The following is a 144,179-nucleotide window of genomic DNA, read 5'->3' as shown; positions in this document are numbered from 1 at the left end:
CTCAACCAAACACAAAGTCGGGAGTACGGGTGTGACATGCATCCCAAAGCAACATACAAGTGAAATAGTGGTCTGCCCAATATCCAAACGGATCATCTAGGTCCACGACCCAAATTGTGCCAAGAAAACCTGAGAAAATAGGGTGGCACGCAAAATGAGTTAAAAATTCCAAAATTTTGGAAAAACTTTGAAATTAAAACCCATTTGACCTTTGGGTAAAAAAACCTCAAAAATCTAAAAATAAACAAGTTCGAACATCATATGCAAAAATGGCCAACATAACAGCATAAAACCCCAAACCCTCATCCCAAAAAATAGGAAAATGTTCATACCCGCCCAACCGGGTAGAACTAGCATACAAAAATGGAGGAGAACACTAGTTCTCAGCCTCCAAACAAACGGCTACCAAAAAAAAAAGCAGAAACAATAAACAGGAAAGCCCTACCTCACAACCAAAAGGGAAAAATAGGAATCTAAACCATAAAATAAATATCCTGCAGAAGTGGCTGAAAATTACGGCAATCCAAGGTTTTCCCGAACTGGATCCAACAAGCTCCACCCCGCGATGATCCCACATCCGTAGCTCTCACAACGAACAAAACAGTAAATCTTCATGAAGAGGATTTTGGGTTGTACTCTCAAACTTTCTAATTCAAAAGTTAGAAGTGAGGAATTAAATTCTTTTTTGGATATTTATTCACTTTTCAAGTGAATAATCAATTAGGGGAAATAACTAGCCAACCTAGTTAAACCCCGAATCGACCCAAATGAAAATAGGCTACTCCTATAAATAAGAATTCATCTATGGAAAAGCTGCCAGAAATTAAAATAAATCAATTAAAAATCTCGAAAACTCAAAGACACAGAAATTTCTTAACAACTTTCGCAACAATGTGAACCTCTAAATGCACAGACATGCTTACTAGTCTAATCACATAATGCAAATGAGTTTGGATTTAATAATCACCAAAAGGTTTAAAATAAGGATACATCGACCATATAAGGACGACATTGGTAAAATATGAAAGGTTGAATTACTGACTCCATGTGTCACTGCCAGGGATATAAATCCTGCACACTAAACAACACGATCAAGTGCAATTGCATATAATAACATAGCCAAAGAAATAAATGCATTAAATCACCTAATTTAGCCATTTATTTAATTATATTAAAATAATCTATTTACATCACTCACGTTCGCATAAAGCATAACAATGCAATAATGAAGTAAATAACCATAGCATTAAATCCATCACCTAACACAATCAGAGGTATGTCCAAATACCAGATAACCAGATATCATCATAAAACACACTGTCATCTCAAAATGGCATCATCATGCGATATGATTAACTGAATAGCATAGTAGTCTAAAATCTATGATACTGAAATCAAAGTATAACATCTGACCCTTGGGTCGTATCAAATGTAAACATAACATGAGTAACAAATATCTCTCTAATCATAAATATAACAAGGTAAATGTTCGCAGCACATAACCAAATAATCCAACATGAAGAATCCATTTCTAATTAATTAAGCATTTAATAATGATTGTTAACACAACAAGAAAAGGCACTAAAAAGATATTAGTGAACACAATCATAAACATGACAAACCACTGCTATAGGAACCTAGTCCAGTGTAGCATGGTAATAGTACATAGTGCAATCTCTGCACACATCTCAAGGTAATCAAGAAAAAATATCATGATACCACATCGATCCTGGTAACCACTGGCACAAACCTCAGTGAACCATAAATCACATCATAATCTCATAAATTAGACAAAAGCATAATCAAAGAAGCTGATACAGAAACATAAATCCAAACACCTCGACAGTGTAGACCACTCAGGGTCACAATCATGATCCCATCACAAAAAAAGATCAGCAAGGTTGCATCCAACAGGATGACTTGTGGAAGTCAAATGGGAGAGGCACTACATCTACTTAACCTAGAAGCTTGCCTATTTCAGCTATTTGCTAGTTGCTTCTTTGTGCAAAAATCAGTTTGACACATCAGTAGTTGAATTTTCAGATTTGGATGACTTCTTTGGAATCTTAATTACTATGGCTTCTTTGGAATCATCTTTACTTATGGAGAGATAACTGTGGTGATATCAACACATGTACTCCACTTTTTGGGTGAAGTCAATGCTTGATGTTCTTTAAAACAAATGAATTTATTCCCTCATCTATGGTGCACATTTCTTTGCAGTAGTGTTTGTTATTTGAGGCAAATATATTATTTGTGGATTCATTTTAATTCAGTCAATGAATGGTCTTTGTAGTGGATTGATTTTGTTTCCAGCTTAGACGACACTTGGTTGGAGATATAATTAAGGTTTTTAAAAATGCCAAGGCCATATAGAAGAAGTTCTATTTTTTGGAAGGATCGTCTCGACATCTAATTTTCTTTGAGTGGTGTTTATTGCTTGGACTCAACACTAAAATACTTTACTTCTTATAGCAAGGATGTATATAAGTCATGTTTGATCATGATAGTGCAGTTCTCTATTCTAAAGAGAATATATTTATTTTAGTCATTTCTTAATGATGTTGTCATAAGTTGATTAAAGAAATCAAGTCAAGTTGGTTTGTAATGACTTATTATTTTCTAAGAAAATACTACTAGGTATTTTGTGTTTGCAGCATAACCTTGAGTTAAAAAAGTTTTATGGATGACTGGTGTCTACATAAAGAGCACTTATTATTACTAGACAATGTGTGCAGCATTTCATATACAGCACTGGTAGTTCCTGAAATTGACTGGGTGGTGGTTTCTATTTGGAAGCAAGCACTGCTAGAACGAGCATATCCCAAGTATTTTTTGCAGATATCAGATAACCAGTGATTGGAAATAAGCATTGCTAGAATGAGTTCGTACTAGCAGTCCATATGAAGATTTCTAGCTCTGCATATTGACCAAAAAATTATCTGCTACAAAAGCTTACTTTGATAGAGTTTTTCTGCTCAAGCCATGAGTAGTTCTGCATGTTATGTAATGAAGGTCTCTACTATATTTTATTATTTTTCAACTGAAGGATATATGTTTCGAGTGCAAGATAATTTTGAGGGGCATCCCATTTATTTTGGACCTGTGTGTGTGTTGAGTGGTGAATGTATTGAAATTTGAATCCCAGCTAGGGCATCACCACAAAAGATGGAGACTGGAGCATCAGCACTAGTAGAGGCTGGCGCTGGAGAGTGAATATCCCCACCAAGAACAATAGAAGCCCTAGTCCAAAAAGTAGAATTTGTAGGAGAAGTTGGAGCGGCCGCCATAAAGCTGGACTCAAGAGCAAAAGTTGAATGCAGAAGCTGAACACTGAAGCTAGACGCAGAAGATGGACGCAAAACCAAACAAAAAATTTGGACACAGAAGCCTAAACAAGTTCTTATTATAGTCCCACCTATTTAGAGGGGGGAACTATCGTTTTCAACTAAAATATTTTGCATTAGTTTGTCTAGAAAACGGTGCAATATGAAATAATTTGTATGATTTCTAATGTTTAACGATGTTTTTATTTTTTATTGAAATTATTTGAAGACTATTTCTATTTTTTGATTGGTTAATCATATTTTCGCTGGGGTTTTATTTAATTTTCCCATTTAAAAATTGAGAATTTTTTGAATTGCATATTTCTTTGTCCGTCATAAATAATGTGGATCGGAGAAAGAAAAAATAACTTGAGAATTTTTTGAATTGCATATTTCTTTGTCCGTCATAAATAATGTGGATCCGAGAAAGAAAAAATAACTTTAGAAATGGGAAACGAAGAGTACTGATTATTTTGGAAGGCTTCTACCTTTCTCGATAAAAAAGAGAAGCTTCATTCTGGAAGCTTCCTCTCATCTCCCAACTCGTCTCCCAAAATACAATTAGCAAAGATTCGGGCAGAGATGAAGAAACAATACTGTTGTTGTCTTCCACAACTCCATTCTCACCCATCTTGATTTACCACCTTCCAAATTTATCACCATCGTCAATTTCTATATTGTACCACTCTATTCCCTACTATTCAACAATAAGATTGATACCACGACTTCAATATAATTCAGGCAAAAAATGGATCCCTTGTACAGCACTGTACATGCTCCAAAATGCATCAACTGGAAAAACACTTCAAGATTTTAATTAAATAACAAATGTGCTTCTCCAAGAGTGCATGAGGAATTGTGACTATGGATCTCCAAGTTAATTGTGACATTAGGCAATGACAACCATCATTGGAGTCTAGAAAATGGGGGCATTCATGAGTGTCACTTGTGAAACTAACCTTGAAAACAAGACCAACAATTGTTGTTCCTGTTTTGCAAAACTTTGGCACTTCAACACCTTTCTTAATAAGCATTTCATTTCTTTTACACAAATCAAAAGAGAATCCACCTTTAACAGGGATGTCAATTTGACTGCTTGCCATAACTTGACATGTTCAAAGAAACCCCTGCCAAACGCTACCAGAAAAATCAAAGTGGTGATCTCTTCAAAGTTCCTAATATAAAATTTATTTCTTAAGTTTCCACATATTTGAAAAAATTGAAGAATATTTCAAGTGTCATCCTGTATTGTTAAGAAGCAACTACATAAGGGGAATTAGAGTGGCTTTAGCATCATTCCCTTGAATCTATTCAGAAGTTAATAATTTATTATTTGATCGACAGTCAAAGAGTACAGAATGTTAAGATTAAAGTGGGAAGAATAATAGTCATTGTTTGTTCATTCAATTTTTCTAAAAAGACTATATATAATATTGTATGATATTTTGAAGAGATTAATGGTTACTAAATAGTTGTTAGAAATTAAATTTAGAGAATTTTAATAGGAGATATCGTATGATATTTTGAAGAGATGAATGGTTACTAAATAGTTGTTAGAAATTAAATTTAGAGATTTTTAATAGGAGACTTTTTTTGAATATTTTTTTAATTATTTCTATATAAAATAAATAATAAATAAAGATTTTGAAAATACTATATAATATTAAATTTCTATTTAGCATAAATATTATAAATATACAATTCTATACATCTTACCTTATCATATTTAATTATTTTATCATTAATATTTCAAAATTGAAGGTTTTTTTTTCATTTTGAGCATAATAAAATAATAATAAGTTATACTCATAAAGGTTTTTAAAAATATCTAAATAAATTAAAGAAAAGTACACACACACATATATACATATCATATCATGCATAGTACTATTAGATTTTAAAATTTCACAAATTTTCAAAATATTTTGTTTCGGTATTAAATTACTATTCGTATAGATGTTGTATAAGATATGTTTAGTTTCTCTTCATTCTTAATTTAGCTTTAAAATTACTACAAAGTTTTGGCTATATAATACTTAAAATTATTCTACCATTTTTAGAAGGCAGGACTAAAGCTCTCCAGAGCTCTTGTTAGTAGTAGTTATCAATTTATAATTACTAGTATTTATAATTATAATTTTATCTATTTTATAATTTTTTATAGTTATCTAATTACTAGTAAATATACTAGTATGGTAACTGGATAACTATACAAATTTGAAAATAAAATTTATATATAAAGTTCAGTTTATAATATATTTAATATTTAATATTTATAAATTTTTATACTTTACATTTCAAGAATACATAAATATCAAATATCTATTATGAATAATCTATTATCAATAAATATAGATTTATTAGATTCAATTCGTTAATTCAATTCATTTTCTGTGTGTGTATGAGTTTAAGAATATATAATGAAATTGTATATTTTAAAATGTTCGATAAAAATGTCAATTTATTGCCGAATTTTCAGCCAAGTTTTTGCCGATTTTGATAAATTGGTCAGCCGAGATATTGCCTTAACCAATTTTTTAAACTATGGTTAAGAGTATGTTGAATCCTAAAATTTGACTAACCCTAGAATTTTTTGAAAATCCCCAAAATCTAGAAGCCATATTTGAACTCCTATGAAGCTGAAACCTATCTCAAACATCTTGACAGTATTTTTATAAATATAACTTAAAGTATAACTTATACTTACATTATATTTGTATAAATCCTCTTCCTAGCTCTAGTAAAAACTAGGGGAGAGGTAGAAGTAGAGGGTCTAGTCCTAGAAGTTTCTAATGGGCATGATTGTGTGTACTCCCTCAAGATGTCTAACTCAGTCTGTGGCTTGTCCTCCATCCTGGATGTACCCCTACCTCTAGCTTCTCCTAGCACTAGCAATGACTACTTATTCAACTCAATCTTATCCAATGTGAAAATAAATCCACTACCCTCCTGCATAGCCAACCTCTCCAAATCATTAACGTCATCTTCTTCAAAAACCACCTCAAATCGACAAAAATCAATTTTCAAGTGTTTGGAGTACAAGGGTTTTGAAGACTATTTTCCCCCTCTCAATAGAATACAAAGTGAAGAAATGAAAAAACAAATTAATTTGCCCTGATTTTTGAATTTAAGTGTTGTTATAAAACAACTCAATTTGTCGCAAAAACTCAACGAGTACTCGGCCAGTTTTACCAAAAAATTGGAGAGTTTTTGTTGCCAATTTAAGTCTTACAAACTTGCCATGCCAAAAAACTTGCCAATTTTTGCAACTCGGCCAGTAGTACATCCTAAGTCACAAGGTTCAAATTAAAATTCAAGTTCATTGATCATAAAATTCAAAAAATATCAGAATGGGTAAAAATTTTGTAAAAAAATTGACATTAAACTTCACTTATATAAATTTATTTATTTTTAAATATAAGTAATATATCCACAAAATTGTCAAAATAATTTTAAATTAATAAATAACTAATCTAAATAACTCAATATTATTTTTAAAATAAATAATATTATTATACAATATTATATTAATTATCATAAAATTTTGAGTGAAATTTGGAAAGGGTAAAAACTCGGTGTATCCTGTGACCTAGAGTACATCTATGCTACCGACGATTCATAAAGGGTTTTCCTAAATTAGTCACTCCACCCATATAATAGAAAATGGGGACCCAAATGTGGAATGACATAACTCAACATGCATTCAAGAATCTAAGGTGGTAAATGAGCATGTGCTGCATCCTAGCCATTCCCAATTTTAGGTTACCGTTGGAATTAAAATGTGATGCTTCTAGGGAAGGCATTGGAGTAGTCCTTATGCAAAACAAATATCCAATTGCATTTGAAAGCTGAAAACTCACTAAAATTAGGAGGCACTACTCCATCTATAATAAGAAGTTGTTAGCCATCATGCACGCCTTAACAAAGTTCAGAAAGTATTTAGTTTGTTGGAGGAAATCATAACAACTTAAGGTTATTTATAAGTCAAAAGGACCTAAATGATAGACAACAAAAATGAATTAGAAATGTTCAAGTTTAAGAATTTGATATTGAGCACATGAAATGGGCAAGACAACCACACTTAAACTCTCTACAAGCATTGCATCAAACTAGAAGATAGATATAATTACCAAAAAATAAATATGTCAAAGACCCACAAACCAATGGTATCCTCAAACAAAATATGCCAAATGAGGAACACAAAGTAGTAGAAGAACTCTATCTATATAAGAATGGGATAAATTCCTTGTGCCCAAGTTAATAATGAAAGACAAGATCATCACTAAATACCATAATAACCTTTAGTTGGCAACCAAGGATATTGCAGAATCTACAAGCTAATAAGGAAACAATACTCTTGGAAGGGCCTTAAGAAGGATATTCTTAGGCATGTACAATAATGTATTACTAGTCCAAGAAGCAAGTTGAACAGAACCACCCAAGAACTCTTCTCTAACCTTTACCAAATCCAAATTAAAAATGGGAAAGCATCTCAATAGCCTTCATAATGGAATAGCCCACGGTTCAAGGAAAGCATTGTCTATATGTAATAGTAGATTGTCTCGCCAAATACACACACTTCATAGCAATATCTACCGAGTATCGAGCTCCAAAAATAGCCAAGGTTTTCTTCCAAGAAATTTTTAGACTACATAGCCTTCCAAAAACAAATAGAGATTCATTAACCAGAGGGTGGAAGGATACTTAAGAGATTATGTCACAGGCCAACAAAATGTATATAGATAGAATGGCTGCACCTTGGTGAATATTTCTACAATAACATGTCAATCAAGGTGCCCCATTCATGGTATTATAAGGTTATGAAGTAACCTCTTTTGGAAATTCAATTCTATAAGAAATTTGAGCAAAATCCATAATGTATCCAATCTCAAAAAGGAATTAGAGCAACATGTTACACCCCCTGTGGAATTACCTCCACTAGAAAACTTATTTTTGAGCCAAAAAACCATTCTTAATGTACAAGTGAAGAAATTGAGGAATAAGACTATTTCAAAATTCTTGCTGAAGTGCAAGGGTCCACCCTTAAAAGATGCAACTTACGAAAGGAGAAGTCTTCAATCATCCAAATCTGAAATTGCTTGAGTAAAAGAAAACTTGAGAAGGCTGGTTGTCATAATCTCATTATTAACATATTAACCACTAAGCTTGGTCTACAAGGCCTTTTACAATTAGTAATAATCACTCATTAATAGTAATTGAATAGTAATAAAACAACAATAGAAGTAATCTTTGTCAGATGCTCTTGTAAGGACATACACTCATCCATAATGACAAAAAATAGTTGGTTCTTCAGGAAGAATGCATAACTCTTATCTAATGTCTCATGGAGATCCTTTAAAATAATTTAGATCTTTGTATCTATCATGTCAGGTGGTACTTATGGTATTTGATCATCAGTAACTAAAAGCTTGGTAATCATATCTCTCGGTTACGATTGTCCAACTTCTCCTAGTCTTTTCTACCCAAAAAAAAAAAAACTCAACACAATGACACTCAAAGATAGTCATCATCTTTCGCTTCCATGTGTTGTAACCTTTGCCATTATGTCATTGATTTTCATCCAACATTATGTTGGTCAATGACGCCATTTGCACACTTTTTGAGGCACATAAAATGGGAACTATTGAAGAGGTAACAAATCAATATAGAAATCTCAAGGCACAAAACCCAATGCAAAAACAAAAGGCAGATCCATGTACAAACTTCAAAAAATATGAAATACAACTGGCACAAATTCTAAGTTGCAAACCTAGGAAATTCTAACAAAGGCCCCAAAATCTTTGCAAAAATACCCACAAAATATGTAGGTTAAAATTGAATCTGACAAAAAATATGGGATTTTGCATAAAATTGTAACCGGTTGAAAATAAAAACTTAGGTCTGCAAAAAATGATGGAAATCAAAAGTCAGCCAGAGAACAAAAGATTGTGAATTTTGAAGAAAGCCCTAGTCATAAAAATCAACATGGTTCGGACAAAAAACTATGAAAATAGAAACAACAACAAAGAGGCCCAAAAATCTTCAATTCAAGAGTGAATTGCAAGAAAATCTCATTCAAAAAAACCTAGGTGACAAAGAGATGTCATCGCAGAAAAATCTTCATGTTGTAGAGGATTTTTCGTGCTTGGAAAAGAAACACAAAGGCATACAAATACCATCAAAGATTCAAAATAATGACTCCATGAAAATAAATGTAATCATTTTTTCAAGAGCTTGGGAGTTTGCTAGGAGGCATATATGGGTTCTTTGGAACACTTTATTGTTACAAACAAGTAAAGAAAAAAATGTTGGTTCCACATAGGGATCTAACCCATGACAATTGGTACAATTATTCACATACATGGTATTCCTCTTGTGAGTCAAAACCAACTCAACTATCCACAAGAGAAACACCAACAACTAGAAACAAGTCTTAACAATTCATAATAACTCATTTATTTTGTAGACCAAGAATAACACAATTACTCACAATTATAAACATGCAAACTATGCATAGAGATGATAATAAGCCTACTACCTCTAATGCCTCCAACATCAAATTAACCTACCTATCTTGAGATAATAATAAACCTCCTACCTATGATACCTCCAACCTCAAACATAAAGCTCTAGTAAGTCTTTAAGCTAATAAATCTTACACTTATTGCCTTCTCTATTATGTTCAACATCAGGTTTTAAATAATTTATAAAATGTTTCCTTCCATGTCATATGACACATCAAGCATAACTTCAAAGTTCAAACAACTAATTCTTGGTTTGGATGAGGAAGCATCAAATTTTCCTGATTTTCACACCCAGCATCTGTGGTTTTGATGCATATTCCATATGGATTCGCCTAGGTATGGCCCAAACAAATCCAATAAGAACCCAAGCTTCCAGGGCAAGGTAAACCACATGTTGTCCTGGATCGAAACCAAAAACCCATAACAAGGATAATATGATTGCAAGATAGGAGAAAAAACACAAGAAAAAATAACTTTTCTAGAGACTGCATGGCTATTCTCTAGCTGATAAATCAAAAACAAAGTTAGAAACCTCAAATCATGATAAACAAACTTTCAAGAATTGACATCTCACAGATTTTGTCTACGAATCACCCTATGAATAAAATAATTTTTTGATTTGAATTTCCTAGAGTCCATGTTACAAATGCTTTAAACCCAAACTATAAAAAGCCTAAATTTTCCACACACAAAAAATCATTGCTTTTGGAAGCATACACTACTTTTGTTGGAAAAATATTCAAACAAAGATGCAAAAGCCAAAGGCCAAGACCAACTATGATCTTATATCTAACTCCAATCTTTTGAGAATTATATAAGTTACAGATCAGTCCATATATGATACCTTTATAGTGAAATAAAACTAAAGTTTTCCAACAACAAGGAGATTATTTACCTGGAGCAGACATTAGATAAGGAGTTGGTGGTTGTGAAGGTGGAATCCACTGGCCATTAAGAGTTCCTAAAGCAGGAGTAGGTCCTACAGTTGGAGGCACAACATAATTTGGCAAAGCTACTTTCATTGATCCCATACTTGGAAATTGTACAACAATTTCCACCACCAAACTATTTTAGCCCAGAGGCATGGTGAATCTCGATGTTTAAAACAAACATATCAAATAAACTTTTCTCAACTTTCAACAAGTGATTAAACAACCATGAAATCCAAACAAAGATTAATACATTATGCTCATTTTTTCAATACAAAAGGGCATAGAAGCGTAAGACTATTAACAAAGTCAATAACCTGGCAATGAAATAATTTTGATACTATACCAATTTTTTGTTAGACACCCACGTAAATTTCAAATGACCTCAATTCTAGTAATTGTATAAATACAAGAAGATGGTCCTTGTTACTCATTAGAAAGTTCACAAGATTATTAGCAATCATGCCTCTAAATGTTCAATGTTGAACAATGAAATTGGGAATATCATGCATATGCAAGAGCTCAAATGATTACATCCAACAATAGCAATGAGTTTTAGGGAGGGGAAAATAGTGTTGAGCTGAGATGGTCATTCATGCACACCTTGATAAATTAGTGTGATAAATCCTCAAACAACTAGAGATATATACATCAATGTCATACAGGCATGCATATCATTGGCAAGGACTCACCATTACATTGAAAATACCTATAAAATAATCATCCATGCTATTAAAGCAGAGATAAAAGTAGCATTATTTTAAATATTTAAGCACTATTCCTGTGGGAGTCAAATAGTGATCCCGCAATGCAGGAATGCGGTCAAATAGCATAAGATTGTGGTATAGAGACTGGTGAAAATAGATTAAAAAGTAGGCCACGGGAAAATAATCATAGCATAATCTCGTAAAAGAGCAATCCCCCAGGACTGTGGAAGGTGTTCCTATTGTCAGGTGTATCTGTGGGTTTGAGGACGAAAAGATAAAATTAGATTTATGGGCTTGGCTATTTTGGTCAAGCATTCTCATAGCCTTTTACAATGATCCCACTAGTAAAAAATTGCTTTTATGTAGGAGGATTGGTCAGTGGGAATGATGGGAGGATTTTTACTACCATGTGGTAGTAAGAGTTCATTTTGAACACATTCCCACCTTCACGGGTTCACAATCCCGCTAGTATAAGATTGTGAATTTGCAACCGCGAGTTCGTGAATAAAGGGTGTTTGCAAGGTATTTTAACAGGAATTTGATTGGATGGCTGGGAGCATGCTTTCTGGTTGGAGATTTTAGCACCTACAAACAATGTTAATAAATCTACTACATACACAAACAAGTGCAATATGTCAGTTTGGTTAGTTAACAAAATAAGTGCAAAAAGATGATTAGAATGACCCAAATGTAGACTCCCACTAGGCATGCCAAAATGTATCACCTATTTTAGTAGTGCAAATTGAATACTAAGATTAACAAAAGAATTCACAATACAAAACAAGTTAGTACTTATAATAGGACGAAGGAAAACATTATGGAGGAGAGCAGACCAAGAATGGTAAGCTCCTCAAATGTGTTGCCTATGATAACATCGGTATGTACCTGATGGATAGGGGATGTGTGCTCACGATGTGGTCAATGCTTCAAGGGATGGGATGTTTATCAAGCATGGGGGTGGGTGAAGGATTCAAAAATGGAGGTGAAGATGGATTTTGACATGGCAATGGTGTAAAATGGCTATAGTACAGTGGTTAGTGGGGCATTATAAGTTTGCATGGGTAGATGATATGATGTGAGAGGGAAGGGCTTTATTTATAGTCCAAGGGGTAGTGAGGTGGAGGGTCAATATGCAAGGATGGAAGAATGGCAAGGGAGGGCTAGGATGCTTTGAAAGGGGAGCATATGGATTGTGATTATTGAGAGCTCTAGCCTTGTGGCAAGTGTCACAAGGGGATTGGGTGGTCAAAATGGAGGGTCAAGGGGAGTAATGAGGGAGGATGATTGTGTAAGAGGGATGTAAGAGACATTAATGGCATGCAAGAGCCATTAATGCTCTTGGATAGGGATGGAAGAAGACAAGGGAGACTTATTGACTTTGGCTTGGGTTAGCAAGTCCTAACCCTTGCTTAAAATTGTGCACAAGTTTAGGAGGGGGATTAGGCTTGGCTTAGGAAGGAGTTAGGAGGTAAGTGGCTTAGCTTTGATGGGATGTGTTAGTTAGGAGGCTAAGTAAGATTAGTATGGGTGGATGGATTGGATTAGGGGTAAACATACGTTTTAGGGATAGTTTAGGGGTTAGGATGATTTATTTAATAAATAAAGGAATGTGGGATCAAATTAAATAGATTTGAGAATTTATTTAATTCAATATAGGAATAGGGTTCTAATTGATAAATTGATTTTGGATTATCATTCAATTTTATCAATTGGACTATAGTTACTTAAATTAATTAATTATCTAGGGAATGATAATTAATTAATTAATTAATTAATATTTAATCAATAATATCCTACAAGATGACTAAATAAGATTACGTAATTGTATAATCAAATTTAGGTATCTACAGAATGGACCTATTTGAGTCTTGGGTAATTAATTTTGATGTATTTAATAAGTATTGCAAGCCTTTAAAGGCATTTTGTATTTAATTTATGTTTGAGGCCAGCTTGTAGCTCTTCAAGTATTAAATGTAAGGGATTTTTAGTTTTTAGCATACTGGGCCAACTTGTGGCATAGGTTGGTATAAGTAGGGGTTGTGGTGAAGTTTTTAGTCACTAGACATCCATCTTGGAGAAGAGGATGTAGAGGAGGAGTGAACTTTGAAGAGCTCATAGTTACGGCTTGGAAAATGAGGAGATTGCTTAGTGGGATTGCGAGTACCAGTTGGATCTCCCTTGGATGTTTCCACTAGAATGTGGATCTGGACTAGCTAGGGTTTGGATTAGATCTTAAGGGATCTTGCAGAACTATTACTTTCTTTATATTTGGTCATAACCAGGAGGGCCTTACAGCCCAGCACATTACATGTAATTATTTATTTTATGAGTTGTGATTTAATATTAGATCTTGCATTGTTATTGTGTTTCTATTGTCTGGTTATTTGCTGGGGGCTAGGACATCTCCTTTGGGGATTCTCCTACCTTGCATTGCATCAATTGATCAGATACTTCTACACCACCTTTAGGACATTCACATGAGTGTTTCAATACATCTTATCCTTCCCAAGGGATCCAAAATAAGTTTCAAACTAAAACTACCCGTTAGGCCAAAAGTTGTCAACAACTTAAAACATTGCTTTACAAGTTTTCTTGCAAATTTGTATCTTTTTGACATCTTGTCTTTCCAACTATCATATTAACCTAAAATGATTACATTTGTGTCCTTATACTAAGTATGACTCAAAAAACATGAATTTGCGTTGGTCTAACATATTTGACCAATTTGACCCACATTGACAACTTTTGAACATTTGGGCAACTTTGTGCCATAACTAGCTATCTTGACCTTATAATCCCAACTATTACATCAATGAGCCTCAAATGGCTTAATTACATCCTAAAATAGTCATAATGATCTTGTTACACCTTATCATGATATAACATATCACATTTACCAATGAGGTCTCATTGGACCCTTGGGTGCTCTTACACCAAATAGCTAATCATAACTCTTTTTGGGTCACTATTTTATGTGCATTGATATTGTTTTTCCTACCCTTCTTACAATCATAGGGAAATACAACTCACTTAGCAATTATCTTGAAATTTTTATTTTTGCTTAGTTTATTTGCATTTGAATCCCTGCTAGCTATAATAAGTTAAATAGTTTTTATTATCTCTCAAATTTCATCTATAAAGCTCATCCAATTCAATGGTTAAATGCTTTGAAATGCGGTGGTATTCACAACAAATAAATGGAAAGGGATGCATAGTTGATTAAATAACTAGAATATATCAACCCAATGATATTCCATAAAAGTCACGAGGGCAAGAGAGTAATAGGTGGTGATCTATCGGATTGCTACAAAACAAGGTGAATACATACTTATGGCATGCCACATAATGATTGAGGGTAATCTTTACTAGTGTGTTTCACAAGCCAAATACACGCACATGAAAAATTACATTCTCACTGGCTAACTAAATTTAATTACTTCTTAGTAATCAAATATATACCTAAGCAAAAATCACGGAAAAGAATTGTAAACATATATTACAAATAGAATATGTAATCCCAACATACACTAATAAAGGATAGCTTTATATGCTTCAATTATATTTCTATGATTGGTCCCTCCCAAAATTACTCGAAAAAATATGACAAAAAATTGCAAATATGATGTGAGAGACATTGGTGTTATTTGGAACCTTGAGCTTGTTATCCCAACCATGTTCTCATTCCTTGTTGGTAGATTTTGAGTAGTAGTTATATGAGAAGGTATTGGTTTTAAATGAAATGCAACTTATATTAAAGGAGGTTAGACTTCAATACTTCATAAATGGTAGAATACTGAGGGATATTAATGTGCACCATATGTAAAAACAATACTCTATTTAACATAAGAGTCTAAGTGGATTTCTGGAGCATATTTATATTTGTAATGACCTTTCTACCACCTCCAACTCTTTTGAAATTTTTTCTTGATCCCTTTAGATCCTCTCCCACTCCTTATTTATATGCCCTTTCTTTCCTTTGTATTTTTCATCTCTCTTGATTAAATCTAGATTTCCCTATCTCACTCTTTCAATTTCCTTGTTGTGTGACATTCATTTTCTTTCTCTCATGATATATTGTCATTAGGTTAACTCAATGATGAGATGTGCCAACTCCATCTCATTCTTTGTGTTGATTGACAGTGAGCCTCCATCACAATTTAGTGGTAGAGGGGTCTTTGTTAAGGGAATACCTCGCGTCTATATATCTTTTAATCCTAGTGAAGGAAGGATTGGGAAGATTCCTTATGAATCATGTGAGGCAAAGATTGGTCCAATTTGCAAAAAAAATTTGATGCACGCCATAGGGATATAAAATGAAAGGAAATGTTATGTATATAATCCTAAGAGAGGTTGAAGTAGAATTATAAGGTTGAACCTTAGATTACATATAAGAAAATGTGGGGTTGACAACAAATAAAATAAATTAATTGCCTTTAAACAAAAAATATCTATGCAAATGGAATGAAAACATTTAGTTTACAAAAATTAGCCTATATTTAAACATAAGCTAGTAAATGAACATAAGAAAATGAGTCAATTAACAAGAGGATAAGATACTTAGGTTTGGACTAATGAACTTGAATATCACTAATTTGTCATGCAAAATTCATTTATCATAACTTGAATAAATTGATTTTCCCTAGTTTGATGTATCACATTCTACGTTTTATGGAATTCAATTTTACATTGCTTGGATTCAATCTTGATTTAGATATATTTGTTTTGATGCATGAAACTAAACTATATCATGTGTCCTAGTGGATCAATATAATACTTATTCAATAGAGTTATTTTGTCATTACCAATACTTGAATGTGACCAATGTAGTATTTATGAACATTGTTAGAAGATTGTTGACGTAATAAGGAATAAGTTATCCTTGGTGAACCCTTTGCTTGTTTAGGTTAATGATAATGAATGACTTTAAAGACAACATACAAAAGAATGCACACGAGCTATATGAAGATAAATTAAATTTGATTATTTGTTCCTTCAAAAAATTGAAGCATGCTCTAAATATTCTACTTTAGTGAATTACATATGAATTAAGTAGAGAGGGCAAAGAATTAGTTTTTAAATTTGAAATATTAAAAGATGGGTTAGTGGCATAGGAAGGAACTTTAGGATAAACTACCTTCCCAAATCATGTAGGAATCATGTAAGTATGAATTTAAATATATTATATTAAATTTAAGACCTATTATTTAAATAGGCAAAAAAATTTAAAATGATATAACTTACAAGTTTCACAATAACCAATAATACTTTTAATGCATAAATAAATCATTATAAATTTCTAAATATTTGATATGACTATTATTTTAATATAAATATTATTTCAATTTTTTAAAATTACATATATTATTAAATAGTAATAAATAAATTTCTACTACATTCTCTTATGTATTTATTTTTAAAATATTTTTTTAATATTTAAGCAATAATAATTTACCTTTAAATTAATAATAATAAAAGTTTATATTGCTTATTCATGGAATAAAAAATCTGAGAAACACATTTTTAATAAAAATCTTAGAAGAAACACAATTTTAATAAAAATCTTAGAAGATTTTCAAATTTCGAAGGTAATATCGGACCGTTACCAAGAAGCCGGCAAACTAGGAAAGGAGCGGAGCACTTTTTAAAAAATCTGAAAAAAACATAGATTTTCAAATTTTAAACGGTAATATCTGACCGTTGCCGAAAAGCCCGGAAAAGAGGAAAGGAGTTGAGCAGAAGATGATAAAATAGGAAACTTTGGGCAGTATAAGTAATTCTACATCCTACGAAAACAACGGAATACTTTTTTTGTTTGATTTTATTCTCTTGTTTGTTCTTTGTTTTTCTTTTGCATTTGTGTAGGGTTTGTACAGTGTGCACACTGGTCTGTTTGTTGGTCTGTCTGGTCTATCTGTTCGTCTGTTTGATTGTTCATGTTTTCTATTTTTGTATTTTGTATTTATTTGGGTTTTGGATTTGATTTGTATTTATGCAGGAAGAACAGAGGAGTGACGAGGAAGAACAGAGGAGTGGCGAGGAAGAACAGATGGTATGTATCAGACTCTTTTGAATGTGAATAGAAATAGGGGAAGACATGATATTGCAATTTTAGTTAAGGAATTCAAGTATTTAATATTGAAACAATGTCCAAGTCCAAATAAATAGCATTTTGCTCAGAATTCTAATTCCTTTGTCTAGTATCCGGTGTACCTTCGTTGTCCGAATATATCTGAAACTTTGCAAAACTTTTAATGTCTGTGAATTGTTTTAAGCCGATGTCAGTGTTATTTAGGCATACAGTTAAATAACATATACATTTAAAGATTACAAAAAAATCTCTTAAATGTGTGAAGCGGCCATAGGATTTCGTGAGGAAATGATATATTTAACAACCATTTCATCCAGAAAGACGAAATGGTTGTTTTCAGTTGCTTGTTTTAAGTTGTTTCCAGTTAAGAGCGGATCTGTCCAATTCTCTGTCCCTTCCTTTGACCTACCACTTTCTCGACATGCGTTGCTTAGAGAAATTTCATAATCGTGTTGAAATTAAGATCAGAGTTCTACGATAAATTTAACAAACAAATCCCATAGATTTCCCAGATGTTTAATTCCTGCAATATTTTTGAGAAGAATTTTCTGTTTCTACTGTCAACTTTGAACTATGTTGTGTTTCTGCCAGAGTTCTTGAAGGTTACTCTCGTTAAACTAACAGCTTCTTTTGTAACCTGTCCCTGTTCCTTTGTTACCTGCCCCTGTATTTGAATCAAAACCACTCAATTTTGTGTGCAAATCATTGTGTGGCAAATTCATTTAGGAAGCTGCCGGTGATCTTGACAAAATTCAGAGATTACACGGGGATGTCCTGCTTGAATGTACTTTCCAAAGAGATACAACTTTCTATTGTTAAATGGATTCTAGCTCGAAAAAAGGTTAACAAGATGCCACTGCATGAAGCTGCTAAAATCAGCAATCTAAATCTCGTCAAACTTCTACTAAAAGGGAGTTCTAACTGCTGTTTCAGTAAGTTAAAGTTTACGGATGATCTCGAGGACCTTATAGATGAGGCTATCTCAAACCAGATCCTCTGTTTGGCTTCTTTTTCTCTAGAAAAGATTTTATAGATCCTCAAAGGATTCTGAGATAGAACCAAATCCTCAAAGAAACCAGCTCCGGTCTCAAATTTTCGCTATATATTAGTAGTATTGGATGTTTTGATGTTTGGATGTATCCAAATGAACAGCCCGAGCCGATTAGTTGGATTAGTCAATTGAGGAAACTCTCAAGGAGGTGTTTCGATTAAATTGCATTGCTCTTTGAACTCACCGTCAATTATTAAAACAGTTTTTCTCTGATAGGGTTTTGATGTCGCTTTGGGTAACCTGCTCGACTGGGCAGCAACCCGACCATTATAGCTTCCTCAAGACTTTCGATTCCGATTTTGCAAACAGACCAGAAAACATTGGAGCGGCAGCTGATATTCGGTTGTACGATAGAAATGACATCAAAAGTCTTCAAAAGTGGCACCTACAGAGGGGGATGAAAGCCTCATTGATGCCTTTGGATAAGGTCATTGTCTTGGCTAGGATAGCCCAAACATGCTCTTTCTCTAGGTTAATGTTTCCTATGTGTGCGATATGCTTGGCAACACAACGAAATGCAATCAACTGTTTAACCAATGCTTGAGAAATTTTGGTCATTGCAATAGAGGAAGTGTGGGACTAGTTTGACACAATGTTATCGCCTGAGATATAATAATCATGGATATATGCATAACATGTTTTCTGAAGAGACATTAAACTTTCAAGACAATGCATCTGTGTAAGTCTCTCAGAAGAGCGCCTACTCAAGACGTTGCATTTATTATAAGTCGCTTGCAGAGATTATTCCACTTGAACTTAGAAAACTGTCTAGCACCTAGAGTTCTCCATCTTGAAACCCTATTTGGCTCAAGGTTCAATCTGTGTAAGTCTCTCAGAAGGGCGCCTCAGCTGTTGGCGAATGATTTTGAGAAACAGGTGATGCCTAGAGTGGAGTACTTGATAAAAAAAATTTGCATTATAAAACGTTCCGTTACATTTGAGCGAGTTTTGAATGAGGTTTTAAAACTTACTTCGGCTCATGTGGAAAAGAAAACTATACATATGGCTAGTCTTGGTCTGGCAGAGGAGGAAATCTCTCAAATTCTTTAGAGACATTAAACTTTCAAGAATAGTCATCCTCCAGTGCATGTGTCAATGTGGATATCTTCAAACAAAGTACATCCTCAATTTCGATTATTGTTATTGTACAGCCTCAAACTCATGTTTCTCAAACTGGGCATTATAGCTTCCTCCAAGGAATTCGCAACTCCCATTCTCAAGACTTTCAATTCCGATTTCTGATATTCTGCTGTACAATAGAAACGACATCACCATGTCTTCCCACTGGCCCTAAATTTTCCATTTATTGACCCCTAAATGTCTTCAAAAGTGGTAGCACTTCAGAGAACAGCAAGTTAGTCTTGCTGTAGATGTGGGAGAGTTTCTCAATGTCTCCACTTCCAATGTTGTTGGACAGATGACGCTCAGGATGAGATTGTTTGATGCTCTAGGGAAGGTGGTCGTTTCAGGATTGGGGAATCTGATTCCATTTCATTGCCCCTTCCTTTGACCTACCACTTTCTAGACTTGCGTTGCTTAGAGAAATGTAACTCTGAACTTTGTTGTTACTCTCGCTAATCATAATTCTTCAGTAAAGCCCTGGACCTAATTGGGACTTTTTTTGAAGTCACAAACCATGTGAGGAAACTACAGGAAACTGGCTAGTTTTTGCTGCGTTACTCTCGTTAATTATATGCCCCTATTCCTTTGTAGGCTGGGAAGCATAGCCTTGGGAGGGATGCAATTTGTGTTGATTATCTGTCCATGTTCCTGTCTTAATTAATTCTGTTAAACTAACCGCCCCCTTTCTTGGTGTCTTCTTTTGTCGTTACGAATGCTTGTCAAGTGAGGCTAGACATTGCTTTTATTGGCTCTGTACACTGCTATCAGATTCCTTGGAACCTTCCTTTGAACCTTCCTTGGATGCTTGGTATGGAAGTATCTTCCCCTCTGTTTGGCTTCTTTTTCTCAAACCAGATCCTCAAACGAACCTGAGATGCTCTTAAAGATTTTATACTAGTACAGAACCAGATCCTTAAAAGAACCTGAGATAGAACCAGTTCCGGTCTCAAATTTTCATTATATATATCCACCATTACAATTAATAGTATGATCCAAATGAACAGCCAGAATCGATTATGGATGTTTTGATATTTCTTCCATTTAGTCCCTCCCTGCTATCAGTTTCTGTAACCCTAGCCTTGGTAGCTAGTTTTTACTTACTAGTGAACGGAGAAAAGGCTAGTTGTGCCCTTGTTTGTCTGCCCATTTTGGTCCTTTGAAGCTATACCAACCCTGGTTGTTTACCTAATACAATCCCAGCTACCTTGGCACCTGCATTTGTACTACTTTCCCCCTTTCTTGCTCTATGTTTATTTGGCAATACAGGCATTTTAGATGTTGTAGCCTTCGATCCATTAACTATTGCTAGATTTGCAGGCATGTTCTTGGTTGCCTTCTCTTTCTTAAATTTGTCTTTGAATTTTGAATCTCGTTTGGAAGGTTCCTGCTGATCTCTACTTCCTAGAATTGGAACATCCTGAACCAGCACTGCAAACTTGGGGTTCTTAGGGCTTCACATGTTTAAATTCCTCCAATGGTCTCTTCTTCCTCATTATCCAAGACCAACTCTACGTTATATTTACCCTAATTCAAATTTGGATTATAATAGGTGGCATCGATGTTTTTTAATTGGGTTTCCATAATCACACTGTTCTTATTAACAATGGTCGATTGTAATGTGAAGTCTAATTATCTGATTCCAACATTGAATTGTTTTTTAATTGGGTTTCCATAATCACATTGTTCTTCTTAACTGGGTTCTTTCATTGGTTACATTGAGAATTGCATTTGAATTATCCTTATGGTATTAAATTAATAATGACCTCTGATGTATGTCTACTATATTGTCACAATTATTTCTCTTAAGTTTTGGTTACTTAATTGTTCATTCTATGTTGTCACTCACCCATGTTTTTTCTAATGAAAATCATATACTTCTAACAATTCATAGTAATCTTATCTCAGCTTTCATAATTTTTATCTTAATTGTAAGAATGTTTTGATTTTTTTTCCATGTCTAATATATTTATCTGTATTGATTTTTATGTTCTTGCAGGAAAAGCTCCCAGGAAGACATTCAAAGGTAATTTCTCATTTTTTAAGTTTTATATACATGTTAGGTTGTACATTTAATTTATACTACAAATCTTCAGATCATTATATTTTGTTGTATTTCTTGATTAAGTATTTGTCAAGTTATGAAATGCTCACTACAACAACTTAGAGAATTTGTAGCTATCAGAACTGTTGGTGGCTTGATATAATGAAAAGAAGCTGAAATCATTGAAGTTGATGTGCTTGGTGCTCTTGGTAAGAACAAAAAAGAGACACGACACTTGGTATGTACATGTTCTTTATATTTAAAGTATTATTGATGACATTTAATTCAACTACCTACCCTTCTTATTAATGAAATTACAATTCTTATTGAAAATAATACGCTGAATGGCTGGCTTGAAAATTTATTTGCTATAGTATTATATCATGTTTTCTTCTCTAAAAGATACAAGACAAATATAACAATAGAAAACTATAAGATCTTTAAATAAAATGGTTTTCTTACTGGCTAAGTCTAGTAGCATCATAAATTTAATTTCTATATAGATTTTAGATTTTCCTACATTTATATTTAATTGTATTGATATTTGTTGCATTACAATGATTGATTTATAACTAAATTGACAATGATTGGATGGTAGAATTACACAAGATTGTCAAGTATTTGATAGCAAGGATCCTCCAAGTCCCAAGCAATGTTTTCAGCTAGTTATTTTTTACCAGTATGAAAAGTTTGAGCATAAGGCTAAAGTTGCAGCAAAGTATGTGATTGGTTATTTCTGATTTCATTTATACTATTTTTATCAAACATTGATCTAATAGTTTTTGTAACATGTAAAAATATAATGTTTAATAAAAAAATGTTATTGGAAGGGGTTAAAAGCCCCTTCAAAGACTAAAAAGAATGCCCATTGGCCATGGTCATTCCTTAGAGTCTTTTTTTTTGACAGTTTAAAGAATGGTCAATAGGCCAATGTCATTCTCTAAGGCATGTCTTGTGTCTCTTGCATTTCTGTGGTTAGTTTTTAATTTCCTAATATTAATGTTAATATTAAAGTTGTCAATCACAATCTCATATAAAGAAATGCATCACTTATGCAACACATCACAAGACATAAGTATATTATGAAACCAACTTGACATAAGTATATCACCATAATAATCTGTTAGTTTTGACCCATGACATATGAACATTGTTCATAATGAACAATCATAAATTACCTTTCCAAAAAATATTGAAAGATAATTAAGAACTCACTTTATGAATGTATTTTACACAAAGCAATGTTTACATATTTGTTAAATGCATCTTTTTCATATTGCAAATGATAAAAAAAAAATTGCACATAATAAAACAAAATCAATAAAGCTGGGCTACTTGACAATTACATATTAACAATATGACAACACATAAACTTTAATAAATCTGCATATTCAATCAAGGCATTGTAAGAAATCATAAAATCATAAAATATAACCAATTGACAAGTATTATAAATAATATAAAATAAACACATTCATAAAGTGAGTTCGTTTAATATAAATAATAAAATATTAACACTTAAATATAAATAATATAATAAAATAATGGGTGTCTTGTCAAGTCAGGTGGCGTCATGTCGTGTCATGTCGAGGTTGTCTTAGGTCACTTAGGGGGAGGCCACATAAGCTTCCACCTTCACGTGGTTGGCCTTGTTAGTATAGAATAAATATTCTTGAAGCTAAGAGAAGCTTGTTTGTAATTATAAATCTTGCTTATATCATTTGACATTGTGAGATTGTAAAAATAATGTTCCTTAATGTTTGTGTTTTTAGATCTTAAAGAATGATCAATAAGTGATAAGTGAAGGCCATTATTTAAGGTATGCCCCTTACATTTTTATATATGAATTGCAAAATTTTGATGTTAATATTAAAGTTGAACTTGACATAATCATATCACCATAATAATCTGCATGTTTTGATCCATTAAACAATCATAAATTACCCTCCTAAAAGCAATATTAAAAGATAATTAGGAACTCACTTTATAAATGCAATCTTAGGATTAAACCACAGACAGAAATAACAATTACATGCAAATATAACCAATAATAGAAAATAATAGATCACACAGAAAAGAACACAAGACACCAAGGTTTAACGTGGTTCACCAAATCCTTGGGCTATGTCCATCAAATAGCAAGTTCGATATCATTACGATCTAGTGATTATAACCTAATTACAATCTGTAATCCCTTACAGCTCAATACCGCCGTAAGAACCAATTTCACATCACAACTTTTTAATGAAAAATACCTAACCCTAAGCCCTTTTATACAAGTAATTTTATGCCGCTTTAGGGTTACAACATGTCGGCCACAACGTTGGCCACATATGAAGTATGTACAGTACTTTCCTAATCAATCACCACAAACTAACAATCTTCCACTTGGGGACTGTTCACGCTCCACAATAAACAACAATCTCCTACTTGGAGACTGATCCTGTAGCTATGCTACTACTCCATGAGGCTCCCACTAGATCAAACCACCTTGGACTCTATTGTTCTTTTATTCTCCCTTGTTACTACCTTTGTCAACATATCTGCTAGATTGTCATTTGTATGTATCTTCTCCAGTTTTAACTATCCATTCTCCAAAATTGACCGAATGAAATGGTACCGCAACTGTATATGTTTGGTCTTTTAATGCAAAGCTGAATTTTTTGCAAGATGAATGGCACTCTGACTATCTGTAAACAAATAATAATTCTTTTGAGGATGTCCCAATTCTTCCAAGAAGAATTGAAGCCATATCATCTCCTTGGCTGCCTTGGTAGCAGCAACATACTCTACCTTTGGAGTGGATAGAGCATTAATCTTCTATAATGTCCCCATTTTAGCAGTTGACCAAGTGTGTGTGCGTTAGCCTTGTTCTACATGGTCCCGAGGGCTAACGAAGGGTTTAATGGGATCTTGGAGTGTTTTGGCCTAGTCATTTCCAGTTTGGGCCAAAACGAAGTTGATTTACTCAGTTTCAGGCATACTTACTATTTTTAGTAAGTCGGCAGGACACAGTGCAGGTCAATTTTGGTGATTGGATTCGATACTCCTCGGTGAGAGCTTTCCGATGAGCTATCACTCGCATTATTCGGAGTTCGATTGCTAATACATTTTAATGCCTGAAGTTTTATTAAAGTAATGTCTAATTTAATTGTAAAATATTAAAGTGTTACTTTAATATTTATTTTATGGTGATGTGTACCCAAGGGAGACATAAGGGGTATTTTACTATATGTTTTATATTACACATCTTTTATCCCACATTGCCCATATGAGTTGAGCGGACCCGTGGGAATAGAATAAAAGGAAGCATCTGTGGCTTCATTAGGCAGGTTGAATATGAGAAGAAATTGGTGTGTGAGTTGCAGCTTTGTTCTTGGCATTTGAGGACGTCTATCCTCTTTTGTAACATTCTAGACGTCATTCTCTTGGGGTTTGGCCTTTGGAATTCTTTCTTATTGGCTTCATTATCAGGCAGTTTAGTTGCATTTTCGGCTACAGGCAGATTTGATATTTTGCTCATATCTTCTTCACTACTTGTCCGACGCTTATGCTGCTTGGAGGGAATGGTATTATGAAGGTAGTGGACTGATTGGAGAACAAAGTATTGTAGCAACAAGTTCGTAAGCATGGGCTGGAGTATTATGACAATATTGCTGAAGTAATTAGTGAGTTGATAAATCTGCCATGTATTTGGTTTTATGAATTCTGAAAATAACATTTTATTAGCAGCAGTTCATTTCCACTTTGCATATTATTGTAGTTTCTTTCTTGTTTATGTTGTATGATACCAATTCCATGCATGAAACACAACAAACAAATAAACGTTTGATTTTCGGAGTTATAAGGGGTTTTAAGAAGTTGAATGCAAACTGTTTGACATAATTCCTTTCAGCAATTTGGTTTAGTTTTTTGGGACATCCAGGGGTGCCCATTACAGTGGTATCAGAGCTATAAGTCCTGCCATCCTGTGGAGGTCTTATAGGGAATTTGGAACAGCCGGATAGAGAGAAAAAGTAAGTAAAAAACACAGGCTAAGCATTTATGTTTGAGCATGCGACAGGGGTCTTATAATTTCCGCGATACCAGAGCAAGACAAAATAGGATTTCAGACTTGCAAAGCAAACAGTCTAGTACATCCGTGCAGGGGGACATTGAATTCAACCATACAGACACAGAGGAGATATTCTGTGATCAGGACAATAATATGGGTGATCGAGATGACAGGAATACAGGATTAGGCGGAGGCAAAAATGCTGGTCCAGATCAGGAGGAGGTACTATTCCGACAGTTACTGGATACATTAGAGCAGGGGCAGCATATGCAGCAGGAGCAGAATAGGCGAATGGACATGATGTTGCAGCTCATGGCTAGACAGATGGGTGTCAATATTAATCCAGGTGATGCCAACAACAGAAACAATAACAACGAGGGAAACAATAACAACGGGGGAAACAATAACCATGAAGGCCAAGGCAACAACAATGGTCCTGAGAATAACATTAATGGTAATAATGGACACGGCAACAATGGGAATGAGGCTGATAACTTTAGACACGTTGCACGCCCAGCACGGACTGCGAGCTCGAGACCTCTTCTACCCACTTTTCCACCCAGAGATCCAGTTCATCCAGTAAACGAACCGCAGATTACCGAGTTACAGGATCAGTTCAGGAGGGATTGGGAGGCTAATGGACCAGAGTTTCAGGCAGATATTTCTCTTAGAGATTATATGGACTTGAGGATGAGACACATGCCTAAAGCAGGAGGGAGGAATCAAACCTTTGAGCTAAGGAAGAAAGTTGGAAAACTTTCTTTACCTTATTATGATGCTTCAGGGAAGATGACTGCACGAGCTTGGGTGCAGAAGGTAGATACATACTTGCAGCTAAATCCTATGCCTGAGGAGGAGCCTATCAAGTATGCGGCTATGCACTTGGATGGCGTTGCACATGAATGGTGGCATCATGGCATGGTGACTTTGGGGCATAATCAGATTACATCCTATGAGGAATTCACTGAAACATTGATTGGGAGATTTGACACTAAGGATCCCGAGTTACATTTCAAGGAGCTAGCACAGTTAAAATAGTCAGGTTCTGTGGATGCTTACATTGCCGAGTTTCAGCACTTGTCTGTACTTGTTACTGATATCTCTCCTAGGAGATTGGTGGTGTTATTTTGTGATGGTCTTGCTGATCCATTACGAGGTTGGGTGAAGGGACATGATCCACTCACGTTAGCTGAAGCAACTAAAAAGGCACGAGATTTAGCCCCTTCGGTATACAAAGGAAAAAACCATTCAACAGATTCTTCCTACCGCAAGGACAAAGACAAAAAATCATTTCAGAAAGAGTATAGCAAACCCAAAGAAGGATCAAAAGGACTAGACAATGAAACCTTGAATGAACTTCGAAAGAAGAAGCTGTGCTTCCATTGTAGAGAGCCTTGGGACTTATCTCATAAATGTTCTCTCAAGGCTAAGGCAAATCAAATGGAGTATTTTTCAGCAGAAGAGTCAGAGTCAGAAGGGGAGGATCAGCACTCCGATTCAGATGAGGGCAACACTATAGAGGAGAGCAACATTCCTAAGGATGATAGATCGTTGGCACGCTTGACAGGGGCCCAAAAGGCAATCACATTTAAGGTTAGGGGTACTATCCAGGGGCAGAAAGTGATATCTCTTATTGACACTGGGGCTACACATAACTTCATAGATGCACAGTTGGTAGCCAGGAGAGGGTTACAGACAGAGGAGCATGATGGGTTTAGAGTCATGGTGGCTAACGGTGATAAGTTATTATGCACTCGGAAGATATCTAATCTTCGCATCAAGTTTGGAGATGGCTACGAGTTGGAGGATGAGTTCTATGTTGTGGACATGGGAGATTATGATGTCATCCTCGGCATGACATGGATGGCTTCACTAGTTGAGTTCACACTCAATCTAGCGAAATTGGAGATGAGATTCCAGCATGAGGGGAGAACTGTGGTACGTAGAGGGCTTTCAGATGGAGGTTGCAGAATAGTGTCCTTGAGGAGAATGCAGAGACTTTTTCGTCATGATGACATAGAGTGGGCGGCAGAGTGCCACATTATGCCAACTTCACCAAAGCCACAAGAAAAGAGTCATCCACTAGATGTCCAGAAGATACTCGATAGACACGCTAAAGTATTTAGCGATATTCCTCATGGGGTTCCTCCTGACAGAGGGATGGAACATGTTATTGAGCTCGAGGAGGGAGCCAAACCAGTTATGATTACTCCCTATCGTCATCCTAAGAAACACAAGGATGAGATAGAGAAGGCGATTAAGGATTTTTTGGAGATGGGGCATATCAGGCCCAGTAAGAGCCCTTTTGCTTCAGCAGTAGTATTGGTAAAGAAGAAGGATGGGACGATGCGCATGTGCATCGATTATAGGGCACTGAATAAGAAAATAATTAAAAACAGGTATCCCATTCCTAGGATTGATGAGTTGATTGATGAGTTGCATGGGGCATGCTTCTTCACCAAAATTGATTTGTGATCCGGATACCATCAGATCAGGATGAGAGCAAAGGACATTGAGAAAACAGCCTTCCGATGTCACTATGGCCACTTTGAGTTCATGGTTATGCCATTTGGTCTAACCAATGCACCTGCTACATTTCAAAGTTGTATGAACCAGGTATTCAGGAAGCAGCTGAGGAGATTTGCCTTGATCTTCTTTGATGACATCTTGGTCTTCAGTAAGACCTGGGAGGAGCACTTACATCATCTAGAGGAGGTGTTATCTATTCTGGAGAGAGAGTCATTGTATGCCAAGGAATCTAAATGTGAGTTTGGCATGACTGAGCTCCTTTACCTGGGGCATATCATTAGTGCAGATGGCGTTCGGGTTGATCTCGAAAAGATTAGAGCTATTGTAGAATGGCCTACTCCCACAAACCTTACACAGCTTAAGGGATTCTTTGGTTTATGTGGTTTTTATAGGAGGTTTGTTAAGGGATTCTCACAGATTGCTACACCCTTGACAGATCTTACCAGGAAAGGAGCCTTCGTGTGGACAGGGGCAGCACAGAGGTGTATTGAGCATTTCAAGCAGGTAATGTCTTCATGTCCAGTTCTAGCTCTACCGGATTTCATGAAGCCTTTTGAGCTTCATTGTGATGCATCAGGTGATGGGATTGGAGCAGTATTGATGCAGGAGAAGCATCCCATTACATTCGAGAGTAGGAAGGTCCGAGGAGTTGAGAAAAGTTATTCTGTCTATGACCGGGAGATGTTGGCCATAATGCATGCATTGGCCAAATTTTGATCATATTTGGTAGGTGGACGTTTTGTGATCAAGACTGATCACAACAGTATTAAATATTTCATGAGCCAGCGTGATCTTAATGACCGGCAACAAAAATGGGTGACTAAATTGCAGGCTTATGACTTTGACATAGAGTTTGTCAAAGGTAAGAAAAATGTGGTGGCTGATGCCTTATCTAGGAGACCTCACTTATGTGCTCTGGCAGAGATTTCAGGAGATTGGAGAGATCGGATTATAGCAAAGTATGTCGGAGATGCTTGGGCTTCTGGATTGATTTCAGGTACCATACAGGATGATCGCTATGAGGTGATAGATGGATTGATCAGAGTTCAGGACAGGGTTTATTTGATTCCGTCATCACATTTGAGAGAGGCGATACTAAAGGCATTTCATGATGCACCCACAGCTAGACATCCGGGGGTCTTCAAGACCTACAGGCAGATCCGAGAGCGGTTTTCATGGAAAGGGCTCAAGGATGATGTTCAGAGGTATGTCAGGGAGTGTGTGGTTTGTCAACAGAATAAGGGAGAACACACATTTCCTGCAAGTTTATTACAGCCCTTGCCCATTCCTCATAGGAAATGGGAAAGTATTTCGATGGACTTCATCACTGGTTTACCACGAGTACAGGGAAGGGATTGCATCTATGTGGTGGTGGACCGCTTGACGAAGTTTGCTCACTTCATTGCTATTCCGTCCACTTACACAGCAGCACAAGTGGCAGAGCTTTTCTTTAAAGAGATATTCAGGTTACATGGGTTGCCCAGATTCATTGTCAGCGACCGGGATAGTAAGTTTATGAGTGTTTTTTGGCAAGAGTTGTTTAGGTTGTGTGGTATAGATCTTACACCTAGCACTAGTTATCATCCACAAACAGATGGGCAAACAGAGATTGTGAATAAATGGGTGAAAGGATATTTGAGGAACTATGTAACTACACAACAAAAGGCTTGGATCAGATGGTTACATATGGGAGAGTATTGTTATAACACCACTTATCATATGTCCATCAAGATGACTCCTTTCATGGCACTCTATGGTTATGAAGCACCTAGCTTCATGGATTTAGTTTTGGGGGACAGTAGAGTGCCCAAAGCCAAAAACTTATTGCAGGATAGTCAGGACATCCTGAAAGTGCTCAAAGAGAATATACAATAGGCCCAGAATCAACAGAAATTGTATGTTGATCAGCACCGAATAGAGCGCAGCTTCGAGGTAGGGGATATGGTTTACTTGAGGCTATAACCATATAGACAGTCATCGCTCAAGAAGAGCGGAGCTGAAAAGTTGAAACCTAGATTTTATGGTCCATACAGGGTGATTCGCAAAGTGGGCAAAGTCGCCTATGAGCTTGAGCTTCCAGAGGGCAATCGAGTGCACAATGTGTTTCATGTGCCTAGGCTTAAGAAAGCCATTGGTCAGAGTGTAGTGCCTTCTGCAGATTTACCCCCTTTGGATGAGGAGGGGAAGCTTGTGTTAGTACCTGAGGCTATTCTAGATACCAGAGAGAGGAAGCTTAGAAGCAGGATAGTGAAGGAGTATTTGGTCAGATGGAAAGACCTGCCAGAGGAAGATTCTACATGGGAGAGTGAGCAAGTTATTCAGCAGGCTGGACTGAGATTGCTTAAGGACAAGCAATTTCAAGGGGGGCGGACTGTAATGTCCCCATTTTAGCAATTGACCAAGTGTGTGTGCGTTAGCCTTGTTCTACATGGTCTCGAGGGCTAACGAAGGGTTTAATGGGATCTTGGAGTGTTTTGGCCTAGTCATTTCCAGTTTGGGCCAAAACGAAGTTGATTTACTCAGTTTCAGGCATACTTACTATTTTTAGTAAGTCGGCAGGACACAGTGCAGGTCAATTTTGGTGATTGGATTCGATACTCCTCGGTGAGGGCTTTCCGATGAGCTATCACTCGCATTATTCGGAGTTCGATTGCTAATACATTTTAATGCCTGAAGTTTTATTAAAGTAACGCCTAATTTAATTGTAAAATATTAAAGTGTTACTTTAATATTTATTTTATGGTGATGTGTACCCAAGGGAGACATAAGAGGTATTTTACTATATGTTTTATATTACACATCTTTTATCCCACATTGCCCATATGAGTTGAGCGGACCCATGGGAATAGAATAAAAGGAAGCATCTGTGGCTTCATTAGGCAGGTTGAATATGAGAAGAAATTGGTGTGTGAGTTGCAGCTTTGTTCTTGGCATTTGAGGACGTCTATCCTCTTTTGTAACATTCTAGACGTCATTCCCTTGGGGTTTGGCCTTTGGAATTCTTTCTTATTGGCTTCATTATCAGGCAGTTTAGTTGCATATCCGGCTACAGGCAGATTTGATATTTTGCTCATATCTTCTTCACTACTTGTCCGACGCTTATGCCACTTGGAGGGAATGGTATTATGAAGGTAGTGGACTGATTGGAGAACAAAGTATTGTAGCAACAAGTTCATAAGCATGGGCTGGAGTATTATGACAATATTGCTGAAGTAATTAGTGAGTTGATAAATCTGCCATGTATTTGGTTTTATGAATTCTGAAAATAACATTTTATTAGCAGCAGTTCATTTCCACTTTGCATATTATTGTAGTTTCTTTCTTGTTTATGTTGTATGATACCAATTCCATGCATGAAACACAACAAACAAATAAACATTTGATTTTCGGAGTTATAAGGGGTTTTAAGAAGTTGAATGCAAATTGTTTGACATAATTCCTTTCAGCAATTTGGTTTAGTTTTTTGGGACATCCAGGGGTGCCCATTACATCTTCTGTAACCTAGAAACCCAGCTCATGGCTGCCCCGCCAACAGTAAAGACATAACTTGTAGTACTCCACCTGGTATCTATATTCCCTGCCAAATCTGAGTCAACATAGCCCTATAAATCAGTAGTAGAACCCCCAAAGTGTAAACACTTATTGGATGTTCCTCTCAAATATCTAAGAATCCATTTGACTGCATTCCAATGCTCAATTCCTGGATGACTCATATACTGGCTAACAACTCCCACCGCATGTGCAATATCTAGCCTAGTGCATACCATAGCATACATCAAGCTTCCTACAACTGAAGCATTAGGTACCTTGGACATCTTATCCTCCTCTTCTTGTGTCTTGGGACACATCTCCTTAGTCAACTTCAAATGACCAGGTAAAGGTGTACTGACAGCTTTAGCATTCTCCATAGAGAAACATTGCAACACCTTCTCAACATAATCAACTTGAGATAGTGTCAATATTCTGTTCTTCCTATCTGTGCAAATCTTCATACCAAGGATTTGTTTTGCTACCCCCTAATCCTTCATAGCAAATGCATGTGCTAATTGGTGTTTCAACCCCTTAATGTGATCCATGTTAGACCCAACTACTAGCTATGATCATCAACATATAAACATAAAATAATGTAGCTAGCATCATCCAACCTCTTAAAACAAACACAATGATCAGAATGACACTTGCTATAGCCATGCTTATACATAAAACTGTCAAATTTTAGATACCATTGCCAAGGTGCTTGCTTCAAGCCATATAAATTTTTCTTCAATTTGCATACTAAGTTCTCCTTACCTTTGACCTCAAATCCATGTGGCTGAGCCATATATATCTCTTCATCCAAATCACCATGAAGAAAAGTTGTTTTAAGATCAAGCTGCTCTAAATGCAAATCTTCAGTAGTTACAATACTTAAAATAGTACGAATAGAAGTCGTTGTAACAACAGAAGAAAATATCTCATCAAAATTGATTCCTTTTTTTTGTGCAAATCTTTTTACAACTAACCTGGCCTTAAATCTATTCTTATCTCCTTCCTCTTCTTTCAGCATGTAAACTTACTTAATCTATAAAGCCTTTTTACCTACAGGCAACTTGCATAAATCTTATGTCTTATTCTTCAGCAAAGAGTCCATTTCGTCTTTCATTGCAGACTCTCACTAAATCTTAGTATCATCATAACATTTAGGTTCACCAGCATCAGTTAATAAAATAGAATACAAAGAGGGAGAAAATCCTTCTGGAGGTCTAATGTGCCTTGTTGACCATCTAACATGCATTGGTGTATGTGGTATTTGTGGTTGCAGTTGTTGCACATCATGAGGAATGGCTAGAACATCATCTTGTGGAGTATCATCCAGCACTACATAATCATCTTCTTTCTTCTCATGTTGTTGCAACAGATCTTTGTACAACACATTCTCATTGAATATAATATCCTTGCTTTTTATAATTTTATGATTTTCAAAATCCCAAAGCCTATAACCAAATTCATTAATGTCATATCCAACAAATACACATTTCTTTGACTTAGCTTCTAGCCTGGTTCTATTTTTAGAATCTATGTGAGAAAATGCTTCACAACCAAAGGTTTTGAAAAAAGAATAACTCACCTTCTAACTAGTCCATGCTTCCTCTAGAATACCACAACCTAAAGGAGTAGAGGGACCTCTATTAATCAAATATATAGTAGTATTGACAGCCTCTGCCCAAATGTGTAAGGGCAACCTAGCATGCAACCTCATGCTCCTTGCACGTTCTATTATAGTCCTATTCATACATTCAGCCACTCCATTTTCCTGTGGAGTCCTTGGAACAGTTTTCTATCTATGAATATCATTAGTGGAGCAATAATCTTTAAATTCATGACTGCAATACTCACCACCATTATCAAATCTGAGACATTTTAATTTCTTACCAGTCTCATTTTCAACCAAGCATTTCCATTTCTTAAAAGTTTAGAATACATCAAATTTTTGTCTAAGGAAATAAACCCAGACTTTTCTAGTTGCATCATCAATAAATGTAATATAATAATGAGAGCCACCAAGGGAAGATACCTGACTTGGTCCCCATACATCTGTATGCACAAGCTCTAATTTCTCCTTTTTGTTTTCCTTCTCAGTCTTCACAAAACTCACTCTCTTTTGTTTTCTACATACACAACTTTCACAGAAATCCATATTAACACATTTCAGACCTAGTAAAACTTTCTTTGAATGAAGTACTTTCATACATTTCTCACTTATGTGCCCAAGTCTGTTGTGCCACTGTGTTGTATCAGAATTTTACAGTAGCTATTTGTTCTCCCTGCTCAACTGTGGCAATTGTTCCTAAACATTCATTTTTCTCTAAAACAATTAAAGTAGAAGGAACAATGTGACCTATACAAAAATATAAGATGCCTACTTTTACACCTTTTTCTACTACAAGGGAACCTTTTGAAACCTTCCAATTTTTATCATTAAAAGTAACTACACAACCCTCATCACCAAGTTGCCCTGCCAAAATTAAATTCTTACTCAGCCTTGAAACATGTCTTACCTCATATAGTAGCCAATGATTCTCATTCTGCAACTTGATCTAAATTTTTTCCTTTCCAACAATCTAACAAGGTTCATTATCCCCAAAATAAACAAGTCCAAAATCTCCTTGGATATAATCAATGAAATAACCTCTATGATGTGTAGCATGAAAAGAAGCACCAGAATCTAAAACCCATGAATCATCAACACTTTCTAAAGATAGAAGCAAAGCATACTCTTTGAATTTTTCACTTACCACATTTGCCTCCTTGTCTCCATTTCATTTATCTCCTTCATTTTTCTTTCGATTCCAACAACCTTTCTTTTTGTGCCCTAGTTTCCCACAGTACCAGCAGTCATTCGGTCCTCTCGATTGAGACCTCCTCCCCTTTGACTTTCCTCTTGATTCCACAATTTCTAGAGTTACTTCCTCTCTCAGTCGCTCTGCCCCTACTTTGTGCATTCAAAGCACTTCCTAATATAGATCCACCTAAGGTTTTCTTACGAGTTTCCTCACTCAAAACAGCACCGATCACATCCTCACATTTTAGGGTACTAGATCTAGAAACAAAATTACTCACAGCCATTACCAAGCCATTCCAGCTTTCAGGCAAAGAACACAAAGTCAAGAGAGCCTTAATTTCTTCATCAAAATTGATACCCAAAAAAGATAACTGACTAGTAATAGTATTAAACTCATTTAAATGATCTACAATAGATCCACCTTCTGCCATTTTTGTATTAAATGAACACTTCATGAGAAATACCTCATTTGAAGCAGAGGGCTTTTCATATAGTTTCGCTAGGGTTGCATCAATTCTTTTGTTGTCTTCACTTTTGTAATATTAAATGCCACCCATGGTGCCAAGCATAATTGAATGCTTCCAAGTGCCTTTCTGTCCAAAAGATCTCATTCATCATTTGATATAGATCCTTGATTCTTGGCTTTGCCTTCCAACAACTTCCATAAATCCTTCTGATAAAGATAGTCTTCCATTTGCATCTTCCATAATTGGAAGTTCTACCTGTTAAACCTGACAACCCTCAGCTTACCCTCATTTTCCATTGCTCCCACTCAACGCTGAGACTCCCACTCAACTGTGAGACTTTCCTGGAAAGGATAACTAAAAAAACAACCTCGCTTTGATACCACTTGTTAGGATTAAACTATAGACAAAAATAACAATTACATGCAAATATAACCATAACAGAAAAATAATAGATCACACAGAAAAGAACACAAGACACCAAGATTTAATGTGGTTCACCCAATCCCTGGGCTACATCCACCAAACAGCAAGTCCGATATTATTACGATCCAATGATTATAGCTTGATTACAATCTATAATCCCTTACAACTCAATAATGCCACAAGAACCAATTTCGCATCATAACTTTTTAATAAAAAAATACCTAACCCTAAGCCCTTTTATACAAGTACTTTTATGTTGCTTTAGGGTTACAAAATGTCTTCCATATGTCAGCCATGGCCAAAAAAAAAATTCAAAGAATTTATGAATTATGTACAGTACTTTCCTAATTAGGCTCCACACTAAACTAGCATGCAATTCATACATGTTTACATAATTGTTAAATGTACTCTTTTTTTCATACTGCAAATGACAATTTGTTTTTGCATATAATAAAGCAAAATTAATAACGTTTGACTAGTAGACAATAACATATTAGTTAACATTATGAAAATACACAAACATTAATAAGCATTACATGTAATTTTAAATAATATTAAAAAACACATTCATAAAGTGAGTTCATTTAATGTAAATAATAAAATATTAACACTTAAAAAATAATATAAAATTATGGGTGTCTTGTCAAGTTGGGTGGCACCATGTCATGTCGTGTCATGTTGGGGTTGTCTTAGGTCAATTGGGGGGAGGCCACATAAGCTTCCACCTTCATGTGGTTGGCATTGTTAGTAGAGTATAAATATTCTTGAAGCTAAGAGAAGCTTGTTAGTAATTATATATGTTGCTTAATCATAAGATATTTAAGTTATATCATTTGACATGGTGAGTTTCCAAAAAATAATGTTCCTTAAAGTCCATTTTTTTAGAGCTTAAAAGAGAGTCACTAGGCAAAGGTGATTCTTTAAGACATGTTTATATAATATTTTTATAATTTTGATGCTAACGTTAAAGTTGAACTTGACATAAATATATCACCATAATAATCTACATGTTTTGACCCATCACATGTTAACATTGTTCATAATGATGAATCATAAATTACCTTCCTAAAAACAATATTAAAAGATAATTAGGAACTCATTTATGAATTTAATTCAGACACAACATGTTTACATAATTGTTAAATGCATTTTTTTTCGTAATTCAAATGACAATTTGGTTTTGCACATAATAAAGCCAAATCAATAAAGTTGGGCTAGTAGACAATCACATATTAACATTATGACAACACAAACATTAATAAATATTACATATTCAATCAAACCACTGTAAACAATTATAAAATTATAAAATGTTACTATTGATATGTAATGTAAAAAATATTTTAAAAGCATGTTCATATAATATAAAATAATGGACGCCATATTAGGTGGGTGGCATTATGTCATGTCGAGTCTAAGTCAATTAAGGGAGGTCATATAAGCTTCCACCTTCACATGGTTGGCCTTGTTTGTAGAGAATAAATATTCTTGCAGGTAAGAAAAGCTTGTTTGTAATTATCTATATATATATATATATATATATATATATATATATATATATATATATATATATATATATATATATATATAACTTTTTCATAACATATTTATGTTATACCATTTGACATGGTGAGACTCTAAAAATATAGAAAGCTATGATTGTAGAGAATAAATATTCTTGAAGGTAAGAAAAGCTTGTTTGTTTATATATAGCTTAATCATAACATATTTAAATTATGAAAGTTATACCCATACATAATTTGCTCACAATTTTTTGAATGGAAATTCTTAATCTATGTTTTGTTTTGTATCTCCTTTGTTGGAGGTTGACATGACTTAAACTTGCTAGTTGCTATGGTTTGATCCAGGCTGGATTCAGCCCCGCTAATTTATGAGATTTTTTCCACATGTAAATAATTTATTAATTATTTTAAAGATTTAATTATGATATTAATAAAATAATGACATCATAAATTTAAATTCTTGAAGTGATATTCATGGGAGCACTAACTTCCTTAAATCTAGGAGCTGAAATTTTAAAGTTGAAACAAATAAAAAAAATTAATGGGACCATTCACCTTTAAATATTCCTAAAAACTCTCAGTAACACCCATTCCATTTTTAAGCACCCCCCCTCCATGGAACCTTGACCTAATTATGTCTTAAATTTAAGAGTTCGTGTATTTCGATTTATACCAATAAAGAAAGCTCCAATTCTACAACTTCCAAAACATATTACTTCCAACTCAATTTATTAAACACAATCAAATACTATGGATTTAAGTAAAACATCAAGCTACTTTGAAATATTTTACTTCAATTATTAAGGAATCTTTAAATATGATTGATTTTCTTCCTAGTTGAATTATTATTTTCCTAAAGTTAATTTCTAGATAGATTTTAGAATTGCCTACATTCATATTTTACTTATTGGTATTTGTTACATTGTAGTGCTTGATTTTTAGCTAAATTTATAATGATTGTATGACAGGATTACACAAAATTGTAAATGATGCAAGTTCATGACCACCCTGGGTGACTTCAGTGTACAAAATAGTGAATCTTGTTGTTAGCCAACCTCTCTTGGAAGAGACAATTTGTTAAGGATTTGTTAACAAGGACCCTCCAAGTTGCATGTAGTGTTTTCAACTACTTATTTTTCACCATTATGAAAATTTTGAGCACATGAATAAATTTTTTGGTATGGATTCATAACAACGGAGTATGTGGTTGGTTATTTTTCATTCTTTCAATACTATATTGATCAAATTGATCTAATAGTTTTTATAACTTGTAAAAATACTACACTTAATAAAAGAAAGTTATTGGAATAGGTTCAACCTCTTCAATTTGCTTCTTAGGATAATCATTTGATACAACAACTTCATCATGTGACTCATGATACTTATACAAATCAAGAACATTGAATATAGGAGATATATCCATGTCATTAGGTAACTCGACTTCATAAGAATTTCCACTATCAAACTTCCTCAAGATCTTACAAGGTTCATTTTTTTTCATTTTTAGCTTATTGTATGTTCCAATAGGAAATCTTCCTTTCTTCAAATGAACCATCACCTCATCACCAACTTCAAAAACATGATGTCTCCTAGACCTATCATAATTCTACGTATACTTTTGATTACTTTGTTCCAATCTCAACTTTACTTCCTCATGCAAAGACTTCATAAAGGGAGAAAATTCTTCTCCTTCAGTTCTTCTCTTCTCTTCACTAGCAACATCCCTCAAATATGATATTCCCTCAGGTTGCATTCCAGCAACGATCTCAAAAGATGTCTTCCCAGTGCTCCTATTCACATAATTATTATATGCAAACTTAGCTTGTGTCAATACTAGCTCCTAATTATGTGGTTTGTCTCTAACTAAACATCTCAACAAATTACCCAAGCTTTTATTCACAACATCTACCTATATATCTTTCTATGGATGGAATGTATAGCTAAATCTTGATTCAGTGCCCATCTTCTTCCACAAAGTTCTCCAAAAATAACCAACAAACTTATTGTCTCTATTAGAAATAATACTTCTTGGTAATCCATGCAATCTAACAATCTCTTTAAAGAAAAATTCAGCAACATGCTTAGCATCTGATGTCTTCTTACATGGTATGAAATGAAACATTTTAGAAAATCTAACCATAGCAATGAATATAGAATCATACCCTTTTACTATCTTAGGTAATCCAAGAACAAAATCCATGCTGATGTCACCCCAAGGTTTCTCAAGAACCAAAATAGGTGTATACAATCTAGTATTCTGACTTACTTCTTTTACAACTTGACAAACTCCACAACTCCTTATAAACTTCTGAGCATCCTTATACATTTGTGGCCAATAATACTTATCCTTTAGCAAACTCAATGTCTTATCAATTCCAAAATATCCAACCAGTCCACCACAATGCTTTTCCATAATCAAACTAATTCTCATAGAACTTATTGGTATACATAACTAAATTCCTTTGAACAACATACCTTTTTTAATGAAATATTCATCATACCTACTCATGTGATCTGATAAATTTTGTGCTCTACACTCTCTTGGTGCCTCAGAAAAATCAAGGTCAATATCATACAAATCTTTCATTTCATCAAAACCAAGAACTTCAACCTTCATCTCGATCAACAAAGAATGTCTTATGCTCAATGTATCAGCATCTATGTTAGTAACTCCACTTTTATGCTTGATCACAAATGTGAAATTCTACAAGTATTCAACCCACTTCATATGTCTATGATTCAATTTATGTTGACTTCCCAAGTACTATAAAGCTTTATGATCAGTATACAACACAAACTGCTTAGCAATCAAATAATGTCTTCTCTTCTTCAAGGCTTGAACAATAGCATAAAACTCTTGATCATACACATAATACTTCCTTTTAGCATCATTCAACTTCTCACTAAAGAAAGCAATGGGTTTACCTTCTTGACTTAATACAAGTCCTATTGCACTACCACTTGTATCATATTCAACTTGAAATACCTTGTTGAAATCAGGCAAAGCCAATATAAGTAACTCAACAACCTTTTGTTTCAAAGTCTCAAAACTCTTATCAGCTCCATGTGTCCACCATTAATCCTTTTTATCACTTCTCATTGTCTCAGTCATAGAATTACAGACAAAACTGAAATTCTTTATAAAATTCCTATAGAAACTAGCCAGACTATGAAATGATCTTACCTCGCCCACATTCTTAGGTATAGGCCATTCCAAAATTTCTTTAACCTTCTCAATATCCATTCTCAAACCATCAGCTGAAATCACAAATCATAAATCCTAAATACACAATCTCCTCTTGCATAAAACAATTGAGATTGATTCTAGATTTAAAGATTTGAAGACCAATTTGATGAGATTATCAGGGTTATCTCTAGAATGAAGCCTAACCCTCTAGAGTACAAATAGAACACCTAGATACCAGTCTGATAAAAAAAAGATTATCTTGATTTTTAGAATTTTCCCCAAAACAAGGCTCACTCCTTAGGAATTAGGGTTAGATTGCCTTGATACCTATTGAATCCAAAGATTGTTGTGATTTATAGAATTGTCCCCAGAACGAGGCTCAATCCTCATGAGTTAGCATTAGATTTCCTCGATTCTTGTTTGATTAAAATGCAACAATGTCAATCATAATTTGTAGGGTTATCCTTAGAATAAGGCATAATCCTTAGGAGTTAGGGTTAGATTGCCCCAATACATGTCCATTGATTATGTGATTGAAACAAAAGCTTAGAATTATCTCCAAGATAGAGCTTAATCCTCCTGAGTCTTGATAAAACACCTAAATACTGGTCCATAAAAGATAACTAGACTTAATCTTGAGTTGTAGAATTATCCCCAAAGTGAGGCTTAATCCTCAGGAATTAGGGTTAGATTTCCCTGATACCTGTTTGTGAGCTTATGACAAGGACTATTATAAGTTTGATCAGCTTGATAGCATATGATGCCAGATAAGGAGAACAAAGATGCCTTGAGTAATAAGATGTCCCTAGTGAATAAGATGTTGTGCTCATATTTGAAGTTATTTTTTGAAAGATGTAATCATGTTTAATGATGTAATCATCATCCTATTGTGTTCAGATTTGAAGTTGTTGTTTGAAAGATTCAATTATGTTTTAATGATGTAATCATCATCTTGCCCCCTCAGATGAAAAGTTGAAAGATGACACCTTAGAATTAAGGTGATTGAAATTGATTTGAAGGTCTAGTTGACTATAGTTGACCATAATTGACCAAGATTGACTTTTTTCTAAAAATTTTGAAAATGTTGGAGCAATGTTGTTTTGGTGATATTCATAGATTCATAGAGTATCCATAAGATGAACTGCACAAGTGTTCGATCACATCGGTCCCAAAATTTTAAAGTGTGATTTTGAGTTGTTTGTGTGTTAGATTTTGAATGTGATCCCAAAAATGGGTTCGAAAAATGGGTTCAGGTGTATCAAAACAACCTGTTGATTTGATATGTTCTAATACACCTCAATAACACTCCATTAGATTCCTTCCTAAACAATATTCCATTTACCAAGACATAAGGAATAGACTATAATCTAAATTGTCTTCTCTTGGCTCTATTTGGACCATGGGGATACCTTCCTCCTACCAAGAAGAAAGTCATGTTGTACAACCAATCATTCTAATTTTCATTCTCTATTAATTTCTCACTTTGTATTAAGAAGATAGCCTCCTCAGGTGTCTCAAAAGATGAGGCCATTTTCTCACACAATTCTTTTCCTCTCACAAGCTTGGTGATTTTAATATCAATGTCATACTCTATAACCTTGGTAATCCATCCAACTCTCTTTTCATTGATATCCTTGTTCAGAAGGAACTCCTTTACACTTGTGTGTGGGACCAAGATTGTTAACTATGGCATAAAAGAAATTATCATGTCAATTTTGATAATCTAGTTAAGGTAAATAATCAAAGTTGTGTTAGAGGTTTGCCTACTTTAGGTAAGCCTAATATTCCTATGTGCAAGGAGTTTCTGTTGGGAAAGATGACTAGTTCTAGTCTTACTAGTAAAGTCTATTCATCACAAAACAATCTTGACCATGTACACACTAAGTTGTGTAGACCTATTAGAACTCAAAGTTACTATGGAAATAAGTAATTTATCTTTTTTGTTGATGATTGCTCAAATATAGTGTCTGTTATGTTTTTAAAGGTTAATGATTACTAATCTGATGCATAATTTATGTCTGTTACGATTACTAATTTGATGCATTCAACATGTTTAATTTGTATAATGCAAGATTTGAAAAAGAAACGGGTAATTTACTTAAGTTTCTTTGATCTTATAGTGGAGGTGATTTCACTTCACAAGAGTTCACAACATTTTGTGAAGGGCATGGAACTCAAGAGACAAATGTCAGTACCAAGGACACCCTTAGAAAAATGGAATTGGAGAGAAAACAAAATATGCATAATTGAATGTGCAAGAATGCTTTTGATACAAAAGGGAGTGGCTTAAATCTTTTGGAGAGAAACTACAAGTATTGTTGTTTATACTTTGAGTAGGGCACAACTTAAGAAGGATACAAACAAAACACCTCATGATCTATGGAATGCTCATATTCCTAGTGTTGGTTATTTCAAAAAAAATTGGAACAAAATTCTACATTAAGAACGATGAACAAAATGGTATACTTGACTCTAAGAGTGATGAAGGAATATTTCTTATCTATTCCACTAGAAGTAAAGCCTATAAGTGTTTAAAATAGTGTGCTAACAAGATGATTGAAAGTGTCAATGTTAGAAGTGATGAATTTTCTAAGGAAACTGGGGAAGATTGAAAGCAAGAACTAGAAGACTACAACAAATTTGTTTATGTGGATCCAATGGAACCAGACATTGTACCTTAGATGAATGAAGCAGTAAATGCTCCATAATCAATGAATTTTGATGGAGGTAACCAAAGAACAAAAGTAGTACTTCCAAGATATGTGAAACTTAATGACTCTGAAGATGATATTGTTGGAGATAAAAATGTCAGAATAATAACAAGGTAAGGAAAAAACCTATTTACTACCTACGTTTGAACCTAAAATTGTCAAAGATGCTTTAAAAGATGATGATATGGTTAAGGCTATGAAAGAGGAATTAGATCATTTTAAGAAGAAGAATGCATGGACTTTGGTACACAAGCCTACTGACAAGAATGTTATAGGTACAAAATTGATCAATATTGGGTAACAAAAACTCTTTGGGAGCCCAAGTACAATAGACAACTGATCTAAACTAATGAAAACACATGAAATTTTTTTTAAAAGAACTATCATATTTTAAGTCCAAATTGAATGTGTGAATTGTTTCAAAAATAACCGCTCAAGTTTTTCCATGGAACTTGCTAGCAAAATTTGTGAATTATTTGTAGGGGCCTTCAATAACATGACCTAGAAAATAGCCTAAGTTATAATATCATGAGAAGATGTAGAAAACCCTAAATGAGCATGAAAGAGAAAGAGATATATTTAATCTAATAATATTGTACAATAAAAATGTGTGTATAGAATATAGATATGAAAGTGTAGAAACATCAAATGTGCAATTGTGATGTGAAAAAACACATCATATGGAATGAATGTGCAAAACTAATGGAAGTGTGAGAAAATAGATAAATGTACAATAATAAGGTACAAATGCATTGCAGAAAATGAGAAATGGCGCAAGATAGAAAAGTTTGTCAGAAATAGAAGTCCAACTAAAATGAATGAATGCACAATTTTGTAAAAAAATGTAAAAATGACATGCAAACACCTATGTGCAAATAAAAACTCATAAAAAAATGTTAACTTTCAGGGGCTAAGCCCCACAGTGGATGCCAAAAATATGTGCAAAAATATCTTGTAATGCCTAAAAAGCTACAAACAACCAACTTTAAAGTAATTATGGATATACAATGAAGATTAAAAAAGCAAGAGAAATTAAAATATGAAGCTTACTTTTACTTACACATTGCAACTTGTCTCACTTGTCCTCCTAGATTTTAGTGCTTGATTTGGTGAGCTCTCATATTCAAATAGCTCCTTTGAGATGATTCGAAGTGTTGGAGATTATGTAATTCCAAATGCAATAACTAGGATGCAAATCCTATAATTATCAATATGCAAGGTGGATGATTGTAAGATGAAGTGATTTCTATGTTAATTCTAAAGATATACTAATCATTACAAAAAATTATCTAAACTTTCTTGGTACCTTGATCGCTATGATAAAATGCTCAAAGATGGTTAATGCCCAAGATTGATAAATATTAACTAAAATGGAAGAAAATAAGTTCCTTTTGTAATTTATGTGGGCCTACGTGACATTGTTGGGGTTACAAAATGGGAAATGTATACTTCTGAGAGGGTAGGGGTGGGGTGTAAATCAGAAATACTAAACTCTAATCAATAAAACTTTTAACTTTAAAACATTGCATGCATAAACATATAGAAATAACATGTAACACAAAATCATCCACATAAACACTTGACACCAGATATGATTACCCAGAAACCCTCCAGTGAGATGGAAAAACTAGGGTGGGGATGACACCCACAATTCTGCACTACTGCACCAATAAAGTTCACCTGTTAAGGTTACATATTTTGACCATTCTCATTTGTGCCTTGTTAAAGGCTTACAAAGGATTATTAGATCCTACCATGTTAAAGGATTTTAACACCCTGTCAAAAGCGTGTCTAGCTAAAGGACTTTAGAACACTCACTTGGAATGCCACCCTATTAAAGGATTTCTCTATGACTGTTAAGTCAATCTTGATACAAGGATTTCATCCTATAGATATAGTTGTTAGAAAGTACAGTAGAATGTTTGATCTGATATGCTTACAATCTTATATTGTTGATTTCATATCTCAATTCAGTTCATCTTGATCCTCTCTTGATTTGATATGAAATTGCTATAAACTTGATCCTTTATTCTGCTTAACTAATTTTGCAATTTAGTTGTTCTTCTAAGTCACCTTGAATGTATGCTACTCAATTCACCCCTTTCACTGCTATCATCACCTTCTTGCATACACATTATGAATTATGGGGTTCATCTCCCTTTAAAAAGACTTTGGTGGCTTAGGGTTAGATATGAATCTATGATTGAGATTCATCCAACTTTCTCGCTCAATTCCCTCCATTTTTCTAATCGGTTGCATGTATATCACATAGGGAATTCAAATAGATTTGATCTAATCTTAAAAGCTTCGAGATCTATCCTTATGTTAGCTCAAAAATGATTTACATAATTGTTTGTGCCTTCACAAACTCTTATGTCAATTTTGTATTGCTTTGCACTTGTTAAATACTGATGCTCGGCACTAACTAAAATTTTGTTTGGCTCAGCACCTGAACTTGCTCGGCATCTATTGTTCACTTGGCATTTTAAACTTTCTTGACACTGTCTATTTGCTCAGCACTTGAGTGACTCGACACTTACTATATTTCTGACTTGGCACCTATTGCAACTCAGTACTTGTATATATTATACTTGGCATATATTTCTAGCTTGGTATGAACTTAGCAAATAGCTTAAGTGTGTTGACACTCAATTTTCAAAACCATTCTAAGATCAACAATCTTCCCCTTTGACATGAGTGGCAAAAACACTTAACTATACATGATGAATATATCTCCCTTAAGTATAATACAATTACAGTTCAGTGTATACACAAAAATTCAAAATTGTTCAAAATTTTGTGAAGGACTATATACCTCAAAATTTTGTGTGTCCCCCTGAGTTGATGTGCCTTTTTCTGTATCCAAAATTTTACTCCTTTGAGTGGATTTTCCTTATGCTGGTACTCTTTGTCTGATATGCCCTATTTTCTACTTTTCTGATGTTTACTTCTCCTTTGTTTTGTTTTCTCATTTCTTTCACATGTCTCCCCTTGAAGATTGTCTCCCCCTTTCTTTTATCTCCCTTTTATTTATCTCCCCCTTTTTGACACTTATGTCAAAGGGTTTATATGTTGTATTTAGCTAGAAAGTTCTTATTAATTTCCATGACAATCTTCAGAGTAGCATCCCAATTTTATATAGCAACTTCTAGGGATTTAATTTGTATTGATGTCTCTACTGAAAGTTGAACTAAGCAGTCTGATGTTGAAAGATTGGGATGTTTCTTTAACACTGTCTCAATATAGGCTAGTTCCTTCTGCAGTATCTCCATGTGAGGGGTAAGGGCGGCTTATATTTGTACTAGCTTGGCTCTAGTATTAGCCTCTTCTATTGTGAGTATAGCTATTTCCTTATGTGTGTGTAACATGGTATTGAAGTGCTTTTCACTCTAAGTTGGGTCTTGTGGCAATTGCATGCCTGATACTTTCAAATTTCTCTCCAGACTCAAAATTCTTTGGCTTGTTTCTTGTGTGAAGAGTGTGGGGTCACACAATTTAGTGTATAGTGAGAATATATTCTCAAGTACCTTCTTCACTTTTTCAATTTTATTTACCAGCTCTACTTGAGATAGTGCTATCTCACTAGATATCTTCTCATTGACCTTTTCTTGAAATTTCTTTTCTGACCATTCCATAAGTTTAATATTACCATCCTGGTCCTCATTTGTCACCTGCTCAATAATATCTGACAATTGTTCTAATATGTTCTTTGCTTCATCAATTGGCTGCAAGCTAAAGGCATCTAAGAAGATTTCCTTAATCTCATTTAATGTTTGCTTTTGTTTATACTCATTTCTTAGTATCTCCTGCTTCTTTTCCCTTTCCAATGCCTCCTGCATGATATTTATCTATTCAAGTGTAATGTTTTCATAGTTATATTTTGGAATGACTATTTCCTTGTCTAATGCAGCATTTCCATAATGAAGTACCCTTGAAACTCTTGTGGAGCTCGAGCTTGGTGCAAAGATTTGTAGTGGCATAACATCAATGCTTGGCTTCTAAGACATTCTTGTAGGAGTCCCAATAGTTGGTAGATTTGCCAATGTTTGAATTGCTTCCTGCTTTGTTTCCTTTGGACTATCCTTGTCCTCTTCTAATTTATCTTTATCAATAACAATTATTTGTGGTGGTGCACCTTATACTTGTGCAATAGGTACAAAAGTATCTAACTATCCTATTTGTTCCTTTGTAGGCTCTCTTTCCTCTACAACCTAAGTATGTTGTTCAATCATCATGACTTTGACTGTACTATCAACCTTGATAGATGTGTCTATTAATGTTTTTACTGTAGGTTGTCCACGTGTAGCTATAGGGATTACAGAAGGTGGTTCTTATGTGTTCACCTTGTCCCTTGTTAAATCAGCTACAGCTTTCTGCAACTCATCTACACTGACCAATACAGGGTTATCACATAACTTTTCTTGTAACGTTGATTGGTCAAGGATCTTCTTTAGATCCTCTACAATGAGGGGGGTGATGTTCTAAATTGTGCTATTAGGAACATCCTTTACTTTGATCATCTTTGCAGGTGTGTTGATGTCATGTGGAGGGCTAAGTGGTGGCAATTGTGTGTCTTGCGCACTTTGATCTATTTGTTGCTCCTTAGTAGTTGCCATTTCATCTTTTCTTTGTTGTGTCTCCTCTATTGTTTTATCACCTTTTTCTTTCTCAGCTTCTTCTTCTTTATCATTCTCCTCCTCTTCCTCATCATTCTTTCCCTCAAAGGGATATGTCTCTCATGGTTTAACAATAGTTAATCCATATATCAACTTCCACATTTGAGTGGACTTCTTGACAACATCTTCAATTTTATTTTGAAGTATGTTGAAGGCCTTGTACCTAGGTGCAAATTTGCTACCATGTTTCTTATTAGCTTTTTTCATTTGGCCTTTTGATAAATTTGGCATAACTTGTGCCAATGTGGATTCCCTTATTTCCTTCTCTGTATTTAGGCAATAATGCCATTTATTTTCAATAATGGAATATAAATCCTTAGGCATAGTAGTGTCAAATTCAAGAGGTGTATTCTTGAATTTAGCCATCATGGCATACACCGATTCCTCAATCTTATTCTGATCCTCTCTATTCAATTTATTGAACTCAATAGTTTTCAAACCATTCAAGTCTGCATTATCCCTAATATTTTCACAAATGTTATCAATATTGGACTTGGGTACATGACCTACCACTCTGAACTAGCTATTGTCATCTAACTCGGTCCTTTCTTCATCAGAGTCAGGTTGTGTAACATATTTTATTCTTAATTTCTTCTTTGTTGGACTTTGTTGCTTGGTAGCCTTCTTCTTTTCTTGCTCCTAAACCTTTTGAATTGTGGCCCTTGTGTTGGCTCTTGTAACTAGTGCAGTAGGATTTGTAGGGCTTAGTTTCACAACTTTACCCTTTGGCTGAGCAGTAGGTTGTGTCTTTTCCTTTCTCTTCTTGTGCTTTGGTTTAGTTGGTGCTTCCTTAGCTTGTTCTTCATTGGCACCTTCTTCTTCTTCAACATCTTCTCACATGCCTTATGTCAAGGCAAGTGTCTCCTTGCCCTATTCTTATTCTTCATCATCTTCTTCTTCTTCTTCCTCAGTAGTTCCCTCTCCAAATTTGGCCTTGAGTTTCTTGACCAACTTGTCTTTATTTTTCAGTGTTGATGTTGTTTTAAACTCCATTTCTACTTTTGATTTCACAACATCATAAGTACAAAAAGGTTTTATTGCTTTGTCAATCTCCTCTGCTAGCAATGTTGTGATTGTTGTTGATTCTTTATCAATGTTTATTTCATATCCTAGTGACCTTAGCCATCTAACTTTGGCATTGTTGCTTGAATATAGGTGTAATTCAATATCAACTAGAAAGAAAATATCATTGATGTGTTTCTCTACTAGGGAAACTAGAATTCTCAATCTTTGCTTCATGGACTTCTTAAAGTCCTCAAAATAGCTAGTCATTATGGTTTCAAAATTGGCTCCCATCTATTCTATGTACTCATTAATTTGTATAGCTATGGACCTATTGGTCTTCCATCCTATCTTTCCAAATGAGGGAAATTCATTCTGAACATAGAAGAATATACATATCAAAATTGAACCAAACTTACATTGAGCTCCTTTTGATCTCCTTATAGCTCCTAGGTTCTCCATGATTTGTTGCAACTGTAGCTTGGCCAAATCATAAGTGTGATCTTTTTTTACAATTTTGTACCCAACATTAACTGCAATGCATGGTACATTGTTCAGTCAGCTTGGCTAATAGAATTTGTGAGATATGACCCTCATAGAAAATTCTAGAAGTGGATCTTTGATGGTGTCAATAATCATGCCCCTTTTGTTCCACTTTGCCGTTGTATTCTTCTCAATGACTTCTTTAGAATCACTTCTTAGGGTTTTTTGCCAATCTAGGGTTGGATATCCTATAACCCTATGCATGATTCTCTTTGACAATTTGATGGGTCCTCCTTCTAGCCATAAACATCCATTGTGAATCATGCTCAAAACTATTCTAATCCACTCTATTTTAAAGATCGTAGGAAAATCTAGGGCACGTGTTAGTCCCTTTTTCTCAAAAATGTTGAATTCCTCTTTCAACACTCCATTTTTGCACAATTTTTCATACGCCTAGTGAATCTCCATGTCACCAATCCCTCTAACCTTACAATTGTAACATTTCCTTACATCTTGTATCATCACAACCTTTGGTGGAATAACAAATAAAGCTCATGTTGGATCATTCTTTTATGCAACGTCTGGTATGGCCCTAAAATTTGGTTGCTTAAATTCATTGCTAACTAGTTGAACCTCAAACAATCCCTTATCCTTAGGGTTTTTAGAACTAGAGGCCATTTTTGTAATCTAGGGTTTTAGCAACTTTGAAACTACATAACTTGGTACTTGAGAAATACCTTTTAAATTGATGAAATGATGCTTAATCTTTGTTGAAATCCATGCAAATGCTTTAATCTCTAGTCGCCAATCATTTCTATGCTTTGTTCACTCTTGCTCTTTGTTCAAAATGACAAGAAATGAGCAAACAATATGCCTTATACCCTTTCAATATGCTGCATTTAATGCTTGGTGCTTATACATCTGTAAACTCAGCTCCTATGCAATTTTTGTTTTACTTGGCTTCCATTGATTTTCCATCACTCAGCATCCACTAGAGTTACCCTTACTTAGCTTCAACTAGCTTTGGTTGATAACTCGGCTCACACTAAAATTTACTCAACAGTTGAAGTGAACTTCTCGCACTCGGTAGTAGGATAAAAATTTAAAGTTTGGACCTTGGTTTTCCCTTGTTGACTTACATCTTTATTCATGCTAATTTACCCTTTCTAGCACTAACTTACCTTGGAACTGATGAATGATAAGGCATCTAGATATCAGTCTCACATACCTCTTTTTGCTTAGTTTAATGAAATGTGATCACTTGACCTTTCAGGTGAAGTGATCCCTTCATTTTATGTGATGCATCCATCTTTCTTCTTCCATGTCTTATTCATCTCTCCTCTAATGTGCTCAATATCTACCTTGCCTATTCCTTTATTTGATTCTAAATTGGGTGCCTTTGTCCTTGTTGGGCATTGCTTGCAAATATGATCAGTCTTCAAACAACTAAAGCATGTAGTTTGACTCAACCATCTGTTGTAGCTTCCACTAAAATGTGCTCTTATGCAATTTCAAGGATGTGTCCATACTCTTGACAATAATGACAGATGTACCTTGTGTTGTAGTCCCAATTGTAGGAATTTTCATCATTTCTTCCCTTGTTTGATGACCATGTGGGCTTGGATCTGCATTCAAAAGCTTTGTGTCCAAACTTCTGAAAATTGTAGCACTGTCCTTAAAATCTTGGTGCATGCATGGTTCTTGTTCTGCATTTATTTGCATGATGACCCTATTTATTGCACTTATAACAATGTGTCATGTTCTTTCACTTAGCATTCTTGCTCCTGCAAACATTAGAGTGTGTCCTTTCTTATCACAAAAATGACAAGTGGGTTTTGAGTTCTTACCTTTGTCATTCCTTTCTTCAGCAATCTTGGACATCTCTCCTTCTTTAGTGCTTGTGTAGCCCAATCCTGATGTGTCTTTACTGGATCTAGGGGATTTCAATAGTTGCTCAAAGTACTTGATAGCTTCTTTGGCTTGTTGAAACTTTTAGCAAACTCTTTCTCTCTTTTTAGGTCATTCTGCAATTGCTCATTTTGTAACTTTAATGTAGTTATCTCAATGTCCTTGGCATTCAACTCATGATGGGCATTCATCATTTGGCTTAGGGTATCCAATTGCACGTTTGAGATCCTAGACAACTCTGCTAATTTTTCTTCCAATCTATTTGACAAGTTTTTTTGTCTTGCTCACCTCACATAACAGTATAGCTTGTGATTCTTGCTCCAACTTGAGATTTCTAATCTCCTCAACTTGTGTTATGTTCTTATCCATGAGATTTGTAATTGCTACATCAAATTCATAGGAGTTTCCATCTACAAATAGCTTTGTGGTGTCAATCTCTTTGTACTGAGTGTCATTTTTAGCTATGGCAATATCTTTCCTTCTCTTTAGCAAACTTCTCAAGGCATATCTGGCTTCATCTAGTTGTTGTAGTAAGAGATGTATCTCAATATCCTAATTTCAATGGTCTTTCCAAACTTGTAAACCTCCATCTCAAGATATTTTCTCCAAGCTATAAGGATTCTCCTGATGAGAAATTAGCTCTGATAGCAATTGTTGGGATTACAAATGGGAAATGTATACTTCTAAGACGAGGGGGGTAAATCAAAAGTACTAAACTCTAATCAATAAAACTTTTAACTTTAAAACATTGCATGCATAAACATATAGAAATAACATGTAAAGAAAATGCATCCACATAAACACTTGAAACCAGATATGATTACCCAAAAACCCTCCAATGAGAAGGTAAACTAGGGTGGGGATGACACCCACAATTATTCACTACTGCAGCAATAAAGTTCACTTGTTAAGGTTACATATTTTGACCATTCTCATGATCTGCCTTGTGAAAGGCTTGCCCTGTTAAAGGCTTACAAAGGATTGTTAGATCCTACCATCTTAAAGGATTTTAACACCCTATCAAAAGTGTGCCTGGCTAAAGGACTTTCGAACACTCACTTGGAATGTCACCCTGTTAAAGGATTTCTCTATGACTATTAAGTCAATCTTGATACAAGGATTTCATCCTACTGATGCAATTCTTAGAAAGTAGAGTAGAATGTTTGATCTGATACGCTTACAATATTGTATTGCTGATTTTAGATCCCAATTCAGTTCATCTCGATCCTCTCTTGATCTGATATGAAATTGTTGTAACCTTGATCATTTGTTTCGCTTAATTGATTCTACAATTCAGTCATTCTTCTAAGTCACCTTGAATGTATGCTACTTAATTCACCTCTTTCACTACTATCATCACCTTCTTCCATGCATTCTCTAATGCTCTCCCATATACATTATGAATTATGTGGCTTCATCTCCCTTTAGAAAGACTTTGGTGGCTTAGGGTTAGGTATGAATCTACGATTGAGATTCATCCAACTTTCACGCTCAATTCCCTCTATTTTTCTAATTGGTTGCATGTAGATCACATAGGGAATTCAAATAGATTTGATCTTATCTTCAAAGCTTTGAGATCTATCCTTATGTCAGCTTAAAAGTAGTTTACATAATTGTTTGTGCTTTCACAAACTCTTATGTCAATTCTGTGTTGCTCGGAACTTGTTAAATATTGATGCTCGGCACTAACTTAAATTATGTCTGGCTTGGCACTTGAACTTGCTCAGCATCTATTGTTCACTCAGCACTTTCAACTTGCTTGGCACTGTCTATTTGCTCGGCACTTATTATATTTTTGACTCGGTACCTATTGCAACTTGGCACTTGTATATATTATACTTGGCATATATTTCTAGCTCAACATGAACTTAGCAAATAGCTTAAGTATGTTGACACTCAATTTTCAAAACCATTTTGAGATCAAGAGACACAATCTAATGGTGGAGATTAAAAAAGGATATAAAGGGCTTAACTTGATTTGGTTGAGAGACTTGAGTGGAATTTGAGGTTTCTTGGAATATGAGATAAATAGCAGGGTTTATGCTCCTCTCATGTTGGCAAAGAAGAGTTGTATGTGAAGGGAGAGACAAATGTTGTATGTCTCACAAAGACCCCTAAGAATAAGGTGATGAGACTCACTCCTCATGAGGAATCTTTGTACAAGTGTTGTATGAGTCCCCCTTGACCATGTGAGGTGGCTTGACTAACCACTAGATTATAGGAAAGGTCATAAGTGTCCATAAGTCTCATAAAGTCAAATGTCAATACGACTAGGTCACCTAAAGACACATACCTTTTTTACCCCTTAGGAATAAGACTTGTGGGTGATGATAAATAGGGTTAATTAATAATTATATTAAATTATTGTAGGAAGGGTGATGTGTCATGTGACTTAGACAAGTGAGATGAAAAATGAGACTTAGTCACAAGGGGTGTGTGTGTGTGTGTGTGTGTGTGTGTGTGTGTGTGTGTGTGTGTGTGTGTGTGTGTGTGTGTGTGTGTGTAATTAAGTTATTAAATAAATCACTTAAAAAGGAATAATTGGAAAACTTAGGATAAGATGCATAGACTAGGTGGATTAACCAAATATACTAAATAATTTATTTATCCAATAGAAGAAATAACAATTACTTAAATAAAAATATTTAATTAATTTACCATCCCCATTATAAGTGTATACAAGGTTAAATTTTTTAGTAAATTGAAAGAATTTGTGGAAAAACATAGATTTTTGTAAAAAAAGGAGAAAATTCCTTCTCGAGAAAAGTGGAGAAATTCTAACAAATTTCCAAATTTTCTAGGGACATCGTCTTTGCTTTTTCCTATGCACTCTTTTGTGGCATATTTTTTGTTTTGCAAGAAGGAGAGATGGCGGAGCCTACAAGAACGAGTGCAACTAGGAGGTAGTTGATAAAGAATGAGTGAAAGGAAGAAATCTATATGGAACCCAAGATTATTCAAATTGGTTAGAAATTGGATATACCAACCTTAGATGCCTAGACATGAATGATTTTCACATAAGAATATTTGTGTATAAGGAATTTTAACTAGCATGTTTGTCCACCTAGATCATGTAAAGTTGAATTGTAGAGTAGGTACAACCGAATTCCTTCCTATTTTTTAACATATTGAGTTGATCATGGAATGTGCAAAACATTATGATCCTAGATATAGAACAATCAAGGGTTCAGAGGAAAATACGTTGGTGTAATTAAATATTCACTAATTACACTTACTTAAGCTTACTTAGGATAATGCATTTCATAGTTGTTTCTGATTGAGACACTTAGGAGTTTACACCACAATTAAACACATGATGTAGGAGAATTCCACTCTAGGTGGTCATAGGTGTTATCTCATTCCACCTTTAGTGCACTTATCACATTATCATCCTCATCATTTCACATACTTAATTGCATAGTGGAGGATGGTCCACCTTTGGTGGGTATGTGATTCCACCTTGTGTGCGTGATATATTATCTTCTCCTTATCATTGGCTCTTATTGCCTCTCCTATATAAGGAGTCCTATTATGTACATTTCAAATCAATCCATTGGATGTCAATCAAGTCCATTATCAATAATAGCATTCTTGCATCTTCATGCAATTGTCTTGTCAATCTCTTGTGGAAGTTATGTTGGTCTTTCATTTGATCTTGGGGGTGTTGTAGAGTCACCTAAAACTCTAACATGGTATCAAAGCTCTCAAGGTGTGAAGACCTCTTCTCAAGAAGTGCAATCTTAGCTTGACTCATTGTTGGTGCAGCATTTGTCAATTTGGACATCATAATTTGGAGGAGATTTTGGGAGTCGTGTTTTGTGACCTTCTATTACAGGCAAAAATTGGAGCTTGTTGGTGCAAAATAGAGGTTGGCATCATATTGAGGAGGTCCAAAAACCCATAAATCAAATTTTGTTTCATCCAAATTGGACGTTTGAGGAAAAATCTATAGCCATTTGATTTTTTAAGGTGCGACAACAGTGATTCAAAAATAATAATTTCAGAGGCAATTTTCAAATAGCGATGTCTCCCTCATATGAACTCCTTTTGAGGAATTTTTTTGTTTTGGATTAGGATTTCACAATCTACACAATGGTGTAGGTGATTTTGGATCTTTGTATCTGAATTTGTCCAAAAATTGCAAATCCCAACTTTTGCAACTTTCAAGGCTTTGTTTGGTCACATCCATTAACATTTTCAAGTGCATTTTTTTTTGAAAGTGCATGATTTTTCCTCTACTTTCCAAATCTATAATCAGATCTCAATGATCTAGAGTGGACATATCACTTTCAGAAATAGGTCTATTTTGGGTATATTTACACTTGGTGAATACTTGGATTTCAAGCTTCTTAATTGGATCAATAATTTGGAGTTATCAATTGATTTCAGTCATTCTTTGGGTTGACTATGGATTTTTCAAAAGTTCCATTACTCACTCCATATAACTATCATGAATGGAAATAAGTAGTTTCTAATCAGTTGATGAGTATTGGATTGCTTAGAATAATTCTTGGACAGGATCTAGAACTAGCTATAGGTGTTGCAGAAAGATAGAAATGGTTTGATAAAAGGGATAAAGCACTTGGCTCTCTTAGATCTACCATCTCTCATAATGTTATATATCATATTGCATCTTGCACACATCCTCATGATTCTTGGACTACATTGGAAGGAATCTTTGATAAACCTAGTAGAATAAGAAAATTTAAATTGGAGAATGAGCTTATAGGTCTAATTCCATGTGATTTTGACAATATTCAAGACTTTTTCTCTAAGTTAAATTCCATTATATTGGATATTTCTAATTGTGGTACTACTAAAGATGATGAGAAATTGATATTATCTATTCTTTCCAAGCTAGGTCCTAAATATTCAATCTTTGTTTCCACATTCTATGCTACTATGGATGCTCTTGGTAGTGCATACAAAATGTCTTCTTTTGATGAATTTGCAACTCACCTCACAAGGGAACAAGAAAAGTTAGCACACATGGGTCAATTGAAGCCTTCAAAGCATGAAGTGTTGGTTGCAAATTACTCCTCTCCAAAGGCTCCCAAAGGAAAGAGAAACAAACAACACAAGGATCCTAAGCAACATGGAAAAGCTGATGACTCTCCTTCACAACATAATATTGAATCCAAGTCCTCTTCAAGAGAGGAAACATCTAGAAGAAAGAGAGATAAATGTGCTTATTACAAAAAGTTAGGACATGATGAGCATAAATGTTTCCATAAGAAGATTGATGAGCTCACTCAAATTCTTCAAAGGAACAATATCGAATTGACCTCATCGGTGTCTTCTTCTTCTTCTCAATATCAGGCAGCTGTTACATCTACATCATCATCTAAAGGAAAATGACACATCTTGAGCAAGGTAAATGGCTTCTTGATTTAGGTGCATCACATCACATGGCATCTTCTATGGATATGTTTTCTTTTATTGAGCCTTGTAATTTTCCACCTATATTGATGGGTAATAATACATACATGAAGGTTTGTAGTAAAGGTTCTATTCTTATGGGAGAGGGTACATTTAATGATGTTCTTTGTGCACCATTTTTGACCACTAATCTCCTTTCCATTTACCAAATTACCCATGGGGCAGGAGGTAAAATTTTTGAGTTCACTCCTAAATATGTCTACATTAGGGACATGGAGACTAGAGATGGCATAGCTATGGGAGTTGTTGATCATACATCACACTTGTATTCTTTTGCACATTTTTTGATAATGATGATGATATTCATGATGTACCTAACCCTATATCAAGGGTGAATGTTTCATCTGAGGAGAATATTGGAGACTTGAATCATTTTGTTCTTGAAACAAGTGTTGAACTTCCTACTCCTCCACCTCCTGGTTCTTCAGACATGAGTTCTACTATTCAATAGGATGATCTTTATGCTTCAGATCTTGCAATGTGAGATGAATTCCTAGATGCTCTTTCAGATGAGTCTCATAATGCAAATTTTGTTAATAAATCTGAGGGGGTTTCTCTTCAAGATACTTCTTCACCTTCTTTGGAGATTGGATTTCCCAAATCTTCATGTTCTCTTAGTTTTTCACATCTCATACGTCAACTTGATTGTTTGACAGAATCTTTGAGCTTGGAGACACCTATTCAATCTTCAGAGATGCATACATGGAGACCTTCTTCCTCCTTCCTCACTTTTTACGTGGACTGGCTTCTTCATCACTTGATGTATTTATGTCTTCCTAAGGAGAGACATGTTTCTTGTAAGCATTGGATTATATTTTTCTTGCAGGTACTCTTCATCTACATTGGAGCTTCTTCATGATGGGGGGATATCATGTCTCCTTATTTCCTTCCTATGGGGGGATCATTCTTTATATATACATGATGTATATGATTTTTGGGGGATCTTGACTACTCCATCCATCCATGCATCTTGTTTTCATCTCTCTTTCTGGAGGAGGGTTTTTCCCATGAGGTTCTCTCTTTCTCCACTTCATGAGAGATTACATTTCATGTAATACTTTGCATATTGTACATGGGTACCTAAAATGGCCTTGTAGCCAGGACCCATCTTGCATTGTGAGTTTAAGTGCATTCCCCTAACTTTCACTTAAGGAGGGGTTTTAGTGTAATTAAATATTCATTAATTACACCTACTTAAGCTTACTTAGGTTAATGCATTTCATGGTAGTTTTTGATTGAGACACTTAGGAGTTTATGCCACAATTAAATACATGGTGTAGGAAAATTCCACTCTAGGTGGTCATAGTTGTTATCTCATTCCACCTTTAGTGCACTTATCATATTATCATCCTCATCATTGCACATACTTCATTGTATAATTAAGGATGGTCCTCCTTTGGTGGATATGTGATTCCACCTTCTGTCATTGTCTCTTATTGCCTCTCCTATATAAGGAGGCCTATTATGTAAATTCCAAATCAATCCATTGGATGTTAATCAAATCCATTATCAATAATAGCCTTCTTGAATCTTCATGTAATTGTCTTGTCAATCCCTTGTGGAAGTTATCTTGGTGTTTCATTTGATCCTGGGGGTGTTGTAGAGTCACCTAAAACTCTAACAAAATATCATTGCAATTTTTTCTCCACTAGCTATCTCAAAAGAATTTAGAATCCCTTAATCGTGAAAGTTAGTATTAAGACAAAGGAACAAGAAAAAAGAGTCTACACCTCAAGTATTTATTATTGTGAAAGTTTCATAAATGATAAATGGATAAACAAGACTAAGACACACTTTAACTAATTGCCTAAGGAGCTAGTGCAGCTGAACTTTTTTTGGGAATATAGCAATTTTGTTATGATGTTAAGAAGAAATTTTGGCTTGCCACATCCTATCTATTTGGGGCATGGATGTGGTATTTTGTAGAGTAGGTAGTTAGGAGCACAACCATTTGTCTTGGGTTAGATTAATTACTAAAAACTTGGATGAGAAGTTGATGAATCTAGAGAAATCAAAGAAGTTTTACATGATCTCCTATGTTATTTACATCTTGGTGTAGCGAAAAGGATATGATGGACTAAAGTGCAAGGCAACAATCAAGAGTGGAAATCCATGTTTGAAAGTACATGAATGTTATTGTCAACTGCATTTTCAAGTCATGAATGACTATCTCAATGTCAATGATTCATTTTCAATGTGCATCATTAGGATATTGCATAAAATAATTCACATAAGTTTGTTAGTTGCACCAATGAAGCTAGTGGAGCAGTATGGACCTTGGTTTATTTAGTTTCTCACATTCTCCTTTATTAGGTTAAAATGATTTTCTTCACAGTCATACAAACTTCCAAGATATCCAATAGATAAAATGGTCATGTGAGAACTAACTTGGCAACTAGGAGTATATGAAAAAATTCAAAAAGGAAAGAAGAAGTTAGGGTTGAATTTTCTCATTTCCATAGGAGAAGACAATACTAAAATGTGTATATCTTTGAGAGTGAGTGACAGATCATTAGATTAAATTAATTTCTTCCACTTGTCCTTTTTCAACAAAAAAAAAGACCATTTTTATCCTTACAACAAAATTAAATTAGTTGTAGAGGCGAGATATCAACACAAGCTGCACCTTGGGAATTTTTGGGCTAGTATTATAGATGAGAATGAGATTAAAGGGGGATGCATTCTAGGTTTCTACCAAACATTATATGAACATGCAATATTTTTCATGTACCAAATCAAATAGATAAGATAAGATAAGATAATTTTATTAATGTCCAACAAAAGATCGCAACGTGGGCCTATGGGACTGGAAGCTTACACCAAGAAGAAAATAGACAAACAAAGTACCAAACGGTGTCAAAAAAGAACAAGTACAACAAAAGAAGAAGAAAGCGAGAGACATCACAAAAAATATTAGGCATCTGTCCTCACAGGGAAAAAGTCCAACAACAACTGATCTATGTAGCTACCAAAGGCCCTGTGATGAAGTTGAGTGCTATGAGAGGAGTGTCACTAGTGAAGAGATCCCCTGCAAGGTCTCACAGATCTAGAATGGCCCATGTTAGGGAAACTATATGGTCGCTTCACACCCCGATCCGAAGCTAAAGTCAAAAAGAAGGTCGTAATAAGTTGTGGTTGGGTCTAACTCTTGGGAAATGATAGTTGTAAAGTATGGTCATGAAGTTGTAAGGACTCATGGAGATAGAGCGCAATGCAATGTTGATCTATGTACTCAAAAAATCTGAGAGAGATCTACAATCTCTAAAAAGACAATAAAATCTCTCTCTAATCTCATGGTATATGGGGCATCTAAAAAGGAAATGGATCTCAAATTCTGCCTCTGCTAAGGTACGAAGTCTACACACTCGATCCTCTCTAGCAATATGGTGATCAACCTGGATCTGGAGTCTGTGCAAGCCCACCCTGAAGGAGCCAAGGGAGATATGCAGGTCATGTGTCTAGTATCTATGTAAGTACTCTAGGAGTACAATAATCCCATCCTGAATATTTAAGAAGTGTTCGATGTAGAAAGCCATCCTTGGACAAAGTCTGCCTGGAGGATCGACCTAGGTTTGTATGATGTAATACTTGTAACTGTCAAGTCTAACATGAATGTTCAACTCCTATTGAGAGGGGAGTAGATAAGAAGGAGCATCGAATGAGAGCTAGTAGGGAGGAAGACAGTCAATGTCGATCCCAACTGAACTCGGCAGGATAGTAGCCTGAGCATACCAACAACGAGCTCTAGTGGTTGAATCAGAGTCTACAATAGAAACTGAGGAGTAGTAGGCTAAGTAAGTGTATTTGTGTTGGCCTTCAATCGAGTATGCAAAGCCACAAAGATGGTGGTGAAACCAGATTAGGTCAAAAATGGTTGCAAGCCTAAATGGGTGAGCTCCAAACTCAGCCAAAATAATACTGTACGGGGTAGATCTATGACATCTAATAACTCAACAAAGGATCAGATTCTAGGTATGATCGATCATGGTCCAATCTAAGTCTAAAAGGGAAGGAAATTCAGGGAGTCTGAAGAGTCATAACTTTTGACTCGAATCTGGGCTTTCTTAGATTTATTTGAGTTTTTTTTCAAAATCTATAGTTGAGGTGGATTCCAACTTAGCTAGCTTTGTTGGGGCCCATTTTGATTTATTTTCAAGAGCCAAAAATTCCATCTTGATTTTGGAATTTGAGTTTTAAAATATCTTAGGTGTTTTTTTTGTTTTTTCTGCTTTGTAATAACTTTGAAATTTCTTTCTAAATTTCAGAGATTAATTGACAATTTGCCTTTATGGATTAAAGGGTAGATATAGGAAACTTTGAATTTGCTTTTCAGAGGTTTTAGAAGTTACCAAAAATGGCATATTTTTTTAGTTGTCAACATTTTCCAAATTTGGAAATTTCCTATTTTTCTTTTTTGGAGTCAGTTGTTATTTAAGGAGTTAGAGATCCATGTAGAAGCAATTTTTGGTAATCAACAATTCAAAGTTTGAATCTATATTGGGTTTTGTCATGAGTTTATTAAGTTCTATGGGAGTTGAGATCGGTGTGCTACATCATTTGGTATCAAAGCCGCAAAATGGTTGGGAGAGGAAGAGGAAGAGGAGGCGTTGCCCAATTTCAAAGAATCATACTGGACTTGAAAAGGCAGATTGAGGAGCTTATTGAAAGAGTTGATAATCAAAGAACATGAAATGATAATGTATTGGAGGAAGAAACAAACGAAGGAGGTAGTGATCAAATGGAGGGAAATGTAGAAAATGAAGCTGAGGAGTTAGAAAAAATGAGCTACGAAGATAGAGTCCTAAGGGCTTTAGAAGGAAACAATGATGGTATCAAGATTGAAGTCTCAAACTATGTTGGTAGCCTTAAAGCAAAAGAATTGATAGATTGGTTAAATGAGATGAGTAAATTTTTTGCTGGAAGCCTATGACATAGGAAAAGAAGATGTAGTTTGCATGCACAAAATTAAAAGGTCATGCCATGATCTAGTGGGATCATCTCCAAAAGGAGTAGGTGAAGAAAAACAAGGACAAGATCAAGAGATGGAGTAAGATGGAAAAGAAATTGAGGGAAAAATTCTTGCCTGTAGATCATTCTCAAACTCTCTTTCGTAGGTTCCAAAATTTGAAGTAGAACTTATCTTCTATGCAAGAAGACAAAAATGAATTCTATAAGCTATCAATGCATATAGAACATCAAGAAGATGATGAGAAGATGGCGGCTAGGTATATAACTAGTTTAAAATTCACCATCCAAGATGAGTAGAGCATGCATCGTGTCAATATTATGGAAGAGGTCTATCAGTTGGCTCTAAAGGCTAAAGAGAAATAGAACAGATAATATAACCAGAGGAATAGAGGAAGATGAAGAGGCACATCAAGCAATTTTCAAGGAATTTCTAGTTGTGGTTGAGGAGACTCATCCTTAGGATTCGATAAAGCAATACATACCCGACAAGAGCCTCAAAACCTAGAAAGAGGAAAGGGTTTTCAAAGAGGATGAGGCTATGGTAGCAGAAGAGGATGGGAAAATCAAAGAAGGCCTTTGTTTGCTTCAGATGCGGAGAGGAAGGACACAGGTCTTTCGAATGCTCAAACTATAACATGCCAGAGAGAATGCAAGGAGGAAAAATCAGAGTCAACCTGATGCAGACAAAAGAAGAGGACAAACAAGTCTCACTAGACGTAGGAGAAAATCTCATGATGAGGAGATCAATGATCATCCCAAAGAAGGACGAAACTCCTACAAATAACTCTGAGAATTCATGCTTACAAACTAACATCTTCAAAACCAAGTGCACTTCAGGCTGATTCAGGTGCTCAAGAATGAAGAAAGTCAAGATTTTTTATGTGATTTGATCTTTGTGATCAATGCCACCCACTCTAGAATGAATGTTGAATGCAGAGAAGCACTCCACCACCCCCAGTTGATCCATCTACCTGATCAGGACAATCAATGGCACCACTATGTCTTCTTAGGGCCCTATCCTTCAACAAAGATCAGATTTCTTGTACCTGAACCCATGCCCAGATTAGATTTGAGATCAGATTTCCTTCAGGGACTTGATGGTAGTATGTAAGAATTAATGGCAAAGGAAAATATCTCATTTATGCCTGAACTATAAAGGCAATTTTTGTAAATTTTGAAAGGGATCCTTCTTTGATTTCTTTGATATTGCTCTACATTCTCATGTGTAAATTCCCTTTGCCTCTGAACTATATGACATTCTATTTTATCTCCTTCAACCATTAATGTGAAAGCGCAAGAATTATTTGCCTCTCATTAGTGTTTTGTAGAGATCTACAATCTGCATGATTGTATCCCTTTGGCCTGTGAGTGATATATAAGTGAATCTTTCATTCCTTGTGTTATTTATCTGGGTTTCTGATCTGCATGTGGTTGATAGATTAATACGAGCTTGAATGTGTATGTCTTGGTGTCATCATAATTCAAAAGTGCATATATGGGCAAAGATTGGTCTGAACACTCTATTTTGGTGCATCACCTCTTTAGATTAGATTATGTAGATTTTCTTTCATGCTCTCCTTCTCCCTTTTCCTCTCCAAGAGTAGTTAGGTGCATCCTGATAGTAAGAGGAAGCCAGCCTTCTCCAGAGACTCAACCTCATAGTTCAAGTCCCACAGCTTGGAGGTTGTTTCCATGTTTCATGAGGTTGTCCTTAGGTAACAACTTTGGACAAGGGTGCAAACCTTAGTGACATGGCACGCCTGGTGGGACCCACCTTTTCAGAAAATTTTAAATCTATTGGTGTCAAAAGGGAAGATTTCAATATCAATACTGAGGAGATAGTACTGGCTTCGATGTTTAAGCCTTCAAGAGGGTCATTCTTCAAAGTACTTGGTGACTCTGAGCTTCAAATACATATCTAGTTCCAAACCAAAGTTGCAGTGATTTATGCCCAGAGCTGAAACAAGGGCATCTTCTAGAGGTAAGTTTCAGTATCAAGAGCTTTCATTTTCAAACCCTAGAAGAAGGAAGACTGGAATATCTTTATCACCAATTAGGAGTGCAATAGTAACAAATACACCTACAAGATCTATCTCTACTCCTCCTACTATTAGATCTCAGCCTAGACTGCCATCAATACATATCAATAGATCACTTGTCTATATGGCGTTGCCTAGAGCTCATACTTTTTCCACCTTTAATGGTGGGAGCCCTCTCTTATTAGCCCAAAGACATGACATACCAGTAGCTCCCCTCAAAAGTATACCAAAGTTTACCGATGAAACTTCTATCTCTCCCTCAGAACACATTCAAGAGGTTGCAAATGTCTGCAATATCTATGGTATTACAGAGGATGATGTTGCAGTTAGGCTCCTAGCCTCATCCTTGAAAGGAAAAGCACTACAATGGTATAGAGGTTTAGCTCATGGTTCTATAACAGATTGGCATGGATTAGGAGCAAGATTATGCAAACATTTTGAGGATAAAAGTGACTATTTGTCACTTTTAGAGCAATTGACTACTATAAAAAGAGCCCCCCATGAATGTATGACTGATTTTAATTATAGATTTCAAAAGACATGGGATAGAATACCTACTTCAGTGAACTCTACCCCTGGTAATGCCTTCTTGCATTACTTTAGAGATTTTAACAGTGATATTGCCACTACAATCCAAACTATGGGGGGAGATACTTTGCCTAATGCTTATGACATAGCAATAAAATCAAAGAACATCCTAATACAAGGAGGTAAACTAGATCCAAGACCTCATATACCCTTCTTTCCTGATGTTCCAAATCATCAACCAGAAATGGCTCCCCTTCCCACAACTTCTACATCACAATCCCTTGTCCCAATCCCTCAAGCTTCCACATCTTCAAATGGGATACATGAAATCAAAGAGATGATGCAATCTCTGATGCAGAACATGGATAAAAGAGAAAAGAACCTAGAGAAAAGATTGCAAGATTATGGGAAGAAGTTGGAGGATAACTCCTCTATGATGCAGAAAGTAAGCAACAAGATGGTGACTTTAGAAAGATAGAAAGCTCAAGGTGGTAAGCATCATCAATTGCAATATCAAACTCCAAGCAGTGGTAGGCCTCCAAATCCTGATCATTGCAACAATTCTTTTGATCAGAGTAGGTAGGGTGGCCATGCTTCAACCTCAAATGTAAACCAAAGTAGGGCCATAGTCCCTCAAAACAATATGGCTCAAGATCAAGATTTTTGTCCCTCTTGTAACTACTCCTATGCCTATTGTATTTGTTAGAAGGCTGAATCTTTTATGGCTTTGATAGTCCAAGAACCTGCAGCAAAACAATCATACAAGGAGGAGTAATTTAAAGATGCCTCAGATATGCAAAGGCAGGGCGATTGCTCTTTTATCATTCATCAAATGGAGGAGCATTGTAATGTAAACCAGGATTCCATTGCTCATAACACTAGAAGCAAAAGAAGAGCTATGGAAGATGTTGTCCCTCCTCCTCCCAATCAGGCTTCAACTTCAAATGTGATATCTCATGAGCAAGCAGCAAATAATCAATCAAGTACCTTTAAGCAGCAAAGGCAGAATCATGGCAGAAAGGATGCAAGTGATCCTCAAGTTATTCCATCTCAAACTCATACAATCATAGCTCCCAAGGGTTCTACCAAAACACCTGCTATTCCATTCAGTGTGTTAGAGCAAATGAAGAAGACAAATGTGAATATCTCTATGTGGAATGTTGTTACTACTATACCCATGCAAAAGAGGTTGCTGCAGCAAGAATTGGAAGGAATTGAACCAAAGGATCAAACACTCAGCATGGAAAGTGCCACAAGCCTAGTTAAAAAGGTTAGACCTTCTCCATTCTATGTTTCTCTAATTATAGGGGGAAAACTAGTCCATAATTGCATGATTGATTCAGGGGCTAGCAGTTCAGTGATGCCTAGGTGTGTTGTTGATGCTTTGGGAATGAAATATGGGCCCATTGTTAGGGATGTATTATAGTTGGATGGTAGTATTGTCAAGACTGTAGGGATCCTTAGGAATGTGGAGATGGCATTACATGCGTGCCCTGATTGTACGGTAACCCAAGATATCTATGTTGTTGAGGTCAAGCCATATTTTGCCATCTGTCTGTCAAGAGACTTCACTGCCCAAATAGGTGGTTTCATATCTTCTGATTGGTCATATATGTCTTTCAAGACGAGATATGGAGCCAATGCTTCAATCAAAGCAGAGCCTCAAGCCCTCCATCATACTGAATCTTACACCCCTAATTCCATCAACATGAATTTCCCTATCCTAGAGATGGATGAGAATAACATAGTGAATAAACCCATCACTTCCCTAGTAGAGATACTTGACATATTCTTGGATGAGTGGGCTAATGCATATCAATTTGATCTTATGCCAGAAACCCTTGAGACAGGTCTCAGTACATATTGTATATTGGAGAAAGATGCTCTAGTTCCCAATCTTGTGGAGACTAAAGAAGATATGAGTGGGATATGGAGTATGTACTTTGATGGATCAAGGAATAAAAATGGATCAGGGGCTGGTGTGATGTTAATTTCTCCTACACAAGTAAGGTACTATTTCTCCTTTAGGCTCCAATTCAATTGCACTAATAATGTGGCCGAGTACAAATCCTTGATTCAAGGTCTCCTACTTGCTCAAAAAAGAGGGATTCAAGCTTTAAGAGTTTATGGAGACAGTGAGTTGGTGGTCAATCAAGTGAGAAATCATAATATTGCCAAGAATGGTTTGCTCAAGTCTTATAAACATAGGGTATGGGATTTTCTTGAGGGTTTTAATGCATTTAATATTCAAAGCATCCCTAGAAAAGAAAATAGACATGCTGATAGACTTGCAGCAATAGGTGCATCTTATGATGTACCAAGGAATCTTGAAGAAAAGAAGGAGCAAAAAATTAGAGTGGTAGTAAGGCCTGCTATCCCTGATAACAACATCCACTGGCAGGTGTTTGAATCTGATGAGCAAATTGTCAGCTTCTTGCAGAATGAAGGAAAATTTTTAGGTAAAAACTAGTTAAGACTACAGGATCAGTATGGTGATCAGATCATTAATCTTAGTTCTAACAAATTGCCTAAGGGTCTCATTACCTTAGAGAGTGTTTTCAATCCTCATGACCAAGCAAGAGGCAGAGACATGAACCTAGCTACTGATGAAGATGATCATATTCTAGTCATGGTTGCTGATGGAAAATCCTTGAACATGGGTAAGGTATGTTCTGAAATTGATATATTTTCTTGGACATATGATGATTTAAAGGGTTTTGACCCAAGGTTATTTCAGCATACTATAGATTTAGTTGATAATGGAAAACTAGTAAGACAAAAGTAGAGGGCAGTGAATCCCAAGATTGAATCCCTAATGAGAAAAGAGCTATCCAAGTTGATTGAGGCCAATATAATTTTTCTCATCAAACACTCATCATGGGTAGCAAACCTTGTGCCTGTTAGGAAGAAGAATGGAGAAATTAGATTGTGTGTGGACTTTAGGGACCTTAACCAAGCTTCAATTAAAGATCACCATCCTCTCCCTTCTATGGAGAAGATTTTGTCCAAGGTCAGTGGTTCAAAGAAATTTTCATTTCTTGATGGATTTTCTGGCTACAATCAAGTGCTGGTTAAAGAGTCTGATAAATACAAGACTGCATTTACCACTAAATGGGGCACCTATGCTTATTGTAAGATGCCATTTGGGCTAACCAATGCAGGTGCTACATTTTAGAAGGCAATGGAGATGGCCTTCAAATGATTGATTGACAAGTTTGTCATAGTTTACCTTGATGAGTATTCAAAGGATATAGAAGATCATTTTGATCATCTAAGACATGTATTCTTAAGATGCAAAGAGTTTGGGGTTTCCCTTAACTCAAGCAAGTGTGTCTTTTCTACTAACCAAAGAAAATTATTAGGACATATTGTATCTAAGGATGGCTTAAACATTGATCCAGAGAGAACAAAAGCAATAATTGCCCTTCCCCTTCCTAAACACAAGGAAGGGCTGCAAAGTTTCTTAGGTAGGATAAATTTTGTGAGAAGATTTATCCCTAATCTTGCTACCATGGTGAAACCTCTTACAGCTATGCTCAAGAAAGGTATGGTCTTTACATGGACCAAGGAAGGGAAGGGAAGTTTTGAAGAGATCAAGATAGCCATAGCCTCAGCCCCTACTCTCATGAATCAAAATTTTGAGAAAGATTTCATCCTTTATACCCTAGGTGATGAGTCAAGCATTTATGTTGTCCTAACTCAAAGAAATGATAAAGGTGATGAGCAACCCATAGCTTTCTTTAGTGAAGGGCTTAAAGAATATGAAGATAAATATAGCTATGTAAAGAAGCAAGCCCTTGCAGTCATCAGAGCTTTAAAGAAATTTAGACACCTCATGTCTCATAATAAGATTCATTTGTTAGTACCCCATGCCAGTATGAAGGATTTCCTTTTGAGCAAAGATATTAGTGAGAAAAAAGCTGGCTAGATTACTAAAGTGATGGAATATGATATTGACATTCAGATTACCAAGCTAGTAAGAGGGAGGGGGTTGTGTAAATAGATGTTATCATCTCAAGAACTTGATGAGGAAGCTGCTATGATATTGACAGAGCAACAAGAGGTAAGAAATAGCAACCCAAGGAGTTGGATGGATGATATGATGAATTTCTTATTAGGAAATGGATACCCTCAAGGATTAGATAGAACTAAAAGGAGATAGTATAGATTACAGTCAATTCCTTATGTCATAATTGACGGTGTCCTCTTTAGAAAAAATTTTAATGGAGCCCTATTAAGATGCCTTGATACAGACCAAGCTGAAAGAATAATCAAAGAACTTCATGATGGTCCTGATGGTGGTCATTTCTTAGCAAGGATAACTGCAACGAAGATCATGAGGGCTGGTTATTATTGGATGTCCCTGTTTCATGATTGTCATAGGTATGTGAGGAAGTGTGAGAAATGTGCTTTCTTCTCTAGTAAACAGAAGCTTGCAGCTCTTCCCCTTCATCCCATTCAAGTGGACCAGCCTTTTGCCCAATGGGGATTGGATTTCATACGCCCTATCAATCCTCCTTCTAATTCAAGTCACAAATGGATTTTAGCTACTACAGATTACTTCACCAGATGGACAGAGGCAGTTGCATTGAAAGATGCCACTGAATCTTCAGTTATGGAGTTCCTTGATGGAATTGTGACCAAGTTTGGTGCCCCTTCAACCATTATTTCAAATAATACAAAGTCTTTTGTTGGAGCTCATATTTGTCCATGGGCAATGGATCATAATATCTATTTGAGCACATCCTCAAATTACTATCCTCAGGGTAATGGTTTGGCTGAGTCCTCCAACAAGAACCTGATCAGGATCATGAAAAGGACAATAGAAGATAACCAGAGGTGTTAGCATAAAAAATTGAAGACTACACTATGAGCTGATAGAATAACGCCTAAAAGGTCAATAGGGAATTCACCATTTGTGTTAGTCTATGGTAGAGAAGTAACGCTTCCAATTTCATTGGAGTTCCCATCCCTAGAGCTAGCTCATCAGCTGGAGTTGATTGAAGATGATGCCATGACAGTAAGAATGGTAGAGTTGATGGAGTTGGAAGAGAAGAGAAGCAAATCCATGCAGACCCTAGAGACACATCAGCAGCAAGTAAAAAAGAGTTTTGACAGGAAGGCTAGGGTCAGAATCTTCTGAGAGGGAGATTTGGTTCTGAAATGGGATGCAGATAGGGAAAAACCAGGAAGACACTCAAAGTTTGATGCATTATGGAGTGGTCCCTATCTGATTGTCAGTTGCAAGCAGGCCAATACTTTCCAATTAAGTAAGCCTAGTGGTGAAATTTTGCCAATCCCAGTCAATGGGATCTATCTCAAGCCGTGTTTCTGACAGGGGTTGAGGTTCTATGGGTAGTTAGAGTATTTTTGTTTCCTGTTAGTTCCCTGTTTTCCAAGAAGTGTAGGAGCACAGCTATCTCTCTATGAGATAGCCAGTTTTCTCAAAGTTTTGTGGTTGCAAAAAGAAGGTTTCGTCTCTGGTTCAAGCTGCAGAGACAAGGGTTTCAGGGTTTTCCTCTTGGAGGTAGGGTAAGGGTTTCACAGTGCTCAGAATCTACATTTTTTTTTATGACTCTGTAGCCCAATGGATGCTTCAGGCCACTGGTCTTATGCATAGCAGGCTAGCATCCCCTGTGAGTTGCCATAAATGTTACATATTGTTCCTCCTGCCAAATATTGGAATTTTAAATAATTGCCCGCCCAATGGTCACTTCCCGATTTAATCTTATTTTAAACATCCAAGGAATATCGAAAAAGTTAAATGATTGAACCTTATGATATTCCTTATTTCCTAGGTTTATTTCTGCAAGCTCACAGCTTCCCCATCATCAGATCAAAAGATATTTACAATTGGTGTTATCTTGCTATGGGAAGTTGCACAGTCCTTTTCCATAGTGACATAGCGCCTTTTTGCCACGTGGCAAGTGGGTCAGCAATTTGCAAGACCGAGGTTATCTAGAGGGTGGCAAAGTGACGGCACCAGAGGGTGCTATGGCGCTATCAAGAAATTTGTTCTTCTCGCCGTTAGCGACATAACACCCGACCGGTAAAAGAACATGGTGGGACCTCAGGCAATGTGGGAAAGTGACTACGATTGAAGGAGGATTTCGATTCGTCGCCGGTTGTGTAGATCTTTTGATGTCAACAGTAGCCTGGACCCATGCCCCTTTCAAATGCACAAAGATTTCCTCACCCTTGGATCAATCTGGATCATCGGTGGGCGCTATCTCGCTATGGGAAATTGCTCGGAGGATATGCATAGCGACATAGCACCTCAGCAACACGTAGCATGGTGGGGCCGAGTGTTATGAAACCGCAGGGATGGTACCAGTTTGGGCCGAGTCGGATGCCAGTTGTGCTGAGTTGTTTCGTGGGCCCAGAGGTTTTAAGGGCAAAGCACAGTAATACGACGAGTCTTCACGATTGTCAAATCAGTCTAAATCCACGGTGGGTGCTATCTCGCTATGGAAAGCTGCGAGGATATTACCCATAGCGACATAGCACCATTGTACCACATGGATCAGTGGGGCCAAGTCACGCCAAGAAGAAGATGCCAGGTGTTGCCAAGTGGATTCATGGACCAGAAACTTTATGGAGGCAAGCATTCTATTAAGTGGATCTTTCACAATCATTGATCTTGTGGAGATCAACGATCGGTGCTTTCCCGCATTATCAAAATGTGAGGAAGCCTCTTTAGGACATGTGTCCCAGTAGGTCAGGTTAAGGTATAAACAGTAGTTAAGGCATTGATGGTTAGAAGCTGGCGGTCAGGATTTTTTTTTTTAAAGGATGGCGCAATTAGTAATGAAAAGAGATGGTCAACCATGTAGGACTCCTATGAGGTGGCAAGATAAAAGGAGGTTATTGGCCCACGTAGCCCATTTTGGATGTAGAGTTTAGTTGACATGCTGACCCTACTGATTCAGGTGCTCAGGAATGAAGAAAGTCAGGATTTTTTATGCGATTTGATCTTCATGATCAATGCCACCCACTCTAGAATGAATGTTGAATAAAGAAAAGCACTCCATGGCCCCCAGTTGATCCATCTACCTAATTAGGACAGTCAATGGCGTCGTTCTATCTTCTTAGGGCCCTATCCTTCAACAAAAATCAGATTTCTTATACCTGAACCCATGCCCAGATTAGATTTGAGATCAAATTTCCTTCAGGGACTTGATGGCAATAGGTAAGAAGTAATGGCAAAGGAAAATATCTCAGTTATGCCTGAACTATAAAGGTATTTTTTGTAAATTTTGAAAGGGATTCTTCTCTGACTTCTCTGATATTGCTCTACAATCTCATGTGTAAATTCCCTTTGCCTCTGAACTATATGACATTATGTTTTATCTCCTTCAACCATTAATGTGCAAGGGCAAGAATTATTTGCCTCTCATTAGTGTTTTGTAAAGATCTACAATCTGCATGAATGTATCCCTTTTGCCTATGAGCGATATATAAGTGAATCTTTCATTCCTTCTATTATTCATCTGGCTTTCTGATCAGCATGTTGTTGTTAGATTAATACGAACTTGAATGTGTATGTCTTGGTGTCATCATAATTCAAAAGTGCATAAATGGGCAGAGATTGGTCTGAACACTCTATTTTGGTGCATCACCTCTTTAGATTAGATTAGGTAGATTTGTTTTCATGCTCTCCTTCTCCCTTTTCCTCTCCAAGAGTAGTTAGGTGCATCCTGATAGTAAGAGGAAGCCAACCTTCTCCGGAGACTCAACCTCATAGTTCAAGTCCCACAACTTGGAGGTTGTTTCCATGTTTCACGAGGTCATCCTTAGGTAACAACTTTGGACAAGGGTGCAGACTTCAGTGACAATAGTTCTATTTTCAGAGTCTATATGAGCAAAAGCTTCACAACCGAAGATCTTGAGAAAAGAATAACTCACCTTCTTGCCAGTCCATGCCTCCTCTGGAATACCACAGCCCAAAGGAGTAGAGGGACCTCTATTAATCAAATATACTGCAGTATTGACAGCCTCTGCCCACATGTGTAAGGGCAACCCAGCATGCAACCTCATGCTTCTTTCGCACTCCATTGTAGTCCTGTTCATGTGTTCAGCCACTCCATTTTCCTGTGGAGTCCTTGGAACAGTTTTCTTTCTACGAATACCAATAGTGTAGCAATAATCTTCAAATTCATGACTGCAATACTCACCACCATTATCAGATCTGAGACATTTTAATTTCTTACCAGTCTCATTTTCAACCAAGCATTTCCATTTCTTAAAAGTTTGAAATACATCAGTTTTTTTCTAAGGAAATAAACCTATACTTTTCTAGTTGCGTCATCAATAAATGTAACATAATAATGAGAGCCACCAAGGGAAGATACCTGATCTAATCCCCACACATCTGTATGCACAAGCTCTAATTTCTCCTTTTTGTTTTCCTTCCCAGTCTTTACAAAACTCACTCGCTTTTGTTTTCCATACACACAACTTTCACAGAAATCCATATTAACACATTTCGGACCTGGTAAAACTTTTTTTGAATGAAGTACTTTCATACCTTTCTCACTCGTGTGCCCAAGTCTGTTGTGCCACAGCGCTATATCAGAATCTACAGCAACTATTTGTTCTCCCTGCTCAACTGCAGCAATTGTTCCTGAACATTCATTTTTCTTTGAAACAATCAAAGTAGAAGGAACAATATGCCCTGTACAAAGATATAATTTGCCTACTTTCACACCTTTTGCTACTACGAGGGAACCTTTTGAAACCTTCCAATTTTTATCATTAAAAGTAACTACACAACCCTCATCACTGAGTTGCCCCACGGAAACTAAATTCCTACTCAGCCTTGGAACATGTCTTACCTCATTTAGTAGCCAATGATTCCCATTCTACAACTTAATCTTAATTTTTCCCTTTCCAACAATTTGACAGGGTTCATTATCCCCCAAATAAACAAGCCCAAAATCCCTTTGGACATAATCAATGAAATAACCTCTATGAGGTGTAGCATGAAATGAAGCACCAGAATCTAAAACCCATGAATCATCAACACTTTCTAAAGACGGAAGAAAAGCATCCTCTTTGGATTTGTTACTTACCACATTTGCCTCCTTATCTCCATCTAATTTATCTCCTTCATTTTTCTTTCGATTCCAGCAATCTTTCTTTTTGTGCCCTGGTTTCCCACAGTACTAGCAATCGTTTGGTCCTCTCGATTGAGACCTCTTCCCCTTTGGCTTTCCTCTTGATTTCCCATGATTTCTAAAGTTACTTCCTCTCTCAATCATTCTGCCCCTACTTTGTGCATTCAAAGCACTTCCTAATGTAGATCCACCTGAGGATTTCCTACAAGTTTCCTCACTCAAAACAACATCGATCACATCTTCACATTTTAAAGTACTAGATCTAGGAACAGAATTACTCACTGCCATTACCAAGTCATTCTAGCTTTCAAGCAAAGAATACAAAATCAAGAGAGCCCTAATTTCTTCATCAAAATTTATACCCACAGAAGATAACTGACTAGTAATAGTATTAAACTCATTTAAATGATCTACAACAAATCCACCTTCTGCCATTTTCATATTAAATAGACGCTTCATGAGAAATACCTTGTTTGAAGCGGAGGGCTTTTCATATAGTGTCGCTAGGGTTTCCATCAACTCTTCTATCATCTTTTCTTTTGTAATATTAAATGCCACCGATGCTGCCAAGCATAAACGAATGCTTCTAAGTGCCTTTCTGTCCAAAAGATCCCATTCAGCATTTGACATAGATCCCTGATTCTTGGCTTTGCCTTCCAACGGCTTCTATAAATCCTTTTGATAAAGATAGTCTTCCATTTGCATCTTCCATATAAAGGATAGTCTTCCATTTGCATCTTCCATAACTAGAAGTTCTGCCCATCAAACCTATCAACCCTCAACTTACCCTCATCTACCATCGCTCCCACTCAACCGTGAGACATTCCTACAGAGGATAACTGAAAGAAAACCTCACTCTGATACCACTTGTTAGGATAAAGTTACGGACAGAAATAAAAACTACATGCAAATATAACCAATAACAGAAAATAATAGATCACACAAGACACCAAGATTTAACATGGTTCACCCAATCCCTGGGCTACGTCCACCAAACAACAAGTCCAATCTTATTACAATCCAATGATTACAACCCGATTACAATCTGTAATCCCTTACAGCTCAATATCGCCGCAAGAACCAATTTCGCATCACAACATAATGAAAATACCCAACCCTAAACCCTTTTATACAAGTATTAAACCACTTTAGGGTTATAACATGTCATCCATAAATTAGCCATAACTTTAGTATGGAGTATGTACAGTTCTTTCCTGATCAGTCACCACAATCTAATAGAAATGAAGGTGATAGGGTGTTGTTATGCTCTAGTAGTGAAAAGGAAAGAAGGGTAGGAGAACCCAATACCATCTGATGCAATGGAGGTATTAGAGAAATTTTTTGATCTTGTGCCTAATGAATTTCCAAATGGTCTACCACCAAAGAGGGATATCTAACACCACATTGATCTTATCCCTAGAGCCACCCTACCTAATCAAGCAGTCTATCGAATGAATCCAACCCAATATTCAGAGCTAAATAAACAGGTCACAGAACTCATGCAAAAGGGTTTGGTTAAAGAAAGCATGAGCCCATGTGTAGTACCAGTTTTGTTGACTCCAAAAAAAGATGGTACATGAAGGGTGTGCACTGGCAGTAGAGAAATTAATAAGATTGCCATTAAGTACCAATTTTGCATTCCTCGTATCAAGGACATGATGAATGAATTGGTAGGTGTCGAGTACTTCAGCAAGATTGATCTTCAAAGTGGTTATCACCAGATTCATATTTGAGAAGGGGATGAATGGAAGACAACTTTCAAAACAAAGGATGGTTTGTACGAATGGATGGTTATGCCATTCAGACTTTCCAATGCACCAAGCACATTCATGTGATTGATGAATGTTGTTCTGCAACCTTATATTGGTAAGTTTGTGGTTGTTTATTTTGATGACATCTTGATTTTTAGCAAGAACAAAGAAGAACATTTACAACACCTAAAAGTTATCTTGGTTGTACTAAGAGCAGAGAGACTCTATGCAAACTTAAAGAAGTGCAAATTCATGCAGACTAGTTTAACCTTTTTAGCATTTTTCATCTCTAGAGATGGTATTCAAATGGACCTCGAGAAGATCAGAGTGATTCTCGAATGGCCTACTCCTACAAACATAACAGAGGTAACAAGTTTCCATGGGTTAGCTACTTTCTATCGAAAGTTTATCAGGAATTTTAGTAGCATTGTAGCACCTGTAATAGATTGCACAAAGGGAAGGGATTTTTCCTAGGTAGCAAATGCAGAAAAAAGTTTCAAGTTTTTGAAGGAGAACGTAACTACAGCTCCTATACTTGCACTTCCAAATTTTGACAAAGTTTTTGAAGTAGAGTGTGATGCCTCCCACATTGGAATAGGTGTTGTTCTTAGTCAAGAAGATAAACCTGTAGCCTTTTTTAGTGAAAAACTCAATGATACAAGGAAAAATGACTTCACCTATGATCTGGAATTCTATGTCATTGTTCAAGCATTACGCCATTGGAGACACTACTTAGTGCCACAAGAGTTTGTGCTATTTACTGATCACCTTGCTCTGAGATACATCAACACTCAAAAGAAGTTGAATACATGGCATGTCAAGTGGGTCTCTTTCTTACAGGGATACACCTTTTTTTTGAAGCATATCTAGGAAACAAAATCAGTTTGTTGATGCCTTGAGTAGGCGTACTTCTCTATTAACCATAATGAAAACCGAAGTCATTGGATTTGATATTATTAAAACATTATATGCTGATGATAATGATTTTTGGGAAATTATGGAACAGTTGAATGGTTCAAGCATTGGTAGGACATCTCATGTCAAAGGTGATTATTTTCTGCAAGATGGTTACATCTTCAAGGGAACACAGCTATGCATAGCAACTAGCTCTATGCGAGAAAATATTATTTGGGAATTCCACAATGGAGGGATGGTTGGACACTTCAGAAAGGACAAAGCAATACACTTGGTGGAAGATAAGTTTTATTGACCGAAGATCAAGAGAGATATTACTAAGTATGTGGCGAGGTGTAGAATATGTCAAATGGCTAAGGGACATTCACAGAATACAGGTTTATACATGTCGTTGGTAGTTCCCATTGAACCATGGACTGACTTGATTATGGATTTTGTATTGGGTCTTCCACACACTCAGCGAGGTAATGACTCTATTTTTGTCATTGTTGATTAGTTTTCCAAAATGGCTCACTTTATTGCCTGTAAAAAGACTAATGATGCCACTAGGATCGCCGAATTGTTCTTCTTAGAAGTTGTTCACTTACATGGTCTACCCAAAACCATTACTTCATACTCTGATACCAAGTTCTTGAGTCATTTTTGGAGGACTTTATGGAAGAAATTGGGGACCAAGTTACAGTTTAACAGTGCGTACCACCCTCAAATTGATGGACAAACAAAGGTAGTCAATCAGATTTTGGGGAATCTATTAGGATGCATTGTTGGTGAGAAGCCCAAACAGTGGGACTTGGGACTTGGCATTACCCCAAGTTGAATTTGTTTAAAATAGTTTTGTTAATAGGTCAACAAGGAAATCTCCTTTCTAAATTGTTTATGGTAGAAATCCTTGAGGTGTTCTAGATCTCATGCCTCTACCATTGGGTGATAGGATTAGTGATGATGGAGTGACCTTTGTTGAACACCTTCAACAACTCCAACAAGATGTTCGGCACAAGTTACAACTCAACAATGACAACTACAAGATTCTTGCAGATGCTACTAGAAGACACCAAATGTTTACTGAAGGTGACTTGGTCATGGTTTACTTTCACCGCGAGCAGTTTCCTACTGGCACATATCACAAAGTGAAATACAAAAATATTGGCCCTTGCAAAATCCTTAAGAAAATTAATGATAATGCTTATGATGTTAGCTTACTCGACAATCTAGACATCTCTCTTATGTTTAATGTTGTTGATTTGCATAATTTTCATGGAAATGTTCTAGAGGTAGCTAATGGACAAGAAGTTGAGTGTCAACATCACCTTCCAAACAAGAAACAGGATACCATTGCCCAAATTCTTGACAAACAATCTACTTCCACAAGGCATGGTCAATACAACCACTATTTAGTACAGTGGGATGGCTTACAACACACTAAAAATACATGATTATCTAAGTGGGCAGTGTTGCAGTTAGATCCTTCCAAGTTGCACCACTTCACCAACAGTCACTTGCACGAGCAGCATTTCTTTCAAGAAGGGGAGAATGATGTAGGGAGTTTGGAGAATCGTAACTTTTGACTCGGATCTAGGTTTCTTAGATTTTTCTAGTTTTTTTCAAAATCTATAGTTGAGGTGGACTCCAACTCAGCCAGTTCTATTAGGGCCTGTTTCGATTTACTTTTGAGACCCAGAAATTCCATCTTAACTTTCGAATTTTAGTTTTAAATATCTTAGCTGTTTTTTTGTTTTTTTTGCTTTGTAATAACTTCAAAATTTCTTTCTAAATTTTGAAGATTAGTTGAAAATTTGCCTTTATGGTTTAAAGGGTAGATATAGGAAACTTCAAATTTTCTTTTTGGATTTTTTAGAAGTTACCAAAAGTGGCATATTTTTTCAGTTGTCAAAATATGCCAAATTTGGCAATTTCCTATTTTTCTTTTTTGGAGTCAATTGTTATTTAATGGAGTTAGAGATCCATGTAGAAGCAGTTTTCGATAGTGAACAATTCAGAGTTAGAAAAAATTGGGTTTTGTCATGAGTTTATTAAGTTCTCTATGAGTTGAGGTTAGTGTGCTACATCAAAAGGACCCCAAACCACCGAACCATAGAGCACTGTGAGGCTTACTAAGGAATCCAAGAGAGACAGCTTAGACGATGTGTCCTGAAAGTGGTGTCTAAAGCACTGTCCCTTGAGCATGGCAAGGGAACCCAACCCTTTATTGATTTAAGGCTAAATGGTTGGTCTCAAGCTGAAACAAGATCCAAAAAACTTAACCTCAAGGTATGTGTAAGATGATGTAATCTCAACTTCTCGACCGTGGAAGTGAAAATGGAGATGTGAGGTCTTCAAACCATTGAAGACCATAACACAAGTCTTCTCAAGGTTCACGACCAACTGTTCCATGTCACAAAAAGATGCAAGTATATCCAAAAGCCTCTAAAGACCCTCAAGAGAAGAGGCAAGAAGAACCACATCATCAGCAAAGAGAAGAATGGAGATCAATACCTGGTGTAGATGACAACCATCACCTAGAAGTGAGGAGTCACTGAGAAAAGCCACAAGCTCATCAATGTAGATCTCGAATAAGGTGGGCGAGAGGGGGCAGCCCTACTTCACCCCAATGCTTCTCTGGATAGCGTTGGAGAGACCCTCTTTGGTCCTAGGTCTACCAATCATTGTATAATATAACCTCATGATAGCCGTCAGTAAGATCTCAAAAATACCAATATCTCTCGACCTCTGAAAAAGGGCCACTCTAGGGATGGAATCAAAAGCCTTATGAAAATCCACAAAATAGCAGTAGACTTTCTTTGAATGGTGTTGAGCCTCCTCGATAATAGCCCATAGTGTAAAGATATGATCCATGGTCTGGTAGTCTACCCTAAATCCTGCTTGACCCTTAGCCCTACAATTCCTCCTGTCAAGTTCACTGGATAAGATAATATTCAATGTTGTAGCATAAAATTTGGCAAATGTATGCCCAATCATGATGTTCCTACAATTTCTAGGATCGGAGGCCAGCCCAGACTTATGGATCGAGTGAATAGCGTGTCTCGACCATGAGTCCAGAAAACCAAAACAAACCACTCTATTAAAGAGTGTAGAGAGATAAGGGACTAGGATCATGGTACCAATCTTAAAGAGTTCAGCCTGAAAACCCTACTCATCAGCTACCCTACTACATCTCATAAGATTGATGGCCTTGTAAATGTTGGAGGTGGAAAATAAGTGACAATGGGGGAGTGGGTTGGGAAGGGGAGTGAGATGACCCAGGATGTCATACAACATGGAGATATGGGAGGCAAGGAGGTGAAAGTCGAGGGTGGACTGAGGTTGGCTACGCCAGGGGAACATGTTGCACCAAAACAACTTGGGATACTGAATAAGTGTATCTCAGAAGGATCTGTCCTGTGAAGCAATAAATAATCATTTCTTATGGTGAAGAAAGTGTTTGTAACAGAGTTGTAAATTGGTGAAAGTGAGGGAATGAGTATCAAAGGCCAAGCGCAAGGAGCGGTGGAAATTTTTACAGGCATCATCAAACCATTGGTTCATGGGACAATTATTCCGTCAAACAGATCTGGGAGAGTTGGGAATGGAAAGGTGGGGATAGAGAAGAGAGTCGACACCCAAATTGTGGTAGCTAGTGAGTGAAACATGGTGGACACCTGACTGTGATCCATGAAGCTAGTAGGGCAAAGGAATCTTCTCAAATGAAAAATGAAAAGGTCTTGATCACTATCCTCAAACTAGAAATGGCCCAGGAAGATATAAACATGGTCCAGGGAGGATACAATCCAGAAAGAGAGAAAGTTATTCATTCCTTTAACTAGAAAAAAAGATTTCAAACCTTGATAAATTGTTAAAACTTGTCATAGATTTCAAAAAATTGTGGATTGAATGACAATTTGGCAAGGTGCCCATATAAAAAGATGAATGGGCATACAAATTGATGTGTCATCAACCACTACAAAATGAGAGGACAAAGCAACCTCAAGGAGCAAGGATAAAAGAAAGTGGAATCCTATGAGGAAGTCATGCAAAGAAAAGAAAAGATAAAGGTGTCACTCAAAAAACACACAAAATAGGAGGTTGAGTCTTCATATTAAAGAACCATGATAGAAGTGGCTATAGTCTAGAAATATTCCATCCTTGCCTAGTTGGACCCTAGTGTGCAAGAGATGAATACTTTTGCTACACAAGTAGAAACAAAAAGAAGGATAATAGGGCAAGAAGAGCCGATGGCTTAAACATCACACTAAGCCTCATTCCAACACTAAAAGTGTTAAATAGTCAAAGATGACTTATTTTTTCTAAGCCAAATTTTCATCTTAAAATGTGTGATGTTTAAGGATGGCCCAAGAAGAGCACTTGACTAGACCAATATAGGACAGATTGAGCATTAATACTAGTAGAGGCCTGCACGGGGAAGTAGAGAACAAGATATGACAGGTGAAAAAAGTCTTGGCACCCTGCTGGAAAAAGGGATGATGGAAGAAGAATTCTCAATAGAGGTAGAGATTCCTACTAAGATGTGGAAGCTCTTGAGGTGATGGCATAGAGTCCCAGAGTCAATGAATAAATCGATACGAGAGAGATGTAGGGACAAGAGCAATTAACGATGTACAAGGATTAGAGTGTTTGCATTCTAGAATGGGTAAGGAAAAGGATGCATCGGGGTCAAAAGAAGGGAGTTGACCTTGCAATTTATTATATTATGAACCGAATCAACCAATTCGAGGAGAAGGGTAAAGATAAGAAGTTACAAAGCTCAAAAGAATAGAATTTGTATCTTGAATTCTATAATTTGCAATAACAACAGTTAATAAGACATGGAATCATATAACTCCAAAGGAATACAGTATGGATGAGATTGATCTAGATCATTCCCCTCATGCACAAGTCATGGAAGGATTTGATGATTCCACACACATCGTGAAGGGTAAGATGAAGAAGCTTGAAGAGAAATATTGGAGGGCGAAAGGAGATATCAAAGCTTTGCGCAAATCCATAAACAGACTACCTTGTCCAGTCATAGAAGAAGGCAAATCCTTTGCTCCTCCTCCAATTATTTAATTTGAATCAGAAGAATTTCTCTAAGTGAAAAGGTTTGGATTGAAGCCATTCATAATGAGGCATATAAGCATGTTGGGGATTCGGTACAAGTTCATGACAAGACATCGGCCATCCTTTCCAAGCTTTTCTGAAGAGTCATGGGAAGATGAACATATTTATCAAGACAAAATGATCTTTGACTTGCAAGTTGTGATAGAGACACCTAGGTAGATGTTGGTCGAGAAGGAGATAAATATGATTTTACTCAATGGTATGGTGCGGTACTCATGGCTAAGGAAATATTTGAACATTTCATTGAAGACTTTGTTCGATTAAAATAGATAGCCAAGATTATATGATAGGAAGTCTCCAACACTATTGCAATATAACTATGAGAAACTTGAAAAGAAAATTGGAGGAGTCCTTCTGATTGAACTTCTTAACTAGGGATAACTTTGAGAACTTATTCACTTTCCTAAATGAGATGCATAGAGTCCAATACTTATTGTTTGAGTGGGAGGATAGCCTAAGGAAATCTAAACTAGCAATGACAGTCTTAGAATTCAACCAAGAATCGACACTAAATTATCATATTGATACGTTAGAAACAAGTGTATTTTACGCATGGTGGGTGTGTGTATTGGTCATTTATTTTACATGAATGGACATGCGTAGTGGGCATTTATTACCAAGATCGTAGATTCTTCTTAGTTGGTCAAAATTGGCCCTTGAATTAATTAATTTCTCTTTTCCTTTGTGCTAACCCTAATTAGGGTTGAGGTGGAAAAATATAGGCTATCAATTATTGTTTCAATCTATGCCACCCATTGTATCTGAAGACCTATACATAGCCTCACCTCTTATTCGTAAAGTAATAATTTCAAGAATGTTGTTAAAGAGTTGTTGAGACAACTAGATTTTCATTTAAGCTTTGTGATAATTTAATGTGTTTTAGTGGTTTCTTGGTTCCTTAATTCCCTCAATTAAATTTACATTGTTTAGATAAAGTGTTATGATTGCAATGGAAAATATGATGGTGCTTAGACGAATTACTTTGGTTCATGCTTCTAATGATTTATTGATTGTAAGTTGTGCAAATCAGCCTAAACCCCAAATGTGTATTCTATCATTTACGAGCATTGTTCATTTTGATGGTTTTTATGGTGGTACCAAAATCATTTGCACAAACCCTTGAAGATTGTACCAATTCACACGTAATATTAGTTTGCCTTGGCAAAGAAAGCTCAGTTATTAAGCAATTTATCCACCAAGGTACTATATGTTGTTGCCATTACCTTTAGAATTATATTGGAATCCCTAAACCCTTCCTCTTTTGTCTTCTACATATTTTATAAGTATCCCAAAAAAACATATGCACTTCACTACAAACTCTTTTGATAAATCTAGCATCTAGTACGATTTGAATTCATATAAGCGAATAAATGTAAGGCCCACCTGTGATATTCATTGAGCTTATCTATGACCAACACCTGACACGAAAGGAACCTTGGAGATTGTTGTGTGATCTCTTCCAATCTTAGCACATAAAAGATTTTAACCAAGAGAAGATTAGATACTTTAGTATTTTGTTCTACTATTTGATTTGTCATTAAACACAAATCAAGAGAATTGTCAACAAGCATAATTAGAGAATCCCACGAATCAAACAAGAAAAAGCAAAGATGCAATGGATACCAACTAAGCCACCAATATATTGAATGGTTCCAAGTGGTTTCTAATTTATTCATCCTCCTATGTTCTCAAGGAATCTAGCCTTGCCCCCAAGCAAAATCTTATCTACGAAAGATTTTGCTAAATACATTTCACAAAACTACTTTTGTAGATTTCTCACTTAGAAATTTTCATTAATAGTGATTAAAAGAGAGCACCACAATTGGATTAAAACCTCACTTTTTGGTCTATAACATCAAATCTTGCAGCCTCATCTAGACATGTAGGTCTTGTGGTATTCTCATTACCAATTTCCCGTAGATCACAATCTATTAGCAAATCTAACATCTTTAGTTTTCAAATCAAAATTATCTCAATCAAATTTCTTCACCTCTATTCTACATAAAGAACTAGTCATCTGGAAGTTGTTGCAACAAAATCACACGATATGCCCTCCACAAAATCCCACTCAAAAATGGATGTCCTAAAAACACCACCACTAATGACTAAAATCAAAGGTGATCAAGCTCCAATACACCTTGTAAAGAAGTTAAATGGTGAATCAAATCCCTACACTAACCTTGAAAAGAGTATAATATAAAAACTTTCTCGATTTTTAATAAGTACAAAAACTTAGCAACACTAACATATTCTAACAAGCATATTGTAACACGATGGCTTATGTGAAAATCCTTTTCTAACAACCACCTAATATAATATTCAAAAATCAATAGTAGATTACAAAATATTCCCAAAGGGAGCTTTTATTCAAAAATTATTAATAAATTACAAAATAGTCACAAAGCAAGCTTTTTTCAAAAATATTGCCAACTAGAGATCCATAAGCAACTAAATAGTTGTAAAACTCATACATAGCCTCCATTTCATACACCTAATATCTAAGATAAGATAAATCTATGAATGTCCAACATCATTAAAAATCATAGGAAATATAATAAAAATAATATGGCAATATCATTATCTAAAAACCATTTGTAAAACTATGTTCATCTTATCTCCAACCAAAAACGCTCTATATTGTGTCTATACATCCACCACCATGTGTAACAACTTTCATTATGTTTTCAACACTTTCAAATTTCTCATTTCAAAATATCCAACTTCAACTTTTGAATTGGGTGTTCGATTAGCAAACCTTTTGAATCATCAAAAAATTTCCATGCTTAATCAATACAAGCAATCAAAACACAAGAACAGCATTGTGCTCAAATAAAAAGGCCTACCCAAAAATAATAGTTAAAATGTATTTGCAAGGATGCACATATTCCTGAAAGGTTCCAACACTAATGGAGAGATTGGTGCATTTGATTCAAGGTTCCAACACTAATGGAGTGATTGGCGCATTTGATTTATGGTTCGAACACTAAAGGAGAGACTAACACATTTGATTTAAGATAAATTAATGGCATTATTTTTTTTAAAAAAAAATTGAAAAAATTATGCACAAGGTTGCACATTTTCCTAAAAGGTTCCGACCCTAAGGAGAGACTTGTGCATTTGATTTAAGATAAATTAATGGCATTAGTACTACAAATTTTAGAAGTCTATAGTCATACACTCACATCCCATGATTGTGGCCCTTCCCACGCATAACCTCTATAATTGGTCAAATGAAAAAAACCGACTCAAACAAAGTAAAATGTAGTCACCTTTAGTACAACGGTGAATTGGCATGGCTTTCTTTGGGGAGGTCATTAGTTCAAACCTCACATTGTCAATATTACAACAAAAAAAAAAATAGTGAAATGTATATACAAGGTTGGCACATTTTCCCAAAACGTTTCCCAAGAAAAGGGAAAGATGGGAACATTTAATTCAAGATAAATTAATGTTATTAGTAGAGCAAAATTTAACGGTAATTTGAAACTGCTTTATTTTAAATTTTTTTAAATGTCTTTAAAACCCCTTGTATAATTGTCTAAACAATTGGCCGACGTTTTTTATATATAAAACGTTCACTGCAAATGTCCATATAGATATAACAAACCTCAACACAGCTACAATAAAAACTAACAACTCTAATTTGAACACCACCTTTAGAAGCCTTTTGTTAATGGACAAATGGGCCTTCGTCATATTTTAGCAAGATCCACACTGTCCAACATAAACGTAGAAAATAACTACTAAATTCAAGATCAAACAATCCAAATTATCTGCAAAAGATTCATTAAAAACAAAGTCTACAACGCATGATACGAGAGTCATTGTAGACTATTGATCAGTAATCACGAGAACTTATAAATGCAAGCGATGAAAACACTCCCACATTAATAAATAAATAAATTCTCAATCAAGCTATTGACCACCTTATCACTGCTGATGGCACCAACTGCGAATCCCTTTAGTTTCCCAAGTTTAAACCAAAGTTTTAGGATTTGTACGAGGAGAAAAAAGCTTCAATTGATCCCCAATAACAAAAACAAAACTGCAGTGTCTGACAAAACGGCTCCTGCGTATCTTAATAAAACTGTTTTCTTTGCCCTTGATTTTTCCTCCACTTTTCACATTTGGTTTTGCAAATAACCCATTGAGTGTGCATGAGAATCCAATAAAATCTTTGGCACATAATGAGAACTTGAATCATCAGTAAATATTCTGATACGATAAGCAATGGGTAGATAGTGCAGATATAGAACACAATGTGTAAAATTAATGAAAATATGCCTTTGGCAAAGATAAGCTAGATGTTTTGTGAAATATAACCTTGAAAAGCATCAGAAATACAATACCACCTTGAAATCGTAAACAAGGCACCCATATAATTTCCTCTTGTTAAGCACTTAAACTACTATTTGAATGCTCATGAACAATAATAATATAAAGCCCTTCTCAAACAGAAATTTTGAGCTCACAGATTCCAAATATTGCAAGAATAGACTGCAAAAATTGTGACACCAATGACACTAATAACAGGTCCTTAATTAATTTCAACTGCTATTTCACTAAGATTACAAGGTATCAAAGAAAGGTTAACATCAAAAATTATGACTGATTTTTCAACATCTTTCCATGCTATTATTGATTAAGAAGAAACATCAATGAATTTTACTACAAATATCCTGAGAACACATGTTCATCCTACTAGGGCTTTGGGTCATGCCTCCAAAGCAATCTGAATCTCGCAATATAAAGATAAATGAATGTTTGGGCTTGTAAAATAAGCCCCACACAATAAATGGCCATAATTCAAATCAATTGGTTAGTTGACAAATATTATGAAGAAAAAAATAAGACTAAATACAAGCAAACAACAAATCACTGGCTAAATTCCTTAAGCCTCTGCAAGCACAGGGCCATGTGAAAATGCTGCTCCGTCTAACTTGGATCATACCAATACCCTATAAGAACAATTGAATGTACACACATACCTTGGATGGGCCTGAATTCAGGGCTTGCCATCACAAGTGGATATCTACGTTCAAGCTAAAATGATACTCTTGATTCATCTGGGTCCGCCTCAAACATAACAAGGGAAAATATATAACCCCACAGAACTACATAAATCAAAGAAAATGTATACAAAGCAGGCTCAAATACATACAAAATATCAAGTACTGCCTTGAACTGAACAAATAACTGCACCTGTCATATGCATATGCTTTCAATCCTTCTCTCTATATATATACCAATTCCATCGCAATACTGGAATAGAGATGTGTCAAGGCTTAAGACTCAGATTTATTATACCTGGTGGATTGCCTAGCCGCAATCCTTGTACAAAAGTCACTAAAGCCCTTTCAATGTTAATGTAGCTCCAAGATATCCAGCATGTCGACTATTCAGGCCTCGAGGACAAAATTCCATGTCAACTTCATCATTCTAACCAAATGGGTTACCACTACCAACTGATGAAAGCGAACTTTTAGAAGACAGCTGAGGACCCCCGAAATTGCTGAATAGGTCATCACTGGGAAATGAACCAGAAGAAAAGCTGTTACTGGGAGGCGTAGCTCCATATTGCCTATAAAAGCAAAAGAAAAAAGAAATTAAAACTCAATTTGAATCAAAAAGAAATGCATTGTTGACAAAATTCTAAATATGGTTATTAAGCAAAGTACAATCATAAAAAATCATATCCTGTCAAGTCCTAAGCAATAAGTTAAAAACTCACACTTGCTTTGGAACCTGCTGGCCCACAAAATATCCTGCAAAACAACAGTGCCAAAGACTTAATTGAGAACAGTGACATATTTACCGGTCATAAAAAATGTATATGTGTGTATGTACTAGCAATTGGCTACCATATCATTACTGCAAACAACTCGCAGTACCCTATTTTCATCACTTCCAAAAACTACCTTATGGATTCAATTAAGGTTCAACTACAAATGGTGCACTAAACAATAGTTAAAACATTTAAGTCTTTGATTGAAACTCTTTGCGTCTGAAATAGAAAGAAAATCTCATGAATCAGGAGAGAAATGTCCACAAATTTTAGAACCTAAGAAATACAAATCCAATGCAAATGTATTTTCAATTCTGCATGAAAGAAAGCCAATGTAAAATATATATAAATCCATGCATCTGACACTTAGGGACCACCACAAAAATACATGCACAACTGTAGATTCCCCTAATGTGGTGAAAAGATCAAACCTACCCTCATCTGCAGCTGACCATATAAGAAAAAAGAACAAGACCAAACTAGATATCTCAATTTTAGGGTAAATTACATCAAACATCAGAAGACTTGTACATTCAATTCCAGTTATACACCATTCTCTTTCAGTAAATAAAAAAAACACTGGAAAACCCCATTACACATATATAGAACCTTGCGCAATGATGAAAAATATTTCATTCAATCAGCTGTGGAAAAGGATTCAATATACATAATAAATATAGTAATGTTGAAAACATGTAAGCTATTCAAATCAGTAAAATAAAATAATACCATACTACTTTCCAGTTGCTAAATTCGTAAAGCTGTGGCAAGAAAGCCAATGTAAAAAATATATAAATCCATGCATCTGACACTTAGGGACCACCACAAAAATACATGCACAACTGGAGATTCCCCTAATGTGGTGAAAAGATCAAACCTACCCTGATCTGCAGCTGACCATATAAGAAAAAAGAACAAGGCCAAGCTAGATATCTCAATTTAAGGGTAAATTACATCAGACATCAGAAGACTTGTACATTCAATGCCCAGTTATACACCATTCTGTTTCGGTAAATAAAGAAAACTGTGGAAAACCCCATTACACATAAATAGAACCTTGCGCAATGATGAAAAATATTTCATTCAATCAGCTGTGGAAAAGGATTCGATATACATAATAAATATATTAATGTTGAAAATATGTAAGCTATTCAAATCAGTAAAATAAAATAATACTATACTACTTTCCAGTTGCTAAATTCATAGAGCTGTGGCAAGGAAGTCAAATTTTTACTTAAATGCCAAACGTAAAAGAAGATTTGTAGTCAGAGCCAAAAAAGCAACAATTTTGAAAGGAAGCCCACAATTGATTGTCAATGAATTTTCCCTTGGACAATCCGCCTACGACGGAGTATTTTGTAATAACCCTGACAGGTTATTGCTTACTCCAGCACCAAAAAATACTAAAACTTCAAAGGTTTGACATTTCGTCAAACAATTAGCAATCGAGCTCTGATACCACTGAAAGTAACCCTTACTATAAAGGTCACTAAATCCCAACAATGTACTGTGGCAATTCGTCAAATAGTTTGCAAACAGGCTCTGATACCACTGAAATGACCCTTACTATGATTTCCACTAAAACAATACTAAACTTCGGAAAGTTATCAAACATTTGCAAACACAAAAATGATGATACCAAAACTCACCCGTTGGACTAATTCAACAGGAAGAAGAATTTTTATTTAGAGTAGACCTGAATAACCAACTCTCCTTGTTTCAATAACAATCCATCTTGGAATGAATACTACAAATTAGTTTGGAAGATGCATTTCCTATTTTCCTAAAATAATTAGAGGAAGCATCGAAAGAACCTGAAACTCGAGCTATATCCTTTCTTGTATGGGGAATGTCTCTTTTATTATCTTGGGCAGAAGAATGCTTATCTCCTGAAACCGAATCCTGATGACTTGCATCCTTTTTAGTGTTCAGAAACCGACCACCATTCCCCCTTGCTCGTCGAAGAGCATGGAGATGTCGTAACTCATGAAGATATGGCTGAACTACTTATCTCTGTCTCCTCACATTGATGGCAAATGATTCATTATAGTCAAATGGCGCACGGTATCAACTAATATGGTGATCACAGGCCGCAGGTGAAGGTCGTTTGGACTGCACAGTCACTTAAGGCGGAGAGGGCAGATCCCACACAACTCGTAATGAACAATAATAAGTAATGTCACCAAACTTGCACATCTGATAATGCTGCCCTTCTTCTGAATGTGAATCCAATTGTTGGCTTACCCGCCTACCAATTTCGTGCGTCTGTCACCCGAGATTTTATGAATCGCGACCTCTGCCTGGAGTCAGGAATGGACCCTACGAATATTTCAACCCGTGTCTATTTACTTCTCCGCTGCCGTCTATACCTTGAACGTCTGCTGCAAGTGGATCCTCAGTTGGATCAAGAAGGGCCCGGCCAGCTCGACCAAGCAAATCTGAACCCGACTCCTGATGAAATTGCGTGTCAATCTGCTCTAACCCTCAGTGTTGTTAACGGAAAACAGAGTCACTGATGCACTTGTAAACAATCTGATTCCATCAGTCCATCTCCCGAGCCGATGCGTCTCAGCTTCATGAATCGGAAATCTTATGTATATGCTTCAACTGCTCCTTCGGTTTCCAAGACTGATTGCTGTCCTTCGATTTCCAAGTCTCTGCTGCTATTAATTGGCTTGAAACCCGTTGCCTTGGCTCTGATATGAAGGATATTCTTATAAGCCCGGTTCTCATCCTTCATGCATTTTTTTTAATTGCTATCGGTCTCTATTAAACTGAATCCTTAAATCTGATGTCAAACAATATCCTGCAATAATTTGTGAAATGTCGACTAACCCTATCCTTGTTGATCCTTAAATGAATAGTGATGCAAAAACCATGAAGTTGGCCTTAAGCCACAGATTCTACCCTGATGAAATGACTGAATGTCACCTCCAATCTGCAATAATTCAGATGATATTTCACACCCTCAAAATTGCGTACCGATTGAGAGTTATCGTTCTCAATGGCCAACTGTGACAATTGCGAAAACCCTAGGTTCCACAATGCACTTGTGATTAAATCACAATCTGAAAATCAAAGAGAGATAATCAACTGCCTGATTCGAATGGAGCCCCGAGGTGCCTATTTATTCTTTTCCCTCCATCCTCTCCAGAGACTTCTAGAACCTTTTTGATCTTATCCCTCAAGTGACTTTATTAAATATAAAGTTATCTTTTAATAACTATTTATTTAATTAAAATAATTAATTAGTCGTCCTTGGACAACCGGTATTAATTAAATTAATTAAATTGAACTGTCACCAAAAATTGGGGACATGACATATTTGCTTTCAGTCAGCTTACGGAAAGCAGAATTCAACCACCTGGGGTACTGCAAAGTGAGATTTGGGACTTCCCAATGTCCTAAAAGCAAAGAAGTAATGATTTATTCCCATTTATTAAGTAAATAAATCCACAAAAGCAAAACAGTTTGTAGTCTTTCCATTCTATCACCAGAGATCTAAGTTGCCAGTTCAGATTCAAGCTCGAGAACAAGTTCACGTTTTTGGTTTACACTAGAGAAACTTATTTCCTATATATATATATATATATATATATATATATTGCATAACATATAACCAATAAGCTGAATCACCAGATCTACAGGGTACCAGCCAGATTCAGATCCAATTCAAACCAAATTCATGATCTAGTTCAGTCCGTACGCAGATAGGCAGAGGATGCAAGTTTAGGGACGTGGATATATTTGGGATCAAGACAGGGAGAATCCAAGTAAATTAAACTATACCCAGGGTAAACTCGACAACAATTTCAATTTCAATTTTCCTCCCTTATATATATAAAACTATACCCGGTGTAAACTCAACAAAAATTTCAATTTTCCTCCTTTATATTTATATATATATAGAGAGAGAGAGAGAGATAGATATAAATATACATATACATATACACATACATATATGTACATACATATATACATATATACATATATGGCATTGACTTTACCTTCAAACAATATATAAAAATGGTGTGTGTCATGAAGGACTATATGGCTCTAAAGGTTTTTGTTTGGGTGTGGTACCAGGGACTCTGCACCTCAAGACAGTCATAACCCCAGGTATAAAACATTAATCATTAAACCTACTATACAAAGCCTTTTACTGTCAGTAACCACCATTTGTAAACAGCGGCTGAGCAATAATAAACCAGCAATGGAAGCAAAAACAAAGAGTGATTAAAATGTAGCAATAAAGCATTCCTGATTAAGCCACGGCATTAAATAAACAAAATACTAAGTGATTAAGATATCAATTTTCCTAGATGTGCAATAGATGTAGATAACTAGCAGTTTGTTGAGAATGTTATCATAAGTGTCAAAGGTAGATAATTTAGGTCTTATAAATCTCAGTGGATTACTCAAAGTACTAGAAAATTGGATTGAGCTGCCCAGTGGTCTGCTTTAGCTGCTTCAGGTGGCGACCATCTAATTGAGCTACTTGTGTGTCTACTTAAGCTAGATGCTTGCCTATTTCAGCTATTTCCCAAATGCTTCTTTGTGCCAAATCAGTTTGACAGTTCAGATGACTTCTTTGGAATCTTAATTACTGTGGCTTCTTTGGAATCATCTTTACTTATGGAGCAATAACTGTCGTCATATCAACGCATGTACTCCACTTTTTGGGTGAAGTCAGTGCTTGATGTTTTTGAAAAAAATGAATTTATTCCCTCATCTGTGGTGTATGTTTCTTTGCAGTAGTGTTTGTTATTTGAGGCAAATATATTATTTGTGGATCCATTTCAATTCAGTCAATCAATGGCCTTTGTAGTGCATTGATTTTGTTTCCAGCTTAGACGACCCCTGGCTGGAGATATAATTAAGGTTTTTTAAAAATGCCAAGGCCATATAGAAGTTTATCTGTTTTTTGGAAGGATTGTCTCGACATCTAATTTTCTTGGTGTTTATTGCTTGGACTCAGCAGTGAAATACTTTACTTCTTATAGAATATAAGTCATGTTTGATAACGATAGTGCAGTTCTCTATTCTAAAGAGAATATATTTATTTCAGTCATTTCTTAATGATGCTGTCATAACTTGACCAAACAAATCAAGTCAAGTTGGTTTGTAACGGCTTTTTGTTTTCTGAGAAAAGACTACTAGGTATTTTCTGTGTGCAGCATTCTGTGCCCATAACCTTATGTTAAAAAAAGTTTTATGGATGCATGGTATCTACATAAGCAGCTGGACAGTGTGTGCAGCATTTCATGTACAGCGATGTTAGTACCTCAAATTGACTGGGTGGTGGTTTCTGTTTGTAAGCATATATCCCAAGTACTTTTGGCAGATATCAGATAACCAATGGATGGAAATAAGCACTGCTAGAACGAGTTCATACTGGCAGTCTATATGAAGATTGCTACCTCTGCATATTGACTGGAAAATTATCTGCTACAAAAGCTTACTTTGATAGAGCTTTTCTGCTTCAAGCCATGAGTAGTTCTGCATGTTATGTAATGAAGGTCTCAACTATATTTTATTATTTTTCAACTAAAAAATATATGTTTCGAGTGCAGTAAAATTTTGAGGGGCATGCCATTTATTTTGGACCTGTGTGTGTTGAGTGGTGATTGTATTGATTACGCTATGTTAATTTTTTGCAGTGGTGTATGTATTGATCTTTTTCAGTGACATTCTTATTTACAGCAGGACATGGGAAGAAACTGAAACATATTCAAAAAAAAAATCTAAGCATTTTGGAACAATAATTAGTATATGGCAATGCCTCCAAATATCAGTTTGGGCCAGAAAAAATCATTTAACAGTCATAAAATCAATGAACAAGAAGTAAGCGTGGACCAGGATTTACTCCTGACACATCTACAAGGCTTTGTGTGATCATCCAATTAGTACCAACCATAGATGGAAAACTCACTCGGGAAAAACTCGCCAATCCCTAAAACAAATACTCAGGCAAAATTTAGCCCGTTTAAAAAAATTTAAAAAACAGGACCTAAAAAACGGCGTTAGTTTAATTAAAAATAAATTGTTCTGCAAAATTCAATGAGAAGATGCTTCCAATGAGTTAATTAATGAGAACACCAAAGAAACAAGCAGAGTTTAGATATATATAAATGCAAAGTGGGTAAAAAATCACATTCTCATGCAGAATGCTGATGGCGAGAAGCAAAATAATAACTAGTTTCTATAAAACTAGAAGTAAATACATCATTGTAAATAGTCTCTATAAAACTAGAAGTAACCACATCATAGAAAAATAGTCCAAGAGTGAGTTTTAGCAATTTTGGCCTGCTGTAAAGTAATGCTTGCCTTGGGTGTGAGCAAGCGGTTGAACTAAGTTTGTCAGGTCCCAGGAATATACAATTGAAATCAAGTGATTTCTAAGAAAATAAGTTAGAATCATTAGAAAATCCTTGATTCAGCTTCAAGTTGACCTCAAATAGCTATAACAGGCTGTGAGAGATAACACTGTTCAAAACATAGTTAAAAAAAACTGAGTATAATTGCAAAAATTAAAATATATCGTGCAACCATAGAGCTACCGATTAAACGCCCAAAAAATTGGTGCCAAAATTCTCCAATTACATGCTGCGATATCTACCAAAAAAAGGCCAAAACGCGCGAATTTAGGAATGAAAATCATGGACTAGTCAACTTTGGAAAAAAGTTTGAAAAATAGTAAAAACAATCACGGCTCGATACATGCGTTTTAATTTTGTAATGTTTTAATTACCAAAAACGATGGCACCTGGGCAGCGGGCGATGGGTGCGGTGGAATTTTCCATCAGCACTGACAGACCAGGTGTGGAGTTCGTCTGCATCAGCAGTGACAGACCAAGTGTGGAGTGCATCGGCATCAACTCTTCACCAGTATTTTTACCAATTATTGATAAAAATTAAAATAATGTTTGTTATTTTTATGTGACACATTATTAGTATTTTTATGTTTATTTTATTTTTACTTAGATTCCAATTGAAATGCAAACTGTATAATATTGGTTATAATTATCAATTTTATCTATTTTATTATTATTAATAGTTATCAATTTATAATTATAGATAATTATACTTTTATCTATTTTATAATATTTTATAGATAAAAATTAAAATGATGCTTGTTATTTTTATGTGACACGTTATTAGTATTTTTATGTTTATTTTATTTTTACTTAGATTCTAATTGAAATGCAAACTGTATAATATTGGTTATAATTATCAATTTTATCAATTTTATTATTATTAATAGTTATTATTTTATAATTATAGATAATTATACTTTTATCTATTTTATAATATTTTATAGTTATCCAGTTACCAGTAAATATACTGGTATGGTAACTGGATAACTATAAAAATTTATAAATAAAATTTATATATAAAGTTCAGTTTATAATATATTTAATATTTATTATTTATAAATTTATATAGTTTACATTTCATGAATACATGAATATCAGATATCTATTATGAATAATCTATTATCAATAAATATAGATTTATTATATTCAATTCGTTAATTCAAGTCATTTGGTGTTTATTTATGAGTTTATAAGAATATTTAAAGAAATTATATATTTTAAAATGGTCGATAAAGTGCCGATTTATTGCCGAACTTTTAGTGAGTTTTTGCACATTCTGATATTTTCAAAAAAAAATGGTCAGCCGAGATATTGCCAAAACCGAATTTTTAAACTATGGTTAACAGTATGTTGAATCCTGAAATTTGGCTAACCCTAGAATTTTTTGAAAATCCCCAAAATCTAGAAGCCGTATTTGAACTCCTATGAAGCTGAAACCTATCTCCAACATCTTGACAGTATTTTTATAAATATAACTTAAAGTATAACTTATACTTGCATGTTATATTTGTATATATCCTCTTCCCAGCTCTACTAAAAACTAGGGGAGAGGTACACGTCGAGGGTCTAGTCCTAGAAGTTTCTAATGGGCATGATTGTGCGTACTCGCTCAGTATGTCTAACTCAGTCTGTGGCTTGTCCTCCATCCTGGATGTACTCCTGCCTCTAGCTTCTCCTAGAGCAATGACTACTTATTCAACTCAATGTTATCCAATGTGAAACTAAATCCACTGCCCTCCTCCATAGCCAGCCTCTCCAAATCATTAATGTCATCTTCTTCAAAAACCACCACAAATCCACCTCAACTCAACAGATACCAGTTTGCAAGTGTTTGGAGTACCAAGGGTTTTGAAGACTATTTTCCCACTCTCAGCAGCATACAAAGTGAAGAAATGAGAAATGAAATTAATTTGGCCTGATTTTTGCTTTTAAGTGCTGTTATAAAACTACAACTGAGTTTTAAACAAAAAACTCGTTGATTTTGTCGCAAAAACTCAACGAGTACTCGGCCAGTTTTTACCAAAAATTCGAAGAATTTTTGGTGCCAATTTAAGTCTTCCAAACTTGCTAGGCCAGAAACATCGGCCAGGTTTTGCAACTCGGCCAGTAGTACATCCTAAGTCACCAGATTCAAATTCAAATTCAAGTTCATTGATCATAAAATTCAAAAAAATATCAGCAGGGGTAAAAATTCCGAAAAACAAAATTGACATTAAACTTCACTTATATAAATTTATTTATTGTTAAAAATAAGTAACATATCCACAAAATTATCAAAATAATTTTTACATTGATAAATAATTAATCTAAATAACTCAATATTATTTTAAAATAAAATAATATTATTATACAATATTATATTAACTATCATAAAATTTTGGATGAAATTTCGAAAGGGTAAGAATTTGGTGTATCCTGTGACCTAGAGTACATCTATGCTACCGATGATTGGTAAAGGGTTTTCCTAAATTAGTCACTCCACCTAGATACATAATTAAAAAAGGGGACCCAAATGTAGAATGACATAACTCAACATGCATTCAAGAATCTGAGGTAAATGAGCTCGTGTTGCGTCCTAGCCATTCCCAATTTTACGTTACCGTTTGAATTACAATGTGATTCTTCTAAGGAAGGCATTGGAGCAGTCCTTATGGAAAACAAACATCCAATTGCATTTGAAAGCTGCAAACTAGCTAAAACCGGGAGGCACTATTCCATCTATAATAAGAAGTTGTTAGCCATCATTCATGCCTTAACAAAGTTCAAAAGTATTTAGTTTGTGTAAAGTTTCTGCAAAATTCTGTTATGAATCAGACTTAGATTGTACCTTTACTATGCTTATTGTAGATAATCTTCAATATATAGTCTTGAATGAATGGAGAAATATAATTATGGAAATGCTTTTAACTTCTACACGTCACCTTAGGGCAGTATTGATTAAGGAGCAGAATATTATTTGTGTATCATTAACCTTCAACCAGACCCTACCTATATACCATACCAAATGGGCATGTCCCTTGAAGGGACACGACCCTATCTACGTCAGCCCAGAATGCTTCCTCGTGATTGCCGCCCAATCAAGGTGAAGAACATGTAAATAGACTTAACTTAAATTAGTTAAGGTTAACACAATTATTTACAAGAAGGGACGCCGATCATGTCTAGAAAGAACAATATAAATCTTATGCATTTCATAAGGCATTTCAAGAATGCTAAGGTTTGTACGATCTACACATTCAGAATAGTATGTGATCAAAGTTATAGTTTTAACACTCCCTCATAACTTGATACTCATACTGAGAGATAACATATCTAGCATCATCAATTACGATGAATAAGCATAGAACGATACTCTATATCTATCTGAATTTTCTTCTTAGCATGTGGTATTATTGAACACATGATCCTATGTCATATTACTATAACTATGATATGACACATCACTTATACTAGCAATAACAGTATTGCAATGAATACAATATACATAATACCATCCGAAGAATAAGTAAATCTTCATTTATCCAAGTTGTGAATGATAGGTATTGGCATTCCTATATCACAACATGATCCTTAGTTAAGATCTACCACAACATAGGATAAACTCCGAAGAATAATAAAATTCTTCGTTTATCCAAATTGTGACTTATAGACATAACAATGTTTACATCACAATGTGATCTTGAACTCATCTATATCTGACAATAGATCTCTAGTGTTTAGCACATTAACTAAGAGATCATCATCTCTCATAATGTCTTTCATACAAGTGTTCATTATCTCAGAGATCTTCACCTCTTAGATGATGAATACAAATGGTGGAGCCCATAATAGTCAATAGCCTGACAATAAAATTATTTTATTAATAATTTAAAGAATACAAAATTTTCATAATTCAACCATACCAAGTCTTTTCCTGAAGTGCTCTATCTTCACTCATGAGAGAGGTTTGGTAAGAATATCTGATGTCTGATCTGCAGTACAAATGTATTCTAATTTTACAATATTCCTCTCTACCATATCTCGTACATAATGGTAAGGAATTTCAATATGCTTGGATTTGTCATGGAAAACTAGATTCATAGAAAGCTTGATGGAACTCTGATTATCACAATAAATAATCGTAGGATTCATGGCTAGACCAAATAATCCCACAAGTAACTTTCTAAGCCAAACTGCTTCCCGAGAGGTCATTGTTGCTACAATGTATTCGGCTTTTGTGGAACATTGTGCTATTGAAGATTGCTTTCTGTATACCCATGATATCATTGTTGATCCTAAACCGAAACAACATCCTAAAGTATTTTTTCTATCCTTAACACTTCAACCCCAATCTAAGTCTGTGAATCCATGTAAATCTAAGTCAACTTTCTCATATTTGAGCCTAACGTTTAAGAGTGTCTTGTAAGTATCTCATAATGTGTTTGACTGCAACTAGGTGAATCTCATTTGGCTCACACATAAACTGACTTAAGGCATTATCAGCATAGCAAATATTGGGCCTTGTATTTACCAACTACATAAGGTCAAACAATATTAATAGAAAAATATTAATCAAAGCACTGATTGTTGTAAATGTTTGGCTCAGTCTCTTTGCCTTGAAATATGAAGATTGAGATAGAAATGATAGTGGGGATACAGTTGTCTTTATAGAGAATTCTCTTTTTATCCTTGCAACTTATTTTTGCAAACTATGTCAACATCTTTCAAGAGAATTGATGTTTAATATACATCAGTATAGAGGCCTTCCATATCTCCATCTTCACAATACTTAAAAATCATTGTACACGATTTCTTTGCCAGTTGCATTGATTTACCCATTAGTGTCACATTCTATACATTAATTAATGGATTAAACCATATATAAAGACACAAATATAAAATTATCTACACTAATATGTGATGATGGGAAACTGTGCGAATTTCCTTCCACACAAAATATCAATTATACCAAGTACATAAGGGACCCGATCATTTGTCTGTAGAGGGTAGAATCTATGGAAGGCGATTTTTTTGCTGCTTCTTTAAGTTTATGTAGATTAGTCTCCATTGGAGAAGACATAGACTTGCAGTTCCACATTCCAAATCTCTTCAAGTTATCTAATGTATACTTCCCTTGATTAAGTATAATGCTGTCAGAATTCTACTCTACTTCCAATCCTAAGAAGTAATGAAGAAGTCCCAAATCTTTCATCTCGAATTCCCCGATTAGATCTTTCTTGCATTGATCTATGGGATGATCATAACCTGTTATTAGTAAATCATCAACATACAGTATCAAAATTACCATACCATCTTGACCCCTTTTATAATATAGATTTGGGTCAGCTTCATTTTTGGAGAATCCTATGCCAATGAGATACTTATCAATTTTTTCATACCAAGCCCATGGAGCCTGTTTAAGCCCATAGAGAGCTTTCTTGAGCCTGCAAACAAAAACTTTAGGATCATGAGTTTCAAATCCTTTAGGTTGCTCCAAATATACCTCTTATGTAATCTTTCCATTCAAAAATGTTTTTTTTACATCCCTCTGATGTATTTTCCATCCCTTCAATGCTGCAATAGCTAGGACTGCTCTTACAGAGGTGTATCTTGCAACAAAAGCAAAGGTGTCTTCATAATCAATCCCTTCTTTTTGAGAAAATCCCCTGGCTACAAATTTGGCTTTTATATTTTTCAATGCTACCATCAATAGCATGTTTTATTTTAAATATCCACTTGGAAGAAACAACAGATTTTCCTTTAGGTCTTGGAACAATTTCTCAAGCATCATTTTTATAATGGATTGGTATTCTTTCGTTATAGCACCCTTCCAAGCTGTATGTTTAATAGCATCTGAAACATTGGTTGGTTTTGATTTAGACAAATCATTCATGTTTGTTGTATAACTAGAAAATCTTTTGGATCTTTTGCTTTCTCTGACTGTTCCAGATGGTGCAACTAAGTCTTGTGCTTCCTCAACTATCTTAATGGCCCAAAGTGGTCTTTTCTTAGAATTTTGAGCTTCTTCAAGATTGAGATTTTGAATTTCATCTTCAATTTCTTTAATGTTCTCCCTCTAAGACTCAAATTCAATAGTTCTTTCAGAACTAGATAAGCGAGAGGGATCTTCAGAAATTACGGCTCTTTTCAAAGCTAAATCTTCTTCAAAAATTACATCCCTACTGAGTTCAACATTTTTCTAAACCAAGTATGAAAATCCTATATGCTTTAGATGTTTCACTATACCCTACAAAAATACCTTTCCTCCCGGAGGGTTCTAACTGAGTTCTCTTTTCTTTTGGAACATGTATATATACTGGGCACCCAAAAATCCTCAAATGACTTGTATTGGGTTTAACCTTAGTAAAAACTTCTTCGGGAGTTTTATCTCTAAGGTAGGAGTGAGGACTTTTGTTTTGAATATAGACAGCAGTACAAGAGGCTTCTGTCCAAAGATAATAATCTAAATTTTGATCAAATATCATAGCTCTTGCAGCTTCTATAATTGTTTTATTCTTCCTTTCTGCTACCCCGTTTTGTTGTGGGTTATAAGGAATGGTATACTCTCTCTTAATTCCTATTTCTTTACATGACTCTTTAAACAAATCTTAGGGATATTCCCTTCCATTATCATCTATAAAAAGTATATAGTACCATAATCCTCCAAGAGAAGGAATAGACATAGGTCCACATAAATCTGAGTGGATTAATTCCAAAACATTGTTAGTTTTTCTAGTGCTATCATGAAATGGACTTTTGGTGTTCTTCCCCAGAGCATATCTTTTGCATATATGCTTGAGTGATCTCTATTCAGTTTAGTTAAACCAGTAACCATCTTTTCCATAGTTGATACGGTTTTGAAATTTAGATGGCCTAACCTTTTGTACCATATTTCGTTTAATCAGCATCTTCATGAATTAAGGCTTGAATAGGTCGACTACGTTCTAAATTCAATTCATACAAGTACCCTTTTCTTTGACCAATCAATTTTACCTTCTTAAATGAGGAGTTCTTAGCCCAAGTTATTACTTTACCAACCATGAATGCAACATTATGTCCATCATCTTCAAGTGATGTAACTGAGATTAGATTCATTTTCATTCCCGATACATAAAGTACTCCTTTGAGAAGAAGAGTATTACCTAACTTTAGTTTCAAGGTGCAATTTCCAATTCCTTTGACGAAGTGTGTTGAATTATTACCAATGGTGACTTCGCCATTAACTTTTTCTGATATAAAGTCTAGTGCTTCTTTGTATCCTGTAATATGTCGACATGATCCACTATCAATCACCTATGCTTTACTTGAGACTTCATTTGATAGTGCCGAATACAATACATGATTCTTAAGATCGTAGTTATCTTCTTCCCTAGTAATGTTTGTACAGTTCACTTGTTTAGAATTCTCAGGGCAATTAAATCTATAGTGTCCAAACTTTTCGCATCTGAAGCATTTTATTTTGGATAGATCTTTCTTAGGTTTGTCATTCTTTTTATTAGCCTTTTTCTTCTTCAAGTGCTTCTTCATGCCTTTATAGAAATTTGTATTAAAAACATGAAGTTCGTCATCTTCCGTTTTCAATTTTCCCTCTTTCTTAAGTTTTTTGGATTCTTCCTGAAGATAACCTTCCTTAAGTCTATTGAAGTCAAGAAGATTATCTCTAGCACTTACTCCTTGTGCGAATGTTTCCCATGAATCTAGTAATTCATCTATTTCCATTGGTGTTAGTTTTGTGTCATTAATGATGGTTCCTACACTTGCAAGTTCATCTCTTAGACTAGCAACCCTTAGGAAGTAAGAATTCATCGATTCTCCCTTCTTTATTTGTATATGATTTAGTTGCCTTTTTAGTGCAAGAACTCTACTTGCATTGTTAACCTCGTATGCATTTAGTAATGCATTCATCATATCAAATGTTGTTTGATGTTTCGTTAGCATGGATACTATATCACTTTTTACTCCATCTAATATGATCTGTATGGCTTTCTTGTTTCCTTTACTCCCGATAGTTTTATGAGGTTCAATAGTAGGTTGTCTGGATTCTGAATCAACAAATTGTTTTACATCATTTTCTTCAAGAATCATCATGATTCTGAATTTTCAAGCATTGAAGTGTTCGTTCCCATCAAACTTGTCCTCGGGTCCGATTGTGTATGCCATTGAAGATAGGAGAATGATGCTAGGTATATATCAAGTCTGATTATTTAATTTGCAGAGCCAAGGTTCGACCACCAAAGCTCTGAAACCATGTAAAGTTTCTGCAAAATTTTGTTATGAATCAGACTTAGATTGTACCTTTACTATGCTTGTTGTAGATAATCTTCAATATACAGTCTTGAATGAATGGAGAAATATAATTCTGGAAATGTTTTTAACTTCTACAAGTCGTCTTAGGGCAGTATTGATTAAGGAGCAGACTTCTATTATTTGAAGTCTGTACAAAAATGAGTTGGAAAGGTTCGAGCTTACAACTTTGACATTGAGCATATGAAATGGGCAAACAATTTAGCAAATGCCTTGTCACGACAACCACACTTAAACTCTCTACAAGCATCACATCAAACTAGAAGATACATATAATTACTAAATAATAAATATGTCATAGACCCACAAACCAATGATATCCTCAAACAAAATTTGCCAAATAAGGAACACAAAGTAGTAGAACTCTGTCTATATAAGAATAGGATATTCCTTGTGCCCAAGTTAATAATGAAAGGCAAGATCACCAAATACCATAATTACCCTTAGTTGGCAACCAAGGATATTGCAAAATCTACAAGCCAATAAGGAAACAATACTCTTGGAAGGGCCTCGAGAAGGATGTTCTTAGGCATGTACAATAATGTATTACTAGTCCAAGAAGCAAGTTCAACAAAAACACCCAGCAAGTCTTCTACAACCTTTACCAAATCCAAATGAAAAATGGGAAAGCATCTCAATAGCCTTCATAATGGGATAGCCCACAATTCAAGGAAAGGATTGTATATATGTAATAGTAGATTGTCTCGCCAAGTACACATGCTTTGTAGCAATATCTACTGAGTATCGAGCTCCAGAAATAGCCAAGGTTTTCTTCAAAGAAATATTTAGACTACATAGCCTTCCAAGAACAAACAAAGATTCATTAAACAGAGGGTGGAGGGATACTTACGAGATTATGTCACAAGCCAACAGAATGTATATAGATAGAATGGTTGCACCTTGGTGAATATTTCTACAATAACATGTCAATCAAGGTGCCCCCACTTGGGGCATTATAAGGTTATGAAGCAACCTCTTTTGGTAGAATTAAGGTTATGAAGCAACCTCTTTTGGTAATTCAATTCTACAAGAAATTTGAGCAAAATCCATAATGTATCAAATCTCAATAAGGAATTAGAGCAACATGTTATGCCCCCTATGGAATTACCTCCACTAGAAAACTTATTTTTGAGCCAAAAACCATTCTTAATGTATAAGTGAAGAAATAGAGGAATAAGACTATTTCAAAATTATTGGTGAAGTGCAAGGGTCTACCCTTAAAAGATGCAACTTAGGGAAGGAGAAGTCTTCAATCATCCAAACCTGAAAATGCTTGAGTAAAAGCAAACTTGAGAAGGCCGGCTGTCATAACCTCATTATTAACATATTAACCACCGAGCCTGGTCTACAAGGCCTTTTACGATTAGTAATCACCACTCGTTAATAGTAATTGGATAGTAATAAAACAGCAATAGAAGTAATCTTTGTCAGATGCTATTGTAAGGACATACGCTCATCCATCGTGACAAAAAATAGTTCGTTCTTCAGGAAGAATGCATAACTCTTATCTAATGTCTCGTGGAGGTCCTTCAAAATAATTTAGATCTTTGCAGCTGTCATGCCGGGTGGCACTTGTGGTAGCTGATCATCAGTAACTGAAAGCTAGGTAAGCATATCTCTTGGTTGTGATCATCCAACTTCTGTATCTTCTCCAGCTCCAGTAGGATGAGACCGTTTACCCAAAAAAAACTCAACACAATGACACTCAAAGATAGTCATCATCTGCTGCTTCCATGTGTTGTAACTTTTGTCGTTCTGTCATTGATTGCCATCCAACATTATGTTGATCAATGACGCCATTTGCACACTTTTTGAGGCACATAAAATGAGTAACTACTGAAGAGGCAGCAAATAAATATAGAAATCTCAAGGCACAAACCCCAATGCAGAAACAAATGGCAGATTCATGTACAGACTTCAAAAAATATGAAATACAACTGGCACAAATCCTAAAATGCAAACCTAGGAAATTCTCACAAAGGCCCAAAAATCTTCTCAAAAATACCCACAGAAAATGTAGGTTAAATTTAAATCTGACAAAAAATATGGGATTTTGTCAAAAAGCGTAACCGGTTGAAAATAAAAACTTTGGTCTGCAAAAAATGATGGAAATCAAAAGTCAGCCAGAGAACAAAAGATTGCGAATTTTGAAGAAAGCCATAGTCATCAAAATCAGCATGGTTCGGACAAAAAAATACGAAAATAGAAACAACAACAGAGGCCCGAAAATCTCCAAATCAAGAGTGAATTGCAAGAAAATCTTGCTCAGAAAAACCCAGGTGACAAAGAGATGCCATCACAGGAAAAAATCTTCATGTTGTAGAGGATTTTCATGCTTGGAGAAGAAACACAGAGGCATACAAATACCGTCAAAGATTCAAAATAACGACTCCACCAAAACAGACGTAATCATTTTTTCAAGAGCTAGAGAGTTTGCTAGGAGGCATGTATGGGTTCTTTGGAACACTTTATTCTCACAAACGAGTAAAGAAAAAAAATTTGGTTCCACGTGGAGGTCTAAACCGTGACAGTTGGCACAATTATTCACAGGCCTGGTATTCCTCTTGTGAATTAAAACCAACTCAACTGTCCACAAGAGAAACGCCAACAAGTAGAAACAAGACTTAACAATTCATAATAACTCATTCATTTTGTAGACCAAGAATAACACAATTACCCACAATTATAAACATGCAAACTATGGATAGAAATGATAATAAGCCTACTACCTCTAATGCCCCCAACCTCAAATAAACCTACCTAGCTCAAGATAATAATAAACCTCCTACCTCTGATGCCTCCAACATCAAACATAAAGCTCTTGTAAGTCTTTAAGCTGATAAATCTTACACTTGCTGTTGTGTTCAACATCAGCTTCATAATCATTTTTAAAATGTTGCCTTTCATGTCGTATGACACATGAAGCATAACTTCAAAGTTCAAACAACTAATTCTTGGTTTGGATGAGGAAGCAGCAAATTTTCCTGATTTTGACACCCAGCATCTGTGATTTTGATGCATATTCCATATGGATTCACCCAGGTATGGCCCAAACAAATCCAATAAGAACCCAAGGTGCCTAGACTGCTTCCAGGGCAAGGTAAACCCCATGCTGTCCTGGATCGAAAAAAAAACCCATAACAAGGATAACATAATTGCAAAATAGGAGATAAAACTCAAGAAACAATAACTTTGCCAGAGACTGCATGGCTATTCTCTAGCTGATAAATCGAAAACAAAGTTAGAAACCTCAAATCATGATAAACAAACTCTGAGGAATTGACATCTCACAGATTTTGTCTAGGAATCACCCTATGGATAAAATAAGGTTTTGATTTGAATTTCCTGGAGTCCATGTTACAGATGCTTTAAACCCAAACCTAAAAAAAGCCTAAATTTTCAAAAAAATATTTCATTGATTTTGGAAGCATGCACTGCTTTTGTTGAACAAATATTCAAACAAAGGTGCAAAATCCAAAGGCCAAGACCAACTATGACCTTCTATCTAACTCCAATCTTTTGAGAATTATATAAGTTACAGTTCAGCCCATATCTGCTACCTTAATAGTGAAATAAAACTAAAAGTTCACCAACAACGAGGAGATTATTTACCTGGAGCAGACATCGGATAAGGAACTTGTGGTTGTGAAGGTGGAATCCACTGGCCATTAAGAGTTCCTAAAGCAGGCGTAGGTCCTGCGGTTGGAAGCACGCCATAATTTGGCAAAGCTGCTTGCATTGATCCCATACTTGGAAACTGTACAATAATTTCAACCACCAAACTATTTTAGCCCAGAGGCATGGTGAATCTCAATGTTTAAAATAAAAATATCAAATAAACTTTACTCAACTTTCAACAAGTGATTAAACAACCATGAAATCCAAACAAAGATTAAGACATTATGCTCATGTTTCCAATAGAGAAGGGCATAGAAGCGTAAGACTATTAACAAAGTCAATAATAATGAGGTAATGAAATAATTTTGATACTATATCAAATTTGTGTTAGACACCCATGTAAATTTCGAACGACCCCAATTCTAGTAATTGTCCAAAAACAAGAAGATGGTCCCTATTAATTATTAGGAAGTTAACAAGATTATTAGCAATCATGCCTCTGAATGTTCAATGATGAACATTGAAATTGGGAATATTATGCATATGCAAGAGCTCAGATGATTACATCCAACAATAGCAACAAATTTCAGGGAGGAGAAAATGGAGTTGAGCTGAGATGGCCATTCATGGACACCTTGATGATTTAGTGTGAGAAATCCTCAAACAACTAAAGATATATATACATCAATGTCATACAGGCACACATATCATTGGAGGGGACTCCCCATTACACCAAAAATACCTACAAAATAATCATCCATGCTATTAAAGCAGAGATAAAAAATGATAGATAACAGAAATCGTTTTCCATGCAGAAAACGGCATTCAACAAGATGTTTTGAATGACTTATTGTCCTTGGGCAACCGTTGCAAATTTCAAAATTACCATTTTGATTGCTTACAGTGGAGTGATTTTTAGATTGCTCTGAAGCTTTGTTTCCAGCATTTGTAGGCAACAAATAAGATCTGGAATTTTAACAATTCATTTTGTTGTTCAGTAATGGTTTTCTGAGTTCTCTCATATTAAATGCCAAAGAATTTATCTGTGCACACAATGTGAACAGAATGTCATTAACACAGTTGTAGGGATTTTTAGTTTTTCTTTTGTACCACCAACATCATCAGCCTGGAAAAAACCTTGTCTCATATAAAATGGCAAAACTTAAACAAAACATGCAGTAATTTGAGAGTTTTGTGACATTTATTGAGTGCCCCTAATAATGGCTTAAAAAACTGTCCTTGAAACAGAATTGTTTTTTATATATTGGCAAGTTAAAAACAAATAAAGCCTTTACACTCAATTAAGGACAAACCAACAAAAGGAATTTGTTAAAGTAATAATCACCATATTTATGAACTAAGATTTTGAGATTTTGAGATAAAGACCTCTCATAAAACATCAACCTCGTATAAATCACACAGAATAGTCATAGTTCTTGTGGTAGCCAATTCTATGTATGAAATAAAATCAATTTTAAATAAGTAAATTGTGTTCCCCGGTTTGTTATCCTGGCCGTGCACCCTCACTGAATGGGTTCACTCAGATATGCCCTAGGTACATCTGAGTTGTATTCGGGGCTAACTGAGTTGCAAGGGCTGTGTCCTTGGGAAACCCAAGCACATTCAGGCATACCTGGGTGAAGCAGCAGTAAGAAATGTTTTGCTTAAAATTTTTAAATGATCTTTAAAAACTAGAACCCAATACGTGAAAAGAGAACCTAAAAAGTACCCTATAATCATAAACACTATCCTTCCAAACTTGGAAATCAACTTTCCAGAATTCCTTAATTTTCATTGGTCAATGCCATTAGTTTTAGTGTTTAAGGTTTGCAGAGGGATTTTTCCATGTACTATGGTCATCAATAACTTGCATGCTAAGTTTAGACTACTATACATTACAAACATAGCTTTGAGCAGACTGAACAATAAAAATGGTGGGGGAACACATCCCACACTAGAATCGAAGTATGGTGCCCCTCAGAAGGGTGCACGGTCAAATCCCCTAGCAAATCAAACCACCATTCATGAAGTGTGAGGTAACTGCCCCTGGCACATATACAAGGCAGGGAAAGGGGCAAAGCCCCTAACACTAAGCAAAAGTCAAGGCCTTCAAAACTATACAAATCTTAAGAATAAATGTCACTTCCACAATTCTATAACTGTTTGCAACACCAAGTCCTACCATTCTAAAACTTAAGTGATTTAAAATTCAGTTAGAAAGCATTTTTATAGTGTGTTTGGGGTTTAAATATCCATTAGGGTTTAAACTTGGCAAAAAAGGTTAAAAATAATTTGCTTCCATTGCATGGCTGCAAGATATGTCCCCTCCAAGTCCCCACATCCTGAAAATGCAAGATTTTTTCTCTAGTTTTTGGTGGTGGGGGGATTCTTTTTGCATTTTTTGTGGTGAGGGGAGGTCTCCCCATGGTTCACTAGTTGTCACTAGCTCAATTTGATAATGCAAACCCTTGGCATACAATCAAATGAATCAAAGAAAATCTACAAATACTAAGGAGATTCCAACATTTCCGACCAATAATTATGTCACAAGGTGAAGTTGTCTAAGTTACTGAAAATTCAATGTATTTATAAAATTAATTAATGTTTTTTTCTAAAGTTTTAAACATATTATCCACTTTCTATTTGCTTTTGAGCTTTTTTACAACATATTTGTTTGTTGAGACCCCATTTGCATCTCACACAATCATTTTCAAATGACTTGTGAAGTTTTGAAGGTTTGAGAAGCATTGAGTGTCGCGGTGATCGACAAGCTTTAGTTGTATGGAGAAATCACATTCAAAGGGGGCCCAAAGGGTCAAAGAATTTGTCACAGATGATAATTCCTAAGCTCCTGTGAATGATCTTGAACTTCCTCAAGCCCATGACCAAAAAAAATAAAGGTCACAATAGCAACTAGACAGAATGGCGCCCAAAAATATTTTCCAAATAGCTGCACAGAATCATTATTGATTGCTAGAACATGATGACCACAGCCTTGCCCTTCCCAAGTCCAGACAGACACGGTATTGGGTGAGTTTGCTAAATAAATGACTTCAAGAAATCAGTCATTTAACACTCATCAAAACAATGTAGTAAACACGTTCATATATGTAGTAGTCCCATGGCCAAGGCCCTATTTGTATACAAAGTTCTATCAAAAGTATGCGTTCATAGAGGATGATATAAAGTCCACTTTTTAAGTCCTTTGGTTCAACACCTAGCACTCAAAAGTAAAGTTTCAGCTAAATACTTATCACTTAATCAGACTTTTAATCCAGTCTTATATGCTGAGAATGATCTTCTAGGTAGTATGAATATTGATGAAATTAGTGCTTATTATAATACAGATACAATACTGAATATTTAACCTTTTATTGTGATAGAGAATCTCAGATATAAATTGCAGGATATAAAATGCTTATAGGAGCAGACTGTTGTAACTATGTGTCCTATAATCTGCATTTACAACCTACTTATATATCCTTTCTAAAGGGTATGTCCCTCAAGGGACATAACCCTTACTAACTTGGCACCTATAGGAGAGATATATATATCATTAAATGCCAACATTAGAGATATATTTCTATTAAGAGGAAGTACTGTCTGTACTGTCAGACCTGTAGGTTTATCTTGGTTAATATTCTTAACACTCCCTCTTAACCTGATAATCCTACAGAGAGATATTATATCTAGCAACACCAATACAGATGAATAAGCAAGAATTAATACTCTAGATCTGTCTGTCTCTTCTTAGTATGTGGTATCATAGAACACATGATACAAAGTCATATTACTAAACCTGTGATATGACAAATCACTGCCACTAGTGATATTATACAGGATAAATTTGAAGAGTAATCTCTTCATTTATCCAAGTTATGATTTCATAGAAACTGGTATTTCCATATCACAACATTATCCTGAATTTTAAGTTCTACCAGAATACAGGATAAACCCGGAGAATACTAAGATTCTTCCTTTATCCAATTTGTGACCCATAAACATAGCAATGTCAACATCACAATATGATCTTGAACTCATCTAGAGTTACGGCAGAACTCTACTATTTAACACATTATCTAAGAGATCGTCACCTCTCATAATGTTTTATACAAGTGTTCATTATTTTCAGAGATCGTCACCTCTTAAAATAATGAATACAAATAGCCTGACAAAATAAAACTATTTTATTAATAATCAAGAGAGTACAAATGGATTACAACTCAACCATACCAAGTCTCCTCCTTTAGTGTTCTATCTTCACTCTAGATAGAGGTTTGGTGAATATGTCTGTTGTCTGATCTGCAGTGCAAATGTATTCCAATTTTACAGAATTCATGTCTACCATATCTCTTACATAATGGTAAGGAATTTCAATATGCTTGGACCTATCATGGAAAACTAGATTCACTAAGAGCTTGATGGAACTCTGATTATCACAATGAATAATGGTGGGATTCATAGCTTGCCCAAATAATCCCACAAGTAACTTCCTCAGCCATACCGCTTCTCGAGAGGCCATCGTTGTTGCAATGTATTCAGCTTTTGTTGAACTCTGTGCTACTAAAGACTGGTTTCTACATATCCAAGATATCATTGCTGATCCCAAACTGAAACAGCATCCTGAAGTACTTTTCCTGTCTTTAACACTTTCACCCCAATCTGAATCAATGAATCCATGTAAGTCTAAAGCAACTGTCTCATATTTGAGTCCGAGATTAAGAGTTCCTCGTAAGTATCTCATAATGTGTTTAACTACTACTACGTGAATCTCCTTCAGTTCACACATAAACTGACTTAAGGCATTAACTGCATAGCAAATATCTAGTCTTGTATTTACTAAGTACATAAGAGACCCGATCATCTGTCTGTAGAGAGTAGAATCTATAGATGGTGATTTTGCAACTGCTTCCTTAAGTTTATGTAAATTAGTCTCCATTGGAGAAGACATAGGTTTGCAATTCCACATTCCAAATTTCTTTAAAATATCTGATGTATACTTCCCTTGATTTAGTATGATACTGTCAGAATTCTGTCGTACTTCCAATCCTAGGAAGTAATGAAGGAGTCCCAAATCTTTCATCTCAAATTCTCTTGTTAGATCTTTCTTGCATTGATCTATGAGATGATCATCACCTATTATTAGTAGATCATCAACATACAGTATCAAAATTACCATAATATCATCTTTATCTATTTTATAATATAAATTTGGATTAGTTTCATTCTTGGAGAATCCTAAGCTGGTGAGATACTTATCAACTCTTTCGTACCAAGCCCTGTGAGCCTGTTTAAGCCCATAGAGAGCTTTCTTGAGCCTGCAAATAAAAGCGTTAGGATCATGAGTTTCAAATCCTTTGGGTTGCTCCAGATATACTTCTTCTGAAATCTTTCCATTTAGAAATGTCGTTTTCACATCCATCTAATTTACCTTCCATCCCTTTGATGCGGCAATTGCTAAGACTGCTCTTACGGAGGTATATCTGGCAACAGGAGCAAAGGTTTCTTCATAATCAATCCCTTCTTTCTGAGAAAATCCTCTGACTACAAATCTGGCTTTATACTTCTCAATACTACCGTCAACAGCATGCTTTATTTTAAATATCCACTTGGAAGAAACAACAGATTTTCCTTTAGGTCTTGGAGCAATTTCCCAAACATCATTTTTCATGATAGATTGGTATTCTTCTGTCATAGCTTCTTTCCAAGCTGTATGTTTAATAACATCAGAGGGATTGGTTGGCTCTATTTTGGATAAATCACTTATGTTAGTTGTATAACTAGAGAATCTTTTAGGTCTTTTGCTTTCTTTGACTGTTTCAGAAGGTGCGGCAAAGTCTTGAGCTGCTTCAACTGTTTTAATGGTCTAAAGTGGTCTTTTCTTTGAATTTTCTCCCTCTGGGACCCAATTTCACTATTTCTTTCAGAACTAGATAAAGGAGAAGGTTCATCAAAACTTTTGGCTCTTTTGAATGCAAAATCTTCTTCAAAGATTACATCTCTACTAAGTTCAATAGTTTTCTGTCTAGGTATGAAAATCCTATATGCTTTAGAAGTTTCACTATAACCTACAAAAATACCTTTCCTCCTAGAGGGTTCTAACTTTGTTCTCTTTTCTTTTGGAACATGGATATATACAGGACATCCAAAAATTCTAAGATGACTTATATTGGGCTTAACTTTAGTAAATACTTCTTCAGGTGTTTTAACTTTAAAATAGGAGTGAGGACTTTTGTTTTGAATATATACAGCAGTACAAGAGGCTTCTGCCCAAAGATAATATTCTAGGTTTTGGTCAAAAATAATAGCCCTAGCAGCTTCTATAATTGTCCTATTCTTTCTTTCTGCTACCTCGTTTTGCTATGGGTTATAAGGAACAGTGTACTCCCTCTTAATCCCTGATTCTTTACAAAACCTTTTAAACAAGTCTGAGGTATATTCTCCTTTGTTATCAGTTCTAAGGGCTTTAATTTTATGTCCTGAAAAAATTTCAGTTAATGCTTTGAATTCTTTAAATCTTTGTTAGATTTCTCCTGATTTCTTGCATTTTAAAAAGTAAATCCATTTTTCCCTAGAGAAGACATCTATGAACAAGATATAATACCAGAATCCTCCAAGAGAAAGAACAGACATAAGTCCACATAAATCTGAATGAAATAATTCTAGTACATTATTTGTTTTCCTAGTGCTATCATGAAAGGAACCTCTGGTGCTTTTACCTAGAGCACACCCTTTGCAAATCCTAGGGTGGTCTTTATTTTATTTGGGCAATCCAATAACCATCTTTTTCATAATTGATCAAGTTTTAAAATTTAGATGCCCTAATCTTCTGTGCCATATTTCATTTGAATCTTCAGCTTCGTGGACTAGGGCTTGAATGGATCGACTAGATTCTATATTCAATTCATACAAATATCCCTTTCTTTAACCAATTAACTTTGCTTTCTTGATGGAAGAGTTCTTAGCCCAAGTTAATACTTTGCCATCCATGAATGTAACATTGTGTCCATCATCTTCAAATGTTGTAATTGAGATTAGGTTTCTTTTAATCCCTAGTACATAGAGTACACCTTTAAGAAGAAGAGTATTTCCTAATTTTAGTTTAAGAGTACAATTTTCGATTCCTTCAACAGAGTGTGCTGAGTTATCACCAATGGTAACTTCACCATTAACCTTCTCTAATAAAGAATCTAAAGTTTCTTTGTATCCCGTTATATGTCTAGAAGATCCACTATCAATTGCCCATGCTTTATTTGAAATTTCATTTGATAGAGAGGAATACAAAACATAGTTCTCAGGATCATAAGTATCTTCTTCTCTAATGACATTTGTACAATTTGCCTCCTGTTTGGAATTTTCAGGACAATTAGACCTATAGTGTCCAAATTTTTCACATTTGAAACACTTTATTTTAGATAGATCTTTCTTGGGCTTTCCATTCTTTTGATTTCCCTTTTTCTTCTTGAAATGCTTCTTCTTGCCTTTATAGGAGTTTGTGTTTGTTAAATATAGTGAATCTCTAATAGATAAACAATTACAAAATAATGCTTGTAGATAAGTTCTGAATTAAATTATGCAGAATACAAGTGCTTATCTCTAACTGTGACTTGCAGCAAAATCTTTGACAATCTTCCTCCTTCAGCAATGGTTTATGTACTGGATCGCTGTATAACAACAAAGATGAAGGTGATAACAATAATATTACATAATACTGATATTTATCTGCAGGTACTCAGATGCCTTCGATTGATGCTTTTCCTTGCGGCAATGAGCAAGTACATATATAGGTAGTGAAGGACATGACTCAGAAGAGTCATGTCCCTACGTGGCTCTTGCCACGTAGGGACATGCCTCTTTGGAGGCATGTTAGTTACTAATAACTACCCAAAACAAGTTTATAATCCACCATCCAATAACACATCGAGGGCTCGATAGTAATCAACATATGATAAATGCAAAGCACAGGGTATGAAACCCGATACAAGCAAGACATTAAAGTTGTTGATAACATGAAGCCTGACCAATATAAGTTGGTCAACAATATGCGTTCTTTACTGTCAATAATCCTAATGAATGACAGAGGTGTAAGCATACGTATATTTATACATACATTAATATGGATATATGTACGTATACTTATATCTCTGTAGTGCATAGCAGACAGTGGTAGCATAATTCTGATGCTTATATCTCTGTGATGCATAGCAAACAGTAGTATCATAATTTTGATGCTTATATCTCTATGATGCATAGCAAACAGTAGTAACATAGTTCTGATGCGTTTATCTCTGTGGTGCATAGCAAACAGTGGTAACATAAGAGATTCATGTTTTGCTTCTTCTAACGCTAAACATTAACAGTGTTAAGAACGTGGAGTTCTTCATCTTCTACTTTTGGTTTCACTCCTTTCTTTAGTTTTATGGATTCCTCTTGAAGACAATCATTCTTGAGTCTATTAAAGTCCGGGAGCTGATCTCTAGCACTTATTCCTTGTGCGAATGTCTCCCATGAATCTGGCAATCCATCTATAGCCATAAGTGTTAATTTTGTGTCACTAATGATGGTTCCTATGTTTAATAGTTCATCTCTGATGCCGGAAACTCTTAAGAAGTGAGAACTTATCGATTCTCCTTTCTTTATCTGAATGTGATTCAGTTGCCTTTTTAGTGCAAGAACCTTGGTTGCATTGTTTATTTCATAGGCATTTCGTAATGCATTCATCATATCAAAGGCAGTTTGATGTTTTGTAAGCATAGGTACAATATCATTTTTAACTCCATCCAAGATGATTTGAATAGCTTTTCTATTTCCTCTGCTTCAGATAGATTTGTGAGGTTCAACTGGGGGTTGTTTGGATGCTCCATCAATGAATTGTTGTACATTGTTCTCTTCAAGAATCATCATGATTCTGAACTTCCAAGCTTCAAAGTGCTCTTTCCCATCAAACCTGTCCTCGGGTATGATTGTGTAAGCCATGGAAGATAAAAGATTGTTGCTTGATGTGTACAAAGTCTGATTACTGAAAATTAGCAGAGCCTAGGTTCGATTACTAGAGCTCTGATACCATGTAAAGTTTCTGCTATATCCTTATCTCTTAATCAAACTTTTAATCCAGTCTTATATGCTGAGAATGATCTTTCTAAGTAGCATGAATATTGATGAAATTAGTGCTTATTATTATACAGATATAATACTGAATATTTAACCTTTTATTGTGATAGAGAATCTCAAATATAAATTGCAGGATATAAAATGCTTATAAGAGCAGACTGCTATAACTGTTTGTCCTATAATCTGCATTACAACCTACTTATATATCCTTTCTAAAGGGTATGTCCCTCAAGGGACATAACCCTTCCTAACTTGGCAGCTATAGGAGAGATATATATATAATTAAATGCCAACATTAGAGATATATTTCTATTAAGAGGAAGTACGGTCTGTACTGTCAGACCTGTAGGTTTATCTTGGTTAATATTCTTAACATCAAAACCTAAACTTTCTCAAATGATTGTTAATAAAAAATCCTGATATTTTACTTGGTGATTTAATAATTATTATCAAAATTAAATTTATTAAGTGCAATCAAAAATATCCCCCAACATATCTATTATTTGATGTGGTACTGTTACCTTTTCTTTACATCTGCAGCTGTTTAATGCAATGGGTGCCTTTGGTAAATAACTTCTAACCTGACTAACTAGAGGGTTTTTGTCTACAAACTCGGTAAGGAAAACAAAAGGGTTTTCCATCTCAAGCAGTCCATTGTCCACAGGAGGTATAAACATATAAAAAAAATGTATTAGATGATGATTCCTTCTCCCTTTTGATTTCTCTTAACAAAACAAATTGTAATGCACCTTGACTTCTGAAAAAATTTAACTTTAATTTAACTCCATATTTTTTAGTTTAATAACTACTTAATGAAATCAAAGGTACATCTCCTTCTAAATCTAAGTGCTACATTTCATTATTTTGGAGGATTTTTTTCTACCTCTCACAGCACAATATTTCATTAATTACTAATTAGTTGATGACTTATTTGACTTGGTCGGGATTGCATTGGGGTTACTTGTAGCTGAAACAAATCAAGAGACAACACTTGATGCTCCTGATGAAGAGGAATATAAAAATAATTAATTTTTATTTTGCATTGATTCGATTTGACATTCAACTCTGCTGCTCAATATATTCCTCTACTAATTCTCCTACATAAATTTCTGATTGATCATAGTAATTGATATTTGAATAATTCGATGCCAGAATTATCAGTGCTTAAACGTTAATGTTGGAACAATGGATGTCTGAATGTACAATTGATTGAACCAAATGATAATTTATGATGATGATTTTCTGATTGATTGTTTGCTTGGTTTTACAATTGACAATAGCTTTGGATGGGTTCAAGAGTGACATTTATTTGAGTGATGATTTGATGTTTTAGTGAATAACGATTGATAAGTGATCCTTGAATGCTCAGAATGATTTCTCTTTTATACTTCATCAGTGAAAGTGTCACCAGCTTTCATAAGAATTGAGTTGAGTCACCATGGTCCATCTTCCATGCTGCCTTTCAAGAATAATAAATTAGTTTCCAAATTGATTTCACTTGCATGTCCTCTAATTAAACCTACTTCCCTCTATATCCTCCAGTGTGGGGGAGAAGTTGCATCTCTTCATCATAGCTGCCCTTTGCAAGAGTCATAACCTTTCACAGTTACCATTCTGAAAGGAAAAGAATACAACATTTCACAATGTCTACCCTTTGAAATTGTCAATTCCTTATTTACTTATCCCTTCCTTGCTTATGATCTCCTGGGAAATGATCTGTAGTGCCTCTCCCATTTGACTTTTGTAAGTTGTCCTGATGGATGCAACCTTGCTGATCTTTTGTTTTGATAGATCATGATTGTGACCCTGAGTGGTCTACACCGTTGAGGTGTTTGGGTTTATGTTTCTGTATCAGTTGCTTTGATTATGCTTTTGACTGATCTTTGAGATTATGATGTGAATTTTGGTTCATTGAGGTTTGTGCCAGTGGTTACCAAGATCGATGTGGTATCATGAGGTTGTTCCGTGATTACCCTGAGATGTGTGCAGAGATTGCACTGTGTACTATTACCATGCTACACGGGACTAGGTTCCTGTAGCGGTGGTTAGTCATGTTTATGACTGGTTGTTTATATGTCTTAAATGCCTTTTTAATGCAGAGTAATCAATCATTATTAAATGCTTGAGTAATTAGAATGGATTGTTCTTGTTGGATTATTTGGTTATGTACTGCGGACATTTACCTTGTTATATTTCTGATTAGAGAGATATTTGTTACTCATGTTATGTTTACATTTGAGAGGACCCGAGGGTCAGATGCTACACTTTGATTCCAGTATCATGGATTTTAGACTACTATGCTGTTCAGTTAATCATATTGCATGATGATGCCATTTTGAGATGACAGTGTGTTTTATGATGATATCTAGTTATTTGGTATTTGGACATACCTCTGATTTTGTTATGTGATGGAATTAATGCTATGGTTATTTACTTCATTCCTGCGTTGCGAACGTGAGTGATGTAAATAAATTATTTTAATATAATTAAATAAATGGTTAAATTAGGTGATTTAATGGATTTATTGCTTCGGCTATGTTATTATATGCAATTGCACTTGATCGTGTTGTTTAGTGTGCAGGATTATATCCCTAGCAGTGGCACATGGAGTTAGTGATTCAACTGTTCCTATTTTACCAATGTCGCCCTTGTATGGTCAACGTATCCTTAATTAAATGTTTAATTTAAACCTTTCGGTGATTATTAAACCGGAACTCATTTGCATTATGTGATTAGACCAGTAAGCGTGTTTGTGCATTTAGAGGTTCGCATTGTCGCGAAAGTTGTTTAGGAGATTTATGTGTTTGTGGGTTTTCGGGCTTTTTAATTGATTTATTTTAATTTCTGGCAGCTTTGCCATAGATGAATTCCTATTTATAGGAATAGCCTGTTTTCGTTTGGGTCGATTCGGGATTTAACTAGATTGGCTGGTTAAATGCCCTAATCGATTATTCACCCGTAAAGTGAATAAATATCCAAAAAGGAATTTAATTCCTCACTTCTCACTTTCAAATTGGAAAGTTGGAGAGTAAAACCCAAAAATCCTCTTCATGAGGATTTACTGTTTTGTTCGTTGTGGGAGCTACGGGCGTGGGATCGTCGCGAGGTTGGACTCGTTGGATCCAGCTCGGGGAAACCTTGGATTGCCGCGATTTTCAGCTACTTCTGCGAGATATTTATTTTATGGTTCAGATTCTCGTTTTGCCCTTTTGGCTGTGAGGTAGGGCTTTCCTGTTTTATTGTTTTTGCTCCGTTTCTGCTTCTGTTTTTGGTAGCTGTTTGTTTGGAGGCTGAGAACTAGTGTTCCCCTCCGTTTCTGTATGCTAGTTCTACCCGATTGGGCGGGTATGAACATTTCCCTATTCTTTGGGATGAGGGTTTGGAATTTTACGCCGTTATGCTGGCTGTTTTTGCATACGGTGTCCGATTCCATTGATTTTTGGATTTTTGGGGTTTTTGAACCCAAAGGCCAAATGGGTTTTAATTTTGAAGTTTTCCAAATTTTTGGGGTTTTTACCTCATTTTGCGTGCCGCCCTGTTTTCTCGGATTTTCTTGGCACAATGTGGGTCGTGGACCTTGATGATCCGTTTGGATATCAGTTAGACCACTTTTGCACTTTTATGTTGCTTTGGGATGCGTGTTGGTTTTTGTTGGACCTTTGCTTTTGTTTTGTGAACGCTAGGATTCGTGTAGAATCCATACTCTCGGATTGAGGCCGGTTGAGTGAGTTCATGATGTTTGGTCTTGTTGCATCATTGGGATTCCTGTAGAATCCATAATCTCGGATTGAGGCCGATTGAGTGATTTAATGATGTATGGTTTTATTGGCTTTGGATTCGTGTAGAATCCGTCCTTCCCGTGTTGCTTTCAGTTGGGTGTTTTCTTTGCATTGTGTTCTCATTCCTGTCCTTGTGTTATGATCTTCGTGATGGTGGTGCGCCACACACGAGTACGTGCACGTACATTTGTTGGGTGACTTGCGAGGCCCGATCTTCCGTGGATTTGCTGGAAGTTATGATCATTGGGGTTGGGTTGGGAGTTTGCATGCCTTCGGGCACTCATTGCTGGATGAGCATGGGTAGGGTAGGGTAGCATATGGAGGGGGCTTCTATCCTGTAACCTGGTGACTACTTCTCGGTTGGCAGAGGAAGTTTTATATAAGTGATAATTAAATTAAAACTTTGGGTGGTAATAAATACAAGATAATTAAAATGTGTGGGTTGTGCGCCTTCCGTCATGAAGAGTAGCTGCCCTAGGTTGTGCGCCTTCTGTTGAGAAGAGTAGCTGCCTATACTAGCTTGGGCTTGTCGATGCCAAGCGACTCTCCATGATGTCAGTCCCTACTTAGTAGCCTTTTGAGTGTCTGACCAGGACCTTTACTCCTTGCATTGTCTTAAGTTCTTGGTTCAGCCATCATACTATCTGGCGTGAGTGTTAGCCTTGGATGTTGTGCTTTATGTGTGTTTGTGGTTGGATCATTATCTCCATCAGCACGGCGGGTATGGACCTATGGGTGCCACGTGGTTGGGAGGCGAAGCTACCTTCACCACTGCTAGGGACCGATGTACAGAGACGGTCTCTTATCCTAGTGCGACCGTTGTTGGATGTTTTCACTTGGTACTTCGGGTTCCGGAGTAGGCTTTCTTGTGATTTATGCTTTCATTGGAATGCTTGGATATCATGTTTAGATGATGTTAGTTTATTTGACGCATTCCCTTATCATGATGTTTAGCATATAATTAGATGATGTTAGTTGATTTAGTAGTATATCTGTTGCTTACTGCTGTTTAGCATGTGATAGGTGATGTTATCTACTGTAGGATTATCTTATGCGTTATCACTAGCATGTTAGATTTCCTTATGCTTATATTGTTGCATGTTTTAGTAGTGATATCCCTATTGCGACAGTACTGACGATTTGGTCGGTGGCTTGGGATGTTACGCGCGAGGGATGGCTAGGATCCACGATGGTCTTATAATGCTATTGACGGTTGGGAGGAACCGTGTACTTAGTTTGGTTGTTTTGTTCCTAAGATGTATTTATGTACATTGCGATGTTGCTTTTGTTCTCTGCGATATTTATATTCAGCGTGTTCTTTGCTACTGTAGTTTAGATGGTTTGATGTTCTTCATTCTGTGTTGTTATTGCACTCGAGTGTTCATTCCTCGAGCCTTTGTGGATCCGATACTCCCTGGTGTGGAGGTTCTTTGCTCTATTTTGGTCCTTTTTGCTTCTGGGAGTGTTTTCGTGTTTCTATGGGCGACATTTGTTCAGCATGGTGCGACACTTTAAAAAGTATCGCACGCCCATGCAAACTATGTCATACGATACTGTAAAGTATCGCACGGCTTCTTGAGAAATGTCGTACGACACTGGAAGAGTGTCGCACGCCTTCCTGAGAAATGTTGTACGATGCTGGAAAGTGTCGCATGCCTTCTTGAGAAATGTCGTACGACACTGGAAGAGTGTCGCACGCCTTAAGGATAAGTATCGCCCTCCCTTAGTAAAAAGTGTCGCACGGTTTTTGTGAAAAACCTACGCGTGCCATTAGCGAGCACTTTTCTTCGTGATCCGATCTTTTTGAGAGTGGTTTTGGATACCCTTTTGGGCGTTCTTCGACCCTATGCTATTGCATTTTGAATTCTGTCGATTTATCTTGAAATCGAGTTTTCGTGTTTCTGATTTCGTCTCTTAGGGTTTAAAATATATCGTTTAAGTATAAGAACTTATACTTAAGATATATTTTAATATATGCGACAAATCGTTTGAGATAGGTTTCAGACCTCTCAGAGATAAGTTATGGATTCTAGGAAATTTCAGGGCTTCAGAAATCCAAACTTAGCCAATTTTCAAGGCTTCAGGATTTCAGGCTTAGCCAAATTTCGAAATTCTGCATTTTACCCCAGCTTGGTGTTTTGTTGATCAGTGGTCCTTTCTTGTGCCCTCATCTTGTTGTGGTGGTTGTTGGCTTTTGTTTGGGTGTGTCAGTTGGGTAGTGGCGTTCGGAGATTCGTTGGTTGCCGGGATTGTGTTGAAGTCTTCCATTGCGATCTTGGTGATCCCTGTATGATGTTGTCTTGTGCATTCATACTTGAAAAAAAAAATATCTTGGCTTGATTTGAATCCTTGTTTCCAAGGATCTCTAGGCGGGGCATTACATGATCTCCCTTTTATATCTCAATCTTGAGAAACTCACAACCTTTCATGATTTCTACCCTTTGAAAGAGTCGTTACTATACATCCTTAATTGCTGTTTTTGAGAGCTAGTTATTTATTTCCAAATTGATTGACTGCTTCCTTCTTTGATTGATTATTAATTGATGGATGCATGTCCCTCTCAGATTCAATGATCTCCGTTTTATATCTCATGTTTGAGAGTGTCACAGCTCTACATTTCATGTCTTTTGACCATAATATGTATTTTACCTTAATTATTATTATTACTTACTACTAAATTCCATTTCAAAAACGGGAGATTACACTTCATCCCCCCATATTAGAATTCCACAGCCATAGTAACAGTTTTTGGTCTCAATGTGCAGTTGATAAACCATCTTTGTTAATATCAAAGTTGATTCAAGTTATTATGATCTACATGCAACTTACACTACAGCCTCTGCTAAATCTAGTGCAGAGGGTATGCTTGCAGTTTGTATTAAGATAACCATTAGTCTTGCTCAGAATTCAACCCTTCCTAGCAAAAGATCGGATTTGAAAACAATTATTTGTGAGAATGGGCTAAGAATGTCTTCACTTCAAATTCTAAATTCTTGACATTTTAAAAACAAGTTAGATTTTTAACTTTGAAGTCAAGTGCTAACACTGTCGTCAACTTCTAAATTCTTGAAATTTTAAAAAAAGTTTAATTTTTAGAATCAATACATAAATTTAAGTCTTTAGTGAACAAAACTAAATAACAGACAATGAAAATTCATACCTGAGTGCCTTGTGGTGCAGTCTGTTCACCCATAATATCAAATGGATTTGTTGATCTTGAAGATGGATGAGAAATTGGCACTTGTCCCTTCAAATTTGAAATAAAAACAGTTTCAAGCTCATTAAATTAAGCAAACAGGTTATGTACACAGAAACACACAAAAAAATATTCAATAGAGCCCTTCAAATATTTGGGTTCTTCAGATGCTTGATCCATTTGAATTCTTACTTGTAAAGACACTCCCACAGTAGGAAACTGCACTCCAGAGACCCCACCAAACTGTGTTCCCAACTGGAAACCCCTATTAGGTAAAACTGGTTGAACTTGAGAATATAATGGCACAGCAAATAAGTCCTGCAATTTCAAAAACACTTTTTAACACACAAGATACAGCATATGTAAACAAGAAACTCTTCCCACACTGTAAGCAATTATGAACTGCTATACTGCAACTCTAATCGCATTTATGTCATGGTTCTTTTGTCCTATTCCCTGCAATGTTATTTCCTGTGCAAAATCATAGCAACACTATACCTCTGGAATTTCCTTCCTTGCATTTTGTGCGCTTTCTGCAGTTTGTTGTCCATGCTGAGAACCGGCATCCATATTCGGAAGAGGGGGTTTAGCTAGAGATTGTGCTGGCTGAACATTTTGAGAGGTATTTAAACCAACAGATGACAATAAAGCATTATGTGTCTGCCGTCCAATCAATAAACATCCATCAACTTAATATCTATATGTATACCATATGCAATTGACAAAGGTATAGATATCACAATAGAAAGTTACTCAGCATACACAGCTTACCTGCAAAGCTGGTATGCCATTAGCTGGTGGCACAGATGGTGGAATTGTATGAAAATTATTAGAGCCTGAAGCAGATGGCACAGATCCTTGAACATGTTGAGTAGGAGCCCACAACCATTGTCCAGCATTGTTTGCTTTTCCAAAAGGATCAACAATACCTGCTGAAGGACCAGGAGCTGGCATTACTGGTGCCGGTGTTGTTGCCGATAGAATAGATTGTAGTGGATCTGGGGCTGGGGCTGGGGCTGACTGTGGAGTCCAATCAAATGTGGCCCATCCACCATTACTAGAAGTAGAGGCATTAGAAGATTGTGGAACTGAAGAGACTCCAAAAAGATCTTGTTGAACAGCTGAAGATGGTTGTGAAACCAATGGGGCAGCAAAAGGATCCTGATGTGTAATTGCTGATGGTTGTTTAAATGAAGAAGCTGCAAAAAGATCTTGTTGTACAACTGTAGATGGTTGTTTAACTGAAGAAGCTGCAAAGAGATCTGGCTGTGTGGGAGCGGAGGAGGGTTCGGGCTCTGCACTGAAATCTATCAAACTTCCTGAATTGGCTCTTTTTAGGGTTGGTGAAGTACCTTCTACTGATCCCATGCTACTCGAAGATGCAGTTCTCTGTCCCCGAAATTCTTTCCGAATTTCAGGCTGGTAATTTGCATTGTAAATCAGTCAATTTTTGTATCTCATTAACTTGTATAAAAAATTATCAAAAAAGTTAGTAGATGATCAAGACTAAACTATGCTCTCTAATTTCAAAGTGAACATGTAAGATAAGTCCAGAGATTCTTACTGCAATTCTTACCAGTGACCGTGTAGATATTTCACCATCCCTGTTGCCATTTGCTCGAGGAAAATCGCTAACTCGGAGAGTTGGAACATCATCACCCAAAATGTCCCTTACCGGACGAACAGGAGGTGGGCTGAAATCCTTCTGGTAATTTGGTGATCGCTCCTCAGGTCGACGTCTATCAGGTGCATCAGGATAACGGCGATCTTCAAATTTCTTTCTATCACCCGTACTTTCAAAGTTGCTTGGACTTTTCCTGTAGATATCATCATATCGCCGGGTATCCTGTCCTGGGCTTGTCTTGTAAGTATCATCATATCGCCGATTGTCCTGGTAACCTCTATCATTCCTGCTTCTATCTGATTCATATTGCCCTGGACTTCTTTTTTCATCGTAACTATTTCTTCTATCGTCATATCCTCTATCATCATACCGACCTCGATCATATCGAGTACCTTGCCCAGGACGATCACTATAACGACGCTCTGCATATTGATCCTCATAAGGAGGACTACGGGAGTCTGACCTGTATGAATCAGGTCGCCTATTTTCATAGGCATCATCTCTATCACCCTATCCAAACATGCATACCAAGCATTCAGTATTGAACCAAAAAAAATCAAAGACTATATGCATAAAATCATTTAAACCACAGACAAATTCAAACTCAATATTAATTTCAAATGGTACTTCTGTAAAGCAAATGGATATAGCAATCACAAGCAACATCCATTAAGGATTACCAAATGACTAAAATAATAGGAGCACCAAATGACTAAAATAATTTCCCAACCATTATCCACCAAGAAACACCCACCATTTTTCCTCGTGGCGGTTTATCGCCACCTCTGTCAGCTGCATACCTCTTTTCCACATAAACGTGCTTTATAAAGTCTCGAAGCCTATCAACATTGCTGAAGCCCAATTTTGTCACATGTTAGAATCCAAAAAAAACTTAGTTTTAAAGCTTACACCTGGCAAAAACACCGCTGACCAAAAAAAATTTGTCCGACTTAGGGCTTCTAAAGTTAAAAGACTCAACAAATTAGAAATATGTATCAATTCAAAACATATTTAAATAACATGCAACATGCTGTTCAGATGCACAAGAAATGAATTTAGAATATACTGAGCTAATAAATTTGTTTAAAAATTTTTAATCCATAGAAAGAAATAAATTAAATTCTAAAAACAAATACAAACATTTGGAAAAATTTATAAAATCTATTGGCTTATCTAGTTTTTGGCAACCAGTAGCCAAAAAAGTATGGTAATGCTTGGGGTAACTTACCAAGGGCTTTTTCCTATGACAAAGAAGAAAAAACCTTGACAAGGGCATTTGGCTTGTGATTCTCACCAAGTTTTAAAACAAGGATTGAAAATTTGAAAATTTAACTGGAATTCACACTTAATTTTAACAGAAGGAAAATCTGTCACCTGCTGTCAGGGAGTTGATGGCGTTGTGGATCAAATTCTTTAAAATATATTTCTTTCGCTTTCTGTAAAATAGATTCAAAGTTTCAAAAGCCTCACTAAAGGGTTATTAAACACATAATATTCTCAATTTCATAGACTGAATGCACTATCAAGCTGGGAGATATTTGATCTTCTATTTGCTTGAACAAGAAATTTTTTTCTACAAGTCACTCTTGAGACTTGACACATACCTCATTGCCGCCTTGTTGAAGAAAACTCACTTCTTGTGAAGTGAATTTTGCCATTGATACTGATTTCACTCGGTGTGTAAACTCCCGGCTGCCAAAATATAAAAATATGTTTATTACTAATTAATAAAATTAAAGGTCTACATTCAAAAAGTTGTAAAACACCAACTCTCACAAACATGAAATCATGGTATAAAAGAATTTGTCACATGCAAATGATAACGACTAATTGTACAATTCTTTAAACCTAAATACAACTTGACAAAAATCCAAACCTCACTACCAATTGAAAAATAGAAGCTCAATTTGATAAAGATCCAAACCTCACTATCAATTAAAAAATAAAATCTTGATATTACTTCAATAAATGTTGGTCAACACAATATACTCACTGAATCCCACTACAAGTTGTGCAAACAAATGTCCAGAAGTTTGTGCACACATATTGAGGTCCCTGAAAGCCAGAAAGTACTTATTTATCAGCCCAATTAATAAGACCTAATCTGAAATGTTAATAAAGCAATTTTGGACAAGAAAAGAAAATCATACAGTACTTAAAATACCATGACAAAATATTTTTGACAATCTAAGAAACCAAACTGCATTAAGAAAAATAAGAGCAACAAGCACACGGATATGTTGCTTCACCAATCCATAAAGTCTGCAAACTGGAGCATTAAGTTCAAAAAAGCCAATAGCATAGAATATAAGCTAAGGTTTAAATTTGGATTCCAGTTGGGCTATGGGGGTTTGGCCCATTTGAGTATTTGGATACCAGTTGGGAGTTTGGCCCATTTGGGTATGGTTGTACAGCGAAAAAATGGGGTTGGGTACATTCTGAGTGCATCCCTACAAATCTTTAAAAACAACAGGACTGACATTTTAAGTTATTAAAGAACAAAGCATTATGTAAATTTTATCTTTGACGGAGATATGGGGAAGCAAAGTAGTCAAAAACCCCTTGGTCGTACATCACCTGCATCTGTAAGCATACATATCCAACACAACCCAGATATATGTCAGATACTGTACCCATGTGTGTCCAAAAAACCTTGACTTTCCAACCATGTCAAATACAATGTAATTTGATTTGTTAATAACTTGACATAAATCTTCCCAAATTTAATTTTAAAAAACTTTACTTATGCAGTTTTCTAATCAGATGTTATAAACAAAACCTACACCAAGGAAGAAAGGCAAATGAAATGTTTTCCTATTTCAGAGATCCATTTTTGGCAGTTTATCTTCTAAGTTACCACGCTTGCTACCCACAAGTCCCGAACTAGGTTCGGGTACACACCCAATATAGGTGCATCTGTGGGTACTTGTTGGGTACTTGTCTGTTTTCATAGCCTTCGATGATTAATAAACATTGAATAATATTTCAATTAATTACGTTTTCTAATTTGTTAGTTATAATATTTTCATTGGAATTGTCTATATAGAGATATATGATAATTGATATGCCTTATTTGAATACTTTTCAACTATCGATTGGCACCTCAAATATTTATCTTTGGCATTTGGCACTGATCAATGATCAAGTACCGTACTATCATACCATATTTCTCCCTTTTTTGTATATACAATGCATAAATACACACACACACACACACCCATAGATACCCAGACCCCTAAAAAAATCACATACCCACGTACCGGGTTCATGTACCTACACCCGTCCCAAACCTGAACCGAAAGCTTAGGTAACCTTCCATTGCAACTCCACTATTCTTGCGTATTGTGAAGTGCCAAATTAACTTATAAATGTGTATAGCATTTATGTGTCTACATTGCTTTTGAAGTAATGAAAATTTCGCTTAGAAATTTGTGTTAAATATATTTGTATGTGTTTTTTTATTAGTGCCATATCCAACCATATATATATATAGGGGGTCTTAATAAATGATTGTATCTATATCCAATATCATATCCATATATTGGCATATACCTAGGTTGGAATCCTTCTAGGGCCGACCTGGTACACCTAACGGCTAATTACGCCTATCGGCCTTAGCCATGTTGTTACTGAACTTTGTCATTTCAATCCTTAATTGGGTCTGACCCTATTTGGGTAATTCATGTAATTGCAATTATGTAATTGGCCACGACCTATATGAATGTAACTTGTAATTATTAGGTCTAATCCTAATCTTGAAGCCAAAACTCAAGGCCGACTAGAGGTCAATTAAGAGGCATTGATTCATATATTTGTAAGGCCATCCTTGCATCAATAGCAAATAGATTCTACAATGTACAGAATATTAGTGTGCTCGGGGGTGATGATAAGAGCTTATTATCTATGGTTGGGAAGGCAACAGATCTGATGGTTTGTTTGTGGTCAATTAGCACTCCCAAAAACTTAACATGGTATCAAAGCAGATCTAGTAAAATCCTCAATCAGAATAAGAAAATTGGAACTTAAGAGATACAAGAAATAAGGGATTCTTGTAAGAATGTGTAGCTCATAGCCTTGGAGGAAGTGTTGGTGTTCAAATTTCTCACTCTCCCTGCACAATAATTTTATGATGGTGAAAGATCTTTGGTGGATTGTGAGAAAATTTAGACAATAAAGACATGCTTCCAAGATGAAATGAGAAGAAATGGACTGATGAGAGATTTCATGCAAAGTCATGCAAGCTACAGAAATGAACATAGGGATGCTACTTGCAGCCATGAGACTGAATTGGTGGCACGTGACTTCATTAAAGAGAAAGAACCTATACAAATTGTCATTGTGATTAGTTTCTTCCAAGAGGAAGAAACGACATTCAAAGGAAGACTATTCAACAGTAAAAATCAGATTCAAAGGGAGCTTGAGTGGCAAATGTAGAATGTCAAGTCCTTCACAGTGAATCAACAAGTTTGTGTAGCAATGCGGCTGCAAAAGCTCATTGTCGAACAAATATTGGAGCCAAATTCTTGGTATTGTTTCAATCAAAGCTATGAGAATGTAGCCCCTATTGAGGAGTCTCAGCTGAGAGGGAGTCTCGGGATTCAAATGATCATTTATGTGTTGTTAATGAGTTCTTCTTCATGAGAGAGAAGTTTGAGGTGCAATCCCTTGCTAATGAGTTCTTCTCCAGAGGAAGAAGTTTGGGGTGTACTCCCTTGTTAATAAGTCCATCTCCATTAGGGACAAGTTCGAGGTGCAATCCCTAATTAATGAGTTCTTCCCTAAGAGGGAGAAGTTCTTCCCTTTGCGAGTAGCTATGGTGGATCAACCCTTTGCGAGTAGCTATGGTGGATCCACCCTCTGCGAGTAGGTATGGTGAAGATGCATTCTTCTCTTGGAGAAGTTTGAGATGAAAACCCTCACTCCACCCTCTGTGAGTAGGCATGGTGGAGATGCATTCTTTTCTGGGAGAATCTGAGGTGAAAGCCCTTGTTCCACCCTCTACAAGATTGTATGGTGTATCCACCCTCTACAAGTAGGCATGGTGGAGATGCACTCTTCTCTAGGAGAATTCTAAGGTGAAAGCCCTTGTTTCACCCTCTGCGAGTAGGAATGGTGGATCCACCCTCTCCGAGTAGGCATGGTGGATCCACCCTCTACGAGTAGGCATGGTGGTTATGTTCACTTGCATTTTCATGGGAGTAGCCATGATGGTTGTCACCATGTAACTTGGATATTGAAGGAATCCTCCTTAGCTTAGAGGGAGTGTTGATGTGTAGCCAGGTCGGATCCATTCTAGGGCTGACCTAGTGCACCTAGTGGCTAATTTGGTTTGTTAGCTAAGAGGGAGTGTTGATGTGTAGCTAGGTCGGATCCATTCTAGGGCTGACCTAGTGCACCTAGTGGCTAATTTGATCAGTTAGCCTCAGCCATGTTGCTATTAAACTTTGTCATTTCAATCCTCAATTGGGTCTAACCCTATTTGGGCAATTCTTGTAACTTGCAATTATGTAATTGGGCAAGACCTATATGAATGTAACTTGTAATTAATAAGTCTGATCCTATTCTTGGCACCAAAACTCAAGGCCAACAAGAGGTCTATTCAAAGGTGTTGATTCATATATATGCAAGGCCATTCTTGCATCAATAGAAAATGAATTTTGTGATGTACAAAATATGTAGTATGCTCGGGGGTGATGATAAGAGTTTATCATCTATGGTTGAGAAGGCAACAGATCTGATGCTTTGCTTGTGGCTAACAAGTACTAACATAAAATTAACACCATATATGTATCCATGTGACTTTGTAGGGAAGGCAAAACTCCAAGGACCAAGAAACCAACCACTAGAAAGAAAAGCCATAGAACCCCCAACAGCTATACAATTCCTCAAAAGTCTAAATAAGAAAAGAGGGAAATGTCAGCATACAATTTTTAAACTGCAGCAACTACGATGATAAAAGAAACCACCACTTTTTACATATTTACTTCTTGCCATCATTGGACAGAAAAGTCAAAAGAATAACAACGAGCCTCAGGGAATGAAGGCCTTCCTATGACATTATTTTTGCATTCCCAGCTGTAACAAAACGATTTGCACAGTTCACCCGCCATTAACCAGTTTCATTTCCCTCTTTCCATAAAATGTAATGATAAAAACAAAAAAACGTTGGGCAAAGAAAAAGAAAAAGAAAAAACGGCCACAATTTGCATCAGATTTGCTTTAGGCATGGCACTAGGACCCTGGAATCACATGGATAAATCCGACCAAGGCCCCAAAATTGTGTCCTGCCAACACCCACACAAGAGTAGACAGCAAACACTAACCAGGAACGATACTGACCTGGCTCAACATGTTTTTCAAAAAGAACTAGTAAATTAGAGTTAAGAGTTACTAAACACCCACACTTTGGTGTACAAGAGCACCTGAAGCCCGGTACACAAATTAAAAATGTTTGATAGTTATTAGGCAAATTTAGAGGCAAAAAAGTAATCTAGGTCAAAACAGATAGATTTATGGTAATGAGCTAATGAAGCTCTACAAGATAAATTTGCTATTCACAAACATGAAACAGAAAATATACAGCATTTACATAACAAGTTACAGAAAAGATCAAACAAAGGTGGATTGTCCCATTTGTTACATAAACACAATTTAAAGAGGGTTGGTAGAAATAAGCAAGTTGTGTTTATCCAAATGAGTGAAAATGCCACTGTAAATTAGCAACAGAAATTATGTAACATTTTACAAGAAACTAACCAAAGACTAGTTTAGTCACTTACACTACAATACAAGGTTTTCAATCAAACTTAATTAAAAGGCTAGTTATGACAAGCAAACCAAGTTCTTAAAGTTGAAAAAAATATCTGCCACAAACATAGACCAGAAAATATATAGCATGGGACTCTGCATAAGAATGATTTGAGGAAGGATGCTAACAAAAGCTGGTTGATGTCAATGAACATTGTAAAAGGAGGATAATAAAAACTAGACATTTTGATAGCGTGGATTTTCATAGACACATGTAAACATTGGAGGTGTGTTCAATGCCACTGAAAACATTTCAAAACCAGATAGGGAACAAAATAAAATGAACGCACAGCTCTAAATATGATATAAGTATTAGTCAACAGGGTTACGCTCAAGTTGTATAATTATCCAGATCAGTAGTGGACATCAATGCTCAAATTGTTGGGGAATGTGTAACAAGAATAAATGTACAAATATTGAATAATCTAAACAAGGCCTAGCGCAAGTGCTTAATGTCTTAGAAAAAGGTGCCCCCTCAATCATGGCATCTAAGCTAAAACAGGAAAGCGCCTGCATATCAGTAGTCTTAAGCAAGTTAGAATTGGAAAGTCGGATAATACCATGCTTTCTGGTGACTGGCTTTAAACAGATGAAGATACAGATGATGAAACCGTATAAACAAACAACTGGGCAATGTCAAGATCACCTTTCGTTGGTCAAAGTAAGTGTGGTGAGTGGTCTAGCCCATAACATGGCAGAACAGATCTGATAATTATGAAAGAGAGTTTGCAGTCATCATTTGCCACTCAACAAGATACAGCATTTCTAAAATGAGAATTATATACATCCAGTCTAATTAATTTGACTCCGTGATATTTCAGTGGAGCTAAATCTAAAACAGGCAAACCAAAAAATTCACCATTCTAGATTCTTTCCAGGTAATTAAAAAGAAAACAAATGACAAAATTAGGAACTTACCAGGCTGTTACAGTTAATGCATCTTCGGTTAAGAGGAAGCCTCAGCAGCCCTCGAATTATTTTCTCGTTCTTTTCATCTTCCTTTAATCTACTCGCCATAATTCACCCTCCGCAATAAACACTACGAGAACTGAACAACGGGTACAGCCAAAATGCTGATCTGAAAGACAATTTTTAAGATTTATGTCATTACCACATTCTCCTTGTAGAAGACCTGATTATAGCAGAGTCAGATTGCAATCCTACCAGATGCCCAAGCCAGAATCGTTAAATCGCAGCAAAGAAAACCATAGATGACCAAATTTAACGGGATACAAGTAATTGAAATCAAACCAGATTAAAAACCCTGCAAAACACCAAACAGACACACAAAACCGAGACGAATCCAGCCCAACATAATCAAAATTCTGACGACGAGGAGTGACCCAAACTAAATTCAAAACTCGGCAACAAAAAGATCGAATGAAGTCCGCAGAGGTCTAGAATTTGAACGAAACAAGAATTTATTGAAATCAAGCAAGACTCAAACATTAGCTAAAGCCTAAAAAAAAAATTGTAAACAAGCACTAAATGCAGAAATCCTTATATCCCAAAATTTGCTCAATATTTGGGGAGATCTAAAACCTAAAGGACAGCAAAACTCACGTTGATTGAGGTCTAAGGTTCAAAGACGATCGAGGATTGCAAGAAGACAAATTGTTTGACCTAACACTGGGCAGTGCTAAACAGACTATTACAAGTTAGTAGTAATCGACACACGAAAAAATGATAAATTCATAAATACCTGTGGAACACTTACGAGTGTAAAGAAAACCAAACAATTTTGGGCGAGTCCTTGAATACGCTTTGATTTACAGCAATCTTGCACAGAAATCTTAGAGAACTTTTTTGTCAATAGAATCTGCGCACACGACTCCTCAAAATTGCCAGGAGTTGGCATGAAATAATTGCGTTTCAAACCCTCATTCTTGCCAGTGAAAAAGGTTGTACAGCTTGTTGTGGTCAAGGTATTAGACGATGCCACCGGCTGCTTCCGGTGACGGCCACCGGTTAGAAGCAGTGAACAATGCGATAGCTGAATTTTGAAAGGATTCCATGTGCAATTTCAATGATTGATATGTTTAATGTGGTTGGGAGGGATTTTCATTTTTATTTCAACATTTAAAGTAGAAATTTATTGGGAAATGAGCAGGGCGAGAGCGACACTACTTGTTTAACTCGTTGTAATAAGTCACTTCGTTGAAATTGTAGCATTCTTCTTTGTTCAATGCACATTGAGGTGCATTCAAGATTTCTTTGCCTAATTTTCTCCTCTTCGGATAATTACTATAATTTATTATTAGTAAGAGTTTTAATTTTCAATGTAGGATTGAGGGGATATCTATTATGTCAATTTTATTTGTGACATAATTTTACTAGTATCTAAATTATGACAAATTCATTTAGGATGCTTTGATTTTCTTTGGTGTAAAGGAAACTTGTGGAACTTTGAAGCTTGATCTATGGTGAACTCATTTTAAAGAACAAGCTAAGGAATCTTTTGTCAAAATAGTAATTAATTGAGAGCAAAAGCCAATAGCTCGTATAAGTGAATATACATAATGAAAAGGCAAAATAATATTATAAAGTGAATTAATAATATACAATGAATTCCTTATAAATGTAGGACAGAGAGGAAGAAGCAAGGTGAGAGTAAACTATGACTAACCCTTCAAAAATTTTGGTATGTAAAGAAAACTTATGCCAAGTTTTAGAACGTGTGTAGTTCAGTTGTTCGGTGAGATTACAAAACCTCCAAGTTCATTTAAGCTCACTTAAGCTATTGTCCATAGATCTGCGAGGTATTCTTAGTGCTTTAATTTGTGTTTGACAATTCTCATTGCAACTTTAAAAGCTCAAATTTAATTGAAGGCTAGCTAACAAACAAGAGAATAAACTATTGTCTATTTTACTTTAGGCTCTACAAGACCTTGGGCCTAATACACTACATTCTACATGAGTGCTTTTGTAGTGCCTCTCCCATTTGACTTTTGTAAGTCATCCTGATGGATGCAACCTTGCTGATCTTTTGTTGTGATGGGATCTTGATTGTGACCCTGAGTGGTCTACACCGTTGAGGTGTTTGGATTTATGTTTCTTTATCAGTTGCTTTGATTATGCTTTTGACTGATCTTTGAGATTATGATGTGATTTTTGGTTCACTAAGGTTTGTGCCAGTGGTTACCAGGATCGATGTGGTATCATGAGGTTGTTTCGTGATTACCTTGAGATGTGTGCAGAGATTGCACTATGTTCTTTTACCATGCTACACTAGACTAGGTTCCTATAGCAGTGGTTAGTCATGTTTATGCTTATGTGTTTTTAGTGCCTTTTTAATGCAGAGTAATCAATCATTATTAAATGCGTAAGTAATTAAATGGATTGTTCATGTGGGATTATTTGGTTATGTGCTGCGGACATTTACCTTGTTTTATTTTGATCTGAGAGATATCTGTTCTTATGTGATGTTTTACATTTGAGATGACCTGAGGGTCAAATGTTACTCTTTGATTCCAGTATCATAGATATTAGACTACTATGTTGTTCAGTCAATCATATTACATGATGATGCCATTTTGAGATGACAGTGTGTTTTATGATGATATCTGGTTATCTGGTATTTGGACATACCTCTGATTATGTTATGTGACGGATTTAATGCTATAGTTATTTACTTCATTCCTGCGTTGTTATGTTTTATGCGAACGTGAGTGATGTAAATAGATTATTTTAATATAATTAAATAAATGGTTAAATTAGGTGATTTAATGCATTTATTGCTTCGGCTATGTTATTATATGCAATTGCACTTGATCGTGTTGTTTAGTGTGCAGGATTTATATCCCTAGCAGTGGCACATGGAGTTAGTGATTCAGTCGTTCATATTTTACCAATGTCGTCCTTGTATGGTCGACGTATCCTTTATTAAATGTTTAATTTAAACTTTTCGGTGATTATTAAATCCGAACTCATTTGCATTATGTGATTAGACCAGTAAGCGTGTATGTGCATTTTAGAGGTTCGCATTGTCGCGAAAGTTGTTAAGGAGATTTATGTGTTTTTGGGTTTTTGGGTTTTTGGGCTTTTGGGCTTTTTAATTGATTTATTTTAATTTCTGGCAGCTTTGCCATAGATGAATTCCTATTTATAGGAATAGCCTATTTTCGTTTGGGTCGATTCGACGTTTAACTAGATTGGCTGGTTAAATGCCCTAATCGATTATTCACCCGAAAAGTGAATAAGTATCCAAAGAGGAATTTAATTCCTCACTTCTCACTTTCAAATTGGAAAGTTGGAGAGTAAAACCCAAAATCCTCTTCGTGAGGATTTACTGTTTTGTTTGTTGTGGGAGCTACAGGCGTGGGATCGTCACGAGGTTAAGCTCGTTGGATCCAGCTCGAGGAAACCTTGGATTCCTGCGATTTTCAACCACTTCTGCGGGCGTTTTATTTTCTGGTTCAGTTTTCTGTTTTGCCCTTTTGGCTGAGGTAGGGCTTTCCCATTTTATTGTTTCTGCTTCGTTTCTGCTTCTGTTTTTTGTAGCTGTTTGTTTGGAGGCTGAGAACTAGTGTTCCCCTCCGTTTTTGTATGCTAGTTCTACCCTGTTGGGCGAGTATGAACATTTCCCTATTTTTTGGGATGAGGGTTTGGGATTTTGTGCTATTATGCTGGCCGTTTTTGCATACGGTGTCCGATTTCATTTATTTTTGGATTTTTGAGGTTTTTGAACCCAAAGGTCAAATGGATTTTAATTTTGAAATTTTTCTAAAATTTGGGGTTTTTACCTCGTTTTGTGTGTCGCCCTGTTTTCTTGGGTTTTCTTGGCACAATGTGGGTCGTGGACCTTGATGATCCATTTGGATATCAGTCAGACCACTTTTGCACTTTTATGTTGCATTGGGATGCGTGTTGCATCCGTACTCCCGATGTTGTGTTCGGTTGAGTGATTTTATACTTGTTATGGTTTTTGTTGGACCTTTGCTTTTGTTTCGTGAATGCTAGGATTCGTGTAGAATCCATACTCTCAGATTGAGGCCGGTTGAGTGAGTTCATGATGTTTGTTCTTGTTACATCATTGGGATTCGTGTAGAATCCATACTCTTGGATTGAGGCCGGTTGAGTGATTTCATGATGTATGATTTTTTTGGCTTTGGGATTCGTGTAGAATCTATCCTTCCTGTGTTGCTTTCAGTTGGATGTTTTCTTTGCATTGTGTTCTCATTCCTGTCCTTGTGTTATGATCTTCGTGATGGTGGTGCACCACACACGAGTACGTGTGCGTACATTTGTTGGGTGACTTACGAGGCTCGATCTTCCATGGATTTGCTGGAAGTTATGACCATTGGGGTTGGGATGGGAGTATGCATGCCCACGGGCACTTGTCGTAGGATGAGCATGGGTAGGGTAGGGTAGCATATGGAGGGGGCTTCTATCTCGCAGCCCGACGATCATGACGCCATGGGTATGGCTGAGAGGAGCTTGTTTAAGTGATAACTAAAGAAAATGTGTGACTGGTAATAAAACTTAAGATAATAAAATATTTGGGGTGCAAGAGCCTTTCCGTTGAGGGATGTTGAATCTGCGCAAGTCCTAACTTGGGCCTTTTGATGCCAAGCGACTCTCCATGATGTTAGTCCCTACATAGTAGCCTATTGAGTGTCTAACCAGGACCTGTACTCCTTGCATTGTCTTAGGTTCTTGGTTGCAGCCATCATGTTGTCTGGCTTGAGTGTTAGCCATGGATGTTGTGTTTTATGTGTGTTTGTGGTTGGATCATTATCTCCATCAGCACGGTGGGTGTGGACCTACAGGTGCCACGTGGTTGGGAGGCGTAGCTACCTTCACCACTGCTAGGGATCGGTGTATAGAGATGATCTTTTGTCCTAGTGCGACCGTTGTTGGATGTCTTCACTTGGTACTTCGGGTTCCAGAGTATGCTTTCTTGTGATTTATGCTTTCATTGGGATGCTTGTATATCATGTTTAGATGATGTTATTTTATTTGGCGCATTCCCTTACTATGATGTTTAGCATATGATTAGATGATGTGATTTGCTTTAGTAGTATATCTGTTGCTTACTGTTGTTTAGCATGTGATAGGTGATGTTATCTACTGTAGGATTATCTTATGCATTATTACTAGCATGTTAGATTTTCTTATGCTATTATTGTGCATGTTTTAGTAGTGACGTCCCTATTACGACAGTACCGACAATCTGGTTGGTGGCTTGGGATGTTACGCGCGGGGGATGGCTAGGATCCACGATGATCTTATGATGCTATTAACGGTTGGGAGGAACTGTATACTTAGTTTGGTTGTTTTGTTCCTGAGATATATTTATGTACATTGCGATGTTGCTTTTGTTCTCTGCGATGTTTTTATTCAGTGTGTTCTTTGCTGTTGTAGTTTAGATGGATAGATGTTCTTCTTTCTGTGTTGTTCTTGCACTCGAGTGTTCATTCCTTGAGCCTTTGTGCATCTGGTACTCCCTAGTGTAGAGGTTCTTTGCTCTAATTTTGGTCCTTTTTGCTTCTGGGAGTGTTTTCCTGTTTCTATGGGCGACATTTGTTCAGCATGGTGCAACACTTTTAAAAGTATCGCACGCCCATGCAAACTATGTCGTACGACACTATAAAGTATCGCACGCCTTCTTGAGAAATGTCGTACGACACTGGAAGAGTGTCGCACATTCTTGAGAAATGTCGTACAATGCTGAAAAGTGTCGCATGCCTTCTTGAGAAATGTCGTACGACACTAGAAGAGTGTCGCACGCCTTAAGGAGAAGTATCGCCCTCCCTTAGTAAAAAGTGTCGCACGGTTTTTGTGAAAAACCTGCGCGTGCCATCAGCGGGCACTTTTCTTCATGATCCGATCTTTTTGAGAGTGGTTTTGGATACCCTTTTGGGCATTCTTCGACCCTATGCTGTTGCATTTTAAATTGCGTCGGTTTCTCTTGAAATCGAGTTTTCGTGTTTCTGTTTTAGTCTCTTGGGGTTTAAAATATATCGTTTAAGTATAAGAATTCTTATACTTAAGATATATTTTAATATATGCGACAGATCGTTTGAGATAGGTTTCAAACCTCTCAGAGATAAGTTATGGATTCTAGGAAATTTCAGGGCTTTAGAAATCCCAACTTAGCCAATTTTCAGGGCTTCAGGATTTCAGGCTTAGCCAAATTTTGAGATTTGCATTTTACCCCAGCTTGGTGTTTTGTTGATGAGTGGTCTTTTCTTGTGCCCTCATCTTGTTGTGGTGGTTGTTGGCTTTTGTTTGGGTGTGTCAGTTGGGTAGTGGCGTTTGGAGATTCGTTAGTTGCCGAGATTGTGATGAAGTCTTCCGTTGCGATCTTTGTGATTCCTGTATGATGTTGTCTTGTGCATTCATACTTGTAAAAAAAAATATCTTGGCTTGATTTGAATCTTTGTTTCCAAAGATCTCCAGGCGGGGCATTACATCTGGTATCAGAGCCCAAGTTCAAACATTGGGATCTCTGTGTTTATGTTGCCCATGTAGTTGTTGTTGCGTTGGTTGAGTGCAAGTGTCTTGGTGAGAACTCGTGATCTTTGTTGCCTTGGTATCTACTCGTGATGGACTTGCTTGTCCAGTAGATGCAACTAGAGCAGTGTGCGGAGAAGGAAGTGAGTCTTCCTGGCTTTGTAGGTGGGATCGTTGTGCCTTGTTTGGTTGGTTGCGTGTGTGACCCTTTTTGGATGGAGCCACTGATTGGTTTCCATGTGTTGGCTTGTGTGCCTCTTCTTGTTTCTCCTTGTGGGGTTAGGTGCAATGTTTCCCTGTTTTCTCCTGATTGTAAGTTGATGAATGAATCTTATTTGTGATTCTTTATTTTGTTGTTATAATGATGAAATGGTTCCTTTCATTGAAAATGAGTGTTTATTGTGAATCATTGCAAAGTTGTAGTTTTGCATTATATATTTGGGTTAATGACTTAAGTCCCCAGTCTGATTGTTTCTTAAGCTTATGAAAAATTGTATTAATTTGATGGATATCTAAATGTTGCATTGCATGGAAATTATTGTTTTCTGCATATGCATGAGGTTACTGATGGTATATTGCTTGATGTGTGTGAGTGTGTTCTCTAACGATGCTAGGATGATGTAGTCCTTAGCATTGTATGGTGATCTATACCTCTGGTGTGACTGTCCTCAGTCATCACCTGTAATGTGATTTGTTTGATGCCTTATTTTATTTGGCTGGAGGTACTTTCCTCATGTTGTTGGGCTAGCATTGGTTTTTAGTTTCTTCCTCTCTTGGAATAGTCATCAAATTTTATCTATCGCTCTCTTTGTGACAGTTGTCACATTTGACTTATTGTTGAAATGAGCTCTTTTTGGTACTTACTACTGGAATTGATAATTCCCCATTTGGGCTTCTTGATTATGTTTCATGATGACTATTCTGGATGTGTTTTATTGCTGCCCAGTTGAGTGTTGTGACTCTATCATGTTCATCTCGAACCTTTGGTAGTACGTTCAAGGGATGATATCATGGAGAACATGCTAGTGAGTCTTTGTTAGATTTAAAGTTGTTATTGTTATTGAATGGTTTAAAAGATGAGTAAACGTAGTGTATTCTTAAAGAAATTGAAAGATATGTACTTGATTTAAGGAAAGTGACTCTTGAACCCTTGCTTGAAAACCTTTCATTTTCATTGTGCATTAGTGCTTATATTATGTTTAATTAATGAAATTATGAAAGAAGAGTAATGATGGTTTCAATGTGTGAATTACCTTTCTTTCCATGTCATATGTTGTTTGGGCATGTATGTTCTTGAGTGGTTTTGGACATTTCGTCTGTTGCTTGTCTTGGTGACCAAGGTTGTTGGTTTTGTCTTTGTTGTTTTGATTTGAGTGGTGGCTCAAATCGTAGGTCTTGGTCTCTCTTAGCTTCTTCATGTTGTAGTCCTTGTCGATATCTTTTCGATGCTTTTCAAATGGATTCAATCCGAGTCCAACTGTGAGGCTATGGCTTTTGGAGTTGTTGATCGATGTTCTGAGTACCTTTTCGAGTAGAGGCCAATTCAATCATGACATATCGTATTTATGGCCATTGGAGAAGTTTAACTCCTCATTTTATTCATAACAAAAGAGTTATCTTGTCTTCATAATCTACTAGGTACTTGTTGGAGGTCGTGCTTGGGTTTTTGTGTTTCCTATTGCACTGACCCACCCTTGTGAGGTGTAGTGTGGTTTGTGAGTGTTCCTTGTTGTGGATGATGTTGCCTTATCATTTGGGAGTGACTCAGTTCTTTGATGAGTCTACATTCTCCTTTCTGGATGTTGACCTTGGCACATCTCCGTATCCTTTTCTCTCTTGTGAGAGTAGGCTAGTGTGGTTATGCCACTAGCTCAGTTAGTGTTTTCAGGTGAGTATGTTAATGGTTGGTGAAATTGTGAGTTTCCTAATGCATCATGGACTGGTTAGTGTAGAGGTTGAGAGAGAGACTCCCTCTCAGTCCTAATACTCTGTAGTATCCTTCTCCCTAAGCTTCTATCTTCATGTGGATTGTCTCAATCAAGTTTTCTCTTTAACTGTTGACTTGAGGCTAGAGATTGAGTTTAGCGGTAGATTAGGTGTAGTTTTCCTAGCATGGTGCTAGAGGGACATGGTATCATTGGACACATGTTACCATCTCGTGAGTTGGTATGCAGACATTTCATGATTGTGTCCACTGACGAAAGTCTGTGCAACCTTGTGGAAAGGTGATATCTTGTCTGGTTGGGTTATGTTACCCTGGTTTCCAGTGGTAGTTGAGTTTTTGTGCCTTGGTGAGGTGTCGTGCTCCTACGCTTGGTGGTGAGTAGTCCTTTGGAGTGTGTCCTTTTGTTGGTAAACTTTCATCCTCTTTGTTCTAAGGGTGAGTTTACGTGGATTCCAGAATGATCATGTGTGACATGATAGTATTCTTGAGAGTTTGGGATGGTTATTCCCCATGATTCCAACTTTTGTTGGAAGTGCTTAGTGTTTTGACCTGGTTTTGTGGTCATGTGGTTGCTGCATGTTGTAGTTGGGCACCTGTTGACGAGGTAGAGAGGGACTTTCCTTACCTTGTATTGTTGACTCTATGGCTAGTTGGGTTCTTCCCAGCGCATAAAAGGTTCCTTGTTGGAGGACCTTGTGTCTATGTGACACCCATTCTCTCGTGGTTAACCTATTTGGGGGTTAACGTGATGGTTTGAGAATGTTGGAGTGATTTGGGTTTGACTTGTACAGAGTTGTTGAGTCATTCCTATTGCTCGCTTTTGATTTTGTTCTTGTGTGTTTTGGGTTCTATTCTTGGATTGTAGGCTTCTAGGAGTAAGCCTAGTCTTTGGGGGGAATGATGTAGTGCCTCTCCCATTTGACTTTTGTAAGTCGTCCTGATGGATGCAACCTTGTTGATCTTTTATTGTGATGGGATCTTGATTGTGACCCTGAGTGGTCTACACCGTTGAGGTGTTTGGATTTATGTTTCTTTATCAGTTGCTTTGATTATGCTTTTGACTGATCTTTGAGATTATGATGTGATTTTTGGTTCACTGAGGTTTGTGTCAGTGGTTACCAGGATCAATGTGGTATCATGAGGTTGTTCTGTGATTACCTTGAGATGTGTGTAGAGATTGCACTATGTTCTTTTACCATGCTACACTGGACTGGGTTCCTGTAGCAGTGGTTAGTCATGTTTATGACTGTGTTTGCTTATGTGTTTTTAGTGCCTTTTTAATGCAGAGTAATCAATCATTATTAAATGCGTAAGTAATTAAATGGATTGTTCATGTGGGATTATTTGGTTATGTGCTGCGGACATTTACCTTGTTTTATTTTGATCTGAGAGATATCTGTTCTTATGTGATGTTTTACATTTGAGATGACCTGAGGGTCAAATGTTACTCTTTGATTCCAGTATCATAGATATTAGACTACTATGTTGTTCAGTTAATCATATTGCATGATGATGCCATTTTGAGATGACAGTGTGTTTTATGATGATATCTGGTTATCTGGTATTTGGACATACCTCTGATTATGTTATGTGACGGATTTAATGCTATAGTTATTTACTTCATTCTTGCGTTGTTATGTTTTATGCGAACGTGAGTGATGTAAATAGATTATTTTAATATAATTAAATAAATGGTTAAATTAGGTGATTTAATGCATTTATTGCTTCGGCTATGTTATTATATGCAATTGCACTTGATCGTGTTGTTTAGTGTGCAGGATTTATATCCCTAGCAGTGGCACATGGAGTTAGTGATTCAGCCGTTCATATTTTACCAATGTCATCCTTGTATGGTCGACGTATCCTTTATTAAATGTTTAATTTAAACTTTTTGGTGATTATTAAATCCGAACTCATTTGCATTATGTGATTAGACCAGTAAGCGTGTCTGTGCATTTTAGAGGTTTGCATTGTCGCGAAAGTTGTTAAGGAGATTTATGTGTTTTTGGGTTTTTGGGCTTTTTAATTGATTTATTTTAATTTCTGGCAGCTTTTCCATAGATGAATTCCTATTTATAGGAATAGCCTGTTTTCGTTTGGGTCGATTCAGGGTTTAACTAGATTGGTTGGTTAAATGCCCTAATCGATTATTCACCCGAAAAGTGAATAAGTATCCAAAGAGGAATTTAATTCCTCACTTCTCACTTTCAAATTGGAAAGTTGGAGAGTAAAACCCAAAATCCTCTTCATGAGGATTTACTGTTTTGTTCATTATGAGAGCTACGAGCGTGGGATCATTGCGAGGTTGAGCTTGTTGGATCCAGCTCGGGGAAACCTTGGATTGCCGCGATTTTCAACCACTTCTGCGGGCGTTTTATTTTCTGGTTCAGTTTTTCGTTTTGCTCTTTTGGCTATGAGGTAGGGCTTTCCCGTTTTATTGTTTCTGCTCCGTTTCTGCGTCTGTTTTTGGTTGCCGTTTGTTTGGAGGCTGAGAACTAGTGTTCCCCTCCATTTTTGTATGCTAGTTCTACCTAGTTGGGCGGGTATGAACATTTCCCTATTTTTTGAGATGAGGGTTTGGGATTTTGCGCCGTTATGTTGGTCGTTTTTGCATACGGTGTCCGATTTCATTTATTTTTGGTTTTTTGGGGTTTTTGAACCCAAAGGTCAAATGAGTTTTAATTTTGGAATTTTTTTAAAATTTGGGGTTTTTACCTCGTTTTGTGTGCCACCTTGTTTTCTTGGCACAATGTGGGTCATGGACCTTGATGATCCGTTTGGATATCAGTCAAACCACTTTTGCACTTTTATGTTGCATTGGGATGCATGTTGCATCCGTACTCCCGACGTTGTGTTCGGTTGAGTGATTTTATACTTTTTATGGTTTTTGTTGGACCTTTGCTTTTGTTTCGTGAACGCTAGGATTCGTGTAGAATCCATACTCTCGGATTGAGGCCGGTTGAGTGAGTTCATGATGTTTGGTCTTGTTACATCATTGGGATTTGTGTAGAATCCATACTCTCGGATTGAGGCCGGTTGCGTGATTTCATGATGTATGATTTTTTTGGCTTTGGGATTCGTGTAAAATCCGTCCTTCCCATGTTGCTTTCAATTGGGTGTTTTCTTTGCATTGTGTTCTCATTCCTGTCCTTGTGTTATGATCTTCGTGATGGTGGTGCGCCACACACGAGTACGTGCGCGTACATTTGTTGGGTGACTTGCGAGGCTCGATCTTCCGTGGATTTGTCGGAAGTTATGATCATTGGGGTTGGGATGGGAGTATGCATGCCCACGGGCACTTGTCGTAGGATGAGCATGGGTAGGGTAGGGTAGCATATGGAGGGGGCTTCTATCTCGCAGCTCGGCGATCATGACGCCATGGGTATGGCTGAGAGGAGCTTGTTTAAGTGATAACTAAAGAAAATGTGTGACTGGTAATAAAACTTAAGATAATAAAATATTTGGGGTGCAAGAGCCTTTCCGTTGAGGGATGTTGAATCTGCGCAAGTCCTAGCTTGGGCTTTTTGATGCCAAGTGACTCTCCATGATGTTAGTCCCTACATAGTAGCCTATTGAGTGTTTGACCAGAACCTGTACTCCTTGCATTGTCTTAGGTTCTTGGTTGCAGCCATCATACTATCTGGCGTGAGTATTAGCCATGGATGTTGTGTTTTATGTGTGTTTGTGATTGGATCATTATCTCCATCAGCACGACGATTGTGGACCTACGGGTGCCACGTGGTTGGGAGGCGTAGCTACCTTCACCACTGCTAAGGATCGATGTACAGAGACGATCCTTTTTCCTAGTGCAACCGTTGCTGGATGTCTTCACTTGGTACTTTGAGTTTCGGAGTATGCTTTCTTGTGATTTATGCTTTCATTGGGATGCTTGTATATCATGTTTAGATGATGTTATTTTATTTGGCGCATTCCCTTATTATGATGTTTAGCATATGATTAGATGATGTGATTTGCTTTAGTAGTATATCTGTTGCTTACTGTTGTTTAGCATGTGATAGGTGATGTTATCTACTATAGGATTATCTTATGCGTTATCACTAGCATGTTAGATTTTCTTATGCTGTTATTGTGCATGTTTTAGTAGTGACGTCCCTATTACGACAGTACCGACGATCTGGTCGGTGGCTTGGGATGTTACGTGCGGGGGATGGCTAGGATCCACGATGGTCTTATGATGCTATTGACGGTTGGGAGGAACTGTATACTTAGTTTGGTTGTTTTGTTCTTGAGATGTATTTATGTACATTGCGATGTTGCTTTTGTTCTCTGCGATGTTTTTATTCAGTGTGTTCTTTGCTGCTGTAGTTTAGATGGATAGATGTTCTTCTTTCTGTGTTGTTCTTGCACTCGAGTGTTCATTCCTTGAGCCTTTGTGCATCCGGTACTCCCGGGTGTGGAGGTTCTTTGCTCTAATTTTGGTCCTTTTTGCTTCTAAGAGTGTTTTCCTGTTTCTATGGGCGACATTTGTTCAGCATGGTGCAACACTTTTAAAAGCATCGCAAGCCCATGCAAACTATGTCGTACGACACTGTAAAGTATCACGCGCCTTCTTGAGAAATGTCGTACGACACTGGAAGAGTGTCGCACGCCTTCTTGAGAAATGTCATACGATGCTGAAAAGTGTCGCATGCCTTCTTGAGAAATGTCGTACAACACTAGAAGAGTGTCGCACGCCTTAAGGAGAAGTATCGCCCTCCCTTAGTAAAAAGTGTCGCACAGTTTTTGTGAAAAACTTGCGCGTGCCATCAGCGGGCACTTTTCTTCATGATCCGATCTTTTTGAGAGTGGTTTTGGATACCCTTTTGGGCATTCTTCGACCCTATGTTGTTGCATTTTGAATTCTGTCGATTTCTCTTGAAATCGAGTTTTCGTGTTTCTGTTTTAGTCTCTTGGGGTTTAAAATATATCGTTTAAGTATAAGAATTCTTATACTTAAGATATATTTTAATATATGCGACAAATCGTTTGAGATAGGTTTCAGACCTCTCAGAGATAAGTTATGGATTCTAGGAAATTTTAGGGCTTCAGAAATCCAAACTTAGCCAATTTTCAGGGCTTCAGGATTTCAGGCTTAGCCAAATTTCGAGATTCTGCATTTTACCCCAGCTTGGTGTTTTGTTGATGAGTGGTCTTTTATTGTGCCCTCATCTTGTTGTGGTGGTTGTTGGCTTTTGTTTGGGTGTGTTAGTTGGGTAGTGGCGTTCGGAGATTCGTTGGTTGTCGGGATTGTGATG

At 36.0% G+C, this 144,179-nt stretch overlaps 1 protein-coding gene and 1 long non-coding RNA gene across 7 annotated transcripts; one reads left to right on the top strand and one right to left on the bottom strand.

Annotated features, from left to right (window-relative positions):
• The first annotated feature begins 17,286 nt into the window (after positions 1 to 17,286).
• Positions 17,287 to 38,276, top strand: LOC149546041 (uncharacterized). Of its 3 annotated transcripts, XR_016354312.1 has the most exons (4): positions 17,287 to 17,535; positions 21,744 to 21,770; positions 21,923 to 22,026; positions 38,075 to 38,276. It is a non-coding gene; the product is annotated as an uncharacterized LOC149546041 (long non-coding RNA). The 3 variants fall into 3 exon arrangements; XR_016354311.1 differs by having other exon boundaries at positions 21,744 to 22,026; XR_016354313.1 differs by lacking the exon at positions 38,075 to 38,276 and having other exon boundaries at positions 21,923 to 22,124.
• Positions 38,277 to 85,749: 47,473 nt separating this feature from the next.
• On the bottom strand, positions 85,750 to 131,418 carry NIG (NSP (nuclear shuttle protein)-interacting GTPase). Of its 4 annotated transcripts, none has more exons than XM_089790964.1 (14): positions 131,227 to 131,418; positions 130,443 to 130,602; positions 124,711 to 124,772; positions 124,322 to 124,409; positions 124,092 to 124,153; positions 123,472 to 123,568; positions 122,670 to 123,227; positions 121,865 to 122,512; positions 121,592 to 121,753; positions 121,286 to 121,411; positions 121,058 to 121,144; positions 105,002 to 105,146; positions 86,676 to 86,709; positions 85,750 to 86,525 (listed from the first exon to the last, which is right to left on the bottom strand). In XM_089790964.1, exons 2-14 carry the CDS (start codon positions 130,539 to 130,541, stop codon positions 86,384 to 86,386), a joined length of 2,310 nt encoding a protein of 769 aa, XP_089647090.1. In that variant the 5' UTR covers positions 130,542 to 130,602; positions 131,227 to 131,418; the 3' UTR covers positions 85,750 to 86,383. The 4 variants fall into 4 exon arrangements, with proteins under 4 accessions (XP_089647090.1, XP_089647092.1, XP_089647089.1 ...); XM_089790966.1 differs by having other exon boundaries at positions 121,592 to 121,699; XM_089790963.1 differs by having other exon boundaries at positions 131,242 to 131,418.
• Positions 131,419 to 144,179: the final 12,761 nt, after the last annotated feature.

The sequence above is a fragment of the Cupressus sempervirens genome, chromosome 7 (genome assembly GCF_028749045.1).
Source record: "Cupressus sempervirens isolate cs-2001-9-10 chromosome 7, ASM2874904v1, whole genome shotgun sequence".
Taxonomy (NCBI): domain Eukaryota; kingdom Viridiplantae; phylum Streptophyta; class Pinopsida; order Cupressales; family Cupressaceae; genus Cupressus; species Cupressus sempervirens.
Note: the sequence above shows the minus strand (reverse complement) of the source record. Positions and strands in the feature narration are given on the sequence as shown.

Bases quoted from the DNA above. Each gene is read 5' to 3' on its own strand.
- NIG (XM_089790964.1), bottom strand. From the start codon at position 130,541: ATGGCGAGTAGATTAAAGGAAGATGAAAAGAACGAGAAAATAATTCGA. The intron at 86,710-105,001 runs GTAAATAATCTC...GTTGTTTTGCAG, and splicing joins TTATCCGATGTCTGCTCCAG to GATATTTTGTGGGCCAGCAG. The intron at 86,526-86,675 runs GTGAGTTTTTAA...TTGCTTTTATAG, and splicing joins CAGCAGGTTCCAAAGCAAGT to GCAATATGGAGCTACGCCTC.